The 110,447-nt window shown below is 39.7% G+C and overlaps 1 long non-coding RNA gene and 1 pseudogene across 3 annotated transcripts; one reads left to right on the plus strand and one right to left on the minus strand.

The window, feature by feature from the left end:
• Positions 1-3,625: 3,625 nt before the first annotated feature.
• LOC147820891 (uncharacterized) lies at positions 3,626-108,158 on the minus strand. 3 transcript variants are annotated; one of them, XR_015448026.1, is made up of 6 exons: positions 108,062-108,158; positions 104,134-104,230; positions 100,818-101,031; positions 99,762-99,927; positions 90,700-91,282; positions 3,626-8,886 (listed from the first exon to the last, which is right to left on the minus strand). It is a non-coding gene; the product is annotated as an uncharacterized LOC147820891 (long non-coding RNA). The 3 variants fall into 3 exon arrangements; XR_015448028.1 differs by lacking the exon at positions 3,626-8,886 and adding an exon at positions 37,085-38,864 and having other exon boundaries at positions 90,700-90,792; XR_015448027.1 differs by lacking the exons at positions 104,134-104,230; positions 108,062-108,158 and adding an exon at positions 102,132-102,904.
• Positions 51,276-56,513, plus strand: LOC147820892 (cytoplasmic polyadenylated homeobox-like protein 2; annotated as a pseudogene).
• Positions 108,159-110,447: the final 2,289 nt, after the last annotated feature.

The raw sequence follows: 110,447 nt of genomic DNA on the forward strand, positions 1-110,447 counted from the left end.
TTTTTTTTCATCTAAAAAAATTTTAAATTAGACACATACTATTCAGTATAAATACTACATTCCCCCAGACTCCCTTGCTTCTAGGGTGGTCATATAAATAAGCACTGCCAACAGAATATGAATCAAATGAGGTATGCAACTTCCAGACTGGGTCCTGAAAAGGAAGGGGTGTGGCCACTTTCTCTTTCCTCTTCCCACCTTCCTGAATGTGAGCTACAGAAACTGGGAATCCATCCCCTATGTGAGGGGAGCCACATATCTAGGAGTGGCAGGCCAACAAGGTAGAAGGAACCTGGGCTCCTGACACCATTGAGCAGCTAATCCAGCCCTAGACTATGGACCACCAGATCACTACCTGAGAGAGAAAGTAAATTCTCTCTTGCTAATCCATTAGTACGTATTTGCAGTAATAACAATTACATTCACAGTAGGGAATTGGTATTAGTATATAACGCATCTCATTTTTTTTGTTCTCCTTCCTTCCACCCCCTTATATTTTTCTAGCATCAGATTCATTAATTTATCTTATAAATCCTTGTAAACTTATTTATCATATATACACATTAACAATCAGAGTAATAGGCCAAAAAACATATAAAGCACTTAAAGAAATTATACTAAATCAAGGCACACTTATAGATACATTGTCCATGTTGGATTATAATAGCTTCTCTCTCTCTCTCTCTCTCTCTCTCTCTCTCTCTCTCTCTCTCTCTCTCATCTTTTATTTTACACTTTATTTATATATTGCATTTCTCATATAAGCTTGTGTGTGTGATTTACTTCACTTAACATTACGGTCTCAAGATGCATCCATTTTCTTACAAATGACTCCAGTTAATCCTTTATGGAGGAGTAGCACTCCGTTGTGTGAATATCACATTTTCTTTATCCATTCATCTGTTGATGGACATGTAGGTCATTTCCAAGATTTAGCTATTATAAATTGCACTGCTATAAACATGGGTGTACATACATCACTGTGGTATGATGTCTTTAATTCTTTGGGGAAGATACCTTGAAGAGGAATAGCTGGGTCAAATGAAATTTCTATTTTTAGTTTTTTGAGGAATTTCCATACTTATTTCCATAAAAGTTGTATCAGTTTACACTCCCACCAACAATGAGGAAGAGTTCCTTTCTCCCCAAGGCCTCTCCAGCATTTATTATTGGCTGATTTCTTGATTTTTATTTATTTATTTATTTATTTCCTTAAATTCTTTTACTGGTACAGTTTAGGTATACAATACACTTACATTTATCATTGGGTGCCTGTACCTGTACATGATGTATCTTGGTTCTTGTTTTTTCCCCATTACCTGTGCTCCCTTTACTCCCTCCACCTTTCCCTATTTACATAGACTTTGTTTCCATTTTTCCCTTTTCTCATAATTTTTCCTTTCCCTTCTTTCCTTTCCCCTTCCCCTCCCACTTCCCCTACCCCTTTGAGCCTTTTCTTCCATTTAAAATTATCAAATATTCATTTTAATCATTTTAATCCCTATTTACACTTTCAGTCTCTCACACCAGAGAAACTATTTGGTATTTACACATGTGTGTCCTATTTATTTCACTTAAAAGTGTGGCCTCAATATGTATCCATTTAGCTATAAATGTCTCTAGTTTCTCATTCTTTATGGCTGAGTAGTACTCCATTTTATTAAAAAAAACACATCTTCTTTATCCAGTTTCCAATTGATGGGCACTTGGGCTGTTTCCAAGCTTTAGCTATTACACACTGTGCCACTATAAACATGGGTGCACATATATCACTGCGGTATGATTCTTTTAATTCTTTGGGGAAGATACCCAGCAGGGGAATAGCTGGGTCAAATGAGACCTCCAGCGCTAGTTCTTTGAGATATCTCCATACTGATTTCCACAGTGGCTGCACCAGTCTGCACTCCCACCAACAATGGAGAAGGGTTCCTTTCTCCCCACACCCCCACCAGCATTTGTTATTGGTTGATTCCTTGATAGTGGCTGATTTCTTGATAAGAGTCATTCTTTCTGGAGTGTGATAAAATTTCAGTATTATTTTAATTTGCATTCCTCAAATGGCCAATGATGTTGAACATTTTTTCATGTACTCATTGGCTATTAATACTTCTTCTGCTCAGAAGTATCTATTCATTTCAGATGGCCATTTTTGATCAGGTCTTTAAATTTGGGGGGTGTCTATTTGTTTGAGTTCTTTATTTATTCTAGATATTAGTACTTTGTCTGAGGAGTAGCTGGCAAAATTTTTTCCCATTCTGTAGGTTGTCTCTTCAGTCCATTGGTGGTTTGCTTTGCTGTGCAGAAGCTTTTTAACTTGATGTAACGCCATGTGTTGATTCTTGGTGGTAATTCTTGTGCAACTGAAGTTTTGTTCAGAAAGTCTTTTCCTATACTTACGTCTTTAAGTGTTTACCTATTTTGTCTTCCAGCATAGAAAACAAGTTTTATAAGGGCAGAAGTATATATCCTTGATTACCACTGTATTCCTAGAATTTAGAACAGCGCTTGGTAGATTATAAAGTCACATTAGACAATAAGTAATAATTAGACAATATTTACCATGAATGAATAGATGAAAGCACAAGTGAATCACTTGTTCTAACTGGCTGATGAAACGTCTCCTTTTCCATTCCCTTCCCGGCCCTCTCTCCAGCTTTGCTGTCCCTGTTAAGCAGGCTCCCCAGTACTGGAGGTACTACATCTTGTCCCATACACTTTTCCAGCCTTAATAGGAAAAATAAAGTTTTCTGACTCAGAAGTCTGAACTTTTCCTTGGCGCCTTGTAAAATCAGACAAGTTTGGAAAACCCTTTTGATACAAGGACATACTTGGAAGAGAGTCATCTGGGGTATTGGACAGTATCTGGTCCTTCCCTGGGTTACCACCACAGCACTCAGTTTCTTCCCTTTCATGGTGAAATATTAAGACATGAAAAACAGGGGCTTATCAATTATGCAATCGATCAGATTCTCCTCTTATCTCCCAAGAGCCCTGCGGTGATTTGAAGACTGGCCTGAAGTGACTTGAGGCCATGAATCTAAAAACACATCAGCCATGGTTTAGAGGCATACGATCTAGCAGAAGTACAAAGTGGACTGCAAATACAAGTGCTAGAGGACAGGTTGAATGTTATGGTAGCCACATCACATTTTAAAAGTAAACAGATGGAACTGGAGGACATCATGTTATGTGAAATGAGCCAAGAATAGATAGACAAATATTGCATTTTATCACTAGTGTGTGGAAAGGTGACCTAGAAGAAGGGAGTAGAATAGTGATTACTAGGATGGCTAGGCTAGGAAGGGGGGTTAGAGTCTGGCTAAGGGATACCAAAATACAGTTTGATAGGAAGAATCCATCCTAGTGTTTTACAGTGCTGCAGGGGGGACTACAGCTTACAATAACATATATTTTATAAGGAACTAGAAAAAGCCCAGCTTGATGGCACATGCCTGTAATCCCAGCTACTTGGGAGGCTGAGGCGGGGAGATTGCAAGTATGAAGTCAGACCAGACAACTTAGTGAGATCATGTCTCGAAATAAAAATAAAAAGTGCTGGGCATGTACTCAGTAGTCCCTGAGCTCAACCCCTATAGTATAGGAAAGAAATGAAGAACTAGAAGAGAGAAGTTGACCGGTTCCAAACTAAAGAAGTGATCAATGTTTAAGGAGACAGAAGCACTAAATACCCTGGTTTCATCATTGTACATGATGTATCAAGTGACTGCACTATACTACATAAATATGTACAATTATTTCAATTAAAAATGTAAAAGTAGGGCCAGGGATTTAGCTCAGTGGTGCCGCCGCCTACCTTGCAAGCGCAAGATCTGGAGTTTGATCTCTGGTACCAAACCAAACAAAAAAGTGTAAAAGTACATGCAAGTTTTAAAAAGTAAAAAGAAACAGATGAAATTAATGTAACACATTTGATTCGCATTTTTAATGAATTGTATTGGTACAATTTAAATGCGCCTAACAATCACATCACAAAGAGGGTCTAACTCGACTCCTCTTTTGCTCCCATTGCCCTTCCTGCCCTGCCCTCCCTTCAACCTCCTCTCACCCCCTTATTGACAAAAGCTTTGTTTCCATTTTTTCCTTCTTTTATCAACTTTTTCCCCTTTTCCTCCTCCCCCTTTCACAATTTCCCTTTCCTTTTGAACAGTTTCTTCCTGTTTCGTATTATCCATTATACAGTTTGGTCCTCATTTACCCTTTCAGTTTCTCACACTAGAAAGATTATGCGATATTTACACACGTGTGTCCGATGTATTTCACTTAAGAGTATAGTCTCAAGGTGCAACTAGATTTACACTTAAAATGTTTCAACCTGTGGTCACTATAAAAATTAATAAATATTTTACATTCCTTTTTCATGCTGTCTTTGAATGCCATGTGCACTTTATACTTACGGTACATCTCAATTCAAAAGGGCCACGTTTTAGATGCTCACTAGCCACAAGTAAGAGTTTGCTAGCTCCATGTAAATTCAGAATTCTTGGTAGCTATGTGCAGAATTCTTGGTAGTTCACATGCTTAATGTACTGTAAATTCACATTTTTTCTAGTGATAATAATTCTCACATTGGATAGCATATGTCTAGGAAAAGGTATTGAATTGGGCTGTTTCAGTTCTGTCCCAGGCCAATCCCCATGACAGTCTGACCTTCAGCTTCCTCATCGGCAAAGCAGAGCTAATTACACGTGCTTCACCGGGGGAGGGATTATAGAGCAAATATAAGTGAAAGTGTTAAGTGTAAGACAATGTGCTTTTTGTAAAACACAATAAAGCAAGCAGAGCCATCACACCATACCTCTAAAGATGTATTATAATTATCTGTCAATTTAGAATCAATTTTAAAAGAGCTTCAAAACTTTTGAAGCAGGTTCTCTCTCTCTCTCTTTCTCTCTCCCTCTCTCCCTCTCTCCCTCTCTCCCTCTCTCCCTCTCTCCCTCTCTCCCTCTCTCTCTGTTTCTGTTTCTCTGCTATTCCTCTTCATTAATATCAGAGCTAGTCAGCAAGAAAGAAGAGAACTCACCAGCTTGGATAAAAATTTTTGGGGGGGGCCTGGGGATTGAACCTAAGGCTTTTACCCTAAGCTATATATCCAGCCCCTTGTATTTTTGAGACAGGTCTCACTAAATTGCCCAGATGGGTCTCTAACTTTTAATCCTCCTGGCTCAGCCTCCCTCAGTGCTGGGTTGGCAGGTGTGCACCACCAGGGCTGCTGCAGTGGATGCATTTTAAGTGACTACTTCTACTGTCATTGTCCTCAGACCTATGCATTTGGGGAGGGGACACAAGAGAGGGAGAATTTGGCTACATTGTATTACAAACCAATATGTAGTGAACCTGGCACATCCCCTCTGCCCTCCCTGGGGTGCTGACTTGGAAACAGGCTGTCCTCACACTGCACTCAGGAGAATGGGTATTGGCACAGACTTGAGAAAAGGATGAGAAAAACATAGCATTACTCTTCATATATAAAAAACATAACAATGTACCTTTGTGAACATTTTATGCTTTGGTTTGGATATTAGATTTTTATTGGTACAGAAGAGGTTATTTCTAATATTATTGCATTAGTTATCTTTTACTGCATAACAAAGTACTGCAGAACTCAGCAGCATAAACAGTCAGTATTTCTCACCTCATAGTTGTGCAAGTCAGGAACACCCAAGGATCTCAGCTGGGTGATTCTGCCTCAGGGACTCTCACATCAGAGGATCAGCCAGATGGTGGTCACGTGAGGGATTTCAGGGACTGAAGGACCCTACCTAGATGGTTCACTTACACACTGTTGGCTGCAGACCTCAGCTTCTCACCCTGTGAGCCCCTTTGTGAAGCTGGATGACCATCCTTGGGAATTCTCCTGAGACTTTTTCTCCATCCATCACAGCAAGCCAGGAGCCCCAGTGTCTCTTATGACCTAAGCTCAGAGGTCACACCCAACCATTTCTGCAATATCCATCTAGTGACATAGGTCAACTCTACTCAGGGCAGGGGGGAAATATACCAAAGTATGAATACTAGGAGGCTAGGATTTGGAGAATGTCTGACACTATCATCAACTGATGTTAGGCAAAAATTTGGGGCCTTCAAATATTATTTAAGCATGATTAATTCTGGGAAAGATTTTCCTCATCCATTTCTAACACATACACAAAAAGACAGTATGGCATTGCTGGTTACATGTATCGTTGCTCGCATTGAACACAGCTCTTACATAATGGAAGGAAGAGACCTACATCTCTCACTCCTTCAAGACTTCTTCGCTGGACTCAAGAAGTGGCCTATTGTTGACTCTTGTATTCCTGCTCTTTCCCAGTTCTTCTCCTCCCCACCAACTCAAGGACCACGGAACTGGAGAGGATGTGGCAGCAGAGTTTGCCCAAGCCACCAAGCAGGGAATACGATGTGATTTGATTTGCTGCATATTAGATTTAAGATTATGGGGAATTATCAAATTATGGAGAATGATTAAAGTATAATTGACCAGGAAGCATTTAGAGACATATAGAATTACCTTCCTGCTGAAAGATAAGAACTGAAATCGAATGCACCAACACAACTTTCTCTTATTTTTAAAACCATATGAATAGCTGTGCACTCTTAAGGAGAGAAAACAGAGACAAAAAAGCAGAGGAATAAGAGCTCAAAAAAGGGTGTGCAGGTATTTCCAAGTGTCACCAGCTTTCTCAAACTCACTCCTACTTCAACAGAGCCAAACATAAATATATATATTTTTTCTGGAACTTGGAAATTCCTGTCTTTTCTTTCATTCCAGTTTTCTTCAAAAGGTGGACAAATCCTGGCATTCTTCCTGTGAAGACTACCCAGCATCAGCTCTCTCCCATCATGTGTGACAGTCTGCCTGGGACTCTGGTACCCCACCTGTCAATGATCCAGCTGGGCAGCTCAGACTGAGCCCTGCCCAGCTCCATGTGTGGGGCTTGCCATCCACTCCCACATCCTGGCACAAACCCATCACACCCCAGCTGGTGCCCTCAGGGCCACCCTTCCACATTAAAACAGAGGCTGTCCTCCAAGTGGAGGGATTTATGGGCTCCAGAAAACACTTCTGTGCCCTAATGCCTTCCACTACCATGAGTCTCACCCTAATGATTCCTTCTACATGGATTTCCATCAGTGTCCTCTGCCTCCCCCACCTCCAAACTGAAAATGTAGGCACTCCTGTGGTTAATCACACTGAGACTGGAAGGTGGAGGCAGGAGGATTGCATGTTCAAGTCCAGCCTGGGCAACTTAGTGACTTGGCGTTATCCTGTCTCAAAATTTAAAAAAATAAACATAAAAAACAGCTAGGGATGTAGTTTTGTGTAAAGGCCTTAGACTCAATCTCCAGTACTGCAAAAAAAGAAAAGAAAAGAAAAAGAAAAAGAAGAATAAAATAATAAAACACTTAGGGATACAGCACTATAGTTCTTAAACTCCAGCGTGACCCAGCACGTCTCAGTATGGTACCTGGACATCCACCTTCTTCACCAGCACCCTCCCTCCACAGCAGAGTTTGTGGGGCATGCTCTGACCAATACTCTCCATAAGCCACAGTGGGACCTTGTTTCTAACACTTCTTCCTGTGGGGGCTGAGGATGCAGACTCATGGCAAGTCTGACTTCTCTGACAGCCCTGCCCAAGAACCAGACCTGGGGCACTGAGCACTAGGAGCTCTGCCTGTGCGAGCACACACACCCACACCTGCACACACTCACACACAACATGCACAGTGTCCCCACAGTCCTGGCCTCAATCCAGAGCACCAGCCTCTCTTGGGCCCCAAGCTCTTCCAAATACCAGGTAGATCACAGCTCTCCTCCTCCCACAGACAAAAATGCAGTTCAGCGGCAGGCAGCAAATTCCTGCCTGAGGATACAATATCTCTGGGGTGATTAAATAAACAGAACTTAATTAAATTAAAGCAGGATCAGAACCTGCCTAAAATCTGCTGGCAGCCCAGTGGAGGCCCTCGTGAATCTTTCATTTTCATAGATGAATGATTCATTGCTGCTCTGGAGCTTGTCATGAAGGAAGAGGAGCCTCTGGGTAGAAAGGGCTCCCTCTGGTCAAAGGAAAGCAGTTATGAGGCATTTTATAGCAGACCGGGAGCTTTGGAACCTTTTTGTATTTTTTTTCAAGAGGAATAAGCATCATGGCCTGCTGCTGAGCATAGGAGAAACATGACTGAGGCTGCTTTCCTAAAACCAAGGCATTTTGAGAGGTTGGGATACCTAACCAAATGTACGGAGGAGACAGAGAAAGAGACATAGACAAAACCAGAGACAGGGTGCTGGTAAAGCCAAAAACGGAGCCCCAGTAGAGAGTACAAATATGCTTAGAAAATTCCAAGAGATAGACTTTGAATGGCAGCTGCTAGAGGTAAACAAGAAGAGGGGAAAAAATCACTTGCTCTAAATAATCTTCTCAAAGGAGGAGCCAGAAGGAGATAAACAACTGTATAAACCACATGGCACAGATAGGCCTCCTCTGCTCAGTGGGGCGAAGCCTGGCTGCCCACACAGGGCCTGTGCCCTCGTGAGGCGTGTCCAGGACACCCATGGGAAAGGGCTGTTCAGCATGAAGAGCCACTGTGGCCTGGGGCACTGCCCAAAACCTATTTATTGTTGCTCCCCAACCGTGCTGGAGAAGAAGTGATAGGAGGACAGCAGGGGCCCCACTGTCACAGGAACCTCTCAAACGGTGGGCCCATTGCATGCCCCCACGTGCACCCCATCTAGAAATCAGGTCAGGAATGAAACTGTGTGAGACAGCTTTGGCTTCATTTCCAGTGTGGTGGAGCCAGTCACTCAACGTGAGGGTTTCTCTCATCAGTTCCTCTCTCTCCCGGGACGTGTCTTCCAGCAGGCTGGAAAATGAAGGACAAAGAAGTAAAATGCCCATTTTGCAAGTTCCAGTGGAAGTCTTTGGGGAAGGAAGTTGAAACTAATGGGCAAGCTGTGGCTTTCATTCATCCACACTGCTGTTGCTTCCATTAGCTCAGGAACGCGAGAGGGGGGGCTATGCAATCTATCATTGTCCTTTGTGTGTGCCACTAACACTGCTGACAATGTTATTTCCTGGCTTCAAACTTACCCTCATCAGCAGGACTTTTGCTCAGGTTTCCTACAGACCCAATGGCTTATATCACCTTATATGCTCTTTGAGGCCCTCTCTGGCTATCACTTAGCTCATCTCTCATCTCCCCCCACTATCCACTTAGGCTCTTAGCAACAGCTGAGTAGGCATTACTGTGCCTATAATCCTACTCACCTGCTGCCTCTTCCAAGGTCTAGCCTGAGCCTTATTCCATCAAGTACCTCCCCATTGGCTTTCAGACAAGCAGTAGAGATGTCTTCTCACTATTCTGATCAAGAGGTCCCTACTTGGTGAAACTTTACTGATTATTTCTGCAACTCCATTTACTCAAGCCTGCCCAGTGATGAGGGTTGTGAGAACCAAATGGAAAAGTATACTATACGCCAGGGGGACCATGATAGTTAACACTGATTATTAACTTGCTTGCCTTGAGAGCACAACTAGTAAAGCACAACTCTGGAGTGTGTCTGGATGCATTATGAGGGTGAGGTGGCCCTGGGGCCTATATCTAGTCCCTGGCCCCTTCTTCTCTGGCTCTTCCCCTGCTCTCTGCTTCTGGCCACCATGAGTTGAGCAGCTTTCCTCCTCCATGCTCTTCTGCCATGATGTTTCTAATTTGGAGCCAGCCAGCCAAGGACTGAAACCTCCAAAGCTATAAGCCAAAATAAACCTTTTCTCCTATACATTGTGTATGTCAGATAGTTTGTCCCAGTCATGAGAAAGCTGACTAATGCAGGGACTCCATGATTAGGGACATTGAGCACATTAAAGAGGCATTTAAAAGCCAAAAAACCTACAGCTTCTAGTTCAAAATGACAGACTCTACCCTTACATTCATCACTTCTCTCTACAGAAAACCCAAGAGAGACCCACCAGAAGACTTAAGATTTCAGCACCCTATAACATCCAAAGCAGATAGAGGAGTGTTAAATGTAGCTGAGCAGAAGAGACTATGGAGAAGGTAAAAACAATGCTGGGCCGGTGCAAGCAATGAGGATGGAAAGAGAGTCACTAATGAACATCTATAGAAAAGATAGTCCCCCTGACATTTCCCTCAACATCTCTGCTTGCAAAACACCTACCAGCCAGCCATTTGCATCCAAGTCTGAAGGAGGGAAAATCCTAAAATAAAGCTGGAATTTTGTCTCTACAAGAAATATGAATGAACCTTGGGGGAAGAACTAGTGTGCAGAAGGGTTTCTTCTCTGACATTTAGAGACCCTCCCATGCTGTAAAGCCAAAGCCCCCACCAACATAGGTCTCCTCAGTGGCCTTCCTATTGTCTCATTTCTGAACATCTAAGGTCATCAAACTGTTGAAAAACATCTCAGACATGATTTAGAAAGGCCAAGAAGAATACAGTATAAAATTACCTTGGAGTAAAGAACAGAAAAGAATTACAGTGAAAAATCTCTAATTAGTATTTCCAGGGAGATAAAAAGATGCTGCATCCACACAACAAAACAAAAATGCAGAAGAATAGTGGAGAAAAAGAAAAATGATTTAAAAATAAGACTATCACTGCTAAAATAACATTTTAGTTAGTTTAGTTGATAGAAGAGTGGAAAGACTAAATTCTTGAAAATATGCCAGCATGTACAACATTAAGACAAAGAGACAAAAAAAAACAGAGAAAAGAGAAGACATACATGGGAGCAATTTAATGAATAGCATTCCTAGGAAGAGGCAAGAGCTGAAGACAGACACACATGTTCAGGTAGAAATGTCTCAACTGAGGATCAGAACAGTGAATTTTAAGATCCCTGCTGTTTAACTACATCATTGTGACTTTCAGAAAGCAAAGGACAAAAATAAAATCCTAAATACATCCAGAGAAAAGGAAAGAGGCTTTTTGGTTGTAAAAATAGACACACACACACACACACACACACACACACAGTCTCCTACTTACTATGGTTCAACAAGATTTTTTGACTTTACAGTGGGACAAAAGCAATATACATTCAGTAGAAAACAAACTTTGAGTTTTGAATTTGTACCCATACAACCATTCTCTTTCTCATATTCAGTACATTATTCAATACATTATAAGAGATATTAAACACTTTATTATAAAATAAGTTGTGTGTTATATGATTTTGCCAAACTATAGGCTAATGTAAGTGTTCTGAGTACAGCTAAGGGAGGCGAGGTCAAGCTATGACATTCAGCAGATGAGATGTATGAAATGCATTCTAAACTTATGATATTTTTATTTTGCAATGAGTTTCTCAGAATATCCTATCATGAGTCAAGGATCCTTCATCAATATAAAATCTCAATATAGCCAACTGACACTGAATAGAAATGCACTGGAAAGACATTGTGCAATCACCTATTGACAGAAAAGCACTAAAAAGAGGCTCAGAAAACAGGCAGGAACAGAAAGGACTGAAGAGACAAGCACAGAACAGAGTTGAGGCCATGTCACAGAGCAGTCTGACTCAGGCAGACCTGTCACCATTACTGGGCCCTGTCCATGATACCCTAGATGAACTCTGAATACTCCTTGACCCCAACACTAGCAAAGATAAATTTTTGCACCACTCACTTGAGATTCAGAGTTCCAGATAGGGGCATCTGATTTGGTCACATGTACGTACCATAGTTTTTATAGGTCAGGGAAAACTATGTGGCTTTCTGTACAGAAGTTGGAATCCTCTCATCAAGACTCACCCAAAGGTAGATTCTTCAAGTTTCAAATACCAAGCAGTCAATACCATCAAAATAATAACGTTCACAGCAGTCCACCTTCTAACTCTTCACCATCTTTATGTATATATACTCTCCATGTTCACTTCTCCAAAACATACCTTCAAACATTTATATCTACCATGTGCAACTATCTTCACACTCATCCCATTAGTAAAACCAGAGCCTCAAGGGTTGATGTATCCAATCAACAATTCAACAATTTCTAGATGATGTGCATTTTTCGTCTAGCTCTATCACAGTCCATACTGATTCTCAATTTATAAGCTAACATACCCTGTATATAACAATGAGATGGAAAGGAAGGGAAAAATTACTAGAAGGGAAAATATTCCAGTCTTCATTCCTGTGGTCACAAGACCATATGGACTTTCTTCCTCTTCACCTAGTAATGGCAGTAAGTAGGAAAAATAAATCTAAGCCAAGAATGAGAATCTATTTCAATGAAAATATATCACTTCCCTCCATATGATTGAAAGAATGCAAAACAACCAATCTGCTATACATTGTACCCAGATAACCCTTTCCAGACACCCTGTTAGGTGCAGTCAGGGTGGTTCTGACTGGGTACTGAGATGTGGGAGCCTTTGTGACCCAAAGTTCTTCCATTTGTCTGATGATTAAGAACTCCTTTTGCAGCAAGGAGTCTTTGGTGAACAGCCTCCTGAGACATAAATATTCTCTCACACTATTCATTCTCAAACCCAATGCATATGACTCTGCTTCAAATCCTCTGCCTCCTGTCGTTCAGATTCTCCCTTCAGATCTTTTTTTTTTTTGGTACCGGGGATCGAACTCGGGTCCTTGGTTTGCATAGCAGGCAGTGAAACCACTGAGCTAAATCCCCGGCCTTCCCTTCAGATCTTTAGAGATGGTGGTCATGCACTGCCCATGAAGCAGTGTACTTCTTTCTTCAGGCTACTCTCTTTCTGCACAAATGAACAGAGAGATACACTATTCAGAACTTTGCCCGCCACGTCTTTCAAGTGCCTCAAGTGAAGCCTCTGTACCAACCTACTTCTGCTCAGTGCACAACACTGAGCGCTGTCTGATGGATGCTTCTTTTTTTTTTTTTTGGTACTGGGGATCGAAGGGTCCTTTAGCTTGCGCAGCAGGCGGTGAAACCACTGCGCTAAATCCCCGGCCCAGATGCTCCATTTTTGCTACTTGGTAAAGATCTTTTCTTTCCTCTTCCAGCCCCAGAGAAAAATTTTTTACCATTTTTCAGTTTCAGCTCCAGTCCCTGGGCACCAGAGACATAATACACAATTATAGGTACAACTGTATTTATAGATACTCAGAAAAGACCTTAGAATTCACTGGTCCAGCCATGCCCGCATCATTTTTTTTCTTGGAGTTACCCACTGCCCTCAGTTAAGGGAATTCACTCAAGGGTACCCACGACAGTGCAAACTGGCTGGCTGTGATATCCTGAATAGGTGAATATTTGAGACTCCAGATGTTTGAGGTCCCAGTAGTCCCAAGTGACTACTCTATTATTTAAAATAAATTTATTATGACAAGTTGCATTTTCCATGAAGCACGTTCTGAGACAGCTATTTGTGGGTAGAAGGTCCATTAGGAAAAACTCTTGGAATCAAATACATTTGAAAGGGACAAGAAAGATATAGAATTAGGCTGAAAGAAAATAAGCACCGAGAGGCTGAGTCAGTAAAGACTTCAGGGAACCCAGTAGCAAGGTGGCCTGAAGCTAAAATGGCCTTTCAGACCTGTCCTCAATGGAACCAAAGTGTGTATAAACTTGAGTAAACTTTCATTGGAAATAACTGATCTGTAGTTATATTTCATAAAACAGTTTTAAAAATGAGACACAAGTGTTCTTCCAAACATACTTATTAGTCTTCCAGTAACTAAATTGTATGCCAGTTTTTAAAGTCAAAGTAAGTAAAATTAAAAGTTAACCTTCTGAGGCACATTGGTGACCTGTAGTTACTTTAGAAATGGCTCATCAATTAAAAATATTCAAGGTTCTTCTTGCTTGAAAGAATTGGACAAGACAAGCTAAAAGCAATGCCAAAGTTTATTTGAAAAATGAGGGGTGAAAGAGTAAGAGAAAAACTGGCTTTGTAGAGCAAAATTGGGCCAAAGAGAGGAAAGGATAAAAGCAAAAATAAAACTGTATTCTGGAAGACACAGAGTGGGCTGCCATGAAGAATCACAATAGCAGGCTCCTCATGGCATCTGTGTCCTTATATGTCATCCACATCTCATGGGATCCCTGGAGAAGTTTCACATACGGGCTCCTGGGGATTATTTGGTGCTGTGCTGGGATCTTTTGTTTAAATTTTATTGGTACATTTTAGGTATACAATATAAAGATATTCATCATTGGAAATTTGCACCTTTACAAAATCACTCTTTGTTCTTATTTTTTTCTCCCTTCCCCTGCCCTCCCTTCAACCCCTCCATCCCTCCCTATTTACAAAGACTTTGTTTCCATTTTTTCCTTTTGTCATATTAATTCCATTCCCTTTTTTCCTTTTCCTCTACCCCTCCCACTTCCGCTTCTCCTTTGCCCCTTTTCTTCCTATTTCACATTATCTATTATACCTTTCAGTCCTTATTTACACTTTCAGTTTCTCACACTAGAGAAACCATTTGGTATTTACACGTGTGTGTCCTATTTACTTCACTTAAGAGTATTGCCTCAATGTGCATCCATTTAGCTATAAATATCTCTAATTTCTTGTTTTTTGTGGCTGACTAGTACTCCATTTTATTTAAACACACACACACACACACACACAGTTTTCTTTATCCAGTCTCCAGTTGATGGGCATTTGGGCTGTTTCCAAGTTTTAGCTATTACAAACTGTGTTACTATGAAAATGGGTGCACATATATCACTGTGGAATGATTCTTTTAATTCTTTGGGGAAGATACCCAGCAGAGGAATAGCTGGGTCAAATGGGACTTCCAGTCCTAGTTCTTTGAGGTATGTCCATACTGATTTCCACAGTGCTTGCACCAGTCTACACTCCCACCAGCAGTGAAGCAGGGTTCCTCTTTCCCCACAGCCCTGCCAGCATTTGTTATTGGTTGATTTCATGAGAGCAGCCATTCTTTCTGAACTGAGGTGGAATCTCAGCGTTGTTTTCATTTGCATCTCTCGAATGACCAGTGATTTTGAACATTTTTTCATATATTTATTTGCTATTTCTACTTCTTTGTCTGAGAAATGTCTGTTCATTTCAGATGCCTATTTTTGGATTGGGTCTTTAAATTTGGGAGGTCTGATTTTTTTTTTAAGTTCTTTGTAGATTTGAGATAGCAGACCTTTGTCTGAGGGACAGCTGGTGAAGATTTTTTCCCACATTGTGGGTTGTCTCTTCTTGCTGTTGGTGGTTTCTCTTGCTGTGCAGAAGCTTTTTAATAAGGAGAGATCCCACTTGTTGATTGTTTGTGCTAGTTCATGGGCAACTGAGGTTTTGTCCAAAACTCTTTTCCTACACTGATGTCTTTAAGAGTTCTTCCTAAACTCTTCCAGCCAGGTTAGTGTTTCTGTTTTAATAGCTCTTTAATCCATTTAGATCTTTAATCCATTTCGATTTTAGTTTAGTGCATGATGAGAGATATAGGTCTAGTGTTAGTCTTTGGAAAGTTGAAACTTAATTTTTCCAGCACCATTTATTAATGAGGCTATCTTTCCTCCAGTGAGGGTGTTTGGCTCCTTTGTTGAACATGAGGTGGCTGAGTGTGTCTGGAGTTGTTTCAGCATCTTCTAATCTGTTCCACTGGTCCTCAGGTCTGTTTCTTTGCAAGTACCATGCTGTTTTATCACAGTAGCTTTGTACTATAGTTTCAAGTTGGGGGTTGTAATATCCCCTGCCATGTCTTTGTTAACTAGAATTTCTTTTGCTATTCTGGGTCTCTTCTTGTTCCAAGTGAATTTTTGGATTGTCTTCTCAAGGTCCATGAAGTAGGCTTCTGAGATCTCAATTGAGATTGCACTGAATCTATATAGCAGTTTTCAAAGTATGGCCATTTTCACTATGTTGATCCTTCCTACCCAGGAGCAAGGATCTCTTTCCATTTTCTGATATTGTCTTCAATCTCTCTTTTCAGAGTGCTATAGTTTTGAGAGAAGGTCTTGATTTCTTTTGTTAGGTTGATTCCTAGGTATTTCAGTGTTTTGGATGCTATTGTGAGAGGAATTATTTGCCCTATTTCTCTCTCAGTGAGTCTGTTGTTAGTCTAGAGGAAAGCTACTGATTTTTGTGTGTTGACTTTGTATCCGGCTAATTTACTGAATTTGGTTAGTAAGTCTAGAAGACTTTTGGTGGAGTTCTTGGGGACTTCTATATAGAGTAACATGTCATCTGCAAGTAATAACAATCTGAATTCATTTACTATTCATTTACTAATTCATTTACTTTTTATTCCTTTTATTTCTTTCTCTTGTCTGTGGCTAATGTTCCCAAAACTATATTGAACAGGAGTGGTGATAGTGGACATCCTTGTCTTGTTCCTGATTTTAGTATGAAGGATTTCAGTTTTTGACCATTTAGTATGATATTGGCTGTTGGTTTTTCATACATGGCTTTTATCAGATTGAGGTAGAGACCATCTATTCCAATTTTTTGTAGGGTTTTTATCATAAATGCATGTTGGATTTTGTCAAATGCTTTTTCTGCATCTATTGAGATGATCATATGGTTTTTGTCCTTGGCTCTATTGATACAGTGTATTACATTGATTGATTTACGTATGTTGAACCATCCCTGCATCCCTGGGATGAATCCCACTTGGTCACGGTGTATGATCTTCTTGATCTTCTGCATTCTATTTGCCAGTATCCTGGTAAGGATATTTTCATCTATATTCATTAGTGAGATTGCCCTATAGTTCTCTTTTTTGGTTAGGTCTTTCTCTGCTTTGGGGATCAAGGTGATGCTTGCTTCCAGGAATAAATTTGGGAGTATTGCTTCCCTTTCAATTTCATTGAAGAGTTTAAACAGTAGTGGCAGTAGTTCCTCTCTAAATGTCTTGTAGAATTCAGCAGTGACACCATCAGGACCTGGACTTTTCCTAGTTGGTAAGTTTTTAATTTCATTGTCAATTTCATTGGTTGATATTGGGTTGTTTAGAATTTTTAGGTCTAGCACCCAGAGGGAGGCTCCCCTGCTGCCATTCCCCCTCCTGGGGCAGAGAGGATGAGCCAATCCCAACACCCGGGAGGAGGCTCCTCCACTGTCATTCCATTCTCCTAGGGTGGAGAAGGTGAGCCAGTCCCAGCCCCCGGAAGGGGGCTCCCTTGCTGCCATTCCACACTCCTAGGGCAGAGAAGGTGAGTTGCGCCAGTGCCAGAAAAATACCCCCCCACCATGAATATGAGAAGACACATAAACAAGCCTCAAAAACAGACTTCCAGGTCACCTACAGCAACCCCAAAGGGAAAGGAGATGGAACAATCTGATACTCAACCACCTGGACTCTCTGAATGGGCAACAAAAGAGGATCTGGGAAAAATGAAATCAGAAATAATTACTCAGATAACAACAAAGATTGTGCACATAGTGCAAGACTTGATTAATAAATCTAGAGGGATACAGATTAAAAAATAGAGAATCTGAGGAACATGATGGAATCCCAACATAAGAAACAAATGGAATCCATAAAACAGATGCAAACAGATTTCCAGGAGATTAAAAACTCCATCGAAAGTCTGCACAGCAGAATGAACCAGTGTGAAGATAGAATTTCAGGTATAGAAGATAAGATTGCAATTAGTGACCAGGAAAAAAAATTTCTTTGAAATAGTAAGGGAACACGAGAAATCAATCCAGCAGCTGCTAGACCATGCAAAGAAGAATAACATAAGACTGATTGGAGTCAATGAAGAAAGAGGAGAGAGTGGAGATGACATAAAAAAAACTGTTCACAGAAGTGATGGCAGAAAACTTCTCTAGCAGGGGAAAAGAATGTGACATACAGATAAGTGAGGCATATAGGACTCTAAATAGCCTTGATCAAAAAAAAATCTACACATAGGTGTATAATAGTTAGGATTCCAGAAATCCAACAGAAGAACAAAATTCTACAAGCAGTGAGAGAAAAGAAACAAATCACATACAAAGGAAAGCCCATCAGAACCACAGCAGACTTCTCAATGCAAACCCTCAAGGCAAGAAGAGCTTGGAGTGATGTATTTCAAGCCCTAAAGGAAAACTGCCTCCAACCCAGATTGATGTACCCTGCAAAACTATCTTTCAAAATTGTTGGAGAAATAAGATACTTTCATGATAATGAGCACCTCAGGAACTTCATGAATACCAAACTGGCACTCCAAAAAATTTTAGACAATATCCTAGGAAAAGACAATGGGATCACAACCCCAGGAAGCCCAGCAGAATGAACCCATTAGGAGTGACAAATTAAACGCAAAGGGGGAGAATCCAACAAAAAGAAAATGTCATGAAAAGGCTTTTAAAACTTTTAACTTCATCTCCCTAATGAGTGTATAATTCAATCTTATTATTGTACCAATTAGTATTTTTCTGATTTTAGAGTTGCACATCTTTCCTTGTGCTGTACTGGCTATTTATCACCTTCTTATGTCTACTTTTTAATTGGGTTGTCTATTAATGAGCTGTAAGAATTCTTTATATATTCTCATCATAGGTTCTATGCATTGTAAATATGGTCTGTTTAAGGACTACTTTTCATTTTAATGATGTCATTTAATGTTCTAAATTTTGATGGAATCTCATTTATCAATTTTTTTCTTTTATACATCATGTTTTTTGTATCCTAGGTAGTTCTTGCCTACTCTAAATTCATAAACATTTTCTCTTATAATTTCTTCTTAAAGTTTTATACTTTTAGGCTTTCTTATTTAGGTTCATAGATCCCTTCAGTTATTTTTATGTATGTAAATAAAGGGTTGAGGTTAATTTTTTATATATGGATACCAGGTGTTCTAGTGCTGTTTGCTGAAAACACTATCTTTTCCTCAGCTCTTGAATTGAGTTTATATTCCATAAAATATTAATGTTAAATAATCTTTCAAAACTCAGTGGACCATACATGTGTGGTTCTATTTCCAGATTCTCTGTTTTATTCAAATGATCTGTATGTTTTTCCTTACACCAACACTGCCTTGATTATTGTAGCTTTAGAGGAAGTCTTAAAATTAGGTACTAAACGTCTTCCAATATTGTTTTTTTTTTCTTTTCTAGGTCCTTTGTACTCCTACATAACTTTTAAATTTCAATATCCAATTCTTCATTTATAGCAAGGATACATAGACCTGAATTTTTATATATACCTTTTGTTTTCTAATCCTGCTAAATTCAAATACAAGTTCTAGGGGCTCCTAGAGATTTCTTAGTATTTTCTCTGTAGATGATCATTTCATCTACATATAAAGATTTTGCTTCTACCTTGCCAATGCTATCCTAGTTGTGTCATTTTATTGCCAGACTATTTTGGTTTGGGCCTAGGTTTCAAAGTTTAATGGACAGACGAAGAATAAGCATATCTGCCCTTGTTCCCCACCTTAAGGAGAAAGCATTGTATCTTCTCCATTCATATAAGGCATTCTTGCTGGAAGTATGGAGTACATGTCGTTAATGTGTTGAGAAGGTTCGGTTCTACTTCTAGTCTCCTGATAGCTTTTACCATGAACAGCTGTGGAATTTAGTCTAATACTTTTTCTCCAACTAGTAACAAGATCATATGGCTTTTTCCTTTCCTCTGTTAAAATGATGACTTTTGGGGGTGGATCTTCCAATGCTGAACCAACACTGCCATGCCTATAATAAAACCACTTTCTACATCCTGCCAGATCTGACTTCTAATAGTTTGCTTTGTTAAACACATTTTTACCTATGTTCATACTTTTTTCTTCTATTATCTTTATCCAGTTTCAGTATTAGCACAATGTTGATTTCCAAAAATGAGAGGAGAAGTGTTCCTTCTTTTCTCTGCTTTAAATTTTTGATATAATTCATCAGTTAAAATGTATCAAGCCTGCTGTTGTCATATAGGTAGGTTTTCAAGCTAGGAATATACTTTCTTTAATAGGTGCTATTTTATTTCCTCCAGAGTTAGTTTCATTAATTTGTCTTCCAAGATACTTCTTAGAAGTTGTCAAATTTATTTCAAAACATATTTTTAAAATATGCTTTATATATCCTTTTAAATTCTGTAAAATCTGTGGTAATGTCTCCTAGGTCTTGATATTTTCATTTTAAAAATGTATAATTGATATTGTGTAATAGGAAGTAAAGGTCTAAAGGAGCAGGGGACATGAGAGGGGTAGGGGAAAGGAAAAAAGGGAAAAGAAAAAGTATGAGAAAAGGAAAAAAATGGAAGCAAAATCTTTGCAAATAGGAAAGGGTGGAGGGGGTGAAGGGAGGGTAGGGGAAGGGGAAAAAAAAATAAGAACCAATATACTCATGTAATGGTACAGGATCCCAATGATGTATGTAAATGTATTTTATACCTAAAATGTACCAATAAACTTAATGGGGGGAAAAAAGAAAAAATAATAATTTTTAGATCTTCTTTGTTCAACTTTGGTAATTCATACGTATCTAGGAATCTGTCCATTTCTTCTGTGTTTTCCATCTTATTGGCATATAGGTTCTGGAAGTAGGTATTGAGGATCTTCTGGATTTCTGCTGGGTCCGTTGTAATTTCATCCTTTTCATTCCTAATTGCATGGATTTGGGCCTTTTCTTTTCTTTTTCTGCTAAGGCTGGCTAAGGGTTTGTCAATTTTATTCTTTCGAAGAACCAACTCATGGCTTCATTGATTTTTTTTTTTTTGTATTGTTCTCTTAGTCTCCATTGCATTGATTTCTCCTCTGATCTTTATAATTTCCTCCCTTGCATGAGCTTTGGGTTTGTCCTGCTCTTCTTTTTCTAAAAGCTTGAGGTTCAGCATCAGGTTGTTTAAATGGGCTCACTCTGTTTTCCTAGTATGAGTATTCGCTGCTATGAATTTCCCTTGTAAGACTGCTTTCATTGTGTCCCATAGATTCCGATATGTTGTATTGTCATTGTCATTTAATTGAAGGAACTGTCTGACTTCTTTTTAAATTTCCTCTGTGACCTATTGGTTATTTAGAAGTGTGTTGTTTAATTTCCATGTGTTTATGAAATTTTTGCGGTTTCTTTTGCTATTGGTCTCCAATTTCATCACACTATGGTCTGATAATATACAGGGGAGAACTTCAATTCCTTTGCACTTACTTAAACATGTTCTATGAGCAAGTATGTGGTGTATTTTGGAGAATGACCCATGTGCAGCTGAAAAGAATATATATTCTGATTTTAGGGGGTGGAACACTCTGTAAACATCTGTTAAGTTCATTTGGTCAAGAGTTTGAGTTCTAGCATTTCGTTACTTGTTTTTTGTCTAGTTGATCTATCTATTTGTGACAGTGGAGTATTGCCGTTCTCCACTACTGTTGTATTAGTGCTTATATGATTTTTCATGATGGTTAGTATTTGTTTTATATAGTTGGGTGCACTAGTGTTTGGTGCATAGATATTTATGATTGTCATCTCTTCCTCTTGGATTGTTCCCTTTACAGGGATGTAGTGTCCTTTTTTGTCTCTCTTAATCAGTGTTGGTTTGAAATCCACTTGATCTGCAAAGAGGATAGCTACTCCTGCTTTTTTTCGGGTTCCTGTCACATGGTGTATTGTTTTCCATCCTTTAACTTTCAGTCTATGAGTTTGTTTTTGAATTGTGTTCCTTGTATGCAGCATATTGTTGGATCTTGCTTCTTGACCCAATTCTGCCAGTCTAATTCTTTTTTTTTTTTTTGGTACCGGGGATCAAACTCGGGTCCTTGCACTTGTGCAGCAGGCAGTGAAACCACTGAGCTAAATACCCGGCCCTAGTCTATTTCTTTTGATTGGTGAGTTAAGACCATTAACATTGATCATTATAACTGATACCTATTGACTTATCATTATCATGATTTTTTTCTTTTTGTTAGATTCTCCCCCTTTGCTTTTAATTCTTTTCATGTCCAGTGGATTCATTCTGCTGTGCTTCCTGGGGTTGTGATCCTCATTGTCTTTTCCTAGGATTTTGTCTAAAATATTTTGGAGCACTGGTTTTGTATTCATGAAACTCCTAAGGTGCTCTTTGTCATGAAAGTATCATATTTCTCCATCAGTTTTGAAAGATAGTTTTGTAGGGTACATCAATCTGGGTTTGAGGCTGTTTTCCTTTGGGGCTTGGAATACATCACTCCAAGCTCTTCTTGCCTTGAGGGTTTGTGTTGTGAAGTCTGCTGTGATTCTGATGGGCTTTTCTTTGTATGTGATTTATTTCTTTTCTCTAACTGCTTGTAGAACTTTGTTCTTCTGTTGGGTTTCTGGAATCTTAACAATTGTATGCCTATGTGTAGATTTTTTTTGATTAAGGCTATTTGGAGTCCTATATACCTCACTTATCTGTATGTTAAGTTCTTTTCCCCTGCTTGGGAAGTTTTCTGCCATCATTTCTTTGAACAGTTTTTTTTATGTCATCTGCACTCTCTGTTTCTTCATTGACACCAATCAGTCCTATGGTATTCTTCTTTGCATCATATAGCAGCTGCTGGATTGTTTTCTCATGGTCCCTTACTACTTTAAAGAAATTTTTCTTTTCCTCCTCACTAATTACAATCTTATCTTCTATATCTGAAATTCTGTGATCACATTGGCTCATTCTGCTACATAGACTTTCAATGGAGTTTTTAATCTCCTGGAAATCTGTTTGCATCTGTTTTATGGATTCCATTTGTTTCCTATGTTGGGATTCCATCATGTTCCTCAGCTCCTCTATTTTTTTTATCTGTGTCCTCTCTAGATTTTTTGTTTGTTTTTTCTTTTGTTTGTTTTTGGTACCAGAGATTGAACTCGAGTTCTTTTGCTTGAAGGCCAGGCAGCGAAACCACTGAGCTAAATCCCCAGCCCCGCTCTCTAGATTTATTAATCATGTCTTGCACTATGGACACAATCTCTGCTGTCATGTGAGAAATTATTTCTGATTTCATTTTTTCCAGATCCTCTTTTGTTGCTAGTTCAGGAAGTCCAGGTGGTTCAGTATCAGACCATCTCGCTTTCCTTTGGGATTGCTGTAGGTGATCTGGAAGTCTGGTTCTGAGGTATGTTTACATGTCTTCTCATTTTGATGCGGGGCAGGGGTGCTGCTGGCACCGTGCAAGGGTCACCTCTTCTGTGCTGGGAGCGGTGGTAGGTTGGCCCAGAAGCCTCCTACTCTGCACTGGGAGCTGTGGCATATTGACCAGGAAGCCTCTTCCTCTGTGCTGTGAGCTGCTGTGCTGGGATCTTATAATTGAAATGTCCTGCTTATTTCCCCAGCCAGCTTTGCCATGTCTTACTCCCTATATCAACATGAGTCCCATTTCAAGTACTCAGTAGCTAAATGTGTCAAATGGCTGTCATATTAGGTAGTGTAGACCCATAGTATAAAAATCATAAGCCTGTATTCCTTGTGCTAAAAAGGATATGGCTTTGAGCCCTAACTTCCTCATCTTTAATTTGGGACCAATAATGGAAATTGCATATACAAGGCATTATCAACTCACCAAGGCCCAATTTATGAAAACAAATACAGGTGACCACTTCTGTCACAAAGCTTTGAAAGGGCCTATGGGTTCAGAAATGAAAAAAAAAAAAAATGATGATGATGAAGAGTAAGGACAGGTTACAAGACCTGACTGTGGCAGAGTCATAATAATGCCATAGGTAAGACTGGCTTTTCTGTAGGAATTTTCCCTGACCAAAAATGTTAATCCCTGACTCCCTAAGATCAGAATGTCCCACTTTATTTGTTATGGTACCCAGAGTTGTACCATTTAAGATTCCTCTGCTTTTCATTTTAAATTTCAAACATTTTCAGATACAAGATTATTAGTCATTCTGTTACCACATGATGAATTTAACAAATTAATTCCAGACTCTTGTGTAAGATGAGCAATGAATTGCAAGTGCATACCTGATGGCAAGTGAAAACCAGCTACCTTTATTGATGATCATGGGGAAATCTGCTCAGTGCAAATCTATGCTGACAAAAATATGGCACAAACAGAAAAGTGGTACTGGGATGACAGGTAAGCAAAAAGCTGTGCACACAGGTAAGTCAGGCTTTCAGAATTTAAAGGCTATTTACCTCAGCCCCGATGCCTCCCAGGCATCTAAGTGTGCTTGGCATAAATGATTGACAGGGTGCTGTGTCATCTCAGTTGTTCCCAGCATGCATGCCTGTCCCAGAATTCACTCTGATCTTAATTACATGTAGGAGATGTAGTGCATATTCATGAACCCTTAATAAGGTTTAAATAGGGGAAGGTGACTAAAGGTCAGGCCAAGAGATCCAACCTATCTGTGCTCTTGCCTAGAGCAGCAAAGATCTCCGGGGGGGGGGGGGGATCTTCTGGGTTTTTGTTGTTATTCTCTACTTCTCTGTGGCAGACTGCCCCACTGATTATGCCCAAAGCAGGCTCTGAGCAGTGTAGGCTGTAAAGAGTTAACCCTGCAATTGGCATGTTTAAAGAACTGAGTCCGACCAAAGCTTACATGACTCATAGAGCATTTTAGTTGATGCTTGGGCCAATATCAACCCCATCTCCACCACCAATGGCCATGGCAGAGACCAGAGAAATGGCCTGTGAAACTATGGGGCTTAATATGAGATAAAACACAGCCAAGGTCAGAGTTATACGCAAATTCCATTCCCAGAGTTGAAACCTTCTTTACTAAAAAGACCAGGTTAATTATTAACCCCAACCTATATTTTGTCTGTTCTGTTCCTAGTTCAAAAATGTTTTGTTAAAGCTGGGGATTTATCTCAGTGGTTCTGCCGCCTGCCTCGCAAGCAGAAGGACCTGAGTTCGATCCCCAGTGCCAAAACAACAAAACAAAACAAAAATGCTTTGTTTCTTCCTTTATAAGCTTTGCCTGCATCACCAATGTATCCCTAACAACTACATGTGGCCCCTTTATTCTGAACTAACTGTGATGTTACCAATAAATATCAATGGTCTTGGCTGGCCAAGATCTTTGCTGTTTAGCACTGGCCATCCTGGCTCTCCATTTTTCTCTTTAACTCTGTCTCTTTGTCTTTCTTCTCACCTTGTGCTATAGCACTGAGCAGGAGATTGGGACCCACTGCAGGGGTCTCAATACTTCTCTCAGGACAGTGGAAGGAAGAATGGCTCCAGGGTTCTGTTCAAACTTAACTGGGTGGAAGGGAGTGATTTTTCTCAGTTCCATTGTTCTAATTGCTCTAATTCTATTTTAGAGACTGTTTGGTCAGATGGTTTTGCTCCTAACACCTACCTAAAGTCAGTAATGAGTTCAAGATCTTTCACAAGCAAAAGAAAGTTATTAATTTGGGGGAATCTCCTGGTAGTTAGCCAGTCTGGGTGGGGCACCCCCATGGGGAGCTTAGAATTTCCTTCACAAAAAATAAACCAAATGCATTATGATGAGCATGTCATCCAGGTTTACACCACACTATTATTAAAACATTCATCCATCAATTCAGAAGCCACCTTTATTATAACAACAAAAATCTTCCCAGTAGCTGGAGGCCATATGATTTTTTAAAAGTCAAAGAAATATTTTCTGCAGAAAATGCCAGCTTTTCACATCTAAGGCTGACAAGATGATAATTCCTGAAAGATGATCTAAAATTAGTTTTATATTTATAAATAGAAGCTTATTTTCCTGTTACTGACACACAAAGGCACACAAATGTCATATTCAAATTTGACCACATTCCCTAATTGAATTTTCAAAGTAGTTAGGAATTATCTTCATGTAATGTGTGTAAAATGTTAATTTAGTGTTTTTCCTTTATTCTGAATATCCATGCAGTGAAGATCATTCATTTTGGGGGGAGGGAAAAGGGTTTTGTATTCCTGGTTTATGTTTATTGTTATTATAGATTGCTCAAACAAAAATATCATAACAATAGTTTTATCAAAAGAAAAATTTGCTTACAATTTTACCACCTCTACGTTCAAATGGTTTTATTTCTTAAATTTTATGACATGAACTTCCATCTGGATGTAGGCAAGCCTGTCACATGCACTGATGTCACTAACAATTTATGCAAACAAATCCTCTTCAAATACGAACAGGTGGACCACCATTCTTACAGCCTTATTGTTGGAAGAAATAAGTAATGTAGTTAGTGTGTAGCCAACACACAATTCTCCACCAATTCAGACTTGACCTCGCCTCCCACCCACTCCAGCATACTGGGTTCCCAGCATGCTCTTTCTCTAGCTTCCTCCCAAATGCTGCTTCCATATGGCAGAATCAGATTCCTGAATCAAAGAGAGTCGCTCCAGCTTTGGAGCTGGGGTCTCTTGCTCACCAGCAGTGCAATTATCTTGGAAATTTCAATGTGGCACAGAAAAACTATCATGAACTGGGAGGTACTAAAGTGGACTCTGCCAATCAAAACAAAAGTTCATCTGGACTTAGCTCAACTGAGTCCTTCTTTGCACACTCAGAGTGGGCATGCAGAGCCTGCTACACCCATTTCCTGAACTGATTTTTGAGCCAATTAGTAGTAATAGGCTTTCTCCAGCACGGTGATGTAAACAAAGGGGTGAAAAGAAGAGCAGCCACAGGGCCCAACACCATCCTACACACACACCAACTGGGTACTTAACAAATGTTTACTGTATAATCTATTCGCAGAAAACTGCACCATTAATAAGTGCAATAAATTATCTCCAAGTAAAGACATCTTCGTAGCCATAATTTAGATCAAGAAATAGAACATTATGAGCAATGCAGAAACCTCTCTAGAGCCCTTCTCTTCTCCCTGAAAGTAAATACTACCTTCATTTCTAACCATAGTTTATTCTGTTTTACAACCATGGCGGCTCACACAGGTGACAAAATAAATGTTTATTCTAACACTATAATTTAGATTTGCTTGTTTTTACACTTTATTTGGATGGAATTATACCATATATATGTTTTTGAGACTATCCATATTGAAGCATATAATTGTACCCATGTATTCAATTCATGCATGTGTCATGATGCACTACAATACACACCTGTATCTGTTGAAGGACATCTATTTCCAACATTGAACTGTTACAAACAATGTGGCAATAAGCATTCTCTTACCTATCTTTCAGTGTATAGACACAGATATCACATCAAAAATACAGTGAATGTTTACATTTAAAATATTTGTTACAGTAAAAGACACATTGCCATTAATCCCCCTCAAAATACTCATCCTCACTTCAAACACACTGAGTTTATCATTCTTGCAACTTTCTGATGCAGTTCTGGAAGTCCTCTCTTATAAGTGTCTTTGTGAAGTACGACAAAAGGTACAGTGAATGCTGCTGCCAAGTGCCATCCAATAGAAAGGCAGGCCCATAAAAACATTATGGTGTGTCCTCATCCACATTATTCACTGGATCCAGCACCATGAAACTTCTATGTCCTCCCCAAAATCAAGATGACCATGAAAGCTAAACATTTTGAATGGATTAGGGACATTGAGACAGCCAGGGCAGCACAACTAAAGAGACTCACAAAAGGGGACTTTTAGAACAGCTTCAGAAAGTGGCAGGAACAATGGGATAAGTGTGTTCAAAGCCAGGAGGAGTATTTAGAGGGGGATTAATGCCAATGTGTCTTTCACTGTGATAACTTTTTTAGTTTAAACATTCACCATAATGTTTTATACACTTCATCTATGCATTTCTGTTGGTTATTTATCTGGGAATGAATTGCTAAGTCCTAAGGTATATGTGTTTTTAACTTTACTAGAAATTGTTCGATTTTCCAAAGTGGTGGTATCCATTTGCATTCCCATCAGAGTTGTCTTGTTACAGCCAAGTGTGACAGCTCAGCATTGCAGCCAAGTATTACAGCTATCCAAAGGTGAAGAAATTGAGTGGCACTCAGGCTTTGATCCAATCCAAGTATGTGCAGACAATGACCAACAGGTATTTCTTTAGCTGACAAGGTTTACTTCAGTAAAGTCTACTTCTAAGTCCTCAAGGGTGACATCCGAGTGTATTGGATTCTCAGGGCTGGCTTGGGTCATTGCAGGGAATTGCTCCTGGTGCACATTGGGCATTGCTGATTTATGGTGGCACAGAGGGATGACAGCTGGGGGAGGTAGAAGTATTGGCTCACCAGAGCCTCAGAGGCTGATTTTCCCAGATAGTTCAAGTGTGGAATTCTTGAACTAGGGTGTATGCCCTCCTCTGAGGCATGAATGTCCTTTGATCTGGCAGAGTCCGCCATTCACTGGAGCCTTTGAATGCCCTTTCTCGCTGGGCCCACTGATTTTCTTCTGGGGAGTATATTGGTTCTGTATTCTGGCAATCTTCAGGGAGTATGGCCAATTCTGTGGAAACAGTTTGAGTTGGTGCCGTTGGGCCAGTAAGGGTGGCCCCTTTTGCTGCCCAGTCTGCCATCTGGTTTCCTCAGATGACAGCATCCTGCCCCTTTTGGTGTCCCCAGCAGTGTATGATGGCCACTTTTTTAGGTTCGCAGACAGCCTCCAGGAGTTGTAATACCTCTCCTTTATTTTGGTCTCTTTAACTCCTACTATCAGTAGTCCTCTTTACTTATATATAGCCCCTTGGATGTGGACTGTGGCAAAAGCATATCTAGAGATATGTCATTGTAGATGTTAATAGTCTTTGCCCTTGCCCATCGGAGGGCTCAGACGAGTGCCAGAGCTCTGCCTTTGTGCAGACCACTCCTTTAAAAGGGGTCCTGCCTTGATGATTTGGTCTGCAGTAGTGACTGTGTGTATCCTGCCAGCTGTTGAAATAGTATGAAGCTTCTACTGTCCATGAACAGGGTGGCATCCTGTCTGGGCTCTAGTACCTCAGTGAGGCTAGGTTGACTGAAGAACAGCTTGTTGGTGGCTTTCTCATAATCATGGTCTGGAGGCCTTTCTTCGGTAAGCAGGAAGGTGACTGGATTTAAAGACTGAATAATCTCTAAAGTAACTCAAGAATTTTTGCAAAGCAGCCCTTGGCACTATGTCATCCTAGTGATTGAGAGCCACTTATGTCTTTGGTTATTCATCAGAGTCATAAAGGAGTGGGGAAACTTTACCCAGAGGTTTTGTCCCAAAGTCAATTTTTCTGCTTCTTTAATGAGGGTGACAGTTGGCCCTAGGGCACAGAGGCAAGGGGACCATCCAGCTGCTACTGTGTCTAACTGTTTAGACAGATAGGTCACTGGCCTGTGTCAGGGCCCTACCATTTGGGTTAGGACTCCGAGGGCTACATAGCCTTTTTCATGAACAAAGAGATTGAATTCTCAGCTCATGTCCAGCAATCCTAATGCTGGAGTGCTGATGAGGAGGCATTTGATCTTTTTGAAGGCTGATTCTTGTTGAACTTCTCATTTTAGAGGTTGACCCTCTGGGGTCCAGTCAGGACAGCCTAGAGGTACTTGGCCTTTTCTGCAAACCATGGGATCTAGATTCAGCAAAAATGAGCTGCCCTCAGGAATTCCCAAGTTTCTTTTTGTTATCAGGTCTCGGGAGGGAGCAGATGACTTTTTCTCTCCATTTCCAAGGAGCAGTGTCTCTTAATTATAATGAACCCCAGGTACTGAACAGAAGGTCAGCATATTTGTGCCTTTTTCCAGGACACCTTGTAGCCCATGCCCATGAGCAGCCAGTGAAGGGCCTGTGTCGCCTCCCAACAGTCCTGTTCATTTTCACTTCTTGGCAAGAGGTCATTTACATATTGGAGCAGAGAGCAGAATACAGTTTAGTTTATCCCTGAGAAAGCAGTTAGGTCAGCAGCCAGGGCTTCCCCAAATAGTGTGGTGAGTTTTTGAAGCCTTGAGGAAGGCTTGTCCAGGTTAACTGTGTCATTTGCTCTGTATTGGGGTATCCCATTCAAAGGCAAAGATCGGCTGGCTTTCAGGGGCCAGCCACAGGCAGAAGGCATCTTTAAGATCCAGTACAAGTGAACCAGCCTGCTTGAGGTGGGAGCAGACTCAGCAGGGTGTAGGGGGTTGGAACAACTGGATGCAGAGTAACTGTGGCATAGTTGATTGCCTGGAGGTCCTATACCAGTCGGTATCCATTTCCACCTGGCTTTTTAATTGGCAGCAGTGGCATTTTCCAAGAGGACTGGTATTCTTTCAGGATCCCTGCACCCCTCAGCTGGCTGACATGTTCCTGGATCCCAAGTCATGCCTCTCTGGGTATAGCATATTGTCTCAGTCTGAGAGGTTTTGCCCTCTGGTTTAAGTTCTACCAGGATTGGGGGCTGATTCCCAGCCATCCTAGGTGGGGACTTTTCATCCCAGACCTCTGAAAATGTCTCGAATAACTCTGGGAGATTTATTTCTTCCTGATCGGCACTGTGTAGTTTCCATTCATCCTCTCTGGGGACAGTTACAAACAGTGTCAGTCCTTTCCAGGCATCTAGGGTCAGGTTAGCAGTTCCCTCAAAGGTAAATATTATGCACACCCTGAGTTTAGTCAGCAGGTCTCTTCCCAGAAGAGGGATAGGGCACTCAGGCAGATACAGGAATTCATGGACCACTTCATGTCCTTCAAATTGGCAAGTCCATGCTTGGCAAAATGGCCATGCCATCTGAACTCCAATTGCACCCACAATGGTGGCGTCTCTCTTGGTGAAGGGGGCCACCAGGGTGGTCACAATGGAATGTTCAGCCCTTGTGTCCATCATAAAAGTCATTGTTTGGTCCCCAACTGTCATATTGACCATGGGTTCCCAGGGACCCAGAGTAAAGGAGCCTGGTCCTTCCTAATCTGACTCAGGCTCTGCAAGTCCAATCAGGTTAGGCACTGGTGGCTCAGATTGATATTGAGGGCTAGCATGACTGGGGGACTTCCAACTAAGTGTGCCCCCCTTGTGATTGGGGACTCATTCTTCCATTGTCCAATCTCTTGCAATATGCACATTGGTCTAGATGCAAGGGGGGCTGTTGCTGGTTTCCCCCCATGCGTGGTAGTCCTGCTTTTCGAGTAGGATCTGGTCTCCTGAGCACAGACATGAGAAGTGAGACTTTTTGTTTCATTTTCTTGTCTGCCTCAGGTTGGGTTTCATAGTCTCAATTGGCGAAGACCTTTGTGGTGACTTCAAAGAGTTGAGTGGCATTCATGCCAGTGAACCCTTCAAGCTTTCGGAGTTTGCAGCAGATGTCAGGAGCAGACTGGGCCACAAAAGCAGCATTGACCACTCTCTGGCTCTCAGAGGCTTCAGGATCAAAAGGTGTGAAGACTTGGAATACCTCGCAGAGTCACTCATAGAAGTCTCCAGACTCGTCTGGTTTCTGAGTCACCAAGGCCAACTTTGACATGTTGGAAGGCTTTTTGGTACCAGCACGGACCCCCCTTAGGATGGTCTTTTGATATCGTTTGAGAGAAGCTTGTCCAGCAGGGGTATGAAAGTCCCAATCTAGCTTGACATCAGGGGCTACCTCTTTTGTCCATTCTGCTGGGTCATGATCACCAGGGGCCAGACCTTGAAGATATTTTCTGGCCTTAGTCAGGATTCTGCATGGTTCCATGGTGTTGAAGAGGGTGAGGAAGGGCAAAGATAACAGAACATCTTGAAACATTGGGTAGGAACATCTTGCAGCTTGAACAGTCACATTTGCAGTCAGGACACTTGAACAGTTACATTTGCAGTGCAGGTGGCTTTAAGAAAACATCTTATGATTCCAGGGTGGGGGGCTTGGGAACAAAGACCTGCCATGATGATATTTCCCTATCAGGCTGAGCATTCCAGTGGGTTCAAATCCTCAGCCACACTTGGTAGAGTCAGTAATTGTGATGTCTTTTTGGCAGTGTGTATGAATACTTCAGTGTGGTTTTAATTTAAACATCCCTGAACACTAAAGGACTTGAGCAGCTCTTCACATGTTTAGTGGCATCAAACATTCTCATTTATGAAATTTGTGATGTTTCTTTCAGGTCTTGGGTCCTGGTTTTTTTTTTTTTAAGATTGTCTTTTCCTTATTGATATAAGGATATCTTTCTACAGTGGACCTTGACTTTGAACTCAATTTGTTCTTGAGGGCTGGTTGTAACTCAGGTTGGTCAATTAAAGGCTCAGGCTCCTCTACACAGCCTTCAAAGTCTCTCTCTCCTGTATACGGGCAGCTTTTTGTGTCCTTTAGAGAGACATTGGCCCAGGATTTCTCAACTAACCCCACACAGAAAGGATGTTGCAATGTTCCTTCCAGAACTCTTTAAGGGTTTAATCTGTGTCTGAGACGATCTGGAAGCATAAGCAGCTGGCATTCAGGTCATAACTCAAGACTTTGATAGTAAGTTAAAACTAAAATTTTGGTCATAAACCAAGTTGTTCATATGTCAGGTCCATCATAACTCAAAAGCCCATTGTACATTCTAATGAGCCCTTTGTCATTATATGTACTGTGTAGAGACTATTCCTGTGTGATTTCTTTACAACTCTTAAAGGTGTCTTTTGATGAGCAGAAATATCCTAATGTTAATGTAGTCCAATATAGGGAACAGGTGAGGGTCGTTACCAGAACCTCTGCAGTGGGTCTGCTATGAACCAAGACAGCACAAGGTGAATTAAAGAATAAAGACAGGAAATGAGACTTAGAGAAAAAGCTGGGTCTTGGGCCTGGTCAGTGCTGCTCTGGACAGCAAAGACAAGGGGTACCAAGGGCACCAGTATTTTATTTACTACAAGCATGGGAGGGTAGGAAGGGTATGCTTTAAAGATGTCTATTGACACAGGGTGAGGTGTTTGGAAGCATCTGGCTAGGAGCACCTGGAGATGGCTGATAGGTGGGCAGGAATATCCGATATGCAGGCAGGGATAGCTGATATGCAAGCAGGGATGTAAAGGGGGAAGGCACTGCTTGCCTGTATGGTGAGATCAAAGGGTGCAGATGTCAATTAACCAGCAATCCATCAGGTCAGTGAGAAGCCATAATTCAGGGGAAGGAATTTGGTTGGAGCCAGGTTGACCCCAGCTGGAAGTGAACTCTGCCAAAGCCTGCTATTTCATGGACTAGGACTTAAGTCTCTGAAGCAGCCATTAGCAAAGGAGCAATACTGGCTCAACTCTGCTATCTGACATGGCCATTTGAGTCACATAAAGCTTCGGTCAGACCCTCCTAAGATAAAACAATATAGCCAAATTATGGAAAAGCAAGAAGCATGTGATAGTAGATAGATAGATAGATAGATAGATAGATGGCCTGCTAGTATTGGGCAGAGATGCCTACTGCAGTCCAATTTATCAGTCTTTATTTTATGATTATTGGTTTTTACTTTCTGTTTATCTTTGTCTATCCTAATCATAGATACACTCTCAAATGTAATCTTCCAGGAGACTGTTTTACACAATCTACAATCTACCTGGGATTTATTTATGGTACAAAGTAAGGGTCAAGACATTTTTCTCCAAATGGCTAATTGGCCTAGCACCATTTATTCAAAACACAATCTTTTCTTATTACTATAAAATCTTACCTTTGTTATAAATCAAGTATCCATATACATGCAGGCCTGTTTCTGAGCTCTATTCTAGTCCTGTTGTTTGGTTTTGTTTTTGCTGTGGAGAGTTAGCCTTACACTAATACACCACTTTTTTAATTAGTGGAACTGAAATAAGACTTGGTGTCCTTTAAAATAAGTTTTTCCAAAAAAATAAAATAAGTCTTTCAATCTTCTTCTTCTTTCTTCTTCTTATCCATTTAAATTTTAGAGTCAGCTTGTCAATTTCCACCAGAACAGCTGCTATAATTTTGAATGAGACTATGTTGAATCTATAGATCGATTTATAGAGAATTGACATCTTCGTTAAACTGATTTATTTAGTCCATAAACATAGTATATTGTAGGGAACAGGGAAAGGGGAAGTTACTAGAACCTCTGCGGTAAGTCCTAGTCTCCTGCGAGCCACGGCAGCACAAGGCGAATTACAGGAAAGGTAGAAAAATGAGACTAAGAAGCTGAGCTTTGGTTCTGACCAGTGCTCCTCTGGGCGGCAAAGACGAAAGCCCCCAGTTTACCACACGTTTTATTCAGTACATTGGGAGAAACACATGTAACAGATGACTCGGGACAGAGAGTTCAGTACATCCGCGTAAACAAGATGTAACAATCCAAGAACAATGAGGAACTGAATAGGTGAAGATTTTGTTCCTCCCACGACGTCTTCAGCTGGTGTAATCTTGTCCTGGAGAATCACAGCATCACCGGATCATTGAGGTCTCAGTTATGACCGGAAGCCAGAATGGAATTATGTCTCGGAATGCCATAGCCGGGCTGTAGGCCCGAGAACTAGGCTAACCAAATGATTTTTCCCTAAAATTATGTAGCATTGCTCCCGACAGTATATCTCTCCATTTATTTAGGTTTTAATTAATTTCTCTCAACAATGTAGTTTTAATTGTTGGAGGTCTTAAATATTTTATTAGATAACAATGTATTTTATGTCTTGATGCTATTGTAAGTAACACAACTTTTAAAATTCACTTTGTAATTCTTTGCTCCCAAAATAGAGATATATAATTTGTTTTTACGTGTTGATCCTATAGCTAGTGATCTTGCTAAACTCATTTATGACATTAGACTCTTTGGTGTTTCCTACACATACACTTATATCATCAGTAAGCAATGATAGTTCTAATTCTTTACTTTTACAAAGATGTTTTCATTGTCTTCTATCTAGACTCTGCCGTACCGTATTGAATGCAAGTGGTAATAAAGGCATACTAGGGGCTAGGGATTTAGCTCAGTTGTTCCACCACCTGCCTTGCAAGCACAAGGTCCCTGGTTCAATCCCCGGTACCAAAAAGTAATAAAGGCGTACTTGTCTTATTTCTAGTTCCCAAAGGAAAATAACCAATATTTCACCACTAAGTGTGATGTGTGCAGTGAGTTTTTGCACATCACTTTTGACTGATTAGAGACATTTTCTTCTGTTCTTAGATTTCTACACAGTTTGTTATTGTTAATGGGTGTTGAATTTTTATCAAATTATTTTTGTACAGCTATTGAGATAATTACATAATTTTCTCTTTTCTAATTCTCCTTTACTTTGTTATTGGCATAGATTATAGTGATTGATTTTTTAATACAAAACCAATATCTTACATAGAGTGTAAGCTTTTTATGTTTCACTGGATTTAATTTTCTAATGTGAAGATTTTTAATCCTAGTATTTTTTCATTTCTATTTATGGTAGAGATTAAGTTATGATTTTCTTTAAAAAGAAAAAAACTTGCCAGGGTTTGCTGTCATGAAATGAGTTGGAAAGTTTTTCTTTAGTCTCTAGAAGTGTTTATGTAAGAGTGGTATTAATTATTTTTTTCTTTTGAAGTAATTTGGAACTTTGCTGATGATGCCATCTGGGCCTGTAATTTTCTTTATGGGAAGTTTTTTGGGGGTTTTTTGGTTTGTTTTTTTTTTTGGTACCAGGGAACGAAATCAGGACCTTGAGCTTTCGAGGCAGGCGGCAGAACCACTGAGCTAAATCCCTGGCCCCAGTGGGAAGTTTTTTTGTTGTGGATTCAATTTCTTTTATAGCTGTAGGACTCTTCAGATTTTATATTTCTTTTAGGTCACTTTTGCTAAATTTTCCTAAGAATTTATCAGTTTCAACCAAGTTGACAAATGTATTGGCATAAAGTATTTGATTATATTTTTTCATTATCTTTTGAATGTAGTATTTGTTTGGTGTTCTTTTCCTTTTTGATATTGCTACATTTTGCTTTCTCTCTTTATGTTAGGATTTTTTATGATTAGTCTTTTGGGTTTGTTTGTCTTGCTTGTCTTCTTTTTTTATGTTCTTGAACTAAAATTACTGTTTTGCAATTATAAATACAATACATGCACTTGTAGGGAAAATAAATGCAGAAAGTACTGCATCCATCAAGAAACAAAATATTTTAGGTATGTTTAGAAGAAGGAGATTTAGTTCAGGGAATTGAATTTGTGATCAGTCTTACCAAGAGTTTATCCATCTCACCAGTCTCTTTAAGGAACCAACTTTTGTCTCTATTAATTCTTTCTCATATTTTTCCCTGTATCATTCATTTCTGCTCTTAACTTGAGTATCTTTTTTTTCTTCTGCATTCTTTAGATCTAATGTGCTGTTATTTTCCTACTTACTAAAATTATTGAGATGATGGATTTTTCAGCCTTTCTTATTTACAAATATATACATTTAATTCATATGTATTTCTCCCTAAGCATCATTTTAGCTGCATCATATTTCAGTACATCACATTTAAATTATCACTAGGGTAAAAACATACCATTATTTCCACGGTTAAGTTCTTCTGTAACTCATGGGTTATTCAGAAATGTATGGCTTAATCTCCAAACATTTAGGGATTTTCTAGTTACTTTTCTGCTAGTGGCTTCTAGCTAAGTTTCATTGTGGTTAGAGAACATACTCTACGTGACTTCCATCCTTTTAAGTTTATTAAGACTTGATTTCTATGTAAATAGGGAAGGGTGGAGGGGGTGAAGGGCGCACAGGTAATGGGGAAAAAAATAAGAACCAAGATATATCATGTACAGGTACAAACACCCAATGATAAAGGTAAACAAATTGTATACCTAAAGTGTACCAATAAAATGTACCAATAAAATTAATTTTTTAAAAAAGACTTGATTTATTTCCTAGCATATAATCAATTTTAGTAAATGTTTCATGTGCATTTGAAAAGAAGGTGCACTCTGAAGTTGTTCAATGCCAGGTCCTACACCTGTCAGCTAGGTAAAGTTTGTCAATCATGTAGCTTACTAATTTTTTTGTGTATTTGTTCTAACAGTAACTGAGAAAGATGTGTTAAAAATGCCCACTATGATTATGAATTTATCAAATTGTCCTATTATTTTTGTCAATTTTTACTGACATTCTAGCCAATAAATGCACATAAGAAAACTTTAATGTATAAAAATGGAAAGAGACAAAACTAGCCTTATTTGCAGATTATATTATTATTTACATAGAAAACCTAAGAAAATAGTATTTTAAAAGACTACTAATAGCAATAAGGAAAGTTGGTAATATTGTGGGTAGAAAACGAATATAGAGAAATCAGTAGATGCTACAAGGTTATACTAGAAGGAATGATTCTATTCACATTAGCAAGAGCTAAAACAGAAAAGATAAATTTATTAGAAATAAATTTAACAATAAATATATAATATATATACCTTTAAAAAACCTTTAAAATGTTTCAGGACACATGAATAAAAGGGAAAACATACTCGTACCATACCTTTTGACAAAATGCCTCAATGTCATTTTTCTGCCTTGGATTAAAAATATGCCAATCTTCCTACTTTAATTTTTAAATTTAGCATAATCACAGCAAAGCTGTAAATAGATCTCTAAACTAGATGGAAAAATTCTAAAATTCATGTTGAAAAATAAGCAAATGATTGCAAGGGAAGCTCTGATAAAGAAGACCAAAGAAAGGGAATTACTAGGGCCGGGGATTTAGCTCAGTGGTTCTGCTGCCTGCCTGGCAAGCGCAAGGACCCGAGTTTGATCCCCGGTACCAAAAAAAAAGAAAGGGAATTACTAGATCTAAAAATATTCTACAAAGTCTCATTAATTAAAGCATTATAGTACTATTTAATGAATAAGTGAAGCAATAGAATAGAAAAGGAAGTGCAAAAAGATACAAATGTCATCTCAGTGGGAAAAACAAACTATTGAACAATAGTGGGACAATTATTAGTTATCTCAGAACTATTAATGTTGCACTCATACATCACTTCATTTCTATGATACATTTCAAATGGATCAAAACTTTAATATCATGAATCAATAAAGGCAATAAATGAATACATGGGATAATTTTTCATAATCTCAAAATATAGAGGCCTTGTTAACTATTCCAAAATCTATAACTCTCAAAATTTGATTAAATAAAAAGAAATGTGCAAATCTCTGTATAACCCACCATATTCTAATAAAAGACAAATGATCAACTAGGAAACACAATTGTAACTCCTTATAGACACAGAATAATCTTAATATATAAAAATCTCTAGAAGTGGACAATAAAAAGTCCGGTAATACTTAGAAAAAGAAATGTTAAAAGCAGACAATTCAAAGAACATATAAATCATTCTTAAATATATTTTAAATGCTCTATTTCACCCATAACGCAAATTAAAATTGCCCTAACATAATTTTTCACCATGAAATTGGCAAAAAATCCAAGATTTGATATTATGTCTGTTGCCAGTGCTGTGGAAAACAGATACTCTCACACCTTGCTGGTGGGAGTATAAATTTCCATGACCCATATGGATAGCAATTTAGCAAAAGCTATAAAAATTACAAATATATGTACTCTTGCATTCAATAACTCCAAACTTTGGGGGATTTGCCCTACAGATACATTTGCATATCTACAAAATGGCATGTATATGGTTTATTTATTGCATAATTGTAGTAATGAAAAGATTAGAAAGAACCTGGATACTTGTCAACTGGGGCCTGGTTAAATAAATTCAATAGAGTATTTTGTAACTGTGTAAATAAGAAAGTTCTCTGTATATTGATATGGAAAGCTCTCAAAGATAGATTAACTGAATAAAGTCAGGTACCAAATGATCTGTATAACAGCCTAACATTTATATTACAAAGGGAAAACAATATATCTTGTATTTTTGCTTATATTTATTTTATGTTTATTTCTAAAATCTCAGAGAGGGCAAAGAAAAGAATAAAAGTCATGGTTAGCTGGCTTGGGGGCTTGGGAACTGAGAACATGAATGACCCACGTGAAGAGATTTTTCATTGTGAGCTTTTTCACACTTTTGATATTTTTTACCATGTGAATGTATTAGTCAAGGTTCACTAGAGAATGGATTTAATATAAAAATACATATAAGATTATATAAAGAATTTAAACAGCAGGCTTATAATGGCTGCCTACAGAATTATGGGTGGAAGAATGCAAAATGGCTATCTGTGTACTTGAGAGTAGGAGGATCCAGTTGAAGGTCAAAGGCTCACTGCAGAGTCCAGTGCAAGTCCTGTTGAAAAGCCAAAGAGTCTGTGTTGGAAGGCTGCAGAGTGCACTACAAGCCTGAAGGAACTGGAGAAGAATGTCCAAAGGAAATGGTGAAGACCAGCAATCCTTTGAAAAAAGAAAGACTTCCTTCTTCTTTGCCTTTTAATTTTGTACAGGCTACAAGCCTATTGGTTGATACTACCCACATTCAGGGTGAGTCTTCCCTTCTCAGTTTGTAGCCTACATGTCAGTCATCCACAGAGCTTTACTAATCTGCTAGGTAGTTCCTACTCAAAAAGGTTGACATGTCACAATCAATGATCATAATGAATATTCAAATTTTTAAAAAATGATTTAAAGTAAAGTACCATCCTAACAATACTACCAAATATATTTAATGCCATACATGGCTTAAATGCACTGAAACTCCAGCAAGGCCCACTGTGCTATTACTAGGTACATCAGTTAGAATGATTTTGACTGTAAATGTTTAGGGCCTTAAAAAGTGAGGATGATTCATCATCCCAACTCAACTAACAAAACATCCAAAGTTAGACTGACCCAGGACCGGAACAGTCTCTGCAATTTCACATACACAGCAGACCATGAGCAGCCAAAATGGATAATGTCCACTTCTTCCTGTGTATTGCCCAAAGTTTCCAAAAGATTCCTCTCAGTTTCAATTGCTAGTAATGTATAACATGTCCATATCTGAGCTTTAGCAGAGAATGCCACTTAACAGCAATACTGTTATAATAATATTGTATTGCTATAATGATACTGTTATAAAAACTTACATATATTAATGCACACTTCAAAGCCACTAATTAGGGAGATAGTAATATTATACTCATTTACAGATAAGGAAATGAGGTACTGAGAGTTAATTTGCCAGAAGTGTCAGTTACTAACTAGTGGAGCCAAGATCCATAAAGTCCCAACTATCATGTATGTTACCTAAAATTGATGTTCAATGAAGAGGATGCCATCAGCAAAGAAGGGGTAAGAATGGCTACTGGATATACACACAATCATCAGCGTCTCTTCCTAAGAACAAATTCCTCAAATCTCAGCCCTTGGTTTGCACACAGCAAACCATCAGTGATGGATATTGGCCATTTGTGAGCACTTTCCTCATTCTCCCTACACCTGGGTATCAGGTACTGGAGTGGAGGAAACCCTGCACAATGCCTGGGATCTTTCTAGAAGCAATTACAGTAGTTGCTCTACTTAGAGAAATCTCCAAACTACCAGTTCCTGTGCCTATCAGGGACATTGCAATGAGCTTCAGGGAAGAGACATGCTTCCCCCTGGGGGCAAGATGACAGCCTGGAAGATCCCTGTGGAAGACTCCCAGGTGCCTTCATGAGCTGTCACATACTCAAGGCTCCACTGTAGTCCAAGACTCAGTGGAGCCTCAAGGCTGCTTCTTCCTGCCCAGGCAGAAGTGGTAATGAGCTATGGACCCTGTAGCTCTGTGGCTCCACAGAAGCAGAGCCTGGCAATCAAATGAAGTTTTTGATTTGGGTGAAAAATAGCCATGCCCGACCTTCACAGACAAGTCTGTACCCCTGTTGATAAGCATATCAGTGGGTATTTTCCTAGTTTTGAGTACTCCACACTCTCCATGCCTCACTGGCCACTTAAAAGCCCATTGCTACATATGTCTAAAACATTGAAGAAAAAGAGCTTTTATTTTAAGTAAAAACTTTTATCCTCTAGGACTTTACAGCAGCTCTCTCTGCCCTCCTGTGCTAAAAATACTGGGGTCCCCCCCACACACACATCATTAATCCAGTAGTTTTTTCATACATTGTATTTGTCAGTTCATTGAGTCAGAGAGACAGTGAGTCAGTTTCCTCACCTCCCAGGCAAGTCACTCAGGGAAGGGGGTGGATATATTCTTAGCTGGAGCACTTTGCTCTGTCTTATGTAAATCCCCAGGAGGTGAATGTGTCTTGTGATAAAGAGGAGAGCAGAGATGGCAAAAGAATGAAGTTCCCTCAATATCAAGCGACCTACCTGTGGAACATGCTTGCTACTTGCTGATCTAACAGAGCTGTCGGCTACAGAGGAGGAAACAGAGGGAAGGAATCCCTCCCCTTCTTAAGTCTCCTTCCTCAGACCTGTTGGCTCAGTGGGTTCTAATTTGCCTCTCCTATCCAGGATGGTTCTTCATTCTTGTCACTGAGTCCTTCAAAGCAGACAATGTTCTCTGGCTGGAAACCAAAGATTCAGCAGAAAGGAAAAAGCAGATTCAAAGCCTGAGTGGGACTTGAGTCCGTGGCTGGAGGTGGCATGTGAAAATTTGGGGGTGGAAAAGGGGTGCACTAAGAGCAAATAGGCAGCCCCTGGTGACAACTACCACGGAACTGTAGTCTTATAACAGCACGGGACTGAACTCAGCCACAGCCTGAATGAGCTTGGACACTAATTTGTACTCACAGCTCCAGAAGGGCCCTGCCTTGCGTCAACTGGGAGGCAAGTAGAGGATTCGGCTAAGCCATGCTGTCCCCAGGCTTCTGACTTTTAGAACTGTAAGAAAACAAATGGATGCTGCTCAAAGTAATAAATTTGTGGTGATTAATTTGTTAGAGCAGCAATAGAAAATGGATGCACAGATGTCCCCAACAATTGCATTCCTCAAACAGGAAATGCTCGTCATTTCAGAACACCTGCGTCTGGCAGCAGGATGGCAAAGTCTAGCCCAAGGTCTGCGCTGTTCCTGCTACTGCACTCTGCTCCCTTTCAGAAATCAGCTATTTCAAAAGCCTGACAGAGGAAGATATGAAGGAAAAAGGGAGGCTAGGTGGGAGAAAGGAAAGGAGGGAGGGAGGCAGGGAGGGAGGAAAAACAATGGACCCTGGTATTGTTTTTCCTATAATCCCTGAAGGCATGTAACCCCTAACAGTGCCCTCTTAGTAATTAAGAAATGTGAAGTTGGCTGCCTGGCCATATGGAAGAGCAAGGCCAGGAGTGCCTTGGGGATGCTTTGGAATCCAGCAACCTGAATATCTGCAGAGAACATCTTGTGAGTAGTCCTTTGGCTGTGAAAATGCAAATGACCTAAACTGGCTGCCAAGTGTCACCTGGGAGGCCCAGCTGGCATCAGCATCCGGGCTCCATTCTAACCCCCCTCCCACACAGCCAATGTGGCAGAACCCTCAGTGGCATTCAGAGGCAGCCCAGGGGATAGTGGGGAGGGGGTCTCCCTCTCCCTCTCCCTTTCCCCCTCTTCCTCCCTCTCCCTCTCTCCCTCTCTCTCCTCTCTCTCTTTTTCTCCCCCTCTCCCTCTCTTCCCTCCTCTCTCTTTCTTTTCCATTTCCCCCTTTTCCTTTTTTCTCTTTCACCTTTCTTTTAAATTCCAAAGTGAGCTCTGAAACTAACCCTCCTTCTCCAGCTCTCCTTTTTTCCTATGTCCTTTCAACTTTATGTAGTAAGTTTACACCATTCATTTTTATTCCTCATAAACAGGAAAAGGAAAAGAGACAAAATTAAAGATGACCTAAAAAGTCATCTTTCTCTACCTCTGGAAAGTCCTCTCATGCCTACACAGAGCCCCACAACTCTGCTCCCATTTACCCCACCTCTGATCCTCCCAGCAAGCTCCTGTGGCCAGCCCAGGCTCCAGGGAGGCAGCTGGGGAAGCAGAGCAGGATGGCCATGGATAATCCACCACAGGGAAAAACATCTTGTGGTCATCAAGAGCTTTTATGCCCTGAAAGTCCAAAGGTTCTTCCCACCTGGTAAAATCATGATAATGACTGAATTCATTCTCCAGCAGGGACCAGTACTTCATTTTACAAACATGAGTATAGCAGAACAACTCATAAATAGCTAAATTTTAGAATATATATATATATATATATATATATCCATCAACAGTTGAATGGATAAAGAAAATATGGTATGTACACACCATGGAATCCTATTCTGCCATAAAGAAGGATAAATTTGAGTCACTTTTAGGAAAATGGATACACTTTGAGACCATACTGTTAGGTAAAATAAATCAGATACCTAAGTTTAAATATCAAGTAACTTCTCTTATATGAGAAACCTAAAGTATAAATAATTTAAAGAGCTAAAGAAAAGATAGACAGGGGCCAGGGATTTAGCTCAGTGGTGCCATGGCCTACCTCACAAGCACAAGGTCCCGAGTTTGATCCCCAGTACCAATAAAAAAAAAAGAAAAGATAGACAATAACAAATAAAGAGATAGATCTCTGGCAAATGGAAAGCGGTACTTGTGATGAGAGGAAGGGAGGAAAAAGGGAAGAAAAAGAATTAAGTTACATTATGTACATGTACCTACTCCCCATGATTTACATAATCAATATGTGGTACAAATATGTACTAGTAAAAAAAAAAAACTTAAGAAAAAGAAAAGAATTGGACCGGGGATTTAGCCCAGTGGTTCCATCACCTGCCTCACAAGCTCAAGGATGTGAGTTCGATCCCCGGTACCAAAAAAAAGAATCAAGATGCAAAGATCTAGGCCTGTGTTTCCTGAACTTTCAGTGGATGATTTGTTTGTGACCTTCACGTGGAGGAAAGAGTAATGTCTTAAGAATTCAGGGCAAAACGAGGTTGGTTTTCCTGGGTTTCTTTCCTGCCTACCATCCACTTCATAAGTACCACTGCATCCATTTTCTGTCCAACCACCTCCTAAGCCCCCATGCACACTGCACTGCATATGTGTGCACCCACATGCACGCAGTGCAACACACACACACACACACACACACACACACACCCCTCCTGCCTTACTCCTCAAAGCCCAACCCCATCTTTGCACCAACCCCAGCCTCTGGGGAGTGTCACATAAAGTGCAACCCAGGCAAAAAGATGTTCCTTCTCACACAAGTGTTGTACACCTCAGAGACACCAGCACAGGCTGAAAGCATAGCTAAGTACAAGAAAAGAAATCAGGAGACCAAGTGGATCCTGCCAACCAGTCTCATCCGCAAGAAGGAAACCTTCAGCCTCGGTTACCTGTCAAGATCACTGAGCCCTGCACTGTCCCACAGAGCTGCTGCCAGCCCCCTCCTTCTCGACGCCCCAGGGAGGAACCTATGGAAGAGCACATCTCCCTCACTTGATCATTTTTCTTTCTCCAGTGCCATCTGTTGAATGCCATTATTTTGCTGAAACACAGCTGTCAGGGTATTAATTTCTCTTTCTCTCTTCCCAACCTCATAATATGTACGAGTGATTCTTCACAAATAGAATGTTAGATTTTGAGTCCCTGCCTATGAAAAAGAACAATATAATAAAAGGGGATGCTAGGCCGTTATGTGCCAGGCACTGTTCTGAGCACTTCACATGAATTAATCCTGATCACTTTACATCATTTAATCCTCACAACAAGCTTATACAGAAGATGCTCTTGCTCTCCCCATCTTACAGTCAAGGACACAGAGGCGAGGGCAGTGAGACATAGAGTTACTAAGTGGTAAACTGGGATTCAGATCCAGAGCACATGCTCCAAGGTGCTCAAGCTTAATTAGCCTTAACCAGGTGCTCTCGAGGCTCCCAACAGTGTGACTAAGGAACTTTCCGCCCCCTGAAAAGATATAGAAATAATACAGACCAACAGCACCCTGTCCGTAAGAGAAAAGAAATGTGGGACTTTTGCACACACATTTTTATCTTTCTGAAAGAAGACCCTAAAGGACGATGGGTGGCCCTAATCCAGGTATTCCTTCCATACCTGTACCACTACTACCAAGAGATGGAATTTAACCCAGACTCAAAGTGTTATTGAGGTCCTGTGGTCACAGACACGGGGCCTTGTGTCTTGGGTGGACTGACCCAGAGAACAACAGAGCACTTCCTTAGTGTGCTTGGGGGAAGGAAGGAGAGGGCAAGGAGCAGAGGTTGATCCCTGACCCCCACAGCTCCTCCTGACTCCATGGCTGAAGACCAGGGATTCCCAGATGACCTGTTTATTGGCAGTGGCCAGGAGGCTGTCCTTCCTCTGTCTGTCCTGCATCCTCTTCTCAACCCAATCCTGTCACATTCTACCACCACATGTAGATGAGAGCAACCAGTGTTTGACTTCCAATAATTTGGGACAGCATGCAGAGGGGAAAGAATGGCTGCATTTTTTTACCAGTTTTTATCATGGTTTATCTTTCAGGATTCTAGTAAATGCTATCTTTGGGAGAGTAAAATTGTTCAAAGGAACCTGAGGATGCTGGTGAACTATTTTACATCTAACTGAATATCTTAAATCTCAATATCCATGTTTCTAAGCAATATCCAAGCTATTAAAAGATAGTGCTACTATTGCTACCTGCATTCATCAGTTTTTCATCTGTAACTGACAGCTATATAACCAATAGCTTAACTGCAACTAACAACTTCAAACTGTCAGTAGCATACCACAACAAACTTTGGTGGGTAAGCTGCAGTTGACTCTAAGCTATAGGCACCTATGTTTGCATCTGTTTCATGGCTCTTCATCTTTCTGTGCCAGCTTTCTCTCGGGAAGTTGCTACCATGTTCTTCACATAGCACATGGCAGAAGCCCCTGGAACCAAAGCAAACAATGGAAGAACTACAAAGCTTCTCATGTCACCTCTGCTATCCTTCCCTTGACCAAAGTCATACGGCTAGGTCCAGCATCAGTGTGGCAGAGAAGCCACCCCTCTCACTCCACTGACAGGGGCCACAGAGGCAAATGACAAAGGACATGGATGTGCAATGGTAGACCTTGAAAGGAGTAAAGAATTGGGAATAATCCAATCTACCTTACTATCTCTATGGCCTTCATACTACATGTTTCCCCCAGAGTCTTTCTTCCTTTCTTAAAACCAGAAAAATACTAAAGGGAAACCAGTAACACATGGAGCTCATTAGGATAGAGATAGGTTTAAGCACATCTCAGAGGCTTAGACCCTAAGTGTGGGTTAGCAAAATCAGAACAAGACTTTTTGTGAAGTGGCAGAATAGTTGTGCAGTAGAAAAGGAAGGCAAGGGAGAAGGGGAGAGAAAAAAAAGAAACCAGCAATTTAAAACCAAGGATAAGCACTGGACATGGGAAGAGATGACCACAAACATCCTTAAAAAGCAAAGATTTTGAGCAGGAATATAATAACCCTTGATCAAAAAGCCACTAGTTATAAAGAGAAACAAGTAGATTTTAGCGGTCATCTGTTCTTTTCCTACAAATAATGAAGGAACAGAAGAGAGGTGAGAAAATAAGGTGGCACTTTATTTTCAGGATATTAAATTCTGTGATTTAAACCAAAATTTATGTTATACAAACAATAGTATTCCTGTAAAAAGGTTTAACATAGGTGAGCATACGTAATAAATATTCGACATCCCACCGAGAGATAAACGTGATTATCATTTTGATGTACATCTTTTAGACTCTTCTCTAAATATATATGTACGTATTGCATTTCTTTTTAAGATTTCTTTCCCCTCCCTCCTCCTCTAAATCCCTTTTCTCTATCTTCATTCTTGTTATTACTACTCTTAGCTCATGTTTACGACATGTAACATTTATGCTCGTCGAGGTTATTCGGTTCCTGTACATGGCATATTTTTGTTTTACTGACTTCCTCTTTCCCTCCCCCTCTCCTCTCAGCCTCGGTCTCCTAGACCCCTTCCCATTTACAAGAACCCTAAGCCCTTGTCTCCTTCTATCTATCCTTTATTGTGCTCTTTATTTGTATTTTGCCTCACTCAAATGAGAGATAATATTTGGTACTTAAGCTTGTGTGTCTGGCTTATTCACTCAACATTATCTTTTTCAGGTGCATCTATTTTCCTACAAATGTCTCAAATTTGTCCGTCTTTGTAGCTGAGTAGTATTCCATTATGCATAGATACCACATTTTCTTTATCCTTTTGTCTGTTGATGGGTATACAGGCTGCTTCCAGGGGGGTAGCAGGGTTGTATTCTATTTCTTAAATTGCAATTATCCTATACATATTTTTGTAACAGTTGTTTTTCTACCTAATGTATTATCTAACCATTTTAATATTTATGTTAGTATTTTAACATAGAACAGTAAGTAACCATAGACTGTAAGTAGCCATAGACTAGCCCCTTTTAACTGTTTGTTAAATTTAACCATTCATTATTAGACATTAACAACTTTTCAACTTTCACTGTTACAGATAATGGTGCAATAAAAGATCTTTAAATGTAAATATCTGCATATTTCCCTTATCATTCTTTAAGGTAATTTCATAGGAAAATTTGGGCATCCATTGCTAAAATGACTCCAGGAAAGCTGCAAAGATTTGATCACCCAACTCCCTTCCCTGAGTACCAAGCTATAGTCTGTAGTGTAGTAGGATCACTCGGGTCTTGTTCTGTGATTTGGAACAAATTATTTCACTTCCTACAGATCGTGTATACACTATAGGAGATAACGGATGCAAAAGTGCTTGGCTCAATGCCTGGAACTTAGTTATATTTAGTATTAGCACAATCGTCCTTGTAACTTAAGAGATGTGGGAGCCAGTTTCATGGGCATTTGACCCCTGCAGTCACTCAGGAAGGGCCAGTGCTTTGGTTTAGTAGTGTTTTTTTGTTACCGTCATGAAATCATAATAATTTTTTCTTTGAATTGTATTTTGTAAGTAAAATTTAATGGGCTAATGCAATGTTTTCATGACCATAAGACACACAAGCAATATGCATGTCTACCACCATTCCTTAACACCCATTCACGTGTCATTGCTGATGGCCTTTCAGCACAGAATTGCAATAGATCCACAATGCATGAGAATTCTGCTAGACTCCTAGTGAGTACAAAGTAAGCATGTTACATCTACACCTCAGAAAGAGGACGCACACACAGTCTCCAAGAAGCCGTGCTTCCCTTTCAAACCACAAGTCTCTTGAAATGCAGAAAGAAATCAGCAGTATTCTAAGGAAAACAACCAACCAAAGAGTCCTATTATGTATTTCCTTATCCAGTGGCTTCCCTGTATTAGCCACCATTTACTCTGATAATGAATATAAATAAGGGGGGAAAAAAGCAAGATAAAGCAGCCCATAGTCCCTTTTCTTTTCATACTGTCCTTGCTCACCAGTAAAACAAAGGTGGAGAGCATTGGTAGAGAGTGCACAAACCAAGGAGTGAAGTGAAGACAGTTTTGTGCAGATTCCCTTTGTTCTCTAAGAACAAAATACATAGCACATATGAGCTACAAAATACAATTTGTATATTTCATTGCTTCTGCACATAGATTAAATGCTCTTATGCTTGCATTTAAAGTTAGCATTGTACCACATAAAGACGAACTGTAATATTCATGCCAACAATTTAAATTTTTCATCTTTCTGTACTTAGAATGACATTAAATAGCAAATTTTTTTTAAAAACACTATGAAGAGACAGACAAAGGGAAAGAGAGAATAAGCTTTATATTTTAGTACATATCTCTTTAAATATGCCTATTAATTTTACAAAATTTTGGGTCTCAGTGTAGTATTTTCATATATACATATAACATATTTTGATCATATCCATCCTCACTAATACCCTTCCTCCCTACCTTTATTCTTTTCCTTTTGTCTAATAATAGTCTCCTTTCTTTTAATATATACCTTTTCTCCTACATTTTGAACAAAGGGCCCCACACGTATTTTGTACTGGGCCCCACACACAATATAGCTGGCCCTGAGAAACAAAGTCTGTTCTGTGGTGATCTAAGTATTGTAATGATTATAATTCTTAGGAAATCATGCATAATTAAAAATATATTATAAAAAATAGTTGTTTCGTTGGAAATAAGACTAGAGAATTTGGTGCTCATCAAAGACATTTTCTTATGAAAATCTCACTAATGTGGGAAGGATTTATAGCTACAATTATCTGGCTACAATACCTAAACAACATCTGGAAAATCCATAGTAATGAATGCATCTACATTTTGCTTAAGAGTTCTGATCATTCTTTTTTCTACTGCCAGCAGCAACATCAGTAGTAAGATTCTTTTATGTTCTTAACAATTTTTCATCTATTGTCAGGGTAAGCAAAGCAAGAAGCCATTCCAACAAAGCAACTACATCTCTTACATGGCTTATTCCCTATCTCTATAGGTGCTACTTCCTTAATTGCCATGCCTTCCCCTTCATGACAGTTTTATCATCTGTCTGTCTCTGTAGTACAAACTATGTTCCCAAAATACCCTACCACTTAAATTCAATTCTTAATATGAAACACTGAAAGATATGTCCATCAAAATCTGGACAGACAGAAAAACATTAAGAATTGAGAACCTAGAAATCGAGGTGTTATCTGGAAAGTAGCAACCCCAAAACTCAAAGAAACTTTAAACTGGTTCCCTCAGCTAAGAGGTGGTTTATCAAACCATGCCAATTCTCCTCATATGGTAGCTGTGGCACCTATATCCTGGGGACCTTAAACAGTTCTTACAAGATACTGAACTCATGGTGCACATAATTAGGACATGTAAGGAAATATTGCCACTCCTTTCTGAGAATCCCTCTACTAATTGCCAATAAAACAATATTTACAATTCCTTAAATTAACACTAATTCCTTAAGTTAACCTCTGCAAGGGTGTCCAAATTGCTGAAGAGAAAACCCTAGAGTTTTTTTCTACTTTAACTTAATGTAAAACTATTATAGGCAGCTAAGTTAGATAAAAATTAATATACACTCAGAAAGGGACTGGGCTATCAAAAAAAAATCAGTAAAAATAAAGACATCAAAATTGTGGCTAAAGGCACATCTAAAAAAGGCAAGGCCTCAAAATAATGTCACAATGGCCAGACTTAAATATATTCCTATGGAATTTTTTAAAAATTGCTCAATTAATACTACCCAATCCATTAAGTCCAGATACACGTCAGACAGCCAGGTGGGTAACCAGAACACCTGGACCCATCCCTTCCCTAAAATGTCTCTGCTTTAAAAGTCAAAATAAGCCACATTAATGGTGTCAGCCATATACTCTACCCTTGCTACATGCCCCACTTCACTATTAGATCATTATTAGCTAAACAGCTATACTTATAATCCTACAGATTAATTATCGTTTGACCCACATTGTACCCACACTGACTTTGCTATATAAATTACCCCTGATAAAGGGCCTTGGTGGCAACCCACTTGGGACCCCTCCTGTCTCTCAGGAGCTATTCCTATTCCCCAATAAACCTTTCATACTCTTAACCTCCTTTGTCCTTTGAAATTCATTCTTTGATTTCAGGAGACACAAACTCAACACATCTGACATCTTACAGGTTGGGAGTTAAGTTTCTCCTATATCATTTTGGAGGTCCCACTGAGATCATTGGAAGGAGGTAAGAGTTTGCTTTTGTTTCATGCCTAAATATTTTGACTAGATTGTAAGTCATTTAGGCATCAAAAATTGTCATCCATTGTTTGCTGGTTGGTTATACCTTTTGTTAGTTGCTTGCACCATCTTAAACGTTGAGAACATAAGATTGTGATGTGGGTTTCTGTGATGAAACATTTTTATTTTTGTAAACAGGGCTTTGTATGCTTTACTTCACTTGTATGGTAGTTACAATATGGGTCTAGCATAGACATCTTTTAAAATAGTTTTTTGCTAACAGCTTGCCCAGGTACGTCTGAAGATTCAACCAGAGGCTAGAGACAGGTTTTAAAAGTTCACTTCTGGGGCCAGGGATTTAGCTCAGTGGTTCTGCTGCCTGCTGCCCAAGCTCAAGGTCCTGAGTTTGATCCCCTGTACCAAAAAAAAAGTTCACTTCTGTCAAGGATGGTTATTAATGTCAGAAAATGTTAATGTGCTTCACTCTGCAATCCCAAAAATCTTTTTTTTCCCTTTCCAAATAAAAACTCCCAAACCCCTAGAAAATGAATGCTCATCTAAAAGGGCATCAAAAATGGACATTCCTTTATAGACTGCATACGCCCCCATCCCTCGGTTAAAGGGGAATCAAAATTCATGATTATCCCAAAAGGCACACATGAGGGTTTTGGTTGACCTGGTGCCTGGACTGGTGTTTCTCATGTGACTGGCAAGAGAGACCATCATTCTGAGACACAGTGGAAAAAAATTGGTCCCTGGGTGACACTAGAGAGAGCTACTTCCAAAAACATATATATTTGATGAGCCTCTGTCCTTTAATTCTCTCTCTCTCTCTCTCTGTCTCTCAGAAAAGTTAAACAATAGTCATTCAGGTTCTTTGATTCTTGGTTTAATTTTCTGCTTGACAATGTGGTTGGAGTCAATTGTAGCTGTTGTCTTTAGAGGCTTGTTTTGCTGAGGACTAAAGATCTACCCCAAAAAAGCTCTTGGTCTTGATTGTCTTTCTCCCCTTGAGATAGTTAGGATTTAGTTCTTGTGCCATGCATAGAACCAGTCTTCTTTCCCTTCTCCACTCCCTTGCCCCTAAAACATAAGGAAATTTACAACAACAATGTTTTGTCACGACAATTTTCCTCTCTATGGCTAATGGGTTCCAAGACCAAGTTTCCAAACTGGTGAGTTTCCCTCCCTGTGACCCTTAACTTACCTCTAGGCCACATTCTAAAAAACTGGTCTAGATTTAATCCTCAAACTCTAAAAAATTAAATGTAAAGGTTTTAGTCCAAATTTATGAGCCTTTCTGCCCTTAAACAGAAGTGTAAATTAACTCCTTTCACTTTCTTCTCTCTTCAAAAAATGCTGCTCAATGAGGCAAACTGACTGGTTCTTTAGCACACATAAGTTCATTGGTAAAAGAAAAAACATTTCTAGGGATCCTTTTGAGTTTAATAAGAGTTTTAAACCAAAATAAGTACTAAGAGATAGCCAGAGCCCCAGTTCCCAGAGGATTGCCTTTCTCTTGCCATGATTTCTCTCCAAAACATCTTGCCAGCCCAGCCACCATTCTCAAAGATATGCTAACTGAGGTTCTAAAAAGACCCTACAGCTAAATATGGTCCAAGGGTTACAGGATCACGAGGAAGGGTGCCCAGGCACAGGGTAAGAGTAGCTCACCTGATTCTTGCCACTTCCTCTCACCTTCAGTTTGCCACTGGCACTAGACACTGTTAAATCTAAGGGATAGTTTAAAATGAGCATAAAGCAACAGAGCTAGTTCCCCCTTAGTACTTTCAAAACAGGAAGAAACTCTCATAGGTAGACATCTGCACCAGGGCAGATTGGGGCCTTGACAGGCCTTCTTCCCCTACCTTTTGAAATACATACTTAGCTCCAGAGAGTGTTGCTTAGTCCCTTTCTACACCCAACTAGCCTGAGCACCCCTAAAAATAGTTAAAATTGTCTTTAACAGTCTGTCTCTTTAGAGGAAACAGTTACATGTGGCTATCAAAACAGTTTTATAGTTTTGGCTATCAGCTGTGGGTATCAAACAATCATGGTTATCAAAACAACAATGAAAATCCTATATAGCTGGCTATTCCAATCAGATAAATCATCAGCCTAGGGTCCTTCTAAAAAACAGTCTTCACTTTCACAGGTATAAAGGGTTTTTTGTCCTCCAGGTTTCTATTACAAGAGATTTCTGTTAATTGATGGCCTATTTTAAAAAGCTCTGACTAGTCTATAGTTACAGACCTGGGCTGGGGATTTAGCTCAGTGGTTCTGCCGCTTGCCTCGCAAGCTCAAGGTCCTGAGTTCGATGTCTGGTACCAAAAAAAAGTCATATAGTTAAAAAAACCTAAAAATTATTAAAAAGTTGTGATAGTTCAGTTTGGCCAAATATATCTGAGAGTGCACTTTGATTTTAAAGTAATTGCCTTGTATATGTTTGTCTGTCTGTTTAATGTGTACTAATAACCAGCTAAAGCACCTACAGCTGCTCTGTTTAAAAAAAAATTTTTTGAGCTCAACAATTTCTTTTTCACTTTTGGCTCTTTTTGAGATTTCCATAGAAAGACCATTTATATAGGTTTTCATGGTAGCCAAAGTTATTTAAGACATTAATAGACAAGGACTGATAATCTCAAGGCTTACGTAAGACTTAACAAATAAAAACCTTAAAGTTTACCAACATAATAGTTACATATGATTGGGTTGCTGTATATGTGTCTGTGTATTAATTTTCAGGTATATGTCAGGTATTTTAATTGATATATAGATAAGTAGACATTCATGACATAGGCCAAATACTTTTGTTCACAAGGTGAACAGTGAGTTAACAAGATAGAAATAAATATGTCTTTTAAAATTAATAACATATTTCCATCCATCTTGTTAGCTAATTGAGATCATGTAAAAATATTGCTTTTATAAATGTAATATCTATTATTGTTTTCTATACTAACTTAAGAGTTTTTACTTGATGAAGATAATGTGTATAGCTTAAAGTGTTTAAATGTTATGATTTAGTTCTCATGAGTCATCCAAAGCAATTGTTAAGATATATTTATGTTGGCTATATTTAAAAGGTTAAGCTTTCTATGACTAAAACAATCAGGTTTTTTTAACATATTGAGATACTTTTGATTAAACTTGCAAAGCTAAATTTAAAGCAAGGTTCTATATTTTACTAACATAAGTTTCTTGTGTTCTCATCACTAGGCTTCTGGCTACTAACAAGTGAACTTTAAAAGTTAAAAAGTATTTAAATATTAACCTATAAAATGTTTTCAATAATCAGTTCATGATTGGTTAAATGAACAACTTATTATCTTAGTTTATGACATAACATACATTTGGGCATGTATGTATGTATACATCTAAAAACCAGCAATGCTATAAATCAAAGCTTAAAGTTATAAGCTTATAGAGTTAAGGCAATATAAGTTTAATACATACAAAGTAATAGGTGCTCTCTTTTATACAATATATGTATTAGATCTTAAATGTATACAGTGATCAACATTTAACATCTCTTTAAATTTGGTCCTGCCATTTAAACTTGATCTACATCTATCAGTTTTAATCAAACAAATGTTTTGTTATTATATAAATGAGATGCATTATATATTGGGTAATAAATCTATTTGTGGTCATTAACACTGTTTTCCTAAACTTATTAGAGCTATAAAGATGTCCTTAGTTCTTGTAAATATAGTTATACCTTATAAAAACCTGTTAAGAGTCTAAAATTTGTCTTAAGAGTGAAAACTAAATATATATAAAGACTTCTATACAGCTGTGATACCAATTATTACTAATGTCATTACATATTAAATGATATATTTGTGTTTCCCAAGTGTACAGACCTTAAAAAAAACAATCTAAAAAATTTTTTATCATACTCATGGCTCCCAGACTAAAGTTGTTTATGATGATAAACTTCTTAGGCTCAAACATCTGACATTACCTTGTGTTTCAGCTACTTGTGATAAAATGTACATGCCAATCCACCATAAGATAGCCAGCCAAATGATGCAGATACTTTTTCAAGGCTTGTGCTTTGTATTTGTATATGTATGTCATATATCTGTTAAAACACTTAGAGATGCTGAAACACTGTGCAGTCCAAACAATGTCACTCTAAAAATTAGAAGGTTAAACATTAATAACCTATAAAATACATCTATAAATAAATACATTCTACTTAAATGTCACTCTGGTAACAAAAAATAGTTAAAAGATAAGAAATTAGATAAAAGTTTCTTAATATTTTATAATTAGATAAAAGTAATTAAAAAGTTATTCTATACTAAAATGAAGATTTAAATATGTTTCAGAGACAATATCATCATTATTGTTATGCTAAAATATTATGTTGCCCTTGATCTCAAGTTTTCTCTGTAAAACTTTATAACTGTTATTTGTTGACATTCTACAGAGATTCAACTTTAAGACAACCATAATTGGTAAAAAAAAATAATAATAATAATAACAACAACAACAGATCCCTAGTCATACATATTTCAACTGTTCTCCTGGGTGTTCAACAACTAAAGTTTAGAGACCAGAGCTAAAAAGATAACTCGGTTTAAAAAGACAGCCAGGGCCGGGGATTTAGCTCAGTGGTTCTGCCACCTGCCTTGCAAGTGCAAGGACCCAAGTTTGATCCCTGGTACCAAAAAAACCAAACTAAAAATAAAAATAAAAAGACAGCCAATATTTTGACCCTGGCCCTCCAAGGTCAAGAAAGACTCAAGAGAGAGAAGCTCAGCTGGTCCCAGCACCCGGAAGGAAGCTCCCCCCCTCCATCCCAGGCTCCCAGGGCAGAGAAGGTGAGCTGGGTGGGTGCCAGAAGCACACCCCTCCCCCGTGGAAATGAGAAGACACATAAACAAGCCTCAAAAACAGACTTCCAGATCACCTACAGCAACCCCAAAGGGAAACGAGATGGAACACTCTGATACTCAACCACCTGGACTCTCTGAACTGGCAACAAAAGAGGATCTGGGAAAAATGAAATCAGAAATAATTACTCAGATAACAGCAAAGATTTTGCTCATGGTGCAAGACATGATTAATAAATCTAGAGAGGACACAGATTAAAAAATAGAGGATCTGGCCACTTAGGGAGACTGCAGACCACAGCACCACCCACAACGACCCTGCATCAGGGTAGCACCAGGGATCAAGGGCCGCTCTAGCACCCCTAAAGGCAGTGGGTTGAGGTAGCAGTACAGCGATCCTGACCCACTCAGCAACTGGGCAGCCTGGGAGCAGCCAGCAAGAAAGAAGGCTGCAGTAGTACCTAAAAGACCTCATACTGGAAATTTTCGTGGAGGCCAAAGGATCTTCAGGCAAAAAAGATGATCTTAATGAAGCACAAGAAAAACAACATGGAAGACGGAAAGCAAAACCTCCACACCGATTTACAAAGGATGAATTACAGATTCTGAAAGAAGTATCTGAAGAGAATCCTTACCCTACTTTCACGACCAAGCAAGAACTTGCCAAGCAACTGCACTGCCATTTGTATGTCATTCAGAATTGGTTCCAAGTTAGAAGATACAGACTACCACCTAGAGAGAAAAAGAGACTCTTTGCCATCTGGAAACTAAATGAATTTTGTGTCAAAAGGTCTCAGCCCCTGGGATCCGCAAATAGCCAGATACAATTTGACAATTCTTCCATGAATCAGACTTCCTTGCATGACCAGGAGACCCTACTATATAGAGCTGGCTACTCTTCACTGGAAACCCAGATGATTCCCAGTGGTCATGTTGGCTCAGGTGACTCTTTGGTCACAGGCATTAACAGGGAGCCAAGATATCCCCTGGAGTATCAAGGTGCCCCAGCAAGTGGCCCTTCTTGCACCTACACACCATATTCTTTTATTTATCCTTACCCATCTATGCAGTGTTTTGAAAGTCCCAGATATGAGGCAGGGCAAAGCCAGAATGCTCTGCCTTTCTTTTCCCCATTATGCTTTCACTGGGCAGGAAACAGGTCATCAACAAGAGGAGTACAAGGCCCCTGATCAGCATTCGGTATTTCAAGGACAGCAGCCAAACCACTGGGGATACCATATACAGCAGCTGTCACAGCCTCAGCATTACCAAGAGAATTACCAGTTGCCATTCCAAGGCCAATTGTTCCCATACCAGAATCCAAGTGAGTTAGAGCAACAGAAGCCCAATCTTCCATCAGAGCAGCAAAGTAATGCAGGTGCCCTGAGCTCTCTGCTGCAGCAGGCACCTGTGCAAAGAGCAGATGGGTCTCCACAACTTCTTGGGCAAGGGAAGCAGCAAGTTAATACAGAGCATTCCGGGTTTGAAATCCAGCACTTTCAGAATGGGTTTTTTCCAGATGTTCACTTCTGAGCCCTTAAGTGTTGCTCCAGGAAATGGAAGTCCTGAGAAACAGTTGTAGATAACCCTGTCTCCACACAGGGAAGGGAAGAGAAAGGTCTTCTCCTTTGGAGACACTCTCGTTGTTCTTTACATGAACCCTTCCAGGCTGACTAATACACAGAGCCTGTAAATGTGTATAAAACAGTACTGAGTCTTAAGTCACTGAACTGCATATGTATGCCATTACCACAATGGTAAACAATGGCACTTTTACTTCTAACAGTTGCATTTATTTTTATTTTTTGCATGGGTTAGAACGGCCATAGGATATGGAATCAAAACAGTGAGAGGACACTGGAGAGTCTGCATTTCCTCATGTCAAGTTCCTCTTAGCTTGTGTATTATCCATATCGGCCAAAGGACCCCTTTGGTTTCTCTTTCAAGTTTTTAGTACCCTCCATTTGTATAATGGGTTTTAAAATGCCTTCTAACTTGTACTGCAAAAATTGCGATTTTTGCTCTTTAAAGTTTTTGTAGTAATTTAAATAGATTTTTTTTACAATAAATAAATACTTTTTGGAAGTAGGTATTGCACTCTAGGGAATTCTACCTATGTCATATTAACAGGGCCTTTTCAAAATGAACCGTTTGTGTCTGAATAATTTTCTCAGGCTGCCTGTGAACTTATCCTTTTCCCTCAGTTGCCCAAGTAGCTGGACCTACAGCCATGCGCCTCCATGCCAGCCTAATGAACATGCTGTTCTGCCATAACTCAACTAATGTACTTTTGTATTGTTGGATTACTTTTCCTAATATTTTGTTTCAAAATTTTCTGTTATGTTCATAAATATGTTGCACTTATTTTTTTTCTACTGAGATTATCTTAAGGTTTTGGTTAGTCTTAATATGAATTTTGTGCTTTTCTATGTTCTTGAATTCTTTTACAAAATGGTATTTCTTCATTAAAGTTTTTAAATTTTCAAAAAAAAAAATAGAGGATCTGAGGAACATGATGGAATCCATAAAACAGATACAAACAGATTTTCAAGAGATTAAAAACTCCATCAAAAGTCTGTGCAGCAGAATGAACCAATGTGAGGATAGAATTTCACATATAGAAGATAAGATTGCAATTAGTGATCAGAAAAAGAAAAATTGCTTTAAAATTGTAAGGGAACATGAGAAATCAATCCAGCAGCTGCTAGACCATGCAAAGAAGAATAACATAAGACTGATTGGAGTCAATGAAGAAAGAGGAGAGAGTGCAGATGACATAAAAAAAACTGTTCACAGAAGTGATGGTAGAAAACTTCCCAAGGAGGGGAAAAGAACTTGACATACAGATAAGTGAGGCATATAGGACTCCAGCTAGTCTTAATCAAAAAAAATCTACACATAGGCATATAATAGCTAGGATTCCAGAAATCCAACAGAAGAACAAAATTCTACAAGCAGTGAGAGAAAAGAAACAAATCATATACAAAGGAAAGCCCATCAGAATCACAGCAGACTTCTCAATGCAAACCCTCAAGGCTAGAAGAGCTTGGAGTGATGTATTTCAAGCCCTAAAGGAAAACAGCCTCCAACCCAGATTGATGTACCCTGCAAAACTATCTTTCAAAATTGATGGAGAAATAAGATACTTTCATGATAAAGAGCACCTCAGGAACTTCATGAATACCAAACTGGCACTCCAAAAAATTTTAGACAATACCCTAGGAAAAGACAATGAGGATCACAACTCCAGGAAACCCAGCAGAATGAATCCATTGGGGGTGACAAATTAAACCCAAAGGGGGAGAATCCAACAAAAAGAAAAGTTATGACAAGGCTTTTAAAACTTGAGTGTATAATTCAATCTTATTATTGTACTGATCAGTATTTTTCTGATTCTAGAATTGCACACCTTTCCTTGTGCTATACTGGCTATTTATCATTTTATGTCTACATTTTAATTGGGTTGTCTATTAATGAGCTGTAAGAATTCTTCATATATTCTGGTCATAGGTTCTATGCATTGTAAATATGGTCTGTTTAAGGACTACTTTTCATTGTAATGATGTCATTTAAAGTTCTAAATTTTGATGGAATCTCATTTATCAATTGTTTTTCTTTTATACATCATGTTTTTTGTATCCTAGGTATTTCTTGCCTACCCTGAATTCATAAATATTTTCCCTTATAATTTCTTCTTAAAGTTTTATACTTTTAGGCTTTCTTTTTTAGGTTCATAGATCCCTTCAAGTTATTTTCATGTATGGAAATAAAGGGTTGAGGTTAATTTTTATATACGGATACCAGATGTTCTAGTGCCATTTGTTGAAAACACTATCTCTTCCTCGGCTCTTGAATTCAGTTTATATTCTATAAAATGCTAATGTTAAATAATCTTTCAAAACTCAGTGGACCATATATGTGTGGTTCTATTTCCAGAGTCTCTGTTTTATTCAAATGATGTATATGTCTTTCCTTACACCAACACTGCCTTGATTACTGTAGCTTTAGAAGAAGTCTTAAAATTAGGTACTAAACGTCTTCCAACACTGTTGTTTTTGTTTTTGTTTTTAACTTTTCTAGGTCCTTTGTACTCCTACATAACTTTTAAATTTCAATATCCAATTCTTCATTTATAACAAGTATACACAGACCTCAATTTTTATATATACCTTGTGTTTTCTAATCCTGCTAAATTCAAGTACAAGTTCTAGGGGCTCCTAGAGATTTCTTAGTACTTTCTCTGTAGATGATCATTTCATCTACACATAAAGATTTTGCTTCTGCTGTGCCAATCCTGTCCTAGTTGTGTGATTTTATTGCCAGACTATTTTGGTGGGGACTAGGTTTCAAACTTTAATGAACAGATAAAGAGTAAGCATATCTGCCCTTGTTCCCCACCTTAAGGAGAAAGCATTGTATCTTCTCCATTCATATAAGGCATTCTCGCTGGAAGTATGGAGTACATGTCTTTAGTCTGTTGAGAAGTTTCTGTTCTACTTCTAGTCTCCTGATAGCTTTTACCAGGAACAGCTGTAGAATTTAGTCCAATACTTTTTCTCCAACTAGTGACAGGATCCTACGGCTTTTTCCTTTCCTCTGTTAAAATGATGACTTTTGGGGGTGGATCTTCCAATGCTGAACCAACACTGCCATCCCTATAACAAAACCACTTTCTACATCCTGCCAGATCTCACTTCTAATAGTTTGTTTTGTTAAACAAATTCCTATCTATGTTCACACTTTTTTCTTCTATTATCTTTATCCAGTTTTAGGATTAGCACAATGTTGAGTTCCTAAAATGAGGGGAGAAGTGTTCCTTCTTTTTTCTGCTTTAATTGTTTGATATAATTTATCAGTTAAAATGTTTATGAGCCTGCTGTTGTCATGTAGGTAAGTTTTCAAGCTAGGAATATACTTTCTTTAATAGGTGCTATTCAAATTTTATATTTCCTCCAGAGTTAGTTTCATTAATTTGTCTTCCAAGTTACTTCTTAGAAGTTGTCAAATTTATTTCAAAAAAGATTTTTGTAATATGCTTTCTATATCCTTTTAAATTCTGTAAAATCTGTGGTAATGTCTCCTAGATCTTAATATTGTAATTTAAAAAAATCTATAACTGATATTGTGTAACAGGAAGAAAAGGTCTAAAAGAGCAGGGGAATTGGGAGGGGTAGGGGAAGGGAAAAAAGGGAAAGGAAAAAATATGAGAAGAGGAAAAAAATGGAAACAAGGTCTTTGCAAATAGGGAAGGGTGGAGGGGGTGAAGGGAGGGCAAGGAAAGGGGGAAAAAAATAAGAACCAAGATACTCATGTAATGGTACAGGATCCCAGTGATGAATGTAACTGTATTTTATACCTAAAATGTACCAATAAAGTTAATGGGAAAAAAAAAGAAAGACCCAAGACACAAGGAGACCTTTTCTACAAGATCCTACAACTTTAATGAGTCACCCAACTTCCCTAGCAGGTAGATTGTTAGAACCCAGAGGACAGGAGTCAAGCAATATACAGTGTGCTAAAGAGAGGGTCACCAAAAAATATCTCCCATGCTTCTACAAAAAGCCACATGGTCAAGCAATACTGTGACCCATCCTGAAGGCTAACACTAACAAAGAAACTGAAAGTCTCCATACATGGTTCCAAAAATAATCCCTAAAGAGCCTTAACTAATCTTAATAGATAACAAAAAGTTAATTTAATTAACACAAATTTCACTTTAACTTAGTCTTAAACACCCAACAAAAAATATAATCAAAGATATTTTTAAATAATTCCACAATAATAAAAGCTAGATATAGAAAGGAGTCTCCAATCACTAACACCTGTTGACAGTTTCCAGTTACACCTGTAGCTGACCACTGTTATGGTTCAGTGAGGCTAAAAAGCTACAATAAAATCTGTAAAAGCTCAACAAGTCTTTAAATTCCTTAGCTAAAATTGTCCTTCAAAGTCACCAAATTCTCCACCTTCTTACATCTAAGACTGGAGGAACTTGGGCATCAAAAAATAAAATTTGTTGTCTTTAGATAAATAATTCAGATCTGGTAAAAAAAAAAAAAAAAGTCGTTTAAAAAATATCAGTCTTATAAATAATCTCCAGAGATCTAAGAGCCAATCACTACTCTAGTCTTTTAAGAACAATGTCTAAACTTGGCTTTTTTCCCAATCTGCCTTTCCATTTTAGTGCTCATGCTTTGATTGTGTGTGCTTTAAGTCTCTTTAAAAAATTGGGGTTTCTCTGCTTTGTTGTTTTGTTTTGCAGATTTGAGTCCATTTATTTAAAGGTGGCATCCAAGAAAAAAATTGTTTATTCTTGCATAGAGGCTGCCAAACTCCAAGTGATCATATAGATAAAACCAACAACAAATGTGCCAGACTCCCTTTACCAAGATTCACTAGATTGACCTAAAGAGAGTTCATAACTGCTAAACTACACGACTTCTATCAAGGCTTAGCACTCTAGAAAAGGCTCCTGACTCTGATCTTCCCTACATTGTCCCTTCTCAGCTCAAAACAGCTAGATTAAAACTATGCTCATTCTTCCTTAACTCCAGTTAGGGATACTTCTTCAGAGGGGGGAATATTATACAAAGGTAAGTTAGATAAAAATTAATATACAGTCAAAAAGGGACTGGGCTTTCAAAATAGTAAAAATAAAAATATCAAAGTTGTGGCTAAAGGCACATCTGAAAAAGACAAGACCTTAAGATAAAGTCACAAAGGCCAGACTTACTTCCCTAAGAGATAAACAAAACTTGGAACTATGTTATAATTTATACCAACCAGTTCACTAAGTACAGATACATATCAGACACCTGGGTGGATGACCAAAACACCTAGACTCATACCTTCCCCAAAATGTTCCTGTTTTAAAGCTCATAGGTAAGCCAAGGTTAGTGATGTCAGCTATATACCCTACCCTTGCTACATGCCCCACTTCACTATTAGATCAATATTAGCTAAATAGCTATACTTAGAATCTTATAGGTTAAATACAGTTTGACCCATATTGTGACTTTGCTATATAAATTACCCCTGACAGAGGGCCTCAGTGACAACCCACTTGGGTCCCCTCCTGTCTCTCAAGAGCTATTCTTATTTCCCAATAAAACTTTCCTACTCTTAATCTCCTTTGTATTTTGAAATTCATTCTTTGATTTCAAGGGACATAAACTCAACATCTCTGACACCTAACAGGTTGGGAGTTATATTTCTCCTATATCAAAATGAAAGTGTCTTTTCCATTTTACTTGTTAAAACTAGTAAAATTATCCTTTTAAAAAGGGGTCAACTTTGAGAGTTCAGCCAACACTTTGACAGTGTAAGATAACCTTTATTTTGAGTTTCCTAAAATCAGTAATGTATACTAGGACAAGCAAGTGCCTTCCTTTTGTGTCCTCCTGGTGCCTCAAATTCAGCTGGAGTCATGAATTCCATCACTGGCACATGTATTCAATGATTAGGATGGAAAATTGTCATTTGCTCTGAGTCAGTTCAATAACGATCAGTTGCAGCATGGCTAGCCATGTGCCAAACACTACCCAACCTCTAAAATTACACACTTAACAGCTAGAAAAGAGGATCCCTGCCTTTGTGTTCATAAGAAGCAGGGAGGATCAGCCAAGCATGATATGACAGATTGTTTCACTCCTCCATGAGCTGAGCGCTGGAAGACCAATCTGGGAAGACCTGAAGGATGTTTGCAATTTGCTGGTATGCAGTGGTGAGCAGGGGAAAACACATTTAGTTATCTTTTTAACAGTAAATATTTCTTGTACTGTTTGGAGGAACAATCGCTTGTGTATTTAGCCTCCCAGCAGCAGTGCCAGTGAGTGTGTCAAAGTTCAGAAATATAGAGCCCTGAGGGTAGAGAGGGGAAGGGATGAAAAGCAGAAAGGGAGCAAAGGGAGACCCACAGAATTCTAATAAAGTGCTTTGAGTGAAGACCTTTTGACTTTAGTCAGGCTCCTTTGAGCCTTTTCTCAACCATGCCTTGACATTGGCCCCGTTCTTGCCAGCCCCACAGAAATAACCCAGTCTTAGCAAAAACCCTGCAGAGTCAGTGTAGCAAGAATCCCCAAGGCCTTCTTATCAGATCACCTGGTCTTCCTTCAGCAAGAATCTGGTTAGTTTGCTTAGCAATATTCCCCTCCTTTTAACTCCTTTCTTAGGTGGTTTCCACCCACTGACCCCATCCCTGCTCGTTGACTATAAATCTACAACTGTCTTTGTGGTATTTGGAACTGGGCCAGTCTCTCTCTCCTAGTGCAGTATTCTTGACACTTATTGAAGTAAGTCCTGAATAAGCTCTTCACCATTTTAACAGGTGTCAGAATCATTTTTTTTCTTTAACACTACTTCAAAATCATCAATTCCAAGGAATTCTTCAAACTCTTACCAAGATTTAGGATAGTGGTTTTTAAAGCAAAGTAATATAGCACATTCTTTTGATCAACTGTGAATTGGGAGACAAATAAACTAATTCTTAAAAAAAAAAAAAAAAAAAAGCTAATTCCTTAAGTGTTGAACTTTGTGCATGGTTTGCCTTAAAAACTGAATTAGCATAAATTCAAGGGTATCCCTGTAGTACCATTTGTACTCACTTGCACTGTGACATGCTGTCATCAATGAGAAGAAAAGGAAATGTACCGGTAGTGCCCTGTGCTCATGGGTTCTGTATCCATAGATTCAACCAAGTACAGATGGAAAATACTCTAAAAAAGATTGCATCTGCACTAAACATGTACAGATATTTTTCTTGCATTATTCCCTAAATAATACAGCTTAACAACTACATGGCATTTTGGCGTTTGCATTGCATTAGGTATTATAAGTAATATAGAGATGATTTAAAGAATACAGAAAGACATATATAGGCTATATGCAAATACTACATCACTTTATACAAGGGGCTTGAGCATTTTCCAATTTTTGTTTCCAAAGCGGGTCCTGAATACAATCCCCATGGACACCAAGAGTTAGCTGCAGTTATAACAGATGCTAAGGAAAATTGTTCATGAACTTCAGTTTGTCTTAGGTTTAACAGCCCAGAGACCACTCTATTCAATGTACTGTTAATCAAATGATTATAAATGGATTTCTACAAAATACACACACACACACACACACACACACACACACACTGCATCTTAGGAGTAAACATTACCAGCCATCACCAATATTTGGTTCTCTTCCTGACACTAGGCACACAGGAGAAGTACACTATCCAGGTTTCTTGTAATTAAGTGACTAGGTCTGGCGAATAAAATAGGAGCAGAAGAGATGAGTTCTGACCTGAGGAAATGAAGACATATTCTCCAGTCTCACTCTTCTCTTTCAGACAGTCGAGGAGATCACATGTTTCAGATGGTGTAGCTACAAGATTGAGCCTCTGTTGGCCTGGATCTCCTAGTGACTATGAGGAGCAGAAACCAGCTGACCACACTGGGTATGCACCATGAATGAGAGATAAACATCCTCTGTGTTCATTATGTATATTTAAGACTTAATTTGCTACCACAGTATAACCTGGAATTAAACTGGCTGTTTAAGAACTGGCGGGAAGTAGGATGAGGTTGCTAAAATCAAGCTAAGCCCACAATGGAATAGCATGCTTGTCAATGTCACCTGTTAGACAAATAGGCCACCCTCAGAATGGATGTCATGCTTACAGCTTTTTGAAGGTGTTTTCATCTTCAACTTGAGGGTGTTTTCGTGTGTGTTTACTCACATGAAGTATTTCAAGAAATTTGTCTCCTGGACCCAGCTAAATGGACCAAGGACTTGACCTAAAGACAGCCAGCATGCAAAGCCTGCCCATCAGCTTCTGTTTCCCAGAAATTCACTTCAGAAATGTGGGTGAATGTGATAAGTGGAAAGACACAGTAATACCTAGAGAAACAGATGAAAAGATCTGAGCTTTGTTAGTGAAGACCGCAAACCTGTTCTCCTGAGAGGACTACAAGATTACCAATTTCTTCGAATACCTTTTATATTAGTTTTGTAGGACTGTTATAATAAAGCATCTCAAGCTGGGTGGCTTAAACAACAGAAATTTATCGTCTCGCAGTTCTGCAGGCTAGAAGTCCAAAAGGAAGGTATCAGCAGGGTTGGTTCCTTTGTAGGGCTGTGAGGAAAAATGTGTGCCATGCCTGACACCTATCTTCAGGTGGTTTGCTGGCAATCTTTTGTGTGCCTTGATAGGAGGGACCTTCCTTTGTCATGTGGAATCATGACCAGGATCTCTGCCATGGCTTGAATGGAATACTGTGAAGTCTGCCCATATAGCTGGGATTCTTCCTTAATCTCACTCCTATCCTTCAGTTAGTCCTTGTCACACACTGGAGCCCATTCTTTTTTCACAAAGAACCCCACTAGCCTTTCTTATATGTGTGTCATGGCAGAACAAAGGCTAAAACTCAAAAAGTCTAGGACACAGAAGTTGTATAAAGTCACTGTCCCACGTGAATCTTAGCTTCCTCCTTTTCCTACACTTCAAAGGACTTTTGGCAAGGCCCCAGGAAGATATTCTCTGTTTAAGTGCTTTTAAAAGTATTAAATGGGTGCATCAAAAAACACAATCATCTCCTGCACCACATACACACACAACTATAATCAATAAAGCAAAAAGGAAGTTGGGCATAGTGGTTCATGCCTTCATGCCTTCAATCACAGCTTTCTGGGAGTCTGAGGCAAGAGGATTGCAAGTTCAAGGCCAGCCCTGGCAACTTAACAACTTAGCAAGACCCTGACTCAAAACAAATTTTTTAAAATAAAGCAAAAAGGCAACCTACAAAATGAGAGGAAATATTTTATCAGATCTCTAAGGGTCTGTACTTAGACTATATAAAGAACTCCTACATTTCAACAACAAAAGAGTAAAAAAAAACTAATTTAAAAGTGGTCAAATGAACCAGGGATTTAGCTCAGTGGTTTCGCCGCCTGCTGCGCAAGCGCAAAGACCTGAGTTCAATCCCCGGTACCAAAAAAAAAGAAGAAAAAAAGGTCAAATGATTTGAGTAAACATTCTCTAAAAGTGATATACAAATAGCTAACAAAATTATGCAAAGATATTCAACATCACTAATCATTACAGAAATGTAAATCAGTATCCAAATGACATATTACCTTACATCCATTAAGATGACTACTATTCCAAAAATAAAAGAACAAGTATTGATCTGGAGGGATGGGAACCCTTGTACACTGTTGATAGGAATATAAAATCATGTAGCAACTATGAAAAATAGTATAGAGGTTCATCAAAAAATTAAAAATATGATTACCATATTGTATTGGTCAACACTCTGTTTGGGGGAAAAATACTGACACCCAGGATTTAAAGGAAAAGAAGTTTATTTTGGCTCACAGTTTCAGAGGCTTCAATCCATGGACTGCTGGCTCCAAGGCCAAGACATGCTGGAAGGGCCTGGCAGACCAAAGCTGTCCACCTCATGGCAGCCAATCACAGAGATAAGGAAAACACAGAGAGGACCAGGAATCACATAGAATCCCAATGGTCACGACCCCATGACACAAGTAGATGCACGCAAAAGTGTGCTTTGCTAATCTATGAGGTGTCCCTCAAGCCAATCAGGTTGACAATCAAGATTAATCATCACACGTATGATCCAACAATGCCAATTCTGGATATATATATATCCAAAAGAATTAAAAGCAGAATCTCAAATACGTATTTACATAACCATGTCCCTAGCAGCTGTCTTCACCCACTAACAGATGACTGGATGGGCAAAATGTGGCCCACACAAACAACGGAACATTATTCTGCCTTAAAAAGGCAGGAAATCTGAAACATGCTATAATATGGAGGAACCTTAAGGACATTATGCTAAATGAAAGAAACCAGTCACAGAAATGTACAGTATGATTCCACTTCTATATCTAAATTCATAGGAACAGAAAGTAGAATTGTGGCTGCCAAGGACTAAAGTGGGAGGAGATGAGATGTCATTTAATGGATACAGATGAAATTCTCCAGATGTGTTGTATGACAACGACTGAATATCCACTTAAAAAAAAGGTTAAAATGTAAATTTCATGTTCTGCACTTTTTAATCACAGATATTTAAAAATTATTTTAAAATATTAAACAGTACTTGAAATAAGTCTATTGTTACTCTTACTAACTAGGAAATATAATTTTAAAACAAAATTTGAGCAGTGTTATAAAGATATTGGAAACAGCCCAATTGCCCGTCACCTGGTGACTGGATAAAGAAGATGTGTTTTTTATGCATAAAATGGAGTATTACTTAGCCATAAAGAATGAGAAACTAGACATTTATAGCTAAATGGATGCACATTAAGGCCATACTTTTTTGTTGGGTACTGGGGATCAAATTCGGGACATTGCGCTTGAAAGGCAGGTGGCAGAACCACTGAGCTAAATCTCCTGCCCAAGGCTATACTCTTAAGTGAAATAAATAGGACACACATACCGAATAGTTTCTCTGGTGTGAAAGTGTAAATGAGGATCAAAATGTATAATAGATAATGTGAAATAGGAAGGAAAGGTTCAAAGGGGAAGGGGAAAAGGAAGTGGAAGGGGTAGAAGTAAGGAAGAAGGGAAAGGAAAAAATATGAGCAAAGGAAAAAACAGAAACAAAGTCTTTGTAAATATGGAAGGGTGGAGGGGTTGAAGGGAGGGCAGGGGAATAGGGAAAAAAATAAGAACCAAGATACATCATGTAAAGGTACAAATTCTCAATGATGGATATCATCATATTGTATACCTGAAATTTACCAATAAACTTAATGAATAAAAAAGATATTCAGACCAGATGTGAACACCACTTAATTCTTAGATGCTACTGTTTTGCTTCCTTACACACAGCGCTTGCGCGCGTGGGCGCACACACACACACACACACACACACTTCTCCACTCTGATCCCCAGATCCACTATACACCCAGAGTTCCTAATTATAGATCCTTCCTGAATGCTTGATGCCACAAACAAAATGACATATAATGCAGATTTTTCTGATGAGACAGTCTACAAAGATCATCAAATGATTTGATCAAATAACAGATTCCAAAAAGGCTGAATAACTTAATCAGGGTCCCACAGTTCACAGATAGTGACAGAACAGGGATAGAAACAAAAGCCTATGTTTTGGAAGATAATCTGGGACTAAGGACACCACACAGACCCTGGGATCCTGACAGAGCCCATTCTAACCATGCAGCCAAGCTCAGCATTCTGCTCCCCAAGGAGCTTTCTCAGCTTCTGCCTGAGGAGGGACTTCTCCCTCCTCTGTCCTGGGAGACAACAGCAGACCATCCCTGGCTACAAGGCTAACTAATGGCTCCTCATATGGTCCTCGCTAGGTTAAGGTGGGAGCCATATCTGCTCTGAGGTCTGCCTCCAGGTGCCCACATGGGCAGTGCCATTTACAGTCTGGCCATCTATGAAAACAGTACCTCGGCACCTGACAGCCGAACCTGGGGAAGCAGGATGTTAGGGACAGACACGTGTCCTTTCCTGTGACATGTGTAGAGCCACCGGAAAAGCTGTCTGCCTGCCAGGGAGGAGGCCACGGAAGTGAGCACTGTGTAACATAGCAGTCTGGGCAGTGCCTACTTGTGACACTGAGGAACACCCTCTCAGATGCACCAGAGGAGCCAGGGCTAATAATATAATTGCACTGACTCAGATCTTGTTTCCCCAAGTGGTTTATTCTATAATTTGTTTAAACTTTTGTTATAAAAGGAAAGTGATTCTGAATTCAGGAAGCACTATCGACCCTGGCTAATTTGGTCCATAAGGGGCAATTTCAACTGACAGTCAAGTTACCATAGTAATGTCCCTGTTTTATTTATAGTAACAAGTTCAAAGTATGGGGCTATGAGACAGGCCATCCGAGTGCTGTGATTGTCACACTGTGCTCTGAGAAGATGAGGGTTTGGAAGAGTCCTCCCCAGCTGGGAGATGAGGAGGGGGCTCTGGCTTCTACCTCCATTGTAATTAGAGCAGCCTTGCTTTGATCTTTTACATTTTACAGCTCTGCTGCTTTGAAATAAATGAAACTGGAGAACTGTCATGAAGAGCACTAGATCAGGTCCTGGTTCCTTCCTACCCCAAACTGGCAGAGCCTGACGTCTCTGGGGCTTCCTGGTCCTTGGAGCTATCTCTGTTAACCCTGCACAGCCCCAGGGGAGGCCTCGGGACCATCCTCCTCCTCTGTTCTAGGCTCTTCCTGCCCATAGTGAGTGCTGGACTCCCCAGCTGCTACAGGCCTGGTTTCTCACTAGGCCCATACCTGACCTTCTGCTGGAAAGACATGCATGGGTACTCCAGGACCTTGCAAGGCCAGACCACTTGCTTTTGAAAAATCCAAAGGCAAAACTTTTCCTACCACATCAGTTTATTGAGAAGAATTTGAGACTACTGGATGAAATGTTATAAAAATTTACTTCAACCAGGCATTATGGTGCTCATCTATAGTCTTAGATGGCTGAGGCAGGAGGATCACTTAAGTCCAGGCATTCAAGGCCAGCCAGGACAAAATAGTGAGATTTCATCTCTTTAAAAAAGAATTGCATGGAAAAAATAAAAAGAAAATAATTTTTTAAAAAGGATTGCTTCTTCTCTACTGTTTTTCAGTGTGTCCTTGACACCAAGAAAAAGAGGAAGAAGATAAAAGGAATAGTTGGGAAGTGAGAGCGACAGAAAAGAGTCACCTCTGCTGAGGAAGAGAGAAGAAAAGCTCCAGTTGTCATCCGCACAGCTCTGTACCTGGACTTAGATTTGGCCACAGGCCACACTCATGCCCCAGCAGTAGGTGTCACCCTTTGTGTTCTTGTCTTTGTGTTCTTCCTGGATCCTGTCTGACATTACAGTCCCAGGTAAGGTAGAGATGAATACCAGCGCAGGAAGGAGAATATATGGCAACTCTCTGTATATCTACTCAATTTTTCTGTCAACCTAAAACTGTTCCACAAAACAAGGTTATTAATTTGTGTTAAACATGCATGAATACTCAAAGCAAGGAGAGATTCCATCCAGTGGAGGGTTTGAGCCAGGAAGTGCTTCATGAAGTGGTTAGTTTTGGAAACTGGCCTTTAAAAAATGTGAAGATGTACCTAAAATGTACCAATAAACTAAATGGAAAAATAAATAAATAAATAAATATATATATAAATAATGTGAAGATTTCCACAAAGAAAGATGAGAGAGGGAAGTTGTTACAAAGAGAGTTAATATGGGCAAAGGTACAGCAAAAGCAAAAGCTAGATGGTTGGGATGAATAATCAACTAGCTTTACTGCAGTCTAGGAATATAGGTGAACAGTGATATTTAGAAATGCAAGTATGTTTCTTTGTGAAATTACAAAGTATTAAAAGTTTGCCTTGGGCCAGGGACAGTGACAAGTGACAAGGATGGGGGAGTGGAAGCCCTTGCCTGCATGGAGCTCATACCCTAGTGACTATACTTCAAGGATCTTGGACACCAGCTGAGGTGTTAATGCTTCATTCATTCAGCAATGGGGAGCCAGGGGAGGTTTTTGAATGGGAAAACTAATATATATTCTTATCTTTGCAGTTTTCATGGTAATCTGAAAGCAAGACTCTTTGTTAGTTTTGCTGTAATGTAACCTCACAAAGTGCATTGGTCCCAGAGAAACCTCACCTCTCTCTCTGTGGAACATATTACAAACTGCCAAAATCATTATACAGTGGTCTTTGACTGTCATTGAGGGGCAAAACCTTTTCCCACTGCTCAGTAATCTGAGAGGAAATACCAGACAGATTGGACTTGAAACTGCAAGCCTTCAGAAAGTCTCAGGCATCTTTCTAGAAGGACATGAAAACCCTTGCTCTATCTATAGGACTTGACCGGAGAAACAGGCCACTCCAGGTATCTCAAGGAAGGGACTTAATACAGGAAAACATATTAAAATTATTAGAACTATTGGGAAACAAAGGCCAAGGAAAGATGTCATTAGCTTCCATAAAATCTAGAATTGCCAGAATTTCATAAAATGACCATTGACGATCTCAGCTTCCTGCAACATCAGAAAAGACAATTTGTAGGAGGTCATCCAGCAGGCAGTACAAAAACTTACAACCATCATTGATCAAAGCCTATATATTTGCCTAATGCTACCATGGAAGCACACACACACAAAAAAAAATCTATTTTTCTTCTTCCTTCATTCCATGAGTCCTTCACTGCACGGTCAGGATCCAAACCAAAACTCTGATATGGAGGGATTCTGGGAAACATAGTTCCTAGGCTCCCAGTCTCTATAATACAGGAGAAAGCATAGATGAAACTAGGGGTGAAAAATAGTTGCCAAAAAATCCCTACTGTGGGTTGATTCTGCCCCCCCACCAAAAAAGATATGTTCAAGTCCTAACTCCTGTGAATGTGACATTATTTGGAAATAAGGGTTTTGAAAATGCTATCAAGTTAAAATGAAATCATAACTAAATTCGAGTGGGCTCTCATCTGATAAATAGTGTCACATGGAGAGGGAAATTTTAACACAGGTATGGGACAATGCCAAGTATAGATAGAGGCAGATGTTGGAGTGATGTATCTACATACCAAGGAATGCCAAGGGTTTTCAGCAAACATCAAAATCCATAAGAGGAAGGAAGGAAGGAAGGAGAGAGGGAGAGAGAGAGAGAGAAGGAAGGCAGGAAAGAAAGAAAGAAAGAAAGAAAGAAAGAAAGAAAGAAAGAAAGAAAGAAAGAAAGAAAGAAAGAAAGAAAGAAAGAAAGAGAGAAAGAAGGAAAGGGCCTTCAGATTGGGAGCATGGTCCAGCTGGCACCTTCATTTCAGACTTCTGACTTCCAGAACTGAGAGTCAATAAATTTCTGTTGTTTTAAACCACCAGTGTATGCCAATTTGTTATAGAACCCCTATGGAACCAATACATCATCACCAACTCATGCATGCATGCATGCATGTATTATAGATCATGCTGCTCTAGAGAGACACCTTTACAATAGGAGTGTGCTGGGGAACAGGGACAGGAGTAGGACAATTAAGAGATGAGTAACTATGGTTCTGGATGTGGTGTCCCATACTTAGAAGAAACGTAGTGTTGTGTCAATATGGAAATATAGGATAATAGCCCTCTTCCACCACACCCATGGCCCAAACTGGACAGGAGTATCTAAAAATACAATCCTGCATTCACCAGATACAAAACAAACAAACAAACAAAAACTGGTGACCTTTGTGGCCTTGGTCATTGCTGAAGGAGCTATATATCTCTGGCACAAATTGTCATGCAAAGTATTTTTTCATTGATTGGCTTGGTGCACAACTGTGCTGATTTAAAAGCATCTAGAAAATCCATTTCTAAAATAGAAAAGCTGCCTCCTAAAAGCAGTCTAGTTATCCAGTTCATAATGTTCTTGAATCAAAATGATTTTGGAAGAAGAGCCCGCCTCTATTTTCCCATCTTTTTCTCAAGTTATAGATTTCACGAGTTGTTTTGGCCAACTCTTCATGTAGCTCCTACCAGGACATTTTGGCATATTAGTTGCTTCTAAGGTCATCTTTTTCTTAGAGAGTTTTCCCAGAATTAAATATAAAAGACTTTGGGGTGGCCAAGTTGCCAAAAGGAAGAGAGAGACTTGGTTCCCTATGGCGTGTTGGTGGAGATAAGAGACAAGATGATATCACAAACCTACAAATATTGTGAGTTTTAAATCTCTAGTTCTAAAGAAATCTAGTCCCTTCATTTCCCTAGGCAGTATTTCTCAAATAGAGTAAATCTCAGAAATTACAAAGTATGATAAGAAGCAACCACAATCCTACCCCTGAGAAGCCTGAACTGAGCACCCACCATTAGAGAAGGTGACCAAGAAGTAGAATTGAACATTGTGTATTTGGCCTGATCTAAAGACAGACGTTCCTCCAGGAAGAAGACTCAAGCTACTGATACCTGAGGTTCCTCTTCTCTATGGCAACAAGGAACCCTGTACCCCTGCTCATACTTCCCTAGTCACATGGCTAGTCATGTCAGAGCATTCCATGGGCAAAAAATTTTACTGCCTTTCCCAATTACATGAAACCTCATGTCAAAACACTGTCAGAGATGGGGGATTTGGTTGCACAATTTCCCACTAAAACCCTGCAAGGCCGAGGACATGCTTGTTTTTTCCACTCCAACCCATCTCTGGAGGGCTTGCTGGAAAGGCAGCCCAGTACAAGCTCTATGGCATTGACATGTTCTGCCTAAGTCAGAGTCTCATTCTGTGACTTCAGGGTTCATCTTTTGATGTTTATCCAGGTTTAAATCCCTAGTGTCCTCTTTGACACCAGCCCAGGAAGATGCAGAGGCAATAATGGGGCATTGCCTGCACATTTGCAGGTTTTGCCCAGAGGTAATTTCTTTTCCCTCATCAAAATTCTTTACCATGATGATGGTAGGTTTCCTCATTAATAATCATGACAGTGACCAGCCTTCCTCATTTATCAAATTATTGCTCATCCCAAAATGTCAAGTGATCTAATATGATGAGGTAGCTATATGCAAGTGTCTCCTATCTCAGTCTCTCTCTGGGCCATCTAGGAGACAATTTGGCTTTATTGACCATTGCATAAAGTTAAGTAATCATTAAGGAATCATAGGGTTCATAGGGATCTCAAGATGTTTTATTATATATATATTATATATGTGTATATATCTATATATTTATATAGATATATAAAATATATTAAACTAAGCACTTATGCTGCCCAAAATATTTTATGTGTATTATAACTACTCTAGGAGGTATTATTAGTCCCAAGTTACAGAAGTGTAAATCAACCTTAGGAGAGATTAAACAGTTCATCCGAATCAGTGGCACAGGTGAGATTTCAACAGGCATTCTGCTACCCTGGAGAGTGCTCATGCCTAGAATTTTGCTCCTATTGTCAATGTGTTTGTCCTTTTCATATGAATCCCTATCATCTTTTTAAAAGGCAATTTATCAAATATGTTGAGTGTATACCAGACGCACATTGTTTTCCTCCTTTCTTTTAACCAGCTAGATTTTACAAACTCTCTTACCTTGTGTATCCTTGGTGTTTCCCAAAGCCTTCTACAAGGAAGTTCTTCTTACAAAGCCTAATTTTAATACTTTGCATTGCAATGCATGCCTACTCTCCCTTATTTGGTCTTGAGGGAAAGCAGAACAGATGCTTCCTATTTTTTTTAACAGGGCTGAACATCGCTGGCTGCATGTGTGTTATTTCTAACCACAGAATGGAAGATGACTTTTCCATCAGTAATTTGGAAGAGACATGCATTGGCAGATAATCTCCAGCTTTTCTGCATATTCAGGTCAGCTCCAGTTGCACTGTTAAGCATCACACTCAGATCGGAAGACTCAGCATGACGTTTATACCACCACAAAGTGACAATGACACTTGTCTTATGAATAAACCGTTCTTGCTCCTCATGGCCTACAATTTATGGCCCAGATTGATCAAAGTAGAAAAATTCAGCATAACACCCAAGCTTTGAGTAATGAAGACTTAAAGAAACCTTAGAGAAACCATTTGTCTCCGAAAAGGTCTTCCAGAAATCATCAGAATTGAAGCAACAGAAGATCTGTCTTTGAGGGCAGATACATTATTCCAAAATAGATAACGCATTTCTTAACTTTTTCTATAAGGTTAGAAACATTTAAAAAGGGAAAACATGGCCTTAAATGATTGTTTTTTAAATTTCAAAGTGTAAAATTGTATATATTTACAGTGTACAATGTGCTGTTTTAATGTATGTATGCATTGTAAAATGATTAGATCAACCCAATTAGCATACCCATTAACTCACATACTTATTTTTGTGTGTGGTGAGAACACTTAAGGTCTCCTAATTTTCAAACATATAATACATTTGTATTAACTATATTCACCAGGTTATACAAGTCTCCAGAACTTATTTATCCGAAAATGACTCATCTTTAAAACTTCTTTAAATTGTTTGCTTAATTACTTATTTCAGTTGAGGCCCCTGGAGGGCTAGCGAATTAAATGTTTATGATTTCTAACAGCTCTACATTATTAGCAGTATCCAGCCACTAAGTAACAGCAGCAGTTCCAATTCTCCTTCAAAGCACTAACCTCTCACAGAAGGTTTCAGGGACCAACAGCATGTTCATTACATACACCAAAATTTAGGACAGTAGGATGTCTTCCAGGTGTCAAGATGTTACTGGTCAGGCTCCTAGGAGGTTTCTAAAGCAGAATAAGGAAACTTTTCTATCCTACCTCAATAGAACTAAAGTTTAGCCTTTGGAACATATGGAAGGAGAAACATGATTGTTCTTTATGATCAAAAAAACAGTGCTATAGGTGACTTTTTAATCTTTAGGGAACCACATGAACTAAATTGCTATCGCCCATGTTTTTAAAAACTTTTTCACTGCCCTCACTATCAGAACTTCCACTGTTATGGCAGTATCTGGACTGCTGCATACACATCAGAAGTTTTAGGCCTAAAAGTTTGTATTTTTCCAGAAATTCCTCCAGTAATTTTGATGACCAGTTGGGTTTGAGAACCATTAGTCAGTGGTGCTCCAGGCTGGAATTCTCGAACAGAATTGAGACCTGGGTTGTGACTGCTGATTTGCCAACTTGACCAGAATAAGAAATGCCCAGCGGATTAGTAAAGCACAGTTCTGGTGTGTCTTGTGGATGACTGGCCTGTAAGCCAGCAAACTGAGGCAGTAGAGACCCTCCCTAATTGTGGGTGGTACCAATTAATAGGCTTGTAGCTTGGAGGAAATTAAAAAAGAGAAAGAAGAGGAAACTGTGCCCTTTGCAAGCTGTGGAACTGTCTCCAGATAAGGTCCTAGGAGGTTCCTAAAAGCACCCTACCTGTGGAATTAGGATGCAGGTTCAGGCTCCCATCATGGAAAAAGAATTTTTAGGACACATCTGTAAGATATTTAAAGGGATTTATTAAGGCAAAATTTAAAGTACACACTCAAAGAAATAGTGTGTGGGCCCTCGAGAAGGAGGTGCTTTATGACCTAGACCTGGGTACTGTATATTTATGGGACTTGGGGTGTCTTTAAGATGGGTGACCCAGGATGTGTGCTCCCACTGCCTGTCAAGTTACCCCTCTGACTGGACGTGTTAGAGTGTAAACCATCACATGTGTTTGAAGTCGAGATACGCTGCCCACCGGTAGTACTGCTTCCTTGAGGATAGGCACCATTTACAGGTAAAAAGAGGGGGTCTATTTACAGGTGAAAAAGGCCATTGGGCCAGGGATTTAGCTCAGTGGTTCTGCTGCCTGCTTCACAAGTGCAAGGACCTGAGTTCGATCCCCAGTACAAAAAAGAAAAAAGAAAGAGGCCATTTTGCAGGTAAAGGGAAATTGCCCAGGCTTATTGTGTCTTGGGACAAGAGGGGGGAAAAATTAAAGTGGGCTTGAGTAACTTTTGTGTCTTGAAACTGCAGTTTTTCTTTAAAATACAATTTTTAAATACTGATTTTCCTTGTCTCTTTTCTACAGAAATTTATTTTTTCTATCCTAACTCAGGACCTTCAGCAAGTCACATAATCTCTCTAGGCCTCAGTCTTTTCTTGTCTACAATGAGGATGAAATAGTAGCTATCACACAAAGATATTGGAAATCTTGAAAGAGCTTTAAGTGCTTAGCACAGGGCTTTGTTCCTAGTGTTACCGTGAGTGATGGGGTCTGGAACAGGTTCCTAGATTTTTGTTCGCTATGAACAAAGAATTAAATGTGGCACACAATGGCAAGGAAACAGCAACAAACTTTATTAAGGTGATAATATGCTTAGGATGCCAAGCTTGCACCAGCAAAAGGAAATGGAATAAGCACAGAGAGGGCATAGGGTGTAGGGGTTTAAAACGTTGCACTAGTTCTGGAGCGCCTCCCACTGGGGGTCTTCCAGAGCATGACTGACAACATGACTGACAGGGTGCTGAGTCATGTCAGCTGTATCTCTTGCACATGTCCTTTCCCATAATTCATTCTGTTATAATAGGATGTGTGAGAGGCAGTCCATATGCATGAACCTTCACTGAGTTCCAGTGAAGATAGGCTACTGTGGGTTATGCCAGGGGCTCTGGTTTGGAATTTTGGAATTTTCCAGGGCTGGCTGGGGTGTAGGGTATGGTCTTTGTTTCCCTTGTAGTCAGCCTCACATGGGGGTGGGGGTGGGGGGTGGGGGTGAGTCTAGGGAATTGCCCAGGTTAAGGTGAGTGGAAGAGAAGTGGCTCTGCAGCCAGTGAAGGGGAGTAGCCCTGTAGCTACCCATTTTATTATCTATAGTACTCAGCGGCTATTGATAAACACCTCATTGTGACCAAGAGTGGCTGTAAGTTATAACCTACATATTGCTGAAGAGGAAAAACTTTTCCTTTACCCTCCTTGATTTCGTGAATGGGAGCCTGCAAATATGACAAACAAAAGACAGATTAAGAGGAGAAAAGGAAAACAAATGTACTGCTTATTTTTTACATCCTTGGGAGTTCACAGAAAAGTGAAACTCAAAAAAGTGGTTAGACTAGGGAGCTTATATAGACTTCTTAACAAAGGAGAGAGGATTTTGGCTTCATGGATGATCAAGTATGTGGAAGTGACCAGGAAATGTACAGGAAACTAATGGAGAGTAAGTGTTATTTTAGTGGGGTTTGTTTGCACAGATGCATCTCAGTGCCAGCTCTTGATCTCCAGGGATAAAGGTGGCACTCCTTACTCTGGTACAGGAATTGATGCCACCTTCACAGAGGAAAATGCATGCCCAGCTTTTTGGTGGATACATGGGAGCCAGGGAGCTCTTGCTGTATCTATTCTTCCTCAGTTGACTTCAGCTCAAAATAATCCTTATGCCACTGTGGCATGTTTGGGGCTACTACATCCTGATCCCCTTCATTAGAAAGACTGACATTTGTGGATGATGCAGTCTGTAGCCTGAACCTCACAAGCACCTGATAACGACCTGCTGGGCCATTCAGTTGCTCAGACGTCATGCAGGTGGATCAAAATGAAGGAAAAAGTTTGAAAACCACAGTGATCTAAAGGAACGTGACACAATTTTATTGCAGACATCTAAGTTAGTTAGAAATTAATAGGCAGTCAGAGAGGTACTGGACCCTCAGGGGAGTCAGTGCAGAAGATAAGACACATCAAGATTGCAACCCAAGGTGAATTTGAAGAAAGGCAGGCCTTGAGATGGAGACACGATGCCCAGGCTTGCAAAGCTCCCTATAGATAAACAGCAGCTTGAGATTATACTGTAATTAGCACCATCTGGCCCAGTGAGTCTGGGAAAGCATCAGACCCATAGGAGGGTGAGCAGAACACCCTAACTCATACTCCCTTCCTTTCCAGGCATGCCTTTGTTCTTTCTACATTAGAAGTCACAGATAAGCTAAAGTTAATGATGCTCGCTATAAACCCTTGCTACATGCCTCACTTCCTATTGGATCAATATTAGCTAAGTGACTAATAATCCTATAGGTTGATTGTAATTTGACCCATAGCTTCTCATGTTGTGATTTTGCTGTATAAAATACCCTTGACATAGAGTCTCAGCAGCCACCTACTCGGGACCCCTCCTGGAAATCCAGGAGCTATTCTTCTTTTATTATTTCCAATAAAACTCTCCTAACCTCCTCCTTTAGTTTGAGACTTCATTCCTCAATGTGAGACCACAAGCTCAGTACATATGGTAACAATTTCTCAGTAAACTCTTGGGAATATATATCATATGAGCAAAAATATGGTAACATGAGTGTCTGGTGCTGCTTATAACTGATAGATCACTGGTAGTGGAAGAATAGCTTTACTGAGTCAGATAACAGAATAGCAGGTCCTGGGCACTCATCATGTTTGCCTGGCTTCACTCCCCTTCCCCATTGTGAGTGCCATGATGCCCTCTGCCAGCTCTGTGAGTGTCAGATGAAATAGTAAGAGTCATAAGGTCACTCTTACATTTTCTCACAGAATTGTTTAATACACACTGCCACTTGGGGTTCCTGAAACATGAACTTAAGTTACCAATAAAGTAGACCATGAGTCTCCAGTGCTTTGAACTAGAGTAACATTAAAAAGTGACCAGCAAAGTTTTGCTTTCTTTATTTTTGTGTTTCAGGATTTTATTTATGTGTTGTTTTTTGTTTTGTAGGAAGGGAAAGAGAAAGGGAGATGAAATTTATGGACAGCTAATAGGCTTTTCCAGAGGAAGCTATCATGATCAGAGAAGCAGCAAGACAGATGCCCAAATTCCATTTCTGCCCGGTTCCTCTTGGGCTTATGCTCCCCAAGGAAGAGCTCAGGCCTCTAGCCAAGCCCAGCAACAAGCCATGCTCACTCAGGGCTATTTATAGTGCTGGACTGTTGGGCAAACCTCTTCTGATGTGGCTATTTCTAGCTCTTTCTAATTCAAAACAACTTGTCAGCTCTGGGCCATTGCAGTGTATGTTTAAGAGCTTTTACACATCAATATCCTGGGTCTCCTAGGATGCATAGATTAAAACAATATTAGTCATCCTGGTTTACTCTACTGAGTAAAATAAATTAGTGGATAGTATCCAGGCATTGTTCTTTGTGTTGAAGAATCATTTAGCTTCTGTGGTCACTGATGTAGCCTTTCCCATTCTGGGAAAGATAAAATCCTACTGTGATGATGGCTTCAGCTGTACTTCTTTTAAGCATGTTTTAAGATTTCTCTAAGTAAGGATTATGAGATTACAGTGTCTCCTCTTTTCCAATTTAGATGACCTTATGAAATATGGATATGCCATCCACTGAGGCCTGCCAGTCACTGATAATTGAACAGCTCTGATGAAATACTGCAGCCAGCTTAAATTGCTTCCCAGAGACTCAAACAGATGATTGGTAACACAACTCCAACTGTGAAACCCAGCCTTTGGTAAGAAGTATGCTTTATTGGGTGAGAAACCATGGCCTTGCAGGTGTCCCTTTGGGCTGTCACCAGAAATGAAGATGGAAACGGACACAGAGAACAAATGGGATCAAGAATGAGAGATCCTTAACTCTCCCCCCCCCCTTTTTTTTTGGTACTGGGGATCGAACTCAGGACTTTGAGCTTGTGAGGCAGGCGGCAGCACCACGAGCTAAATCCTGGGCCCTAACTCCCCTTTCTTGACACTTCTCTTGTACTAACATGAATTAGATGGGTCATCTAATCAGTCATCTAATCAGCACCCAAAAGATTTTTTTTTAAGTGCTGGGGATCAAACCTAGAGCCTTGAACATGCTAAGGACATGTATAACACTGAACTACATCTCCAGCCCTAAAGGGATTTTTCTTTCTTTTTTGAGTAGGGGACTCCTCGCTATTGTATTCTTTCCTACCTCTGGGAAATGAAGTATGAAGTCCAGGACACAGCGGTGGGGGATGAACCAAGTACCGTTTATTAGAAAGGCAAAGAAGAGTTCTCACTAGCTGAGGGGCTATAAGGAAGGATACTGAGGAGGCACCTAAGTTAAGGGGTTTATATGCACTTTGTTGGGCTATTTTGAGGGTGCATAAAAATGAGACAATGAAACAACGTGGCTGCCACTTTAGCTAGGCCTCTGACATTAGGAGAAGAGACTTTCCTTGCAACCCAACTTCCCAGGACTTATCTCAGTTTATCCAGGCTCTTGTCCTTGGGAACAATGTGGTTGCTGGTTTAGCTAGGCCTCTGATATTAGGAGGAGAAACTTTTCCTGCCCCTCAGCTTCTTTTTTTTTTTTTTTTTGGTACTGTGAATCGAACTTGGGTCCTTGTGCTTCCCCCAGCTTCTCATAGCATACTTCAGTGAGCCTCTTTCCTTTGTGTTCCAATTTTCCCAGAGATTATTTTGGTTTACTTAGGTTCCTATCCTAGCTGTCGATTGTTTGTCAATCTCCTGGTCTTACTATGATGCCCAAGCAAGTCTTGAACTCCTAGGCTCAAGTGATCCTCCTGCCTCAACCTGGAAATGAAAACATGTGCCACCATGCCCAGCCAAAATAATTTTTTTTGGCAGTACTAGACCCAGGGCCTTTGCATTGAGCTACAGCCCCTGCCTTTTAATATTTTTATTTCTTTAATTTTGAGACAAGAACTCACTAAGCTGCTAAATTGCCAAGCTAGACTCAAACTTGTGATCCTCTTGCCTCAGCCTTCCAGAGTGCTAGAATACAGGTGTGCACCACCATGATCTCCTTAAAATGAATTTCTTAACAATAAGTGTGTATCATATTGAAAAACAGCTTTTCAAAAGAGAGGCCTAGAATTCCACGGTATTTAAACACTTCTTTGTCACAATATAAGGTATTGCCATAATTTTGGGCTACACTACATACTTACTATTCTCTTCTTCTTAACTTTATGTGAATTTGAAACCCAGAATCCAGGAGTAGAGATTGGCTGAGTCATGGAGTCCTTAGGCTTTCATCATTTCTCCCTCATATTTTTCCCCTCCAAATTATAAAACCTATAAATTCCAATACAGATAATTTGGTAAATATGAAAAATATGATTGTGCAAGTTAGTTTTCAATTTGACTGGATTAACAGATTCCTGGAGAGGTGATTGGATGATGGGGTCATTATTTCATATTAATGCACTGATGTTCACAGCTGAATATGCTGTTAGGAGGTGGAGCCTGGTGGGAGGTGCATCACTGGGGCTGGCTTTAGAGGTCATAGCTCTCTCAGGTGTGATTCGCCTGTGCTCTGCTTCCTGGGTACCATGATGTGAGCAGCTTTGCTCCATCAAACCCTTCCACCATGATGCTCCTGCCTTGGAGTCAGCCAGTCATGGACTGAATCCTCTGAAACAGTGAGCCCAAAGAAACCATTTCCTCTTTAAGTTGTGTATGACAGGCACTTTGGATACAGCAACAAAAAGCTGACTACATGGTGATGAAAAAATTGCCTATAATTTCATACCCAAACGTGACATTGTATATGTCCTTCTAATGTTTTTTCTCTGCACATAGAGAGTTAGTCCTCCATATATGTGGGCTCTACATCTATGGATTCAAACTACAGATTGTGTGGTACATAATTAGGCTATAATGGTTGTGTCTATACTAAATGTGTAAAGACTTCTTTTTCTTGCCAGTATTCCCTAAACAATACAACTATTTATATGTTATTTACATTGTATTCAGTATTATAAGTAATTTAAAAATGACTTATATATGAGGGTGTGCTTAGGTTATATGCAAGGATTACACCATTTTATATGAAGGACTTGAGGGCTGGGGATTTAGCTCAGTGATTTCGTCGTCTGCTGTGCAAGCACGAGGACCCAAGTTCGATTCCCGGTACCAAAAAAATAAATAAATATGTGAAGGACTTGAGTGAGCATATGCAGATTTTAGTATCCAGCGGAGTCCTGGAACAAATCCCCTTGGAATACGAAGGGATGATTCTATACATTTATATATAAAATATATATATTATTTATAATACATGTATATAGTATGTAATATACACACAAGTCTGCAAAAAATGTATACACACTCAGGAAAAGAAAAGTAGTATGAAGTTGGTTTCAACAGATAGTGTTACCCTCATATGGAGAACCCTAGAAAATGTGTTATATTGCAGAAAACCCACTACACTGCCACACCTTAGGGAGAAATTGAAAATACATGTATAGTAATCTCAATGATGAAGGTAACCCAAGAACCAGTTTGCCATACTGATAAATGTCTGGAAGCTAATGGACACCACTTTGAGCACCTCTTGTAATTATAGATGCCAAAGGTAACTTGTATTAATCTCCTGATGTTTCAATAAACTTAGTATTAAAATATTTATACAAATTTTTCTTTTCCTGAAGTGTGCATACATTTTTTGGCAGACTCTGGATAGAGAGATAAGATAGATAGATAGATAGATAGATAGATAGATAGCTATAGATGTAGATATAGATATATAAATTTATAGATAGATATTTTTAAACTGATGACGTACTCTATATTTTATTTTATAACAACAAATTATCATACACATTTTTCTATGATAGTAAGTTTGATTTAACAGCTATACAATATTTAATCACATAGATGTACTACTATTTACTTAGTAAATATACTATATAAATATACTATAGTATATAGTATATTATACTATATACTATAGTATACTATCATACAGTTATATTATACTAGATATATATAGTATACTATATATACTATTATATTATAGTATATAGTATATTATAGTATATAGTATATTTGACTGTTTTATTATTATAAAAATTACATAATTCATTTCTTTTTGCCTGTATTTTTTAACCACAATTCTGCTAATTTCCTTAGGATGAATCATATAAGGCATAACTTTAAAGTTTTTAGTCATAGTCTCCTCTAGAAATGATGTAGCAACTAATCTTTCCCTAACTATGAATTGAAAGTGATTGTTTTGCCACCATCCTAACCACCACAGCATACTGTGATTTTTAAGTGATAATGTACCTAGCAAAAAGAAGAAATGGAAATAATGTCTTACAGCTTCCACTGGTACCTTTTAACTCTTAAAGATGTTTCATTGTATACAGTATATCTTTTCTTTTGTGACTAGTTCATTTGTGCTCTTTGCTGTTTTGTTTTGTTTTGCTTTGTTTTGTTGAGACAGGGTCTTGTTACATAGTTCAGCCTGGCCAGGAACTCACTATGTAGCCCAGGCTGGCTTCGAACACCTGGCAATCCTCCTGATTGCTGTACTGAGCTGTTTCTATCTTTCCCATATATTTAAAGAACCTCTTCATTTTTAAAAGATTAATATTTTGTCTATCATTTATTTTGTTTTCCAATTTTTTTGTTCATGATGTTATATGACACCAAACATTGCTGATGTTTATATATTTAAATCTACTATCCTTGCCTTTTGTTTTTTACATCTTCTTCCACCAAAAGATTATATAATATTTTTCTAATTTTACCTTTGTTATTATAGTTAGGATCTGAAATGTCCCCCAAAGGCCCACGTGTTAAGGGCTTGGTCACCACCCTGCAATACTTTTGGGAGGTGATAGAACCTTTGGGAAGTGAGAGCTAATGGAAGAAAGTTAGATCACTGATGCACGTCCTGAAAAGTGATATTGGCACTTGAGCTCCTTCCTCTCTCATTAATTTGCTTTCTGGCCACCATGAGGTGAACAGTTTTCTTTGTCGTGCATTCTCACAATGATGTTCTGCCTCACCACAGGCCCAATAGCAGCAGAGCCAACTAACCATGGACTGAAACCTCTGAAACTATGAACCAGAATAAACCTTTTCTCCTGAAAATTGATTGTCTCAGGTATTTTATCATAGCTATAGAAGGATGAAAACACAGTTATTTCATATTTTTATGCTTAATTATTGATCTGTGAAGAATTTATTTTAGAGTAAATTAGGAGGTTGGGAAGCTCATTTAATTGTTTCCTAGCTAGTTAATCTATCACTGAAAAGTCACATATAGGGTTAGCCACCTTTTGTACTCTAAATTGTAATGGAAACTTTGTAACATACTAACTTTTAAATATATGCAACCGTCTCTTCATGAACATTTAAAGCATTTCTACTTTTTTTCCTTTTTGTCTATTTATCTACCAATAAAAATAGTTAAACTATGTTGACTTTATAAATGTGTTTTGACATCTGGTGGTGATAGATATACTGTTATTATTTCAACATTTTTTGTTACTGTTCTCATTGTTTATTCTCCCAGATAAGCTGAAGAATCATTTTTAAGTTAAAAAATAATGTTTGGGTTTAGATTATAACTATGTAATGAGTTTTTTAAATTAATTTTTGGAGAACTGCCATTTTTACAATAGTGACATTTATCTCCAGGACTGCAGTCCTTCGTTTGCCTGGCTGTTTTTAATGATTTACAGTTTTCCTTGTATAATAAGTACATTGACTTGTAGGTTTTCCCCTAATTATTTTATATTTTAGATGATTATTGTAAATGTTGAAGAAAGATATTAGTTTGGAGAATTTAACTGAATGCTCTTTTTAATTTTTAAGTTTTTTATTGATATTTCCAGATTTTTTTTCCAGGTGGCTAATTATATAACTCACAAATGACAATTTTGTCTCTTCCAATATTTGATTTCACTTACTTTTCACATCTAATTGCTTTTTATCATTTCCAGTCATAATGGTTAGCTCACTTGCTAGCTAGTGTCTTTACATTAGTAAGAATGATAGTAGCTAATATTCTTTATGGATTTATGATGTGTAAGGTACTATTCCAAGCAATTTAGGGATTAACTCATTGAATCTACCCAACAGTCCTTTGAGAGAGATACTTTCATTTACCCCAATTTTATAGGAAGAGAAACAGACAGAGACGAGGAATTACCTACCCAAGGCCACCTTGCAAGAACTTAACAGAGCCAAAATTTGATTCCAGGTATTCTGATGAGCAGGGTAGTAGTGACCTGATGACTCTTTCCAGTCATGGACTGGGATAGGATCCAGGGTGAAGGAGCTCCAAGTGACCTGGCAGTGTCCTAACATCTCCTATTGCCAAAGTGAGCCTATATTATAGCCACCACTGGGTTTTCCAGTGTCAGGATAAGTTCCCAAAAGAGCAGAAGCCAGGAAATAGGACTTACTCATCAGAGGCAAAGGTGAGGCATTATTACCACAAAGGGCAGCAATGTCACTCAGGATGGAAACTGGGACTGGCATTGTGTTCCCAAGGACAAGACAGATGATCAATGCTTGGGTACATAGGCCATGGGATATTTAAAGTGGATGAGCAGAAAGTTGACATCAGCTACCCAAGTGGACAGCCATGACAGCTCACCTAGTTTCCACTGAGCCAATTCTCAGATCCAAAAGTGATCCATTGAAGGAATTTCTGGGTCCCTGTGGAGAACTCTGCAAGGACACTGTAAATGTCCACAGTGCTAATTCCATCAGCCCCTTCCAAAGTGACAGAGCTATTTACCTGAGCGATTGCACACTAGAGAAAGGAGAATATCATTATGATTTTTCAGAGGCTATTGTTTACAGGATCGGAGTTGACCCTGATGTTTGGAGACCCAACACCATCATGGTGTCCATTATAGAGAGGGCATCTGAAGCCAGGTGAGAAGTGGAGTCCCAAGTCTGTCTTATTATGATTCAGTGTGTTTGCAGACCCACACTATGGTCACTTCCCTACCTCTTGAGCACAGAATCTGTATAATATGAACTGGTAGAACCTCATACTTGTTACCTAGCTTCTGGAATAGGAGCCCTGTGCTAGTTATTAAGCTACTGTCTCTCAGCTTCAACCCATCCTCACCTCTTCACACACACACCTACATTCTGCTTTATGATGCTGGGGCTGGGGCTCTACAAACCACATTTCTTCATTGCCAGATGACTCTGCATTTGACTTGGCCAATAGGAGAAATTAGAGGGATAGGGAGATAGGAAGACTTGCACTTCCCAGTTGTTTCCTGCTCCTATCAGCATCACTTCAGCCTCACTTCTTACCTTGGCATTGACATTTGTTGCAGTCACTGCACACCAGTTTCTCTGGCACTTGCACCAGAAACACAAACACCAGCCTCCTCCTCATGATCTCACAGCTGCAGCAAGCTCCTCTGGAATCATCAGCATAAGCCAAGGAGTTGCCTCTTTCAAGGGTCTGATTTCAGCCCCTACTCCAAGGTTCCACCCATCAATAATTCTAATTTCTTCCCTTATTTTCTCAGCCCTAAAAGTGGTAGCGGCTGTCTACAGATCTATCTCTGAAATACCTTGTTGTTCACTCTTTGCCTTTCTAGTTTAATAACTACTTAACAGTTCTTAAATTCCTGCTGTTAAAATAACATGTGTGGTGTCTGGCAGGAGAAGCCAGGTGGAAACCTTACAATCCCCACTACCACCAGCAACATCACTGACAAAAAAAAAAAAAGAACAGGAAAGATGGAAGGACAACAGGGGTTGAGGCCATGTTAAAGACTTAAAGGAGGCTGAGATAGTGGTCCCCAACTTGCCCCCATTAATTCACCAGCCTCTCTCCTAGAAAAAGTCAGTTGGACCCTGCTATTGATGGTGGACTCCCATAAACTTAAGCCATGTTAATTCAGCCACAGCTGCTGTTGTGCAGATAGCCGTTCACTACCACAGATCCACATGGCCTCTGGCACTTGGTATGAGGCTATTAAATTAGAAAATGCATGCTTTTCAACCCCGGCAAGAAAGGAGGATCAAAAGCAGTTTGTCTCCACTTTGAACAGACAGAAACAGACATTTTACTGCCTAATCCTCATGGCCATGTTACAATTCAATAGGATCTGGACAGTCAGGATGTTTTGTAGGCCTTGTGGTTTCACTGTATTGATAACATCTCAGTCATTCCTAGGGGCAGGAAGTGATAAGAACCCTGAATGCAGTTTTCAGAGACATTAGTGCAATTTTCATCCCACCACTGAGGAAGTGGTACTGTGCTTGGTAAACCTCTTCCAATTTCAGAGGCTGCATCATCTACCATACTTGCAAATAATGCTCCAGCTCATTTATTAGTGAGCCTGAAGGCTTCCGGATCTCAGTGGGTATTATGGGTGCAGTGTAAGCCCCTAAAATTTGTATGTTGAAGCCCTAACCACCAGCACCTCAGAATGAGCTTATAGATGAAGGTAGGATCTTTAAGAAGTGATTTAGTTAAAATCACCCCATTAGAGTGGGCCCTAATCTAATCTGACTAGTGTCTTCCTAAGGAAGAAACTCGGTCACGCAGAGATACCAGTGACACTTGTGTAAAGAGGAAAGGCCATGTGGGGACACAATGAAAGGTCAGCAGGCTATAAACCAGAAAGCAAGCCCTCCTCACTGGAAACCAGACCTGCCAGCAGCTGGATCTTGGACTGCCAACCTCCAGAACCACTGTTTCAGCCTGCCAACCTGTAGTGTCTTGTTAGAGCAGCCCAATCACCAGTGCAGAGCAATTAAGAGCTCTGTAGCTGGACCGGTGCTTAGACTTTATAATTCAGAAGATTCCATGGTGCTAGATTCTAGACTCTTTCACAAGCCTCCATGGGAGACTCACAAGCAGATTCCAGAGGTGTGGAGAATGTCCGTGCCGTGTGCAGCAGGGAGCTCTGCACCTCTCAGAAACTGCTCCTGAAAACCACTGCACCCATGGAGAGACTGATACCTGAGCATAGTGCATCAAGCTTGTCAGCACCTACACTCACTTGCTGGGGTTGGGGAGCAACTGTAGGTCAGTGCACAGCAGGCCAGATGTGCCAGAGAAATGACACCTTACACTCAGGAGCAGCCTCTGACTGCTGACTGATGGGAACTGGCATAGAAATAGCCCACCTCCCTCAGCTTTCAGATGGGATAACTCTGAGACCCAGGTTCTAACCTGACACTCAGTCTCCCAAGGGATTAAATTGTGGCTACCTGCAGTGGTAACTTGCTTGATAAGAACCTTTCATTGCTGGCCTTTCTCCCTGTGTCGTTTACTCTCCTACCATACTTTCTGCGGTCTTTTCCAAAATATTTAATTTTCTGTATTATCTCAATGGCTTCTGCTGGGGAAACCAAAATAAAATAAGATGCTATACCCACCAAAGTATAGGCGCTCTCTAATCAACAACATACTCCTAACTTCTTATCATTAATGTCTGGGATTACTCCCTCTTATGGCTGCAGATCAAAGAGGCACTAGATTAGGAAAGTAATAGGAAGAAAGTACTTTGGCCTCTTCATAGCTCAACATCTGCAAAGTAATGCAACTACACTATATTCTGTCAGTTCAACCCTGCTCTCTGCCTAAGGGACCAGATGGCAGAGAATGTGCTGTCTCCTTACATTTTTCACATGTCACTCTTGCAAGATCTAAAACTTAGGTGTGCCATAGGTAGTCCTTAAATCTATTCCATTTGCCTTTTATATAATAACCAGTGATTCCTCCAAGATTCTGTCATTACTGTCCATTACTATTCCTTTTAAGCATCATGGTAAACTTCCACATTTTGTCTGTCTTCATTTTCTGACCCATCATAGCTCTTTTAATGGAAATTCAATGTGATTGTGTGGTGGAGCCTGCTGGACGTGTAATATTTTGATCTGAATGTCTATAGTATTCCACTCAAGAAGTAGTGGAAGACAGAATTCCCAAAGTTCGTGGAGGCCCTTTCCCAGGAATAAGGCAGCCTTTCCACATAAAGCCACAAAACAGATAGGTGTACTATCAGCAATAGTATGCTGCAGTGTGGAAATTCAAGTCCTCATTATCATGGTTCCTCAAATAATTCCTAAGAAAATTATTCATGAGCGTTAGAGACAAAGAGATGGAGAGAAAGAGAGAGACAGACAGACAGAGACAGAGAGAGAAGAAGAAAAGGAGAAAGGGGGAGGGTAAAGAAATAAGAAAAAGGGCTGGGGATTCAGTGGTTTTGCCGCTGGCTGCGCAAGCGCAAGGACCCGAGTTCGATCCCCGGTACCAAAAAAAAAAAAAAAGAAAGAAAGAAGAAAAAGAAAATGGTGGTTCTGAATTTCAAACAGCCCTTAAATCATAATTATTTCTCCAGAGGTGTAATAAACTGGTCATTCAATAACGTTTGGAATATTTTGAGAGGAATTAAAAAACTATTTCATTTTATAGTCAGCATTACCAACTATTTCATTCTGCAGGTGACATTTTAATGACCAAACAATCACAGCACTACAATAAATCCTGGAACTATAGGGTGGTTTTCCTTTGGGGCTGGGTCATGATTTGAATGATACGTTTCATGGCTTAAGTTCCATCATTATCTGGGTGACACCTCTTGTAATAATAACCTTGCCGTGTTCCCCATCTTGTCATAGTTATCTTTCCTGACCAGCTGCCACTCACGCTATGACCTTGGAATGGTAGCTAGTCTGCCCTAACCTTTGTAGCTAGTAAACTCCAAGGGCCTAATAAGCTAGCAACCCACACCAGCCCTATTTAGCTATCTCCAGCAGCTCTAGGAGAGAGGCCACTCTTTGTCATCTTTCTATCTTAAAAATTGAGAGAAATAAGCCACCTAGGCTAGAAGCAGGAAAATCCAAGGAGCTTCTCAGCCAGAATGAAATCTCACTTTACACTTCCATAGCCTCTCAGTGTGACTGAACCCACGCTGACTCTAGTCTAAGGATTTAAACACATATTCAGTGTGATACAGCCAAAAGGTGCTAGGAAGAAAGAATCATAAGACCAGATAAATGAGCATGGTTAGAAAATAAGCTGCATTACACATTTGAGTATAAAACATTTGGGTCACCTAGATATCTAATCTCCCAAATTTCCATGTCATACTGTCTGGAACTGTGCTTTAAAATCATGTCGTAGTTATATTTTTTCTATTCAGTAAGTAAAATTCCATGGATTGTGTTCATTTACCTTTAATGAACATTAAGATACCTGGAGTGATCATCTCAGTTTTATTCAGACAATCTGAAATAGGACTGAGGTAGGAGAAGAGTTTGCATTTTAAATATGGGCCAAATTTATTCTAATTCTGCCTTTTAAAATGCCAGTGAATAAGAGTCAAAAATGAGAATTATAGTAAAACCTGAAGCTTCACCTTGACTTAATGTCGCTGCTGATGGGACACAGATATGCAAGTGGGAACATCCGAGATGTTGAGTTGAAGCAGATTAATCCAGCTCATAAGTCTTATGGCTGTTGGAGCTTTGACCACATTTTTCGATTGGCCTTTTCACAGAAACTATATTCAGTGTCAAAATTATCCCCAGAAATAAGAAGGCCAACTTACTCAAAGAGTGCCTAACCTGCTTTGGAGTGTTCTTGTCATTACACAAACGTCGGGAGTACAGGAAGCCATGGTTTCTGTCCTCCAGGAAATGGGAGAGATTACATCATCCCTATGGAATCAGAAAAGAACAGTGTAAATCTACTGGTCTGCAACCCAGACCCAGCAGCTTGCCGGGCCTGGAAAGGACTTCATGGGGAGAGGCGGGAGTCATGCTGAAACTTGGCTTGGAAAAATTTAGATTGGATTGGGAAAAAAGAAACAGCAGGAGCATCTGATACTACCAGCCTATTGGATTTCTACCGGGAACTTGAGTCGCACTGAGCTTTAGAAGTGAAGAACTCACTGGAGGTGGGAAATGTACCAAAATGACAACCTTCAGAGTGATTTTTTTGAAGGGGAAAAAAAAAAAAAACACATGGATGGCTAAAAGAGGACTGAGTCCAGGTCTGCTCTTACCTGCTGGGCTGCATGGATCTTGCATCTACCTTCTCTGTGCCCTGCTCTCGTTTCTCCCCTTTTCTCCAAGACAGAGCCAGGACTGCTTATAACATAAAGATCTCCTTGAGTTCAGAGTAGATGAGAAGGCTATCTGCAAACAGCTGAGCACCAATGCATTAAAGTGAAGTTTGAGAAATTTCAGAAACAAAAGTGAACAGTGAGAGTAACCACAAACCCAAGGCAACTACTCCCAGGGCAGCTGGAGGTGCTGCATCTGGAAATCTTGGAGCAGCCTGAGGGATGGGATTAGGCAGGAACATCAAGGGCCCTCTTCCCTGGGATGAGCTACTCAGGAGAAAGGCACCTCTGAGACCTTGGGGAGTAGGCCCCAGGTGTGCATAGGAGGGCACAAAAGCAAGATTTTTGTCAAAAGCCTCAAGCAAGCGAGAGGAGGCGCAGTGTGTTTGATCACCAGCAGTTAAGGGGCCTTTGGGCTGCTGTTCCCAACTTCCCGTGAAGGGATCACTTCCTCCCCCCCCCACACACACACAGGATTTTCACTGTCATTTCCCACAGTACCACAGACTTCATCCCCTCCCCACCCACTCCTGTAAAGGCAAACAGGTCCACAGAGACTAGAGTAGTGAGAAGGAGAAAACTAATCAAACAAATGACTTTGTAAGAGGAAACCTTTGTTCCCTCAATGGAAGTCTCAATGGAAGTATTTCAGGCAAGAAGCTCTCAAGCATATTTTTCTTTTTGTCTTAAACCCCAAAAGTTTTAATGTTATTTTTCAGAAATAAGTGTGGAAGGGAAAGTCACAGGCAGTAACATCATGACATCTGCCATCACTGTTGAGTTTTGACTTCCTTTGAATCGCTGTGCTTATAATTCGTTCTTTTCACCAAATCAGCAGTTGTCCCTGGGTTAATGACGTCTTATGGGTAGAAAAGGACTCACTCACTATATATAGAACATAAGCCTCCATTATTGCTTATAAATCTTCCCTGCAGTGGGACCCATCAGTGGTGGCCTCACAGGCTCTTGCAATGTGTAGACCCACACCTGTCCCCACACATCAGGATGGAGCTGGACCCCTAATGTGATCTATTTGAATACAGATCCTATAGGGAGATAATATGATCAAGAACAATCATAAGAGTATGGTCTTAATCTGATGACTCATGTCCTTATAAGAAGAAGAGATACCCAAGATCTCTCTTTCTCTCTTTCTCTCTCTCTCTCTCTCTCTCTCTCTCTCTCTCCTTGTGAGGACAGAGTGGGATGACCACCATCTGCAAGCCAAGGAGAAGCACCCCCAGGCATCAACCCTGCCATCATTTGATCTTGGATTTTTAGCTTCCAGAATTGGAAGAAAATGAGTTTCTATCACATATGCCACCCAGTCTGTGTTCCTCAGTATCCCAGGGGATCAGTTTCAGACCCCTATTCCACTACCAAAATGCTTCTGTGTACAAGTCCCTTCCATAATATGGCAGGGAATTTGCCTGTAACTACACAATTCTTCTGTGTACACTGTCATCTCTAGATTACTTACAATAATGTAGATGCTGTGTAAATAGTTGTATACTTTATTGTTTAGGGAGCAATGACAAGAAAAAGTCTGTACATGTTCAATAGTCTTTTTCTAAGTATTTTCAATCCTGGTCGCGTGGAAGACGCCAAATCACCCCGCTGCAGACAGACAGGTCTGCCCATGCCCTACCGAGGTCCTGAGTCGCAGAGAACATACCGAATCAGCCCGCTGCACAGGAAGGTCTGTGCACGCCCTACCGAGGTCCGGAGTCGCACGGAAGACACCGAATCACCCCGCTGCAGACGGGCAGCCACCTGGTTCCACACTACAAAGACGCAGAGGACACCAGACCACCAGACCAAGGTACTGAGTCCCGCTGTTCCCGGCCCAGAGGTAGGGGCTTCTGAGCCGTTGTCCCACTGCTCCTGGTCCAGAGGATGGGGCTTCCTGGTCACCATCCAGCTCTGCTCCCAGCCCAGAGGAAAGGGCTTTTGGGCCACCTTCTGTCCCGCTGCTCCTGGCCCAGAGGAAGGGGCTTCTGGGCCACCATCCCTCCCACCGCTCCCGGCCCAGAGGGAGGGACTTCTGAGCCGTCATACCACTGCTCCTGGTCCAGAGGAAGGGGCTTCCCGGCCACCATCCCTCCCGCTGCTCCCAAACCACAGGAAAGGGCTTTTGAGTCACCATCCCTACCACTGCTCGCAGCCCCTGTCCCACCTCTCCCAGCTCAGAGGAGGTAATCCGTGCAGGCGCCAACAGCCCCCCACCCCAGTCAAAATGAGAAAACACATAAATAAGTCTCAAAACCAGACTTCCAGATCACCTACAGCAACCCCAAAGGGAAATGAGATGGAACAGTCTGATACTCAACCACCTGGACCCACTGAACTGGCAACAAAAGGAGATCTGGAAAAAATGAAATCAGAAATAATTTCTCAGATAACAGGAGAAATTGTGCCCCTAGTGCAAGACATGATTAATAAATCTAGAGAAGAGCTCAGGAACATGATGGAATCCCAACATAAGAAACAAATGGAATCCATAAAATAGATGCAAATAGATTTCCAGGACATGAAAAACTCCACTGAAAGTCTACACAGCAGAATGACCCAATGTGAGGACAGAATTTCAGATACAGAAGATAAGATTGCAATTACTGACCAGGAAAAGAAAAATTGCTTCAAAATGATAAGGGAACATGAGAAATCAATCCAGCAGCTGCTAGATGATGCAAAGAAGAATAACATAAGACTGATTGGGCTCAATGAAGAAACAGGAGAGAGTGGAGATGACATAAAAAATCTCTTCACAGAAATAATGGCAGAAAACTTCCCAAGCAGGGGAAAAGAGCTTGACAGACAGATAAGTAAGGCATATAGGACTCCAAATAGCCTTGATCAAAAAAAAAATCTACACATAGGCATATAACTGTTAAGATTCCAGAAACTCAACAGAAGAACAAAGTTCTACAAGCAGTTAGAACAAAGAAACAAATCACATAGAAAGGAAAGCCCATCAGAATCACAGCAGACTTCTCAACACAAACCATCAAGCCAAGAAGAGCTTGGAGTGACATATTCCAAGCCCTAAAAGAACCTCCAACCCAGATTGATGTACCCTGCAAAACTATCTTTCAAAATGGATGGAGAAATAAGATACTTTCATGACAAAGAGCACCTTAGGAACTTTGTGAATACCAAACCAGCACTCCAAAGAATTTTACACAATAGCCTAGGAACAGACATTGAGGATCACAACCCCAGGAAGCAAAGCAGAATGAACCCATCTGGCATGACAAGAAATTAAATGTAAAGGGGGAGAATCCAACAAAAAGAAAAAGGCATGGCAATGACAAGTCAATACGTTTCAGTTATAACCATCCATGTTAATGGTCTCAATTCACCAATCAAAAGAAATAGACTGGCAGAACGGGTCAAGAAGCAAAATCCAACAATATGCTGCATACAAGAAACACACTTAATTCAAAAGGAAACTCATAGACTGAAAGTTAAAGGGTGGAAAACAATACTCCATGCGACAGGAACCTGAAAAAAAGCAAGAGTAGCTATCCTCTTTGAAGATCAAGTAGATTTCAAACCAACACTGAAGAAGAGAGACGAAGAAGGACACTACATCCTCGTAAAGGGAAGAATCCAAGAGGAAGAGATGACAATCATAAATATCTATGTACCAAACACTAGTGCACCCAACTATATAAAACAAAAACTAGCAGACATGAAAAGTCATCTATGTACTAATACAGTTGTAGTGGGGGACCTCAACACCCCACTGTCACAAATAGATAGAGCAGCTAGACTAAAAACAAGTAACAAAATACTAGAACTCAATCGAACTCTTGAACAAATGAACTTAACAGATGTTTACAGAGTCTTCCACCACACAAAATCAGAATACACATTCTTCTCAGCTGCACATGGGTCATTCTCCAAAATAGACCACATACTCACACATAGAACATGTTTAAGTAAGTGCAAAGGAATTGAAGTTATCCCCTGTACATTATCAGACCATAGTGCAATGAAATTGGAGATCCATAGCAAAAGAAACTCAAAAACTTTCATAAACACGTGGAAATTGAACAACACAATTCTGAAAATGGGTCACAGAGGAAATTAAAGAAGAAATCAGACAGTTCCTTCAATTAAATGACAATGACAATACAACATATTGGAATCTATGGGACACAATGAAAGCAGTCTTATGAGGGAAATTCAGAGCAGTGAATACACATATTAGGAAAACAGAACGAGCCCAATTAAACAACCTGATGCTGAACCTCAAGCTTCTAGAAAAAGAAGAGCAGGACAACCCCAAAGCTCATACAAGGGAGGAAATTATAAAGATCAGAGGAGAAATCAATGCAATGGAGACTAAGAAAATGATACAAAAAATCAATGAAGCCAAGAGTTGGTTCTTCAAAAGAATCAACAAAATTGACAAACCTTTAGCCAACCTTATCAGAAAAAGGAAAGAAAAGGCCCAAATCCATGCAATTAGGAATGAAAAGGGTGAAATGACAACAGACCCAGCAGAAATCCAGAGGATCATCAATACCTACATCCAGAACCTGTACGCCAATAAGATGGACAACACAGAAGAAATGGACAGATTCCTAGATACATATGAATTACCAAAGTTGAATGAAGAAGACCTAAAAATTCTGAACAACCCAATATCAACCAATGAAATGGAAAATGTAATTAAAAACTTATCAACTAAGAAAAGCCCGGGCCCTGATGGCTTCACTGCTGAATTCTACAAGACATTTAGAGAGGAACTGCTGCCACTACTGTTTAAACTCTTCAGTGAAATTGAAAGGGAAGCAATACTCCCAAATTCATTCCTGGAAGCAAGCATCACCTTGATCCCCAAAGCAGAGAAAGACCCAACTGAAAAAGAGAACTATAGGCCAATCTCACTAATGAACATAGATGCAAAAATCCTTAATAAGATAATGGCAAACAGAATGCAGATGATCATCAAGAAGATCATACACCCTGATCAAGTGGGAGTCATCCCAGGGATGCAGGGATGCTTCAACATACGAAAATCAATTAATGTAATACACTATATCAATAGAGCCAAGGACAAAAACCATATGATTATCTCCATAGACGCAGAAAAAGCATTTGACAAAATCCAACATGCATTTATGATAAAAACCCTACAAAAAATTGGAAGAGATGGTCTCTACCTCAAACTGATAGAAGCCATCTATGAAAAACCAAAAGCCAATATCATACTAAATGGTCAAAAACTGAAATCCTTCACACTAAAATCAGGAACAAGACAAGGATGTCCACTATCACCACTCTTGTTCAATATAGTTCTGGAAACATTAGCCACGGCAATTAGACAAGAGAAAGAAATAAAAGGAATAAAGATAGGTAATGAAGAAGTCAAATTGTCATTATTTGCAGATGACATGATACTCTATATAGAAGACCCCAAGAACTCCACCAAAAGTCTTCTAGACATAACAACCAAATTCAGTCAAGTAGCTGGTTACAAGGTCAACACACAAAAATCAATAGCTTTCCTCTACACCAATGACAGACTCACTGAGAGAGAAATAGGGCAAATAATTCCTTTCACAATAGCATCCAAAAAACTGAAATACCTAGGAATCATCCTAACAAAAGAAATCAAAGACCTCTTCTCTGAAAACTATGGCACTCTGAAAAGAGAGATTCAAGATGATATCAGAAAATGGACAGACATCCCCTGCTCCTGGGTAGGAAGGATTAATAGAGTGAAAATGGCCATACTTCCAAAACTGCTATATAGATTTAATGCAATTCCAATTGAGATCCCAGCAGCATACCTCATAGACCTCGAGAAAACAATCCAAAAATTCATTTGGAACAAGAAGAGACCCAGAATAGCAAAAGCAATTCTAGGTAACAGAGACATGGCAGGGGGTATCACAATCCCCAACCTGCAACTCTACTACAAAGCTACTGTGATAAAAACAGCATGGTACTGGCAAAGAAACAGACTTGGGGACCAGTGGAACAGATTAGAAGATGCAGAAACAACGCCAGACACACGCAGCCATCTCATCTTTGACAAAAGAGCCAAACACCCTCACTGGAGGAAAGATAGCCTCCTGAATAAATGGTGCTGGAAAAATTGGGCTTCAACTTGCCAAAGATTAAAACTAGACCTGTATCTCTCACCATGCACTAAACTAAAATCAAAATGGATTCAAGATCTAAATATTAAAATAGAAACTCTGAACCAGTTGAAACAGAGGTTAGGTAGAACTCTTGAAGACATCAGTGTAGGAAAAGATTTTATGAACAAAGCCTCAGTTGCCCCAGAACTAGCACAAACAATCAACAAGTGGGGTCTCTTCTTATTAAAAGGCTTCTGCACAGCAAGAGAAACCACCAGCAGTGTTAAGAGACAACCCACAATGTGGGGAAAACATCTTCACCTGCTCTTCCTCAGACAAAGGTCTACTATCTCGAATCTATAAAGAACTTAAAAAGATCAGACCTCCCAAATTTAAAGACCCAATCCAAAAATGGGCAGCTGAAATGAACAGACATTTCTCAGACAAAGAAGTAGAAATTGCAAATAAATACATGAAAAAATGTTCAACATCACTGGTCATTCGAGAGATGCAAATGAAAACAATGCTGATATTCCACTTCACTCCAGAAAGAATGGCTGCTATCATGAAATCAACCAATAACAAATGCTGGCAGGGCTGTGGGGAAAGAGGAACCCTGCTCCACTGCTGGTGGGAGTGTAGACTGGTGCAAGCACTGTGGAAATCAGTATGGAGATACCTCCAAGAACTAGGACTGGAAGTCCCATTTGACCCAGCTATTCCACTGCTGGGGATCTTCCCCAAAGAATTAAGAGAATCGTACCACAGTGATATATGTGCACCCATGTTCATAGCAGCACAGTTTGTGATAGCTAAAACTTGGAAACAGCCCAAATCCCCATCAACTGGAGACTGGATAAAGAAAATGTGGTTTTTTTATAAAATGGAGTACTACTCAGCCATAAAAAAATGAGAAATTAGAGACATTTATAGCTAAGTGGATGCACATTGAGGCAATACCCTTAAGTGAAATAAATAGGACACACATGTGTAAATACCGAATAATTTCTCTGGTGTGGGAAACTGAAAGTGTAAATAAGGACTAAATGTATAATAGGTAATGTGAAATAGGAAGAAAAGGGGCAAAGGGGAAGGAAGTGTGAGGGCTAGGGGAAAGGATAGAAGGGAATGGGATTAATATGAGAAAATGGAAAACTAGGAACAAAATCTTTGTAAATGGGGAGGAATGGAGGGGTTGAAGGGAGGGCTGGGCAAGGGTGAAAAATAAGAACCAAGAGAGACTATGTAAAGGTGCAAATTTCCAATGATGAATGTCATTATATTGTATACCTAAAATGTACCAATGATTAGAATGAATAATCGATAATGTAAAACAGGAAGAAAAGGTCCAAAGGGGTAGGGGTAATGGGAGGGGCAAGGGAAAGGAAAGAAGGGAAAGGAAAAATGCTGAGAAATGGAAAATATGGAAATAAAGTCTTTGTAAATAGGGAAGGGTGGAGGGGGTGAAGGGAGGGCTAGGAATGGGGAAAAAATAAGAACCAAGGTGCATTATGTAAAGGTCCAATTCCCAATGAGAAATGTAATTGTGTTGTATACCTACAATGTGCCAATAAAAGAATGTAATACAAAAAAAAAAATTTTCAATCCAGGGTTGGTTGAATTTGTGTGTGCTAAACCCTCAGATAGAGTTAACAGTGTCTTATTACGGCAGGGCTAGGAGGCTAATTCAGTTCTGAAGGAAAAAAATAAAAGAGCCTTCTATTTCCATTTCTGTAGTTATAAATACTATCCTCAAGTTTCCCTTATGATGAAAGGAGAAAAGAGCTGGACACTATTTTTCAGAAGCAAAGGGGCACTTTCTAAACTGCTATGGAAGGAAGGAGGGCAGGCTTTAGCTACTACACTGCTTGCTGTGGTGATTGCAGACATTAACCTCTCTCTTATGAAAGTATCCATCCCCTACGGGAACTGAATCCTCTGCCAGGAGAGCTCCAGGTAACTGTCATGTCAAGTCAGAGTTAAGAGAACTCAGCCATCTACATGGAATTAGGAAGATGTGTCTGAACCAAAAGTATTATTTTATCTTTTCTTTTTTATTTAATTTCGTTGTGTTGTGTAAACAAGGTCTAGGCACTATTCTATTTGCGACCCTCTCGTTACTTTCTGAAAATCTAGGGAAAACTGGAATCAGCAGCTAGAAATAAGGAAGTAGGTATGAGGCATCCTAACGTGGAACTGCAGAAGCCCTACTTGTAAAATAATAGGACCATGTGGGATTTAGCTCAGTGGTGCCGCCACCTGCCTTGCAAGCGCAAGGTCCTGAGTTCAATCCCCAGTATCAAAAAAACAAACAAAAAAAAAAACAGTAGGAGCAATGAGTCCAGGAAAAAGCAGAAGGCAATACTAGGAAGGAAAAAAGATTGCTGTATCAGAATAAACTAGATTATGCTGCAGGGCCAAAAATCCCAGTGAGTTAACCAAACTGAGCTTGCTTCTCACTCACCTTACACTGTGCCTCCATGGTGTCTCTTGGCTCCCAGGGCAGCTCTCTTCCAAAGACTGAAGTGGGATTCTCACTTGGAGTAGGAGGTCTCCGTGGTGACTGTGCACACAGGGAAGCCTACACTGATGATGCAGGCAGGTTCCGGCCTCTGCTGTACCTCTATGTCCTGCCCAGAGTCAGAAAGGACTTTTTGACTGCGTTGGCCAGGAAGGGACACACCACACCCCACTGGCCAGCATGTGTCACAGACTCCTGCATTAAAAGTATGGTTTCCCGTGTGCTCAGAAGGAGGCACACAAAAATAGACTTCATGAACACAGATTTTCTCTGCCACAGTTGCCAAACAGTAAAAGCTGTGAGGTGCAAAGATTCATTACCTTTTACCAAACCCCAACACTGAAGTGGAACTGTTGTTCAGTGTGTGGGGAAGGAGCTGGAATTCAGGATGTCCTCACTCCCTCGCCCTGGGATCTGGCTGATGAACTGACTACACAAAAACCCATCATACAAATGAAAGCATGAGCCTTAATACTCTAGCACAAAACTCTGCAACAGTGGATAGAAAATATACCTTAGGCAGAAATGATCTTCTGTCTTCCAGTCCCTGCCTTCCTTAACTTAATCTTGGGAGAGATAGAATGACCCATCTCACCCAGCAGCATGGCCGGTGACACCAGGCCTGGCTCACCCACCAGCATGACCAGGGTCTACAAGAGGAGAATGGGGAAGTCCACTTGGACAGGAATGAAATGGAGTCTCCTGCTCCTGAACACAGACAGAGATGGGTCAGGGTGGGCTCTGAACCATCCCTCGAGGCACAGTGACCCCACCACACATAAATATGGCCTGGTGAAGGACCCACAGCCTGGACAGTCAGATTGGCAACTGGGGAGGACCATCTAAAAGAAGACAAATACAGAAGCACTCTCTCTGTTACTTCCTGAGGGAACAGAGTGGGCAGACATCACTGCTCTGGGGGCAGAGGTCAATATACAAGCAGAGGAACAGACAGAGGAAGTTTCCCTTGATTATGACAGATTCCTTCCCCATTCAAACCTCAACAGGGCCACAGTACTCATTGCTGCAGACTCGGGCATCCAACTGCTCCACTCTCCTTCATCTTCAATTCGGCAGACTTGGTAAGGAAAGTCTGGCCATTTGGAGACTTCTGACTCCTTCTGCAATCCAAAGTCTCCACGGTGAGGTGCCAAAAGAAACAGACGATGATTGGGTCTCAGGTCTTTTCGTCTCTCTGTCTCTAGCACCTAGCCTGGAATAGAGATCAGATAATCAATAAAGCATGATCCAAACGAAAGGAAGAGAATTATTTCTCAGCAATGGAGGCTTCAATAAAAGGAAGGCTGCAACATCTGCAAGTACACACGGTGGTTACCCTGTGGAAGGATCATCTTATGTTAGCTGACAGCTGGGCCAAGAGTAAAATAACCCATGGGCAGCTTCTTAGGACCTCCAGGTGAGCCTCTTATCCAGCCTTTGTAACCAGGGTGTTTATGGGTTAAGAAATAGTGGCAAAATGGTTAGAATCCTAGTCCTAACTCCACACCATTCAATGTCCACCTCCTCCATGAAGTCTTCTCTGACTAATCCAGGACTCAGAGGACTTTGAACTCCTAATTATCATCTGCCCTCTGTTTTTAACTGTAATTATATCTCACTGGTATTAGTAGGTTGTACTTACACTTATTTATCATGTTCCTATATTTTCTGTCTCAAACTACATTTAATACTTCATAGCATCTTTCACAAGGTATAGTACATGGCAGGCATTTAATATATTAGTTGAATGATAATAATAACTAATGAAGCATTTGTGGAGTATTCACCACATGCTAATCTCAAGAAAAAAGTACACTAGTTGTATCATTTTGTTCTCACAGCAAAGTAAATGCTGTTATGCCCATTTTAAAGATCAGAAAATTAGACTTAGAGAAACTCAAGGGGTGAAGCTAAGGTTGGAAGCACATTCATCTGACTCCAGCTGTAAGATCTCCCCGACCAGATACTCTTACGTGGTATTTTCCAAGCACAAGACAAAAGTCAGTCTTGGATTTCATAAGTCACAAGACGATGCCTATAAACACGAGACTGGAGCCTAGGCTGAGTGACAATGACTAACCCAACCTCTGAGCTTTACCTTTAACATAAACCTAGTCCAGTCCAGACCACTCAAAAGTCAGCCTCGCCCAGCGACTCACAGAAGGACAGTGTCTCATCTCCCAATTTATCAGTCAAAGAAAACTACTTCTAAATCTCCAAATCTTTATAATCAATTGAACCATTACCAGAGGAACTGTGATACAAAATATCTAGAAAAATATTAACAAAAATGCACATCCTTTTTGTTCTTACCTTAGGTTCATGAGTGCTTCTGAGCTCCAGAACTGTGGGCTGTCTCCCTTTATGTGGGAGTCTAGCCTGTCTCCTGCTCTTCGATTTACCTGGCCACAGCTCCCAGGTTAATTGGCTGCCAGGCTAAGATGCTGGAGATTGAAGTTGCTGCCACCCATCTCTTCTGTAGGGGCTGGGACACTCACTGGAGATGGATCAGTGCCCCAAGCAAGCAGTTAGGGACAGCTCAGGGCTTCATCTCACAGGTCCATCTGGGGAGTAACGGCTTCCAGCTGAGGGAGCCACTGCTTGGCCTGCTATCTAGGCTGGCAGCAGGGCTGATCTTGCCATTACCTTCAGCCCTGGCCGTGTGCCTGTCACAAACACTGAAGAGGCTCCAATGACTGTGTCCAGCCTCTTTTCCACTGTAGAGGTCTTGTCTCAGGGAAAGGGAGCCCTGTTTCTACATTAAAATGTACCTTTGCCCTGGAACTCATTTTCATTGCATATGTACCTGGCTCAGCATCAGCTGGGCCCTAAACTGTGTGTGACAATCTGCAGGATTCACAGAGAGGGGGCAAGAATCCCATCTCCTTCCTCCACACAGGACCACCTCTGACCTGCCTTCCAAATGGATTCCTGACAAAATCACATTAGCCCAGGATACATCATAACTCTGGCTGGAAACATCCATTCAGATAAAGAGCCCAAAGAGAAGATCTTTTTAAACAAGGTAATAGAGGGTGAAAATCTCCATCTGTGCACTGACTTCACCAGTGCCGGTCTGATGACTCATCCTGTCCGGCAAAGGGGAGACCAGGAATGGAATTCACAATTCTCCTTTAGAGGAATTGAGTTTTGATTTTCAGAAAAAAAACCTCACCATGATTCCATCACACAGCAAAACACTATGGGCCTTCACGATCTACTTCTGTGCACAAAGCTGAGCTTAGTGCCAAGTTATTATTATTTTTTTCGATTAGATGTAGCTTTTGGCAGGGTTTATGCCGTTACAGCACCTTTCATTTTAAAACTCTAAGCTGCTCAATTTTTCATTAAGAATGAGACAGTACTGTTTATCATAACAGCCAGTATCATTACCTTCATTTTTCAAATAAGAAACCCAAAACAAAATCAAGTTTAATGACATGGCCAAAATCATATACAAAGATTTGCCGTCTGGAAGCACTGGTCTTTTCGTTTCTCAAGCTCCTTTAGGACTGAAACTCACACTACATCCTCCCTCCCTCCTATCTCCAGCCTAAGCACCTCCTCCCTGATTAAACCCTACCTATTCTTCAGAGCTCAGTTTAAACTTCCTTTTCTCATTATGTGCTCTCCTACAACTGTGTGCCTGCTTTCAAACCACTTATCAACATTTGAAACAATATATGTATTTTCGTGGTTATCTGATTGACAACCATCTCCCCCACTGGGTGTAAACTCCATCCAGGCCAGAACTAGGTCTGTTCTTGCTGTCTCCAAATCCCAAATGCACAGCACAGTGCCTGGCTCATGACAGGCCCCCTCAGCATGTGCTGAGTGGGTGGATGAAGGCGTGGGTCTGCTCTGTGTGGAACCACAATTCTACATGCTAGACCTCTGTATTTAAATGCTATTGTGGTACTAATCAAAAAAATTATGCATTGTTTTCTCATCATGATGTAAAAGTGAAAACAGAGACTTCAAAAATAAAAGTCAAGGTCACTCCCTCAGGAACACTTACTGATTGCCTGCTACTTTATCACCACTGTCTTGAAAGAACCCTTTGTCAAAGGAAAAGATAGCTCTTTTTCCAAATACAGAACATGGTGTTTATATACATAGGATAACACTCTAATATCAAACCATAAAAGTTAATTGGCTGAGTTTTCAGTTCCTCACCAATATCTCCAATCGTACCCCCGAGTCACAGAGCAGCTGAGTTGCACCAAGATGTGACAAACTTCCCTCTACATGGCTTCTCAAATAAGTGAGCATCTCTAAGGTTACACTATGCTTCCAGAATATTGTGTGTCCTTACATTGCAGTCTTTAATCACTTCAATATCCAAAGATTACTAAAGACAATAGAGTGTCAGCCAAGTAAACAAAGTCTCTGTAGGAATCCTTATGTAGAATCTGCAATAGAAACAGAAAAATGAAAGTCTGTGTTAAATTTTGGACTCCCCCCATTAATGCAGATTTCCCTATGCAAATGGTACTAGGTATTCATGAACTAGACATTAATGGGAAGCAAGGGAAATTTGGCCTAGGCCTTCCCTCACCTCTCTGGGTAACCATCCCCACCCCCTGGCTCCCAGGTTCTCTGTATATGCTGCTCCTCACACTGCTCAGGGCTCAGCCCCTCGCCCCTCCGTTCAAACTCTCCTGCCCACTCCACTCCCCCTCCCACCTAATCCCCAGCCCTAGCCACTAAGACTTGCGCTCACCATCACTGAGGTCACATCTATAGAGTGATTTTGGTAATGGCAGGACATCAGACATCAGTTTTGAGATGCAATGTACCCCCAAATTAGAATAAACTGTGACCTAATATTTCTACAAATAAGACAATCTCGTCCAACAATCCCAGAGAGATTTCTCTCTGGTGTAGCACAGGACCCAAGAGTCTAGAATCATTGTTTCATCATTGTTTCACTCTTGCAGTTCCCAAGACTCTTTTTATAGCTGTGGATATCCTGGGAAGACCAACCAAAACACACACACACACACACACACACACACACACACACACACACACCCCTCAGTGTCCTCAGCAACACTCTCCCTTCCCCAACACCAGGATTTGTTAGCCCATATTGTTCAACATTAGGCTTCTCATTTTTATCACCTTCTTAGATCTCTGAGCTGAGAGATAGCAACATGACAAAACAAATGCACCAATAATTCAGCTATATAACTAGGATCAGCAGTCAGCATTAGGAAAAACAAAAGTCATGGCTGCTGTTTTGCTGGGTTTGGCTCTTCATCTGCTTCAGACATTTTTGAAGGTGACATTCATTTCCAACAACAGAGAACAGGATTTGTGCAAGGTCAGATGTTTCCTCCCAAGCCTGCCAGTGGTGGCTGGACAGATTGTCCTCATTGTCCCAGCAAAGAGCCCAGCAAGAGAGTGCGCGCTTCCACCTCCTCCTTCTCTCTCTCCTCCTCCTCCTGCTCTTCCTCCTCTTCCTTCTCCTTCCTGCTGCTCCCAGCCCAAACCCTGCCTATCACCTCTCCTCACTAATGACTAGTGTGGTCTGTCTAAATGCAAAGCTGACCATGGTCAGCCAAGGAGCCAGCACATTAGAGAATCTGACAAATCTCAACTCACTGGCTGAGTAAATGCATGTGAATATGTAAAATTTCATGCCAAACCCTCAGTGCTTTCCTTTTATTATTATTATTATTAGCACATATAATTATATAGAATAATGGGTGACATTTTCATCATGCTTTCTTAATCTGAGAAATGAAATTTAATTTTATTTCTCACATCTCTGTGGTGCTGGTCCAGGAAGAAAAGATAGCATTTTGAACTAGATATTCATGATACTGTACCATGATTTTAATCACCAAAATAGTATTCAGACAAGTATCCCTACAGGAAGATTAGGTTCAGACAAGCTATGTGGGCTGGGATGGGGGTAGGTACCAAGTAGGGTCTCAGATGGAATGAAGATACCTATTGTAGATATTACATGGACACATCACATAAGGAAAAACTCTTAACTAGACAATATGATTCAATTTTTTTTTTTTTTTTTTTTTTTTTTTGTACCAGGGATCAGACTCGGAACCTTGCGCTTGCAAGGCAGGAGCCAGAACCACTGAGCTAAATCCCTGGCCCATGACTCAAATTTTAAAAATAGAAAATGAGAAAATCTACAGTGAACCCTTCTTACTTTTGTCTTCTATCCAACTATTTTCCCCCATATAACTGTTATAATTTTCCTGTGAATTCCTAGAGTTTCTTTATGCATGTGTCCAAAATATCTATAAACTCCCCTACTGTTTTAAACAAGAGATAGCATACTATGTACTTCATTCTGCACACTCTTTTTTATAGTTGTATAGTATATTCTATGGTGTATGAATATATAGTGAGTAAAGTTCCCTATTGAAGAATACTTCTATTACTGCCGATCATTTGTTATTATTACAAATGGTGCTGCATTGAATAAACTTCTATAAAATTCTTTTTTGCCCCTTTGCAAATATATCTGAAGGGTGACTTCACAGAAGTGGAATTGATATATGCTTTTCTTAAGCTATGAGTTTAACTATTTCCTTTTAGTAGGCATCAAAACATCTTTAGGTCAAGATGACTGCACCAAAATAACCATAGCAACATTGATAAAAGGCAGGGGAACCACTTTAATATCATTAGCCAGGTTGGAAAAGGAATTGATCAACTTTCAGCTTCTACTCATCTCTTTCTTAAGCATTGTGGAGATTTATTGGGTTTTGGCCAGCCAGTATCAAAACCCTTACAAGTGGCCTGAATACTAAACTTAATTAGGGCCTGTCCTGCTTACCTTTCCCAGAAATATAGGCCAAAATCTTACACTGAGTCATAGCTGGTGGTTAATAGTTCCATTGGACAGTCAGAGGCTTGGCAGGATCAAGATAGGAGAGTGAAAAAAGAAGAGTGTTTGCAGAAAAGTGCACAGATTAACACTTTAGAATTAGGCCCAGAAACAAGACTACCTGTGCCGTATATAAAAGAGGCATCAAATAACCAGAGGTTGTTCCATGCAGGTTATAAAAATAAAGACATAGTATGTGCTAGGCCCTGGGTTTGATCCCAGCACTGAAACAAACAAAAAAGTCAAGACAAGCTTATCAGAGAAATCACGAATAAATGGAAAGATAAATCAGATGTCAGCTAAAAAAGAGTCACTATTACAAAGATGCCAGTTATATGCTATTAGTCCACAAATAATGCAACTCCAGTAAAAATCCTCTTGTAGAGGAAATTAAGAATATTTTTAAGTGGTTTCATGTGTGTTAGAACTACAAACAGAAGTCAGGGAAGCCTGGCATGGTAATACTTGCCTATAATCCCAGCCCTTGAGAGGCTAAAGCATGAGGTTCAGGAGTTTGAGGCCAATAGGGGCTACATAGTGAGTACTAAGCCAGCCTGGACTACATAGTAAGACCCTCTCCCCAATACAAAACAGAATTTTAAAAAAAGAGAAGTGTAAGGAAATGCTAAACTCCAGATTCAACATAATACTGTCCTCTGTTGAGTTTCGGTGAATGAGTCAGAAGCCTCAAAAGTGCTAGTAATGTTAGATTTCTTAAGGTGGATTGTGGGAACACAGGTGTTAATTTTATTATTATTTTTTATATCATCTCTGTATTTATGTATGTGTTCATAGTATTTCATAATTTTTTAAAATGTAAAAGTAGCCCAAAATGCTAAAAGAGTAAAATTGAGAAGTAACTTGATTTACTAGAAATGACTTGTGACCTTAAAAAGTATTATGACAATGATATGGGATGAGAGATACAGAAAAATGGAACATAAAACATAAAGACTCCAGAAATGGCCTCAAAACGGAATTAGTATGTAATAAAAATGGCATTTCAAGAAGTAAGGGAGATCTAGATTATTCAGTGATGTGTTGGGAAGACAAGCTAGAAATTAGAAAATATATAAATGGCTTCCTAACTCATTCTTATGTCAAAATAAGTTCCAAATGAATTGTAGATTTAGATATAATAAAATGAAAGCATAAAACCTAATGGTCATAGAATAAAATTTAGGTGACTGTGTGTGCAAAAATGGAGCAAGGAAGAATTACATAAGAAAAGCAAGAGATTATACAGAAAAATATTGACTGTATGATTGATTGGACAACATAAAAATTAAATAACTGCCTTTGGCCTTAGTTACTTTCTCATTGCTGGGACAAAATACCCAACACCCACAGGCTAAAGGAAAAAAGGCTTATTTTAGCTCACAGTTTGTAGAGGTTTCAGTTCATAGCTGGTTCCAAGGCACAGCAGCGTGGCAGAGGAGCATGATAGAAGAGAAACAGTCCATGGTAGGGTAGGCAAGAGACAGTGAGCAGCAAGTCTCCCTTCCTTCTTGCCCTTTATATTCCATCCAGACTACAAGCCTATTGGTTGGTGCCACCCACACTCACGATAGAGCCTCCCTCTTTGGTAATTCCACCACCCACAACTATGCTAAACCAATCAGTGGGCTAATTTATTTTTATCACATACCCATAATCCAGTATCACACACCCATGATCTAGCCACCTTCCAAAAGCCCCACCTATGAGCTCATGGGGCTTGGGGAGGACATCTAAATATAAGCCATAATACCTCCCAAAGATACTCATGTCTTCCCTAGAGCCTCCAGAGGAACCAGCCTGCTGACCTTGACTTTAGCCCAAGGACACTGCTTTTAGACTTCAAGCTTCCAGAACAGTAACAGCCATCAAGTTTGTGATTATTTGTTATGGTTTAAAAAAAAAGAAAGAAACTAATGCATTCTACATTTCCAAATCTATCACAAATATTTCAACAAAATAACAATTATGTTTATTGATGTGGAGTATAACCTGTTTTTTAAAACTCAATTAGAAAAAGAGAAACCACCTTGCTAGAAATGCAGGCAAAACTAACAAGTAGTATGAAAAAGAAGCACCAATTGGATAATATACAAATGAAAAATATTCATCTTTACAGATAATAAAAGATATAAAGAATATTTTTCACTCATCAAACTGGCAAAGAGGAAAATGAATGCTAATACTCTACCTTGAGGAGTGCGTCAGGAAATGAATACTATCATGCATTATGGATGGGAATATAAACTGATATAACATCTCTGGATGACAACTTTTCAAAATGTTTCAATAATTTAAGCATGTTTACACTTTGATGACCTAGATACTCGACTTTTAGAGATGTATCCTAAATTGAAATTCAGAAAATTGTGCAATGATATCATTATAAAATGTCTCTTTCAGCATTGTTTGTAGTAATAAAAACATAATTTTAAAAAATCACAAATAACCTAAAAAACTGTGATGGTTAGTTTTGTGCTGCCATTGCCTGTGGACATCAGACTCCAGCTTCTTCATCTCTCAATATGGACTCATATCAGTGACTCTCCAAGGAGCTCCCAGGCCCTCAGCCTAGGACCGCATCATGGGTCCCCTTTTGAGGCTTCTAGCTCCTTGGATTGAGCAGCGCTGGATTCTCTGGCTCTCCCGTGTTGAGCCATTGTGGGCTATCCAGCCTCTGACCTGGTAAGCCAATATAACTGATCCTTTTATAATTATATAGACATTCTATTGGTTCTGTTCCTCTAGGTTATGGACATTTGCAATGTCCATAAGTAGGAGATTTATTAGGTTAGTTATTGTACATATATATAATACAATACATTGTAGACATTAAAAATATATACATGGAAAATACATACTATATATTTTGGTAAAAAGATGTATAAAACTGTATATATGGTGTCATTTCATTACATAAACCTACATATTATATAAAATTTTATATTGTATATTGTCTTAACTTGAATTATTATTGCAGTTTTTCACTTTGCCCTTTCCACTTGACCTTGGAGTACACTGGGGTGGGAGAGGACCTTTCCCAGCCTCATTAATCTTGGGCTTGGCCATATGACTTGTTTGGCCAATGGAATATGGCCAAAGTGACTGTCAGTTCCAAGCCAACCCCTTAAGAGGTATTACATGGGTCTGCTCACACATTTGTATTTCTATAATTGCCACAAGAAAAATATGTCCTTGGAAGCTCCTGACCCAAGAAGAATGTAAAGACAGTGGAAAGGAACAAAATCAACCCAAATCTTGAACTAAGCCAGTCAAGCCACAATCTAAGAAAAGACACTCCAGACAAGTAATAGGCCCATGAGAAAGAAAAATAAATGTTATCCACCAATGAATGTTAGTTGGTTTATTATGGAGCATTATAGTATCAGAAACTATGGCATGCATTAATTTTATATTAGAGAGAGAAATCTGAAGAAGAAATTGCCATAATGTTAACCTTGGCTAGCCCTAGATTTGGTACTATTTATTCCTCTTTTGATAATCTCATCTAGTCTCTTTATTTTATCTAAATGCAATAAATCAACCCAGCCTCACTCTTAAACTCCAGCTCTAAAATCCAGCTAACTACTCACAGTCAATTGAATGTCTTGATTATAACACTTCCAAAACATAGTTATTCTTATTTCCCTCAAAAATCTGCCCTTCCTACAGTCCTCCCCGTCACAGTAGAAGGCAAGTCCATTCTTCCAATTGCTTAAGAAAAAAAAAACAAAAAACCTTGGAGTCATCTTTGACTCTCCTTTTTCTAT

The sequence above is a fragment of the Heterocephalus glaber genome, unplaced genomic scaffold, assembly GCF_053883595.1.
Source record: "Heterocephalus glaber isolate CG9 unplaced genomic scaffold, H.glaber_assembly_v1.0 deba00001788, whole genome shotgun sequence".
Classification (NCBI taxonomy): domain Eukaryota; kingdom Metazoa; phylum Chordata; class Mammalia; order Rodentia; family Bathyergidae; genus Heterocephalus; species Heterocephalus glaber.